At 44.9% G+C, this 144,179-nt stretch overlaps 2 protein-coding genes and 1 pseudogene across 3 annotated transcripts; all 3 read right to left on the bottom strand.

Annotated features, from left to right (window-relative positions):
* Positions 1 to 49,633: 49,633 nt before the first annotated feature.
* On the bottom strand, positions 49,634 to 55,862 carry LOC115129970 (augurin-A-like; annotated as a pseudogene).
* Positions 55,863 to 69,163: 13,301 nt separating this feature from the next.
* LOC115129713 (cytoplasmic protein NCK2-like) lies at positions 69,164 to 127,544 on the bottom strand. 2 transcript variants are annotated; one of them, XM_065018810.1, is made up of 5 exons: positions 125,960 to 127,544; positions 124,193 to 124,288; positions 84,924 to 85,165; positions 70,704 to 71,458; positions 69,164 to 70,420 (listed from the first exon to the last, which is right to left on the bottom strand). In XM_065018810.1, the coding sequence occupies exons 3-5, from the start codon at positions 85,147 to 85,149 to the stop codon at positions 70,226 to 70,228; spliced, it is 1,176 nt and encodes a 391-aa protein (XP_064874882.1). In that variant the 5' UTR covers positions 85,150 to 85,165; positions 124,193 to 124,288; positions 125,960 to 127,544; the 3' UTR covers positions 69,164 to 70,225. The 2 variants fall into 2 exon arrangements, with proteins under 2 accessions (XP_064874882.1, XP_064874881.1); XM_065018809.1 differs by lacking the exon at positions 124,193 to 124,288.
* Positions 127,545 to 127,641: 97 nt separating this feature from the next.
* On the bottom strand, positions 127,642 to 128,537 carry LOC115129714 (diphthamide biosynthesis protein 3-like). Its single transcript, XM_029660373.2, has 3 exons — positions 128,334 to 128,537; positions 128,173 to 128,247; positions 127,642 to 127,961 (listed from the first exon to the last, which is right to left on the bottom strand). Exons 1-3 carry the CDS (start codon positions 128,439 to 128,441, stop codon positions 127,887 to 127,889), a joined length of 258 nt encoding a protein of 85 aa, XP_029516233.1. The 5' UTR covers positions 128,442 to 128,537; the 3' UTR covers positions 127,642 to 127,886.
* Positions 128,538 to 144,179: the final 15,642 nt, after the last annotated feature.

Here is a 144,179-nt window from a genome sequence, read left to right as displayed (position 1 = left end):
GACCCAGATGCAGACGCCTCAAATGAACAATGGTTTAATAATCCAACAGGGCAGGCAAAAGACAGGTCAAGGCAGGCAGGGGTCAGTAAACCAGAGGAGGCAATGGTACCGGATGGCAGGCAGGCTCAGGCTCAGGGTAGGCAGAGGTCAATAATCCAGAGGTGGGGCAAAGGTAACAGGATGGCAGGCAGGCTCAGTGTCAGGCAGAGTGGTCAGGCAGGCTCAGGGTCAGGCAGAGTGGTCAGGCAGGCGGGTTCAGAGACGGGACAGGCAAGGGTCAAAACCAGGAGGGCAAGAAAAAGAGAGACTGGGAAAAGCAGGCGCTGAGAACAAAAACGCTGGTTGACTTGACAAACAAGACGAACTGGCAACAGACAAACAGAGAACACAGGTATAAATACACAGGGGTTAATGGGCAACACCTGGAGGGGGGTGGAGACAATCACAAAAACAGGTGGAACTGATCAGGGTGTGAATCACACATACACAGAAACCAAAACAAATACTTTCAAAGGAATGCACAGAAACAGTCACAGAAGAAGTGATCAAACAATTGTCTGGCCTACTTTTCAATCCTGTAGTGCAAAACTGCCATTCTTGAAGCAATTGCATACGGATTGCACTGCCTTGCAATCAGTGCAGCTCGAGTTGGCTCGTGTCCACTCTCAATCAACAACTCCTCCACTGTCAATCAACAACGTTTCCTCAAACTTTGCTTCTCTTTGAGCACGTCTTCAACTTATTCGTCTTTAGATCTTTGTATGAGTAGTTTCTCTAAATTCACCTAGAAGTTCACTTTGGGTGACTTCTCAAACTGTAGAATGTTTCTACCATAAACGTGAGATTCTAGAGCCATATAGGCCTTTTTCTTTAGCCTTGTGTTGTCCTTGAATAGGGTTTATTCTCCCATTTTCGTTTCCATTATTGTAACATGTTGCTGGTCGAGACACTATTCAGTGGGGCACATTAGTCAAAATGACACAATAACAGCGCACTGAGGAGTCGAATTTAAAGCAAAGTCTTCTCTGAAGGTGAGCTGCTGCTTTGCAAGTCAAGTTAAGAACGCTTCCAGTCAGATACAGTAAAGAATCTATAAATAGAGAACAGACAAGATGGGAGGAATTAATTTGAATTGAAATCATCCCTCATCATTTTGACTGAAGCTTTATATAAGGACTGCCTGTTTTGATCGAGGTAGGGTGTTATAGTGATACAAAATGTCCTGGGAAAGGTGATAAAACAAACCAAAAGGCTTATGGTACTCACAGACTGTTACCCTCAAAGGATAATCACATTTAGGTTCAGAAGGGCCGGTGAACAGCGTCCAGACTGTCCACTTGGTGTCTAGACAGGTGCTGCCCCAAACCATAGACATTAAGCACAGTGGTGTGAACCCCATATGATCTAATCCTCATTGTTCTGGAGAGGTGAAGGATTACATTGCCTTTTAATGAGGTGATCTTCTGATTTGGTGCCAGAAAACATTGGAAAGTATTTTAAAGAGAGGTAATTCCTGGATTAAACGGTAACTCATGAGAGCTCTTGGGCCTGCTCCAAAACGTATCCTAGGTTAACAAGGTAACGGCTTGGTTTGTTCAAGATCTGGTTGACAGAACATAACACACTAATGTGACAGGGGAGGATAATCTCTGAGGGTACGTGTTTGAGGCTGCATCAGTGTTCCCTATTATGGTAACCATAATTCCTTCTATTCCTAACACTCATCTGAACACAAAATACATCAGTAAATAAAGGTTGAGACTCAATGGTTGTAACAACATCATCCCTACAACATTATTCATAGACATGCTTCTACCTTTGTTATAAGGGCACAAGGCGATGCAGACACTGGAGGCAGATGGTTCGAGTTGGATATTTATTATAATCCAAGGGGTAGGCAAGAGAATGGTCCTGGACAGGCAAAAGATCAAAAACAGGTCAGAGTCCAGGAGGTGCAGAGTGGCAGGCAGGCTCAAGGTCAGGGCAGGCAGAAAGGTCAGGCAGGTGGGTTCAGAGTCCAGACAGGCAAGGGTCACAACCGGGAGGACTAGCGAAAACAAAGCGAAGGAAAAAGCAAGAGAACAGAATAACACGCTGGTTGACTTGACAAACTGGCAACAAACAAGAAGAACAACAACTCCAGAACGGCACCTCAGTACCTCCAGGGTCTGATCAGGCCCTACACCCAAACAAGGGCACTGCGTTCATCCACCTCTGGCCTGCTCGCCTCCCTACCACTGAGGAAGTACAGTTCCCGCTCAGCCCAGTCAAAACTGTTCGCTGCTCTGGCCCCCCAATGGTGGAACAAACTCCCTCACGACGCCAGGACAGCGGAGTCAATCACCACCTTCCGGAGACACCTGAAACCCCACCTCTTTAAGGAATACCTAGGATAGGATAAAGTAATCCTTCTCACCCCCCCCCCCTTAAAAGATTTAGATGCACTATTGTAAAGTGGCTGTTCCACTGGATGTCATAAGGTGAAAGCACCAATTTGTAAGTCGCTCTGGATAAGAGCGTCTGCTAAATGACTTAAATGTAAATGTATAAGTACCCAGTGAGGAAAACAGGTGACACCTGGAGGTGAGCGGAGACAATCACAAAGACAGGTGAAACAGATCAGGGCGTGACATTTGTAATGTATTCCAGGGCCGTGAACTGACGTTTTGGGGGGTATGTGCTCCAAAAATAAAAGATCCCCCCCAAAAAAGAAAATGAGGTCACAGACTCGTTGAGTAATTATTACTTTGATTATTTAGTAGAAGTATTGTAGTGCAGTGAGGTTGAAGGTCACTTCAGGGATACAGCTGCTCCTCTACGCTATCTCTAAATAATACAGTAATGAGGGCAAATGAATAGAATACTGTGAGAAATACTGTAGCATACAATCACTATACCCTATATTAATATAATGTTGTTAGCAAACTCACTAGGCTATCATAAACTACAGCTAACAAAATGGCTAGATTACCGGATTAGTCCATTTTTTTTAATACATTGTGATTTATCAGCAATGTTTTTAAATAATAACTTCATAATCTAATATCCATAATCTTTTAACTTCACTAGTATAATACTAGTATAATTTTATAATAATATAATTAATAATTACTCTAGCTATAGTTATGTAGCACATTGGTTGATTTGCTTAACATAATTAGAATATTTATTATTTGTCATATAAACATGATGATGATGATGATGATGATGATCATACACTATTTCATATTCATGATATATATCGCTGGCTGGCAAGTGGCTTGTGTGGTTATTTTTAGGGATGCATGATACATCGGTGAACATCTCGGAATCGGACGATATTAGCTAACAATGCAAACATCGGTATCGGCCGATGTCTAGTTTAATGCCGATGTGCAAAACCGATGTCGAGGCTGACGTGCGTACCTATATAACGTAGGTACATGACGTAATGACGCCACGTAAAATTGTGCACTATACGTGCAACACAGCATTCCTAAACTAGCCCACAATGTCTGCTGTGTGGATCGAGCAAGTCAAGCAGTCATTTGAAAGAGTAACAAAATTTCAGCGAGACAACTCAAAGGCAAAAATCATTAAAGCCAAGATAATGGAATTCATTACCCTTGACAATCAACCGTTCTCTGTCGTGGGTGATGTTGGCTTTTGCCGACTGGTCGAGCACCGGTTAACACTACCAAGTGCGCTGTTTTTCGATGCTGCCCTACCGGAGTTACACAGTAATAGCATCACTGCTATTATCTTCACGACATACATACTATGGAATGACGTTTGGGTCTTTGCGTGTCAAAAAGATACAATAGCACTGTCAAAGCTGTACAAAAAAGTCAGCAAACAAACAAACACCAGCCACGAACAATGTGTTTACAATACCGCGTTGGTAATAAAGCATCATTTGTTCGACCGCAACTTCGGGGGTAGCTAGCTTTAGCTTGGTACCTAGGTAGCACCAACACAACCAGCCTGAAAACAATGACCATGTAGAAACTGCAGTCATTTTCATTATTCTTAGCAATGATTTAGGAATCCTTGTGAGTAAGTATTAGCTGGGTTGCCACTTGTTGTTCGCCTATTGAAATTGAACTTTGGTTAATGAAAATAAATAGCTAGCCAGCTACTTAACCCTGTTGCCCAAAGCTAACGTTATAAGCAGCCAGCTAGCTTCATCTGACTAGTGAGGCTCGACCGGACCGTGTAATGTGTTGTGAAACTAGCCACAATAAGGATTAGGCACAATAGTAGAATTTGCTGTTTGCCTTCAAAATAAAAGTATGTCATTGAAAGTGATGCAAATGAATACAAATAGTAGAATTATGCCATACTTTTATTTTGAAGGCTAACCGCCACTATTGTGGCTAATCCTTATTGTGACTAGCTTCACATAGATGGGTCCAACAACCATTAATCAAATAAGAACTGTCTTATAAATTAGGGTTATTTTCGATGATGACGCCTAGCTATATAGTTAGCTAGCTAACCATCGCTAATGAAACAGATTATGTCGTTTTGCTATGTTTTTGGGAAAGAACATTGTTTGCATCCATGAGCTAGCTAGCTATTTGTTATGACCAGCACTGTAGGTGCGTGAGACAACTTTACCAGCATCATAGCATACATATCTTATTATGTGATGTGCAGTCATATTCAGGTCCTGATTGGTCAAGAAACTTATTTGACACATCAAATAGTGTTATTTGACGGGTCAAATAGTGTTGAATAGTATATTTTTTGACACGCAAGACCCAAACGGCGTTCCATAGAAATCCTCGTTGAGAATGAAACGACTAAACAAATAAACAACGAAACAGCACTGCAAGAAAGTGAAAGAAATCGATTTTGATTATGTTTTACTGGTAATGGGGACATACGTAAATGCCAACAAAATAACTTTTTGGTCAGTGTGGTGTGTGCATGTTTGTGTGTGTAACCTTTATTTAACTAGGCAAGTCAGTTATGAACAAATTCTTATAAAAAACCATCGGCCTTTATCGAATCTTCCATTCCTCTCAAAAATGTTAGAAAAGGCTGTTGCGCAGCAACTCACTGACATCCTGAAGACAAACAATGTATACGAAATGCTTCAGTCTGGTTTTAGACCCCATCATAGCACTGAGACTGCACTTGTGAAGGTGGTAAATTACCTTTTAATGGCATCAAACCGAGGCTCTGCATCTGTCCTCGTGCTCCTAGACCTTGGTGCTGCTTTTGATACCATCGATCACCACTTTTGGAGAGATTGGAGACCCAAATTGGTCTACACGGACAAGTTCTGGCCTGGTTTAGATCTTATCTGTCGGAAAGATATCAGTTTGTCTCTGTGAATGGTTTGTCCTCTGACAAATCAACTGTACATTTTGGTGTTCCTCAAGGTTCCGTTTTAGGACCACTATTGTTTTCACTATATATTTTACCTCTTGGGGATGTCATTTGAAAACACAATGTTAACTTTCACTGCTATGCGGATGACACACAGCTGTACATTTCAATGAAACATGGTGAAGCCCCAAAATTGCCCTCGCTAGAAGCCTGTGTTTTAGACATAAGGAAGTGGATGGCTTTCTACTTTTAAACTCGGAAAAAACAGAGATGCTTGTTCTAGGTCCCAAGAAACAAAGAGATCTTCCGTTGAATCTGACAATTACTCTTAATGGTTGTACAGTCGTCTCAAATAAAACTGTGAAGGACCCCGGCGTTACTCTGGACCTTGATCTCTCTTTTGACAAACATATCAAGACTGTTTCATGGACAGCTTTTTTCCATCTACGTAACATTGCAAAAATCAGAAACTTTCTGTCCAAAAATGATGCAGAAAAATTCATCCATGCTTTTGTTACTTCTAGGTTAGACTACTGCAATGCTCTACTTTCCGGCTACCCGGATAAAGCACTAAATAAACTTCAGTTAGTGCTAAATAAGGCTGCTAGAATCCTGACTAGAACCAGACAATTTGATCATATTACTCCAGTGCTAGCCTCCCTACACTGTCAAGACAAGGGCTGATTTCAAGGTTTTACTGCTAACCTACAAAGCATTATATGGGCTTGCTCCTACCTATCTCTCTGATTTGGTCCTGCCGTACATACCTACACGTACGCTACAGTCACAAGACGCAGGCCTCCTAATTGTTCCTAGAATTTCTAAGCTGGAGGCAGGGCTTTCTCCTACTCAATTTTTATGGAATGATCTGCCTACCCATGTGAGAGACGCAAACTCGGTCTCAACCTTTAAGTCTTTACTGAAGACTCATCCCTTCAGTGGGTCATGTGATTGAGTGTAGTCTGGCCCAGGAGTGTGAAGGTGAACGGAAAGGCTCTGGAGCAACGAACCGCCCTTGCTGTCTCTGCCTGGCCGGTTCCTCTCTTTCCACTGGGATTCTCTGCCTCTAACCCTATTACAGGGGCTGAGTCACTGGCTTACTAGTGCTCTTTCATGCCGTCACTAGGAGGGGTGCGTCACTTGAGTGGGTCACTGATGTGATCTTCCTGTCTGGGTTGGCGCCCCCCCCTTGGGTTGTGCCGTGGCGGAGATCTTTGTGGGCTATACTCGGCCTTGTCTCAGGATGGTAAGTTGGTGGTTGAAGATATCCCTCTAGTGGTGTGGAGGCTGTGCTTTGGCAAAGTGGGTGGGGTTATATCCTTCCTGTTTGGCCCTGACCGGGGGTATCATTGGATGGGGCCACAGTGTCTCCTGACCCCTCCTGTCTCAGCCTCCAGTATTTATGCTGCAGTATTTTATGTGTTGGGGGGGCAAGGGTCAGTTTGTTATATCTGGAGTACTTCTCCTGTCTTATCCGGTGTCCTGTGTGAATTTAAGTATGCTCTCTCTAATTCTGAATCCTCCGGGTCATCATTATTAGTTAAATACAGAGGGTGTGAGCTGAGGGTGTATGTGCTTGCACTGAATGCACAAGATAAGATACAGTATGGGGCATGCACTAGTGTATAAACTAATCATTAGTCTTAGCTTATACTCGTAACATTCTCCAATGTAATGTATTAGTGCAAGAGGGGAAACAACACTTTTTTCATCAGTCTTCCCCAGTAATATCAGCCGACAGAGGAGCCAGGGTTTGATTTGCATTTACATTTACATTTAAGTCATTTAGCAGACGCTCTTATCCAGAGCGACTTACAAATTGGTGCGTTCACCTTAAGACATCCAGTGGAACAGCCACTTTACAATAGTGCATCTAAATCTTTCAAGGGGGGGGGGGGGGTGAGAAGGATTACTTTATCCTATCCTAGGTATTCCTGAAAGAGGTGGGGTTTCAGGTGTCTCCGGAAGGTGGTGATTGACTCCGCTGTCCTGGCGTCGTGAGGGAGTTTGTTCCACCATTGGGGGGCCAGAGCAGCGAACAGTTTTGACTGGGCTGCGCGGGAACTGTACTTCCTCAGTGGTAGGGAGGCGAGCAGGCCAGAGGTGGATGAACGCAGTGCCCTTGTTTGGGTGTAGGGCCTGATCAGAGCCTGGAGGTACTGAGGTGCCGTTCCCCTCACAGCTCCGTAGGCAAGCACCATGGTCAATTTGCTTTGCGTTTAATGCAGAGTGATATAATTCATAATTCTGTTAATTGGTGGATAAAGAGTATGGATGGAGGGACACATCAGGGTTAAAGGTGATTCATCTTTATTTTTAAAGTGGATCCAACAGCGTTTTAGCAACATGAAATCTTATTAAAAATCTGTTCATATACAACCCCAGGAAGAATATGACACCTACATTTTCTGACAAGCGAGCGCTTAACATATGGTCGTTTTCATAAATTCATAGAATGACGTATAGTAAGGCATTTGTGAAAATTCTACAGCGTGGGAAAGCGCCTGTGCATTTGGACAATTAATAGACACGCAGTAAATAAAAACCTAATAAAAAAGCACGTGTCTTGTCCAGGACAGGAGTCTAACCAATCAGAGGTACAGTAGGCCTATATGCAAATAAGCCATTTGCCACATGGGCCTACCATCATACAGTTTGACCTGGACTGTGTGTTTACAGGCAGTAGCAACAGCACGACTTTAGATCACTAAAATGTGTTTGCAAAAAGCCACAAAATACACCTGAATGGATTTCTGCAAACATGGAAATACCTCTGGAGTCCTCTTACATTTGGGAACTTTACAGTTCCTACTGATCAAACGACCATGGAAAAGGTAGGCTCTCTCACTCAGTAGCCTATGCACATCAACAAGATCCACAACTAATGCCCGACAGAGCAAGATGAGCTAAAATCTAACAAGGGAACATTAAATGCACAGTCTTAAACCTTTTCAGCTAGTTGGCCTTCTGAAGCTTGCTTCCCACATATTTACAACTGCCTGCCCGCCCATTTGATCAATGCCAAATACATTTAATTGTCAACTAAGAGATATGCTAAGTGTGGATAGCAGTCATTCAATTCCAGCTAGCTAACCAAATGACACCTTTTATTTTTTTTATTTAACCTTATTTTAACCAGGTAGGCAAGTTGAGAACAAGTTCTCATTTACAATTGCGACCTGGCCAAGATAAAGCACAGCAGTTCGACATATACAACAACACAGAGTTACACATGGAGTAAAACAAACATACAGTCAATAATACAGTAGAAAAATAAGTCTATATACAATGTGAGCAAATGAGGTGAGATAAGGGAGGTAAAGGCAAAATAAATGCCATGGTGGTGTCGTGTCTTTGGCTATGCCGGATTAAGTGATATGACATGCTATTCTATAAAATAATTTATATGACCTAATTGAGGTAATCATGTAAATGTAATTAACTAGAGAGTCGGGCACCACAAAATGATATTTATAGAGCTGTTATCTTCCGAATAAACTCTTAAAGACCTAGTAATATTTTACATCAATAGCAGTCAATATTAATCGTCATCTTAATTCAGTCTCATCTGAAAGTTGTAAATTCTTGGTTATCTGCATGAACCTGGCTAACAATTTGAATCAACAATACAAAATTGGGTTTATTTATTTATTTACTAAATACCTAACTAATCACCCAGAATTACACATACACATAATTAAATCATAACTTGATTACAAATTACGTCATAAAGGAAAACGTCCCTAGCGGGCGGAACAGATATGACAGCTTGTTACACAAAAGAAAAGGGGCTGGGTTTGAGTGAAAGAGCGGGAAGACTGAGGAACAAAGGTCGAAGCTGTGCTATCGTAAATACAGTATCTTATGCATTCTAAATTACCGCCAATTTGGAACAGGTAAATGCAATAAATATTTACTCTGAGCTGCGCTTCGGTAGGTTGGTTGGTGGTAGATGGAAGGCCGTGTTGTCCAACCGAGTCCTTTGTCCTTTGAAGAATGTCTCTGGTTGTCAATTGGATACGTTGTAGTAACGTCATTGTCTGATAGACGGGATACTCTGTCTGTTCCTTCCTAACCCTCGTTTGCAGCGGCTGTTGCTACCTCAACGGCTAGGAAGTATCACTTCTGTAGTGAATAAGAGTTCAAAGTTCATACCATTCGCAACCAAAGCTCACGCTGATGTTGGCTTCGTTCTGTAGTTATTATCTGAACCATTCTGACAATGGACCATCGTCCTCACGTCCTCGGAGCAGGAGGTTACATTGTCGTCAAGGGCTTATATAGGATGGGAGAGGAGGGCGTGTTGGAAAAGTTTTATAGCCCATGTCCCTTCACAGGGGCGGGCCACTGATTGAGCAGAGCCCTATCTTATGAAAACCCAAATCTCACACGTTAGAAGCTAAAATCACATTTCATCCCATCACAAATAATTTAATATTCAAACATTTAAATTAAAGAACAATATCATGTGAATCTGATAACTCTGATCTGTTGACTTTCCACTGTAGAGTTTGTCATCTTATCATTGATGAGAATGTCTTAGATGACAACCGAACTGTTGTCAAGTACCTTCGCATATGTTCAATTGGTTGGATTACCAGAATATTGTTCATTTCCCCCCACCTTCTGATGTTCCCAGAATCTCTATGTTAACCAAGGATTTTTCAAATGTAACATCAGTAGGGTAGAGAGAGAGGAAAAAGGGGGAAGAGGTATTTATGACTGTCAAAAACCTATCCCCAGGCCAACGTCATGACAGTGGCGAAGTAAATACAATATAGCAAGTAAAACACTGGAATGGTAGATTTGCAGTGGAAGAATGTGCAAAGTAGAGATAGAAATAATGGGGTGCAAAGGAGCATAAATAAATAAATAAATACAGTAGGGGAAGAGGTAGTTGTTTGGGCTAAATTATAGATGGGCTATGTACAGGTGCAGTAATATGTGAGCTGCTCTGACAGCTGGTGCTTAAAGCTAGTGAGGGAGATAAGTGTTTCCAGTTTCAGAGATTTGTGTAGTTCGTTTCAGTCATTGGCAGCAGAGAACTGGAAGGAGAGGCGGCCAAAGGAAGAATTGGTTTTGGGGGTGACCAGAGAGATATACCTGCTGGAGTGCGTGCTACAGGTGGATGCTGCTATGGTGACCAGCGAGCTGAGATAAGGGGGGACTTTACCTAGCAGGGTCTTGTAGATGACCTGGAGCCAGTGGGTTTGGCGACGAGTATGAAGCGAGGGCCAGCCAACGAGAGCGTACAGGTTGCAGTGGGGGGTAGTATATGGGGCTTTGGCACTGTGATAGACTGCATCCAATTGATTGAGTAGGGTATTGGAGGCTATTTTGTAAATGACATCTGCACCTGCACCTCCAGCTGTAGCCACTGAAAAATTATGAGGGTAAAAAGCCGGTCACTCACACACTCCTCCAGTGACATGACAGGCTCCATGTTTTTAGCTTGCTAAACAAATAGCAAGCTACATAAATATATATGCTAGCTCAGGGGTGTCAAATCAGTGCATGGGCCGTATTGAAAAATGACATTATTCGTGGGCCAGACATAGCCTATTTGTTTTTACAAAAAAAAATTGCATCTGTGACCCAAACTGGCCATTGTTTTATTAGAAAAAATATGTCCTTTTATATTGTCTACATATGTACATAGGTTGCTGTATATAGCATTTTAACATTTACATTTACATTTACATTTAAGTCATTTAGCAGACGCTCTTATCCAGAGCGACTTACAAATTGGTGCTTTCACCTTATGACATCCAGTGGAACAGCCACTTTACAATAGTGCATCTAGGTCTTTTAAGGGGGGTGAGAAGGATTACTTTATCCTATCCTAGGTATTCCTTAAAGAGGTGGGGTTTCAGGTGTCTCCGGAAGGTGGTGATTGACTCCGCTGTCCTGGCGTCGTGAGGGAGTTTGTTCCACCATTGGGGGGCCAGAGCAGCGAACAGTTTTGACTGGGCTGAGCGGGAACTGTACTTCCTCAGTGGTAGGGAGGCGAGCAGGCCAGAGGTGGATGAACGCAGTGCCCTTGTTTGGGTGTAGGGCCTGATCAGAGCCTGGAGGTACTGAGGTGCCGTTCCCCTCACAGCTCCGTAGGCAAGCACCATGGTCTTGTAGCGGATGCGAGCTTCAACTGGAAGCCAGTGGAGAGAGCGGAGGAGCGGGGTGACGTGAGAGAACTTGGGAAGGTTGAACACCAGACGGGCTGCGGCGTTCTGGATGAGTTGTAGGGGTTTAATGGCACAGGCAGGGAGCCCAGCCAACAGCGAGTTGCAGTAATCCAGACGGGAGATGACAAGTGCCTGGATTAGGACCTGCGCCGCTTCCTGTGTGAGGCAGGGTCGTACTCTACGGATGTTGTAGAGCATGAACCTACAGGAACGGGCCACCGCCTTGATGTTATTTGAGAACGACAGGGTGTTGTCCAGGATCACGCCAAGGTTCTTAGCGCTCTGGGACGAGGACACAATGGAGTTGTCAACCGTGATGGCGAGATCATGGAACGGGCAGTCCTTCCCCGGGAGGAAGAGCAGCTCCGTCTTGCCGAGGTTCAGCTTGAGGTGATGATCCGTCATCCACACTGATATGTCTGCCAGACATGCAGAGATGCGATTCGCCACCTGGTCGTCAGAAGGGGGAAAGGAGAAGATTAATTGTGTGTCGTCTGCATAGCAATGATAGGAGAGACCATGTGAGGTTATGACAGAGCCAAGTGACTTGGTGTATAGCGAGAATAGGAGAGGGCCTAGAACAGAGCCCTGGGGGACACCAGTGGTGAGAGCACGTGGTGAGGAGACGGATTCTCGCCACGCCACCTGGTAGGAGCGACCTGTCAGGTAGGACGCAATCCAAGCGTGGGCCGCGCCGGAGATGCCCAACTCGGAGAGGGTGGAGAGGAGGATCTGATGGTTCACAGTATCGAAGGCAGCCGATAGGTCTAGAAGGATGAGAGCAGAGGAGAGAGAGTTAGCTTTAGCAGTGCGGAGCGCCTCCGTGATACAGAGAAGAGCAGTCTCAGTTGAATGACTAGTCTTGAAACCTGACTGATTTGGATCAAGAAGGTCATTCTGAGAGAGATAGCGGGAGAGCTGGCCAAGGACGGCACGTTCAAGAGTTTTGGAGAGAAAAGAAAGAAGGGATACTGGTCTGTAGTTGTTGACATCGGAGGGATCGAGTGTAGGTTTTTTCAGAAGGGGTGCAACTCTCGCTCTCTTGAAGACGGGAGGGACGTAGCCAGCGGTCAGGGATGAGTTGATGAGCGAGGTGAGGTAAGGGAGAAGGTCACCGGAGATGGTCTGGAGAAGAGAGGAGGGGATAGGGTCAAGCGGGCAGGTTGTTGGGCGGCCGGCCGTCACAAGACGCGAGATGTCATCTGGAGAGAGAGGGGAGAAAGAGGTCAGAGCACAGGGTAGGGCAGTGTGAGCAAAACCAGCGGTGTCGTTTGACTTAGCAAACGAGGATCGGATGTCGTCGACCTTCTTTTCAAAATGGTTGACGAAGTCATCTGCAGAGAGGGAGGAGGGGGGTGAGGGGGAGGAGGATTCAAGAGGGAGGAGAAGGTGGCAAAGAGCTTCCTAGGGTTAGAGGCAGATGCTTGGAATTTAGAGTGGTAGAAAGTGGCTTTAGCAGCAGAGACAGAGGAGGAAAATGTAGAGAGGAGGGAGTGAAAGGATGCCAGGTCCGCAGGGAGGCGAGTTTTCCTCCATTTCCGCTCGGCTGCCCGGAGCCCTGTTCTGTGAGCTCGCAATGAGTCGTCGAGCCACGGAGCGGGAGGGGAGGACCGAGCCGGCCTGGAGGATAGGGGACATAGAGAGTCAAAGGATGCAGAAAGGGAGGAGAGGAGGGTTGAGGAGGCAGAATCAGGAGATAGGTTGGAGAAGGTTTGAGCAGAGGGAAGAGATGATAGGATGGAAGAGGAGAGAGTAGCGGGGGAGAGAGAGCGAAGGTTCGGACGGCGCGATACCATCCGAGTAGGGGCAGTGTGGGAAGTGTTGGATGAGAGCGAGAGGGAAAAGGATACAAGGTAGTGGTCGGAGACTTGGAGGGGAGTTGCAATGAGGTTAGTGGAGGAACAGCATCTAGTAAAGATGAGGTCGAGCGTATTGCCTGCCTTGTGAGTAGGGGGAAGGTGAGAGGGTGAGGTCAAAAGAGGAGAGGAGTGGAAAGAAGGAGGCAGAGAGGAATGAGTCAAAGGTAGACGTGGGGAGGTTAAAGTCGCCCAGAACTGTGAGAGGTGAGTCGTCCTCAGGAAAGGAGCTTATCAAGGCATCAAGCTCATTGATGAACTCTCCGAGGGAACCTGGAGGGCGATAAATGATAAGGATGTTAAGCTTGAAAGGGCTGGTAACTGTGACAGCATGGAATTCAAAGGAGGCGATAGACAGATGGGTAAGGGGAGAAAGAGAGAATGACCACTTGGGAGAGATGAGGATCCCGGTGCCACCACCCCGCTGACCAGAAGCTCTCGGGGTGTGCGAGAGCACGTGGGCGGACGAAGAGAGAGCAGTAGGAGTAGCGGTGTTGTCTGTGGTGATTCATGTTTCCGTCAGAGCCAAGAAGTCGAGGGACTGGAGGGAGACATAGGTTGAGATGAACTCTGCCTTGTTGGCCGCAGATCGGCAGTTCCAGAGGCTACCGGAGACCTGGAACTCCACGTGGGTCGTGCGCGCTGGGACCACCAGATTAGGGTGGCCGCGGCCATGCGGTGTGGAGCGTTTGTATGGTCTGTGCAGAGAGGAGAGAACAGGGATAGACAGACACATAGTTGACAGGCTAGAGAAGAGGCTACGCTAATGCAGAGGAGATTGGAATGACAAGTGGACTACACGTCTCGAATGTTCAGAAAGTTAAGCTTACGTTGCAAGAATCTAATTGACTAAAATGATTAAAATGATACAGTACTGCTGAGGTAGGCTAGCTGCGTTGTTGACACTACCCTAATCAAGTCGTTCCGTTGAGTGTGAAGTTTCTACAATGCTGCTTTTCGGGGGCTAGCTGGCTAGCTAGCAGTGTTGGTTACGTTACGTTGCGTTAGGAGAACGACAATAGCTGGCTAGCTAACCTAGAAAATCGCTCTAGACTACACAATTATCTTTGAAACAAAGACGGCTATGTAGCTAGCTATGTAGCTAGCTACGATCAAACAAATCACACCGTTGGGACTGTAATGAAATGAAATGAAAATATGATACTACCTGTGGAGCGAAGCGGAATGCGACCGGAATGCGAAAGTTCTATTCAGTAGACGTTGGCTGGCTATTGGCTAGCTAGCAGTGTCTCCTACGTTAAGGACGACAAAAATAGCTGGCTAGCTAACCTCGGTAAATTAAGATAATCACTCTAAGACTACACACTCTAACTACACAATTATCTTGGATACGAAGACAGAAAGACAACTATGTAGCTAGCTAATACTACACTAATCAAGTCGTTCAGTTGAGTGTGATAGTTACTACAGTGCTACGGTAGACGGTGAACGTGTTGGGCAGATAGGAGACGACGAAATACGATAATTACGCAATTATCTTTGATACAACGACGACTATGTAGCTAGCTAAGAAGAAATTGCTAAGATTAGACAAATCAGACCGTTGTACTATAATGAAATGTAATGAAATGTAATGAAAAAGTTATACAACCTGCAGACCGAAGCGCGGATGCGACCGGCTCGCTCCAACCCGGAAGCGTCAAACATATTGAAACAAAAGAAGAGATAGATAATGTGTCCAGCCTTTGCTGCTATGCTTGCAGATGTACATCACATGCTGCGACCTAAAGCTCAAAATAACAAAAAAGTAGTTATAGGTTGTTGTAATGTTTATACATGTTTTACATTTTCTGTTATTTAGCATTTTGTTATTTAGCATTGCTGTATGGTGCACGCAAAATGTATTGTATTGTATTGTAGTAGCCAGCCGAGGCTACTGCTCAAATGTTGCTGTATGGTGCACTCAACATGTATTGTATTGTATTGTAGTAGCCAGCCGAGGCTACTGCTCAAATGTTGCTGTATGGTGCACTCAACATGTATTGTATTGTATTGTAGGAGCCAGCCGAGGCTACTGCTCAAATGTTGCTGTATGGTGCACTTAACATGTATTGTTTTGTATTGTAGTAGCCAGCAGAGGCTACTGCTCAAATGTTGCTGTATGGTGCACTTAACATGTATTGTTTTGTATTGTAGTAGCCAGCCGAGGCTACTGCTCAAATGTTGCTGTATGGTGCACTCAACATGTATTGTATTGTATTGTATTGTAGGAGCCAGCCGAGGCTACTGCTCAAATGTTGCTGCATGGCGCACTCAACATGTATTGTATTGTATTGTAATAGCCAGCTGAGGCCACTGCTCAAATGTTGCTGTATGGTGCACTTAACATGTATTGTTTTGTATTGTAGTAGCCAGCCGAGGCTACTGCTCAAATGTTGCTATATGGTGCACTCAACATGTATTGTATTGTATTGTAGTAGCCAGCCGAGGCTACTGCTCAAATGTTGCTGTATGGTGCACTCAACATGTATTGTATTGTATTGTATTGTAGTAGCCAGCCGAGGCTACTGCTCAAATGTTGCTGTATGGTGCACTCAACATGTATTGTATTGTATTGTAGTAGCCAGCTGAGGCTACTGCTCAAATGTTGCTGTATGGTGCACTTAACATGTATTGTTTTGTATTGTAGTAGCCAGCCGAGGATACTGGATGTCATAAGGTGAAAGCACCAATTTGTAAGTCGCTCTGGATAAGAGCGTCTGCTAAATGACTTAAATGTAAATGTAAATGTACTGCTCAAATGTTGCTGTATGGTGCACTTAACATGTATTGTTTTGTATTGTAGTAGCCAGCCGAGGCTACTGCTCAAATGATGCTGTAATGTGCACTCAACATGTATTGTATTGTATTGTAGTAGCCAGCCGAGGCTACTGCTCAAATGTTGCTGTATGGTGCACTTAACATGTATTGTTTTGTATTGTAGTAGCCAGCCGAGGCTACTGCTCAAATGTTGCTGTATGGTGCACTTAACATGTATTGTTTTGTATTGTAGTTGTCAGCCGAGGCTACTGCTCAAATGTTGCTGTATGGTGCTCTCAACATGTATTGTATTGTATTGTAGTAGCCAGCCGAGGCTACTGCTCAAATGTTGCTGTATGGTGCACTCAACATGTATTGTTTTGTATTGTAGTAGCCAGCCGAGGCTACTGCTCAAATGTTGCTGTATGGTGCACTCAACATGTATTGTATTGTATTGTAGTAGCCAGCCGAGGCTACTGCTCAAATGTTGTTGTATGGTGCACTCAACATGTATTGTATTGTATTGTAGTAGTCAGCCGAGGCTACTGCTCAAATGTTGCTATATGGTGCACTCAACATGTATTGTATTGTATTGTAGTAGCCAGCCGAGGCTACTGCTCAAATGTTGCTGTATGGTGCACTCAACATGTATTGTATTGTATTGTATTGTAGTAGCCAGCCGAGGCTACTGCTCAAATGTTGCTGTATGGTGCACTTAACATGTATTGTTTTGTATTGTAGTAGCCAGCCGAGGCTACTGCTCAAATGTTGCTGTATGATGCACTCAACATGTATTGTATTGTATTGCAGTAGCCAGCCGAGGCTACTGCTCAAATGTTGCTGTATGGTGCACTTAACATGTATTGTTTTGTATTGTAGTAGCCAGCCGAGGCTACTGCTCAAATGATGCTGTATGGTGCACTCAACATGTATTGTATTGTATTGTAGTAGCCAGCCGAGGCTACTGCTCAAATGATGCTGTATGGTGCACTCAACATGTATTGTATTGTATTGTAGTAGCCAGCCGAGGCTACTGCTCAAATGTTGCTGTATGGTGCACTTAACATGTATTGTTTTGTATTGTAGTAGCCAGCCGAGGCTACTGCTCAAATGTTGCTGTATGGTGCACTCAACATGTATTGTTTTTTATTGTAGTAGCCAGCCGAGGCTACTGCTCAAATGTTGCTGTATGGTGCACTTAACATGTATTGTTTTGTATTGTAGTAGTCAGCCGAGGCTACTGCTCAAATGTTGCTATATGGTGCACTCAACATGTATTGTATTGTAGTAGCCAGCCGAGGCTACTGCTCAAATGTTGCTGTATGGTGCACTCAACATGTATTGTATTGTATTGTATTGTAGTAGCCAGCCGAGGCTACTGCTCAAATGTTGCTGTATGGTGCACTCAACATGTATTGTATTGTATTGCAGTAGCCAGCCGAGGCTACTGCTCAAATGTTGCTGTATGGTGCACTTAACATGTATTGTTTTGTATTGTAGTAGCCAGCCGAGGCTACTGCTCAAATGATGCTGTATGGTGCACTTAACATGTATTGTTTTGTATTGTAGTTGTCAGCCGAGGCTACTGCTCAAATGTTGCTGTATGGTGCTCTCAACATGTATTGTATTGTATTGTAGTAGCCAGCCGAGGCTACTGCTCAAATGATGCTGTATGGTGCACTTAACATGTATTGTTTTGTATTGTAGTTGTCAGCCGAGGCTACTGCTCAAATGTTGCTGTATGGTGCTCTCAACATGTATTGTATTGTATTGTAGTAGCCAGCCGAGGCTACTGCTCAAATGTTGCTGTATGGTGCACTCAACATGTATTGTATTGTATTGCAGTAGCCAGCCGAGGCTACTGCTCAAATGTTGCTGTATGGTGCACTTAACATGTATTGTTTTGTATTGTAGTAGCCAGCCGAGGCTACTGCTCAAATGATGCTGTATGGTGCACTCAACATGTATTGTATTGTATTGTAGTAGCCAGCAGAGGCTACTGCTCAAATGTTGCTGTATGGTGCACTCAACATGTATTGTATTGTATTGTAGTAGCCAGCCGAGGCTACTGCTCAAATGTTGCTGTATGGTGCACTCAACATGTATTGTATTGTATTGTATTGTATTGTATTGTATTGTATTGTAGCCAGCCGAGGCTACTGCTCAAATGTTGCTGTATGGTGCACTCAACATGTATTGTATTGTATTGTAGTAGCCAGCCGAGGCTACTGCTCAAATGTTGCTGTATGGTGCACTTAACATGTATTGTTTTGTATTGTAGTTGTCAGCCGAGGCTACTGCTCAAATGTTGCTGTATGGTGCTCTCAACATGTATTGTATTGTATTGTAGTAGCCAGCCGAGGCTACTGCTCAAATGTTGCTGTATGGTGCACTCAACATGTATTGTTTTGTATTGTAGTAGCCAGCCGAGGCTACTGCTCAAATGTTGCTGTATGGTGCACTCAACATGTATTGTATTGTATTGTAGTAGCCAGCCGAGGCTACTGCTCAAATGTTGTTGTATGGTGCACTCAACATGTATTGTATTGTATTGTAGTAGTCAGCCGAGGCTACTGCTCAAATGTTGCTGTATGGTGCACTCAACATGTATTGTATTGTATTGTAGTAGCCAGCCGAGGCTACTGCTCAAATGTTGCTGTATGGTGCACTCAACATGTATTGTATTGTATTGTATTGTAGTAGCCAGCCGAGGCTACTGCTCAAATGTTGCTGTATGGTGCACTTAACATGTATTGTTTTGTATTGTAGTAGCCAGCCGAGGCTACTGCTCAAATGTTGCTGTATGATGCACTCAACATGTATTGTATTGTATTGCAGTAGCCAGCCGAGGCTACTGCTCAAATGTTGCTGTATGGTGCACTTAACATGTATTGTTTTGTATTGTAGTAGCCAGCCGAGGCTACTGCTCAAATGATGCTGTATGGTGCACTCAACATGTATTGTATTGTATTGTAGTAGCCAGCCGAGGCTACTGCTCAAATGATGCTGTATGGTGCACTCAACATGTATTGTATTGTATTGTAGTAGCCAGCCGAGGCTACTGCTCAAATGTTGCTGTATGGTGCACTTAACATGTATTGTTTTGTATTGTAGTAGCCAGCCGAGGCTACTGCTCAAATGTTGCTGTATGGTGCACTCAACATGTATTGTTTTGTATTGTAGTAGCCAGCCGAGGCTACTGCTCAAATGTTGCTGTATGGTGCACTTAACATGTATTGTTTTTTATTGTAGTAGCCAGCCGAGGCTACTGCTCAAATGTTGCTGTATGGTGCACTTAACATGTATTGTTTTGTATTGTAGTAGTCAGCCGAGGCTACTGCTCAAATGTTGCTATATGGTGCACTCAACATGTATTGTATTGTAGTAGCCAGCCGAGGCTACTGCTCAAATGTTGCTGTATGGTGCACTCAACATGTATTGTATTGTATTGCAGTAGCCAGCCGAGGCTACTGCTCAAATGTTGCTGTATGGTGCACTTAACATGTATTGTTTTGTATTGTAGTAGCCAGCCGAGGCTACTGCTCAAATGATGCTGTATGGTGCACTTAACATGTATTGTTTTGTATTGTAGTTGTCAGCCGAGGCTACTGCTCAAATGTTGCTGTATGGTGCTCTCAACATGTATTGTATTGTATTGTAGTAGCCAGCCGAGGCTACTGCTCAAATGTTGCTGTATGGTGCACTTAACATGTATTGTATTGTATTGTAGTAGCCAGCCGAGGCTACTGCTCAAATGTTGTTGTATGGTGCACTCAACATGTATTGTATTGTATTGTAGTAGTCAGCCGAGGCTACTGCTCAAATGTTGCTATATGGTGCACTCAACATGTATTGTATTGTATTGTAGTAGCCAGCCGAGGCTACTGCTCAAATGTTGCTGTATGGTGCACTCAACATGTATTGTATTGTATTGTATTGTAGTAGCCAGCCGAGGCTACTGCTCAAATGTTGCTGTATGGTGCACTTAACATGTATTGTTTTGTATTGTAGTAGCCAGCCGAGGCTACTGCTCAAATGTTGCTGTATGATGCACTCAACATGTATTGTATTGTATTGCAGTAGCCAGCCGAGGCTACTGCTCAAATGTTGCTGTATGGTGCACTTAACATGTATTGTTTTGTATTGTAGTAGCCAGCCGAGGCTACTGCTCAAATGATGCTGTATGGTGCACTCAACATGTATTGTATTGTATTGTAGTAGCCAGCCGAGGCTACTGCTCAAATGTTGCTGTATGGTGCACTTAACATGTATTGTTTTGTATTGTAGTAGCCAGCCGAGGCTACTGCTCAAATGTTGCTGTATGGTGCACTCAACATGTATTGTTTTGTATTGTAGTAGCCAGCCGAGGCTACTGCTCAAATGTTGCTGTATGGTGCACTTAACATGTATTGTTTTTTATTGTAGTAGCCAGCTGAGGCTACTGCTCAAATGTTGCTGTATGGTGCACTTAACATGTATTGTTTTGTATTGTAGTAGTCAGCCGAGGCTACTGCTCAAATGTTGCTATATGGTGCACTCAACATGTATTGTATTGTAGTAGCCAGCCGAGGCTACTGCTCAAATGTTGCTGTATGGTGCACTCAACATGTATTGTATTGTATTGTATTGTAGTAGCCAGCCGAGGCTACTGCTCAAATGTTGCTGTATGGTGCACTCAACATGTATTGTATTGTATTGCAGTAGCCAGCCGAGGCTACTGCTCAAATGTTGCTGTATGGTGCACTTAACATGTATTGTTTTGTATTGTAGTAGCCAGCCGAGGCTACTGCTCAAATGATGCTGTATGGTGCACTCAACATGTATTGTATTGTATTGTAGTAGCCAGCCGAGGCTACTGCTCAAATGTTGCTGTATGGTGCACTTAACATGTATTGTTTTGTATTGTAGTAGCCAGCCGAGGCTACTGCTCAAATGTTGCTGTATGGTGCACTCAACATGTATTGTTTTGTATTGTAGTAGCCAGCCGAGGCTACTGCTCAAATGTTGCTGTATGGTGCACTTAACATGTATTGTTTTGTATTGTAGTAGCCAGCCGAGGCTACTGCTCAAATGTTGCTGTATGGTGCACTTAACATGTATTGTTTTGTATTGTAGTAGCCAGCCGAGGCTACTGCTCAAATGTTGCTGTATGGTGCACTCAACATGTATTGTTTTGTATTGTAGTAGCCAGCCGAGGCTACTGCTCAAATGTTGCTGTATGGTGCACTTAACATGTATTGTTTTTATTGTAGTAGCCAGCTGAGGCTACTGCTCAAATGTTGCTGTATGGTGCACTTAACATGTATTGTTTTGTATTGTAGTAGTCAGCCGAGGCTACTGCTCAAATGTTGCTATATGGTGCACTCAACATGTATTGTATTGTAGTAGCCAGCCGAGGCTACTGCTCAAATGTTGCTGTATGGTGCACTCAACATGTATTGTATTGTATTGTATTGTAGTAGCCAGCCGAGGCTACTGCTCAAATGTTGCTGTATGGTGCACTCAACATGTATTGTATTGTATTGCAGTAGCCAGCCGAGGCTACTGCTCAAATGTTGCTGTATGGTGCACTTAACATGTATTGTTTTGTATTGTAGTAGCCAGCCGAGGCTACTGCTCAAATGATGCTGTATGGTGCACTCAACATGTATTGTATTGTATTGTAGTAGCCAGCCGAGGCTACTGCTCAAATGTTGCTGTATGGTGCACTTAACATGTATTGTTTTGTATTGTAGTAGCCAGCCGAGGCTACTGCTCAAATGTTGCTGTATGGTGCACTCAACATGTATTGTTTTGTATTGTAGTAGCCAGCCGAGGCTACTGCTCAAATGTTGCTGTATGGTGCACTTAACATGTATTGTTTTGTATTGTAGTAGCCAGCCGAGGCTACTGCTCAAATGTTGCTGTATGGTGCACTCAACATGTATTATATTGTATTGTAGGAGCCAGCCGAGGCTACTGCTCAAATGTTGCTGTATGGTGCACTCAACATGTATTGTATTGTATTGTAGTAGCCAGCCGAGGCTACTGCTCAAATGTTGCTGTATGGTGCACTCAACATGTATTGTATTGTATTGTAGTAGCCAGCCGAGGCTACTGCTCAAATGTTGCTGTATGGTGCACTCAACATGTATTGTATTGTATTGCAGTAGCCAGCCGAGGCTACTGCTCAAATGTTGCTGTATGGTGCACTTAACATGTATTGTTTTGTATTGTAGTAGCCAGCCGAGGCTACTGCTCAAATGATGCTGTAATGTGCACTCAACATGTATTGTATTGTATTGTAGTAGCCAGCCGAGGCTACTGCTCAAATGTTGCTGTATGGTGCACTTAACATGTATTGTTTTGTATTGTAGTAGCCAGCCGAGGCTACTGCTCAAATGTTGCTGTATGATGCACTCAACATGTATTGTATTGTATTGCAGTAGCCAGCCGAGGCTACTGCTCAAATGTTGCTGTATGGTGCACTTAACATGTATTGTTTTGTATTGTAGTAGCCAGCCGAGGCTACTGCTCAATTGATGCTGTATGGTGCACTCAACATGTATTGTATTGTATTGTAGTAGCCAGCCGAGGCTACTGCTCAAATGATGCTGTATGGTGCACTCAACATGTATTGTATTGTATTGTAGTAGCCAGCCGAGGCTACTGCTCAAATGTTGCTGTATGGTGCACTTAACATGTATTGTTTTGTATTGTAGTAGCCAGCCGAGGCTACTGCTCAAATGTTGCTGTATGGTGCACTCAACATGTATTGTATTGTATTGTAGTAGCCAGCCGAGGCTACTGCTCAAATGTTGCTGTATGGTGCACTTAACATGTATAGTTTTTTATTGTAGTAGCCAGCCGAGGCTACTGCTCAAATGTTGCTGTATGGTGCACTTAACATGTATTGTTTTGTATTGTAGTAGCCAGCCGAGGCTACTGCTCAAATGTTGCTGTATGGTGCACTCAACATGTATTGTTTTGTATTGTAGTAGCCAGCCGAGGCTACTGCTCAAATGTTGCTGTATGGTGCACTTAACATGTATTGTTTTGTATTGTAGTAGCCAGCAGAGGCTACTGCTCAAATGTTGCTGTATGGTGCACTCAACATGTATTATATTGTATTGTAGGAGCCAGCCGAGGCTACTGCTCAAATGTTGCTGTATGGTGCACTCAACATGTATTGTATTGTATTGTATTGTAGTAGCCAGCCGAGGCTACTGCTCAAATGTTGCTGTATGGTGCACTCAACATGTATTGTATTGTATTGTAGTAGCCAGCCGAGGCTACTGCTCAAATGTTGCTGTATGGTGCACTCAACATGTATTGTATTGTATTGCAGTAGCCAGCCGAGGCTACTGCTCAAATGTTGCTGTATGGTGCACTTAACATGTATTGTTTTGTATTGTAGTAGCCAGCCGAGGCTACTGCTCAAATGATGCTGTAATGTGCACTCAACATGTATTGTATTGTATTGTAGTAGCCAGCCGAGGCTACTGCTCAAATGTTGCTGTATGGTGCACTTAACATGTATTGTTTTGTATTGTAGTAGCCAGCCGAGGCTACTGCTCAAATTTTGCTATATGGTGCACTCAACATGTATTGTATTGTAGTAGCCAGCCGAGGCTACTGCTCAAATGTTGCTGTATGGTGCACTCAACATGTATTGTATTGTATTGTAGTAGCCAGCCGAGGCTACTGCTCAAATGTTGCTTTATGGTGCACTCAACATGTATTGTATTGTATTGTAGTAGCCAGCTGAGGCTACTGCTCAAATGTTGCTGTATGGTGCACTCAACATGTATTGTATTGTATTGTAGTAGCCAGCAGAGGCTACTGCTCAAATGTTGCTGTATGGTGCACTCAACATGTATTGTTTTGTATTGTAGTAGCCAGCCGAGGCTACTGCTCAAATGTTGCTGTATGGTGCACTCAACATGTATTATATTGTATTGTAGGAGCCAGCCGAGGCTACTGCTCAAATGTTGCTGTATGGTGCACTCAACATGTATTGTATTGTATTGTAGTAGCCAGCCGAGGCTACTGCTCAAATGTTGCTGTATGGTGCACTCAACATGTATTGTATTGTATTGCAGTAGCCAGCCGAGGCTACTGCTCAAATGTTGCTGTATGGTGCACTTAACATGTATTGTTTTGTATTGTAGTAGCCAGCCGAGGCTACTGCTCAAATGATGCTGTAATGTGCACTCAACATGTATTGTATTGTATTGTAGTAGCCAGCCGAGGCTACTGCTCAAATGTTGCTGTATGGTGCACTTAACATGTATTGTTTTGTATTGTAGTAGCCAGCCGAGGCTACTGCTCAAATGTTGCTGTATGATGCACTCAACATGTATTGTATTGTATTGCAGTAGCCAGCCGAGGCTACTGCTCAAATGTTGCTGTATGGTGCACTTAACATGTATTGTTTTGTATTGTAGTAGCCAGCCGAGGCTACTGCTCAATTGATGCTGTATGGTGCACTCAACATGTATTGTATTGTATTGTAGTAGCCAGCCGAGGCTACTGCTCAAATGATGCTGTATGGTGCACTCAACATGTATTGTATTGTATTGTAGTAGCCAGCCGAGGCTACTGCTCAAATGTTGCTGTATGGTGCACTTAACATGTATTGTTTTGTATTGTAGTAGCCAGCCGAGGCTACTGCTCAAATGTTGCTGTATGGTGCACTCAACATGTATTGTTTTGTATTGTAGTAGCCAGCCGAGGCTACTGCTCAAATGATGCTGTATGGTGCACTCAACATGTATTGTATTGTATTGTAGTAGCCAGCCGAGGCTACTGCTCAAATGTTGCTGTATGGTGCACTTAACATGTATTGTTTTGTATTGTAGTAGCCAGCCGAGGCTACTGCTCAAATGTTGCTGTATGGTGCACTCAACATGTATTGTTTTGTATTGTAGTAGCCAGCCGAGGCTACTGCTCAAATGTTGCTGTATGGTGCACTTAACATGTATTGTTTTGTATTGTAGTAGCCAGCAGAGGCTACTGCTCAAATGTTGCTGTATGGTGCACTCAACATGTATTATATTGTATTGTAGGAGCCAGCCGAGGCTACTGCTCAAATGTTGCTTTATGGTGCACTCAACATGTATTGTATTGTATTGTAGTAGCCAGCCGAGGCTACTGCTCAAATGTTGCTGTATGGTGCACTCAACATGTATTGTATTGTATTGTAGTAGCCAGCAGAGGCTACTGCTCAAATGTTGCTGTATGGTGCACTCAACATGTATTGTTTTGTATTGTAGTAGCCAGCCGAGGCTACTGCTCAAATGTTGCTGTATGGTGCCCTTAACATGTATTGTATTGTATTGTAGTAGCCAGCCGAGGCTACTGCTCAAATGTTGCTGTATGGTGCACTCAACATGTATTGTATTGTATTGTATTGTATTGTATTGTAGTAGCCAGCCGAGGCTACTGCTCAAATGTTGCTGTATGGTGCACTTAACATGTATTGTTTTGTATTGTAGTAGTCAGCCGAGGCTACTGCTCAAATGTTGCTGTATGGTGCACTCAACATGTATTGTATTGTATTGTAGTAGCCAGCCGAGGCTACTGCTGAAATGTTGCTGTATGGTGCACTCAACATGTATTGTATTGTAGTAGCTACTGCTCAAATGTTGCTGTATGGTGCACTCAACATGTATTGTATTGTAATGTAGTAGCCAGCCGAGGCTACTGCTCAAATGTTGCTGTATGGTGCACTCAACATGTATTGTATTGTATTGTAGTAGCCAGCCGAGGCTACTGCTCAAATGTTGCTGTATGGTGCACTCAACATGTATTGTAGTAGCCAGCCGAGGCTACTGCTCAAATGTTGCTGTATGGTGCACTCAACATGTATTGTTTTGTATTGTAGTAGCCAGCCGAGGCTACTGCTCAAATGTTGCTGTATGGTGCACTCAACATGTATTGTATTGTATTGTATTGTAGTAGCCAGCCGAGGCTACTGCTCAAATGTTGCTGTATGGTGCACTCAACATGTATTGTATTGTATTGTATTGGCCAGCCGAGGCTACTGCTCAAATGTTGCTGTATGGTGCACTCAACATGTATTGTTTTGTATTGTAGTAGCCAGCCGAGGCTACTGCTCAAATGTTGCTGTATGGTGCACTTAACATGTATTGTTTTGTATTGTAGTAGCCAGCCGAGGCTACTGCTCAAATGTTGCTGTATGGTGCACTCAACATGTATTATATTGTATTGTAGGAGCCAGCCGAGGCTACTGCTCAAATGTTGCTGTATGGTGCACTCAACATGTATTGTATTGTATTGTAGTAGCCAGCCGAGGCTACTGCTCAAATGTTGCTGTATGGTGCACTTAACATGTATTGTTTTGTATTGTAGTAGCCAGCCGAGGCTACTGCTCAAATGTTGCTGTATGGTGCACTCAACATGTATTATATTGTATTGTAGGAGCCAGCCGAGGCTACTGCTCAAATGTTGCTGTATGGTGCACTCAACATGTATTGTATTGTATTGTAGTAGCCAGCCGAGGCTACTGCTCAAATGTTGCTGTATGGTGCACTCAACATGTATTGTATTGTATTGTAGTAGCCAGCCGAGGCTACTGCTCAAATGTTGCTGTATGGTGCACTCAACATGTATTGTATTGTATTGCAGTAGCCAGCCGAGGCTACTGCTCAAATGTTGCTGTATGGTGCACTTAACATGTATTGTTTTGTATTGTAGTAGCCAGCCGAGGCTACTGCTCAAATGATGCTGTAATGTGCACTCAACATGTATTGTATTGTATTGTAGTAGCCAGCCGAGGCTACTGCTCAAATGTTGCTGTATGGTGCACTTAACATGTATTGTTTTGTATTGTAGTAGCCAGCCGAGGCTACTGCTCAAATGTTGCTGTATGATGCACTCAACATGTATTGTATTGTATTGCAGTAGCCAGCCGAGGCTACTGCTCAAATGTTGCTGTATGGTGCACTTAACATGTATTGTTTTGTATTGTAGTAGCCAGCCGAGGCTACTGCTCAATTGATGCTGTATGGTGCACTCAACATGTATTGTATTGTATTGTAGTAGCCAGCCGAGGCTACTGCTCAAATGATGCTGTATGGTGCACTCAACATGTATTGTATTGTATTGTAGTAGCCAGCCGAGGCTACTGCTCAAATGTTGCTGTATGGTGCACTTAACATGTATTGTTTTGTATTGTAGTAGCCAGCCGAGGCTACTGCTCAAATGTTGCTGTATGGTGCACTCAACATGTATTGTTTTGTATTGTAGTAGCCAGCCGAGGCTACTGCTCAAATGTTGCTGTATGGTGCACTTAACATGTATTGTTTTTTATTGTAGTAGCCAGCCGAGGCTACTGCTCAAATGTTGCTGTATGGTGCACTTAACATGTATTGTTTTGTATTGTAGTAGTCAGCCGAGGCTACTGCTCAAATGTTGCTATATGGTGCACTCAACATGTATTGTATTGTATTGTAGTAGCCAGCCGAGGCTACTGCTCAAATGTTGCTGTATGGTGCACTCAACATGTATTGTATTGTATTGTATTGTAGTAGCCAGCCGAGGCTACTGCTCAAATGTTGCTGTATGGTGCACTCAACATGTATTGTATTGTATTGCAGTAGCCAGCCGAGGCTACTGCTCAAATGTTGCTGTATGGTGCACTTAACATGTATTGTTTTGTATTGTAGTAGCCAGCCGAGGCTACTGCTCAAATGATGCTGTATGGTGCACTCAACATGTATTGTATTGTATTGTAGTAGCCAGCCGAGGCTACTGCTCAAATGTTGCTGTATGGTGCACTTAACATGTATTGTTTTGTATTGTAGTAGCCAGCCGAGGCTACTGCTCAAATGTTGCTGTATGGTGCACTCAACATGTATTGTTTTGTATTGTAGTAGCCAGCCGAGGTTACTGCTCAAATGTTGCTGTATGGTGCACTTAACATGTATTGTTTTGTATTGTAGTAGCCAGCAGAGGCTACTGCTCAAATGTTGCTGTATGGTGCACTCAACATGTATTATATTGTATTGTAGGAGCCAGCCGAGGCTACTGCTCAAATGTTGCTGTATGGTGCACTCAACATGTATTGTATTGTATTGTAGTAGCCAGCCGAGGCTACTGCTCAAATGTTGCTGTATGGTGCACTCAACATGTATTGTATTGTATTGTAGTAGCCAGCCGAGGCTACTGCTCAAATGTTGCTGTATGGTGCACTCAACATGTATTGTATTGTATTGCAGTAGCCAGCCGAGGCTACTGCTCAAATGTTGCTGTATGGTGCACTTAACATGTATTGTTTTGTATTGTAGTAGCCAGCCGAGGCTACTGCTCAAATGATGCTGTAATGTGAACTCAACATGTATTGTATTGTATTGTAGTAGCCAGCCGAGGCTACTGCTCAAATGTTGCTGTATGGTGCACTTAACATGTATTGTTTTGTATTGTAGTAGCCAGCCGAGGCTACTGCTCAAATTTTGCTATATGGTGCACTCAACATGTATTGTATTGTAGTAGCCAGCCGAGGCTACTGCTCAAATGTTGCTGTATGGTGCACTCAACATGTATTGTATTGTATTGTATTGTAGTAGCCAGCCGAGGCTACTGCTCAAATGTTGCTGTATGGTGCACTCAACATGTATTGTTTTGTATTGTAGTAGCCAGCCGAGGCTACTGCTCAAATGTTGCTGTATGGTGCCCTTAACATGTATTGTTTTGTATTGTAGTAGTCAGCCGAGGCTACTGCTCAAATGTTGCTGTATGGTGCACTCAACATGTATTGTATTGTATTGTAGTAGCCAGCCGAGGCTACTGCTCAAATGTTGCTGTATGGTGCACTCAACATGTATTGTATTGTAGTAGCCAGCCGAGGCTACTGCTCAAATGTTGCTGTATGGTGCACTCAACATGTATTGTATTGTAATGTAGTAGCCAGCCGAGGCTACTGCTCAAATGTTGCTGTATGGTGCACTCAACATGTATTGTATTGTATTGTAGTAGCCAGCCGAGGCTACTGCTCAAATGTTGCTGTATGGTGCACTCAACATGTATTGTAGTAGCCAGCCGAGGCTACTGCTCAAATGTTGCTGTATGGTGCACTCAACATGTATTGTTTTGTATTGTAGTAGCCAGCCGAGGCTACTGCTCAAATGTTGCTGTATGGTGCACTCAACATGTATTGTATTGTATTGTATTGTAGTAGCCAGCCGAGGCTACTGCTCAAATGTTGCTGTATGGTGCACTCAACATGTATTGTATTGTATTGTATTGGCCAGCCGAGGCTACTGCTCAAATGTTGCTGTATGGTGCACTTAACATGTATTGTTTTGTATTGTAGTAGTCAGCCGAGGCTACTGCTCAAATGTTGCTATATGGTGCACTCAACATGTATTGTATTGTATTGTAGTAGCCAGCCGAGGCTACTGCTCAAATGTTGCTGTATGGTGCACTCAACATGTATTGTATTGTATTGTATTGTAGTAGCCAGCCGAGGCTACTGCTCAAATGTTGCTGTATGGTGCACTCAACATGTATTGTATTGTATTGCAGTAGCCAGCCGAGGCTACTGCTCAAATGTTGCTGTATGGTGCACTTAACATGTATTGTTTTGTATTGTAGTAGCCAGCCGAGGCTACTGCTCAAATGATGCTGTATGGTGCACTCAACATGTATTGTATTGTATTGTAGTAGCCAGCCGAGGCTACTGCTCAAATGTTGCTGTATGGTGCACTCAACATGTATTGTATTGTATTGTAGTAGCCAGCCGAGGCTACTGCTCAAATGTTGCTGTATGGTGCACTCAACATGTATTGTAGTAGCCAGCCGAGGCTACTGCTCAAATGTTGCTGTATGGTGCACTCAACATGTATTGTTTTGTATTGTAGTAGCCAGCCGAGGCTACTGCTCAAATGTTGCTGTATGGTGCACTCAACATGTATTGTATTGTATTGTATTGTAGTAGCCAGCCGAGGCTACTGCTCAAATGTTGCTGTATGGTGCACTCAACATGTATTGTATTGTATTGTATTGGCCAGCCGAGGCTACTGCTCAAATGTTGCTGTATGGTGCACTTAACATGTATTGTTTTGTATTGTAGTAGTCAGCCGAGGCTACTGCTCAAATGTTGCTATATGGTGCACTCAACATGTATTGTATTGTATTGTAGTAGCCAGCCGAGGCTACTGCTCAAATGTTGCTGTATGGTGCACTCAACATGTATTGTATTGTATTGTATTGTAGTAGCCAGCCGAGGCTACTGCTCAAATGTTGCTGTATGGTGCACTCAACATGTATTGTATTGTATTGCAGTAGCCAGCCGAGGCTACTGCTCAAATGTTGCTGTATGGTGCACTTAACATGTATTGTTTTGTATTGTAGTAGCCAGCCGAGGCTACTGCTCAAATGATGCTGTATGGTGCACTCAACATGTATTGTATTGTATTGTAGTAGCCAGCCGAGGCTACTGCTCAAATGTTGCTGTATGGTGCACTCAACATGTATTGTTTTGTATTGTAGTAGCCAGCCGAGGCTACTGCTCAAATGTTGCTGTATGGTGCACTTAACATGTATTGTTTTGTATTGTAGTAGCCAGCAGAGGCTACTGCTCAAATGTTGCTGTATGGTGCACTCAACATGTATTATATTGTATTGTAGGAGCCAGCCGAGGCTACTGCTCAAATGTTGCTGTATGGTGCACTCAACATGTATTATATTGTATTGTAGGAGCCAGCCGAGGCTACTGCTCAAATGTTGCTGTATGGTGCACTCAACATGTATTGTATTGTATTGTAGTAGCCAGCCGAGGCTACTGCTCAAATGTTGCTGTATGGTGCACTCAACATGTATTGTATTGTATTGTAGTAGCCAGCCGAGGCTACTGCTCAAATGTTGCTGTATGGTGCACTCAACATGTATTGTATTGTATTGCAGTAGCCAGCCGAGGCTACTGCTCAAATGTTGCTGTATGGTGCACTTAACATGTATTGTTTTGTATTGTAGTAGCCAGCCGAGGCTACTGCTCAAATGATGCTGTAATGTGCACTCAACATGTATTGTATTGTATTGTAGTAGCCAGCCGAGGCTACTGCTCAAATGTTGCTGTATGGTGCACTCAACATGTATTGTTTTGTATTGTAGTAGTCAGCCGAGGCTACTGCTCAAATGTTGCTATATGGTGCACTCAACATGTATTGTATTGTAGTAGCCAGCCGAGGCTACTGCTCAAATGTTGCTGTATGGTGCACTCAACATGTATTGTATTGTATTGTAGTAGCCAGCCGAGGCTACTGCTCAAATGTTGCTTTATGGTGCACTCAACATGTATTGTATTGTATTGTAGTAGCCAGCCGAGGCTACTGCTCAAATGTTGCTGTATGGTGCACTTAACATGTATTGTTTTGTATTGTAGTAGCCAGCCGAGGCTACTGCTCAAATGTTGCTGTATGGTGCACTCAACATGTATTGTTTTGTATTGTAGTAGCCAGCCGAGGCTACTGCTCAAATGTTGCTGTATGGTGCACTCAACATGTATTGTTTTGTATTGTAGTAGCCAGCCGAGGCTACTGCTCAAATGTTGCTGTATGGTGCACTCAACATGTATTGTTTTGTATTGTAGTAGCCAGCCGAGGCTACTGCTCAAATGTTGCTGTATGGTGCCCTTAACATGTATTGTTTTGTATTGTAGTAGCCAGCCGAGGCTACTGCTCAAATTTTGCTGTATGGTGCACTTAACATGTATTGTTTTGTATTGTATTGTAGGAGCCAGCCGAGGCTACTGCTCAAATGTTGCTGTATGGTGCACTCAACATGTATTGTATTGTATTGTATTGTATTGTATTGTAGTAGCCAGCCGAGGCTACTGCTCAAATGTTGCTGTATGGTGCACTCAACATGTATTGTTTTGTATTGTAGTAGCCAGCCGAGGCTACTGCTCAAATGTTGCTGTATGGTGCACTCAACATGTATTGTATTGTATTGTAGTAGCCAGCCGAGGCTACTGCTCAAATGTTGCTGTATGGTGCACTCAACATGTATTGTATTGTAGTAGCCAGCCGAGGCTACTGCTCAAATGTTGCTGTATGGTGCACTCAACATGTATTGTATTGTAATGTAGTAGCCAGCCGAGGCTACTGCTCAAATGTTGCTGTATGGTGCACTCAACATGTATTGTATTGTATTGTAGTAGCCAGCCGAGGCTACTGCTCAAATGTTGCTGTATGGTGCACTCAACATGTATTGTAGTAGCCAGCCGAGGCTACTGCTCAAATGTTGCTGTATGGTGCACTCAACATGTATTGTATTGTATTGTAGTAGCCAGCCGAGGCTACTGCTCAAATGTTGCTGTATGGTGCACTCAACATGTATTGTATTGTATTGTATTGTAGTAGCCAGCCGGGGCTACTGCTCAAATGTTGCTGTATGGTGCACTCAACATGTATTGTTTTGTATTGTAGTAGCCAGCCGAGGCTACTGCTCAAATGTTGCTGTATGTTGCACTCAACATGTATTGTTTTGTATTGTAGTAGCCAGCCGAGGCTACTGCTCAAATGTTGCTGTATGGTGCACTCAACATGTATTGTTTTGTATTGTAGTAGCCAGCCGAGGCTACTGCTCAAATGTTGCTGTATGGTGCCCTTAACATGTATTGTTTTGTATTGTAGTAGCCAGCCGAGGCTACTGCTCAAATTTTGCTGTATGGTGCACTTAACATGTATTGTTTTGTATTGTATTGTAGGAGCCAGCCGAGGCTACTGCTCAAATGTTGCTGTATGGTGCACTCAACATGTATTGTATTGTATTGTATTGTATTGTATTGTAGTAGCCAGCCGAGGCTACTGCTCAAATGTTGCTGTATGGTGCACTCAACATGTATTGTTTTGTATTGTATTAGCCAGCCGAGGCTACTGCTCAAATGTTGCTGTATGGTGCACTCAACATGTATTGTATTGTATTGTAGTAGCCAGCCGAGGCTACTGCTCAAATGTTGCTGTATGGTGCACTCAACATGTATTGTATTGTAGTAGCCAGCCGAGGCTACTGCTCAAATGTTGCTGTATGGTGCACTCAACATGTATTGTATTGTAGTAGCCAGCCGAGGCTACTGCTCAAATGTTGCTGTATGGTGCACTCAACATGTATTGTATTGTAATGTAGTAGCCAGCCGAGGCTACTGCTCAAATGTTGCTGTATGGTGCACTCAACATGTATTGTATTGTATTGTAGTAGCCAGCCGAGGCTACTGCTCAAATGTTGCTGTATGGTGCACTCAACATGTATTGTAGTAGCCAGCCGAGGCTACTGCTCAAATGTTGCTGTATGGTGCACTCAACATGTATTGTATTGTATTGTAGTAGCCAGCCGAGGCTACTGCTCAAATGTTGCTGTATGGTGCACTCAACATGTATTGTATTGTATTGTATTGTAGTAGCCAGCCGAGGCTACTGCTCAAATGTTGCTGTATGGTGCACTCAACATGTATTGTTTTGTATTGTAGTAGCCAACCGAGACTACTGCTCAAATGTTGCTGTATGGTGCACTCAACATGTATTGTATTGTATTGCTATTGTAGTAGCCAGCCGAGGCTACTGCTCAAATGTTGCTGTATGGTGCACTCAACATGTATTGTATTGTATTGTAGTAGTAAGCCGAGGCTACTGCTCAAATGTTGCTGTTTGGTGCACTTAACATGTATTGTTTTGTATTGTAGTAGCCAGCCGAGGCTACTGCTCAAATGTTGCTGTATGGTGCACTTAACATGTATTGTTTTGTATTGTAGTAGCCAGCCGAGGCTACTGCTCAAATGTTGCTGTATGGTGCACTTAACATGTATTGTTTTGTATTGTAGTAGCCAGCCGAGGCTAGTGCTCAGATTTTGCTGTATGGTGCACCTAACATGTATTGTTTTGTATTGTATTGTAGCCAGCCGAGGCTACTGCTCAAATGTTGCTGTATGGTGCACTCAACATGTATTGTATTGTATTGTAGGAGCCAGCCGAGGCTACTGCTCAAATTTTGCTGTATGGTGCACTCAACATGTATTGTATTGTATTGTAGTAGCCAGCCGAGGCTACTGCTCAAATGTTGCTGTATGGTGCACTCAACATGTATTGTATTGTATTGTATTGTAGTAGCCAGCCGAGGCTACTGCTCAAATGTTGCTGTATGGTGCACTCAACATGTATTGTATTGTATTGTAGTAGCCAGCCGAGGCTACTGCTCAAATGTTGCTGTATGGTGCACTTAACATGTATTGTTTTGTATTGTAGTAGCCAGCCGAGGCTACTGCTCAAATGTTGCTGTCACTGGCCTACATGTTTGTCCATTGCATGGTGTTTTGTTGCAGTTTTTTTGTGGGGGGGTAATTAATGTCAAGCTTTAAAAGCCGAAGCCAGACTGCAACATTTTAGTAGCCTAGCTAGGACTGTGGCATGTGTCTGTACACATTCCCCCCACTACATTCTGTAAACCGGACACACAAAGGCAGCACAATTGAAGTTGAATTCATTGACGCGAGTGTGTCAGGCTGTATTTTCATGAAGTAGATGACTCAACTGTTGACTCATTTATACTCACTTATGTGTCCTATTCGGCCCGCTGGCCTTGTTTGACACATGTGCGCTAATAGCCACGTTACTGTATGACAGACTTGTGATCATTGCCCTTGCTAGTTTGAGTGTATAGGCATTCCTAGCCTTAGATGTACAGTTGAAGTCGGAAGTTTACATACACTTAGGTTGGAGTCATTGAAACTTGTTTTTCAACCACTCCACAAATTTCTTGTTAACAAACTATAGTTTTGGCAAGTCGGTTAGGACATCTACTTTGTGCATGACACAAGTCATTTTTCCCACAATTGTTTACAGACAGATTATTTCACTGTATCACAATTCCAATGGGTCAGAAGTTTACATACACTAAGTTGACTGTGCCTAATCTAATCGTGAAGCACGGTTAGATGGCATCATGAGGTAGGAAACAGCTTTGAACATTTCCTTAAAATGATGTCATGGCTTTAGAAGCTTATAATGGGCTAATTGACATCATTTGAGTCAATTGGAGGTGTACCTGTGGATGTATTTCAAGGCCTGCCTTCAAACTCAGTGCCTCTTTGCTTGACATTATGGGAAAATCAAAAGAAATCAGCCAAGACCTCAGGAAAAGAATTGTAGATCTCCACAGGTCTGGTTCATCCTTGGGAGCGATTTCCAAATGCCTGAAGGTACCACGTTCATCTGTACAAACAATAGTACGCAAATGTAAACACCATGGGACCACGCAGCCATCATACCGCTCAGGAAGGAGACACGTTCCGTCTCCTAGAGATGAACGTACTTGGGTGCGAAAAGTGCAATCAATCCCAGAATAACAGCAAAGGACCTTGTGAAGATGCTGGAGGAAACAGACACAAAGGTATCTATATCCACAGTAAAATGAGTCCTATATCGACATAACCTGAAAGGCCACTCAGCAAGGAAGAAGCCATTGCTCCAAAACTGCCAAAAAAAAGCCAGACAACGGTTTGCAACTGCACATGGGGACAAAGATCGTAGTTTTTGGAGAAATGTCCTCTGGTCTGATGAAACAAATATAGAACTGTTTGGCCATAATGACCATCGTTATGTTTGGAGGAAAAAGGGGGAGACTTGCAAGCCGAAGTACACCATCCCAATCGTGAAGCACGGTTAGATGGCATCATGAGGTAGGAAAATTTTGTGGATATATTGAAGCAACATCTCAAGACATCAGTCAGGTTAAAGCTTGGTCGCAAATGGGTCTTCCAAATGGACAATGACACCAAGCATACTTCCAAAGTTGTGGAAAATGGCTTAACGACAACGAAGTCAAGGTATTGGAGTGGCCAACACAAAGCCCTGACCTCAATCCTATAGAAAATGTGTGGGCAGAACTGAAAAAGCGTGTGCGAGCAAGGAGGCCAACAAACCTGACTCAGTTACACCAGCTCTATCAGGAGGAATGGGCCAAAATTCACCCAACTTATTGTGGGAAGGTTGTGGAAGGCTACCCAAAATGTTTGACCCAAGTTAAACAATTGAAAGGCAATGCTACCAAATACTAATTGAGTGTATGTAAAATTCTGACGCACTGGGAATGTGGTGAAAGAAATAAAGCTGAATAAATCATTCTCTCTGCTATTATTCTGACATTTGACATTCTTAAAATATAGTGGTGATCCTAACTGACCTAAAACAGGGATTTTTTACTAGGATTAAATGTCAGTAATTGTGAAAAACTGAGTTTAAATGCATTTGGCTAAGGAGTATGTAAACTTTCGACTTCAACTGTATGTGCCAGTGTACCAGGCCAGCTGTGATTTACAACCTGATATACATTTTTTGGGGACTATCAGCAAATGTATTGATGAATTATATTAATCATGCATTGAACTATCTATTCTGCCAACAATACCTTGAATTTGTGTCATTGAATCATAAACTGGGAATTTGATATTTTTGACTGATATTATGATTGACTGTTTGTTTCATAGCTGCAAAGTAGTCAAAACGCTGTCATTTCCAGTTTAATGACTTGTGTAGTGTTAACATTACATTATTCATCTCAGCACTCAAAATTAAATCTCAGTCACAAAAGACTGGGGATGGGTCCCAAATGGCACCCTATATCCTTATATTGCACTACTTTCCCATAGGGCTCTGGTCAAAAGTAGTGGACTACATATATAGACAAAATAGGGTGCCATTTAGGACGTAGCCTATGACATTATGCATTGTGGAAAAACATGATCAAACCCTTCTGCTAAATGGAGTCTTTTAGTTTCACCTCAAAATGTCTTAATTCACATCCACATGGTAAATGCTAACTAAAATTGTTGAGTGTAGTTTCTCACCACGTTACTGTGCAAACCAATTTCAAGGTGAGGAAAGATAGAACTAAAGCTGTGTTTCTATCCATTCAGACAAAAGGATGGAAGTAGAACGGACAGCAGGAAAAAGAGGGAAGAGGGTTCATCTTTAGAAGAAAACTGAGAACATCAGATCTCCGATACGTAAAGAAGGTAGGTAAGGAGATATTATGCTTTTGGGAATCAATCTGTTTTTATATTTTTGATATGGTTTTCATGTAATCATTTTCAATTTAAACACTTATTTTGCTATAGGTATTCTACAAATAGATGCAGTATTTGTATTTGTTCTTCACCCCTGAATGACTGGAGTTATATTTAAAATGAATATTTCTCACATTCAGCTAGAAATAATGTATTATAATCTATTTATTACAATATAATGAGGTCAGGGCTCACTAGATATCCAAAACAGAGATACAGTATCAATCTCACAGTGACAGTGGCTAAATAAGTGATAAAAACAATTAATGAACAGAGGGGGGGGGGGGGGGACACATCAGATATTGCACTCGTGGTTGAGAGCATTGGGCCAGTACCTGAACGGCCACTGGTTCGAATCACTGAGCTTACGAGGTGAAAAATATTCTGACGTGCCCTTGAGCAAGGCTCTTAACCCTAATTGCTCCTGTACGTCCCTCTGGATAAGACCGTCTGCTAAATGACTCAAATGTAAATGTTAATTAATCACTAGACGCTGTTAAAGATGCAGGACAGGAGGGGGAAATTATTGTTTCGTCTTTCAGCAAACAAGTCAGAGATAATAGACATAACACTGCTTTTGGTGCACAGGGGAAGCAGGACGCAAGCAAGATGCCAGAACAGCCAAGGTTGGGTCTAGCAAAATATTTCAGAATTCGTCCTTTCTGACCATTCTGTGTCAACTTCATTGATTTTGATTGCTGACAACTGTCTGGTACCATTACATTCTTCCCAATAAACTGAATGTTTTCTCAGAAGTGGGATCCTGTTGAATATCATATCAAGATCAAATAACGTGTATTCAACTCAAGGGTAACACTGATTTCCATGGGAATGACCACTCAGAGCCTTATAACATGACACCTGATTGCTAGGGTTCACATTTAAAGGTCATTTCCGATTGAGCCGACATATGCAGCGTTTACCCTGAATGCAGTCTCTGCGAACCCGGGAACATTGCCTTTAATTGTCAGTCGCGCTATAAAGTGGATTAAATTGAGCCTGAAGTCATCAATCGGACCTTCGCAGTCATGAGACGTATTATAATTCTGCATCAATAATAACTGAAAATGAGATCAATTCAAAGTACTGCAGGCCCTCTCAACTTAACTAGCTCTACAAACCTTTGAGTCCCCTCTGAATGGCTCTCTCTTCTGAGTTTCACACATTTAGTCACACTGTTGATGTAGGACAAGGCAGATGAGGTTTCTCCCCTCTCTCCCCTCTCTCTTCTCCCCTCTCTCCCTCTCTCTACTTCTTCCAAATCCCCCTTTTATCGCCATGCGACTATTGGGGCATATTCTCAGAGCAGGAGAGGGGATAGTTTAGAGATTCAGATTGCAAGTAAATTGGCTGTTAGTTAACAGTTAACTTAACAAGCCACTGTTCTTCCAGCAATAACAACACATTGTCCTGTTACTAACTGTGTTTACTTGGCTATGCCCTTAGACTTTTTTCAAAGTTTTTCTCCCCATGGGTTTGTGCTGCATGAGAGTTTACTACGTTGTTCTGTTCCCTTAGCCTCTCTTTGTTTTTGCTTCTTCTTATAATTGTGAGTCTCTCCCATCATCTCTGTCTGCTATTTCCTGTATTCCTTTGGTAATCCCCTAACACTTTGTAACACTGCCGACATTATGGAATTCCTATTAAAAAAAATGTATATATCGGGGCATTGTTGAGAATGTAAGGGCTATTAGTCAAGGGCCATGACCTTATCATGCTGTACCAGTGGAGATAAACCCCTGGTGGGTACATGTGGTGCATGGGGGAATCGTGTAACATAATACAACATACAGGTTACCTGTACACCTCATTTGCCATGGAAAGAAAATGCTATGCCATGCCATAAGTTCAACATTCTAAATATGTCTGAACAGCATAAGTTTGGGCTGGTACACCTGGTGTTTGACTGAGAGTGTTCCTCTCTTTATCTCCTATAGGTGTCACGCCTGCTCCCGCTCTTCCCCCCTGTCGCTCGAGGTCGCCAGGCTCCATAGCATTGCGCACTCCTGCCGTCATCATTACGCACACCTGCCTCCCCCCGTCACGCGCATCGGCGATTATTGGACTCACCTGGACTCAATCACCCCTGTCATTACCTTCCCTATATCTGTCTGGTTCCCCGCTATGTTCCCTGCTTCTGCATTGATTGTCATATGTCCTTGTTCACCCGTGTGCTGACGCTGTTACCTGTCTGTTCCTCATTAAATGTTCAACTCCACATACCTGCTTCTCATTGCCAGCGTCGGTCCTTACAATAGGGACAGCTCTTCTCCTATAGAAACAACCCCCCCCGCCCACACCCCCGCCCACACTGCGGAACCCTATCTCCATGGAACATTAGGAACATCATGAGACTGCTGGGCGTAACCTTGATTGATACGTAGGCAGAGCTTCAGGGCACGGATTGAGCTGACATATGCAGCGTTTACCGTGAATGCAGCTACCACGTGGAGACGTGGTGAAGAGTACGAAGACACCGATTGCCAAAATATGAATGCATACACATCCTTCTGGTTTTTGAAACGGTTTCAGGGTCCAAGCGGCATTAGCAGCATGTGGTTGAACACACGAAGCCTGACAGTCTCACATTAAGACTAGTTGCTCCACAAGCAGTGAGAGAGGAACACAGGCTGGGGAGTTGTGTGGGTCTTATTATCATCAGGGGGAAGGCTAGTCCATGTCTTGTCTGCCAATTATCTGTAATAATGCTGAAGGAGCCCTTGTTCAATGTGTGGTGGTGCCACTGAGGAGAGAGAAGAAGAATAGGGTCAGTCTCATGATACAGTGCATTTGGAAAGTATTCAGACCCAGTCACTTTTTCTACATCTTGTTACGTTATATAGCCGTATTCTAAAAGGGACAGATTTATGGTTTTCCTCATCAATCTAAACACAATACACCGTAATGGCAAAGTGAAAACAGGTTAGTAGAAATGTTTGCAAATGTATAAAAAACAGAAATGCCTTATTTACATACATATTCAGACCCTTTGCTATGAGACTCGAAATTGAGCTCAGGCGCATCCTGCTTCCATTGGTCATCCATGAGATGTTTCTAAAATCAAATCAGCTTTTATTGGTCACATACACATATTTAGCGGATGTTATTGCGGGTGTAGCGAAATGCTTGTGTTCCTAGCTCCAACAGTGCAGTAGTATCTAACAATACACACACATCTACAAGTAAAATAATGGAATTAAGAAATATATTAATATTAGGACAAGCAATGTCGGAGTGGCATTGACTAAAATACAGTAGAATAGAATACAGTATATACACGTGAGATAAGTAAAGCAGTATGTAAACATTATTAAAGTGGCTAGTGTTCCATTATTAAAGTGGCAAGTGATTCCATGTCTATGTACAGTTGAAGTCAGAAGTTTACACACACCTTAGCCAAATACATTTAAACTCAGTTTTTCCACAATTCTTGACATTTAAACATAGTTAGAATTCCCTGTCTTAGTTCAGTTAGGATCACCACTTTAGTTTAAGAATGTCAAATGTCAGAAAAATAGTAGAGAGAATGATTTATTTCAGCTTTTATTTCTTTCATCACATTCCCAGTGGGTCAGAAGTTTACATACACTGAATTAGTATTTGGTGGCATTGCCTTTCAATTGTTTAACTTGGGTCAAATGTTTTGGGTAGCCTTCCACAAGCTTCCCACAATAAGTTCAATGAATTTTGGCCCATTCCTCCTGACAGAGCTGGTGTAACTGAGTCAGGTTTGTAGGCCTCCTTTCTCACACACGCTTTTTCAGTTCTGCCCACAAACGTTCTATAGGATTGAGGTCAGGGCTTTGTGATGGTCACTCCAATACCTTGATTTTGTTGTCGTTAAGCCATTTTGCCACAACTTTGGAAGTATGCTTGGGGTCATTGTCCATTTCGAAGACCCATTTGCTGTCACGGCCGTTGAAAGAACTGGACCAAGGTGCAGCGTGGTGAGCATACATGTTCTCTTTATTAGAAAAAGACGCCGAACAAAACAATAAACACTACAAAAACAAACTGTGACGCCTAAGGCTATGTGCCATAAACAAAGTCAACTTCCCACAAAGACAGGTGGGAAAAAAGGCTACCCAAGTATGTTTCTCAATCAGGGACAGCTGTCTATCGTTAGATAGAACATAGAATACCCACCCCAACTCACACCCTGACCAAACCAAAATAGAGACATAAACAGGATCTCTAAGGTCAGGGCGTGACATTTGCGACCAAGCTTGAACTTCCTGACTGATGTGGGAAGAAAGATGCATATGCAGAAAATAAACCCATACAGTATGTTACCATACCGTATTTTAGGGTATCCAATAGTGTTACTGTGATTTTTATTTTTGCCATAAAACAGTACAGTGTATTATTGTAATCGTATTATGGTAGTGGTAAAGAATGGATGAATTAAACTCAATAAGGGCAGATGGGGTTTGTGTTTTACAGTATTTTACCGTAATTGCATGGGATTGGTGAAAGCAGGTTGACTGCTAGGTAATGTGTTTACATATTACAGAATATCAATGAATGCCAGTTTGGAAGCCTTTGCTAAGGCCTCTAAAACGGCTATAAAATACCACATTTTGGTATTCCAAACTGGAGGTGACTACAGGGCAAAGGACATGGCAAATACTCAACCATTAAAGGTTTGAGACTTGCTACCACTTCCATCTGTCCCCAATATGCATTTAATTGTTGGGGCAGTTCTACTGCATATCAGTTCAATTGGTTCAGCACTCTCACTAATGGTAGCACAAATGTAGCCTCTTTCTGGCTCATTAAAATAGGTTAATGAGCCAGAAACAACCACAAAATAATTTATTATAGCCACAAAATCAACATATTTAAACCAATTTCTTTGGAATTAGCGGTAACAGTAACTTACAGGCTGCCAATAAGTTACCGTAAAAACAAGTTACAGTTTTTACAGTGTGGTCAAGCGGTTTTTGGCACTCCAAAAATATGGTACAGTACTGTATTCTGTGGGGTAGAATTAAAGTACCTTTTTGAAATACAGCAATTATTTCCCTGCCAACAACATTTTCCCACAATGCATCATCATTCACAGTATGCTGCAGAGTATACTGCAGTGCTTCACGGTATTTTACTGTTGATAAATGTAAAATGTACCATGCAGATCACAGTTTTTCATCACAGCATAATATCCAGATGTCTCTCAATCCTATTACTCAGAATTGTTTGAAAAATTTGCCAGTTGCCAGTCCAACAATGCCCTGCAGTTACAGTAATGTACTGTTAAACCAAAGTTTCTTTGGAATGTACGTTATCATTTACTGTTTGCGCCTAAAATCACCCAGAGTGCATTGTCATTTACCACAATTTACTGAACATTATTAACATGATACTTTATTGTTTGTTTTATTGTATAATCCTGTCAAGACAACAAGACAGTTTTAAAGTGTGGTGGAGAGAGAGGTGGTGCGGGAGGGTGTTAGAAGGGTTGGGGGAAGAGTTGCACTTTGCATGTAAATGGTTGTTAGAGTGCTGCAGGGACCTGTATAGAGCCTGAAAGAGAATAATGACGACGATAGGAACGATAGTTGAGGACACAGGGGTAATCAAGGGCAACTATTTGGATGTACTGTGACCTGGAATGACTTATGATCCGATCTATGACGTCTCAGACAAAGCGGAAAGGGTTCATTTCTGCTGGGAGGGGATGAGAGCACTTTGTACACTCCACCAAGACCTGAAGTGTGAGGATTATTTAACCCCATCAGTCCCGAGACCCCAGAAAAAAACACACATCTCCATGTCCAGCCCATATATTTAGACTCACAATGAAATGTTTGACCATTTTATTTTCAGAATAACCAGGGCTACAATTAGAACATTAAACTAATTGACATAAACAGTTGCAATCGTGAATTTTATTGACAAATGTCAATTTAAAAAGAAAACGATAAGAAGGAATTGATTAATGCTGTAAGTACAGAAATTGTTTTCTCAGTGGGAAATGAATATCCAACTAGTCAGTGACAACTGTTGAGTTGAGCTGGTGACCGCAACAATGTAAGCTTATTATAGTATGATAGATACTATGTCCTGGGATTTACTATTATCTTCGAGGTAGAAGTGTCAGAGCAACCATGTGCGTGTTCGTGAGAGATGGCATCAGGAGGCCGGGGAGTCGGAATAAGTTCATTAAACGCTGAGGTGGTAGCTAGGCATGGCACTGGGTTGCCCTTCAGCTAGAAGACAAAGTCGCTCACGCTACAACTGTCCCCAACGCTCCGGTGAGAAAACAAACCTCAAGACGGACAAGTAGAGGACCTGTGTGACCATTATTTTTTTATGATTTTGTTTTAGATTACAATAGAAAACTTTATTATCCTCTATCATTTCCCTCTATAGATTGAAAGGTCGCATTTTGTCATTGTATAATAATTCTGGAGGGTCATTAAAAATTCCATGTGAGTCAATGTATACGTACGAGACTGTCCTCCTCCATCCCTGTCAGTAATTTAGTGGCCGGTCTTCAGTACATACTGCATAAAAGCCAGACATGACAAGTAATCTCTCTGAGGGGTTGGAACATGTCTTGTCAATCACACAGAGAGGCTTTGGTGTGAGCCCAGGGGAATACTGGATGAATACTGGATGTGAAAAGAGAGAGGACATTTAAATTTCTTCTGTTTCCTCTTTGGCTTCTAACCAGCCCCGGCCTGGCTTCTGTCTTAAGGTCCTAGAGGGCAGAGGGTGATTTAGTTTGAGTAGACCTTTCATGCAGACATACAGTATGTAGGCTAGATCTTTTGAGTCATGTCTGAAGACACAAGTTTGTGATGAAAGTGATTGTTTTCAGTAGACGTTTGTGCCATTTAGGATGAAAGCCTGTGACAGAGGCTGAGGGATCGTTGTAGAACTAGGTCTGTCTGACGAGGCATGACAGAAACATCATATCCACTTCCCCTTTTCCTCATCTCACATGTCAATAAGCAACACTGATTTTTGCTGATTATTCTCCAGTGTCATGTGACCATGTCACCTGCAGCTTCAGGGAAGTGCTTTCATCAAGTTCTGCCTGTCCTGTGTGGATTAGGATAATGCATAGGAACCATCTATCTGGACCATCATAAATTACACACTTCAATTTGAGCTATTCTCATTTTTCTAAGTGGAATCATCTAGAGGAGATGGGATCATTTGAAAATATCTATTTTTTTTTTAAATCTGCAGGCATCCTCTACCATGGGGGGTTATCTGTCAATGGAGGTCCTACTGTAGTTGTTCTAATTTGTCTGTTTGAGGTGCCAGATTCTCACCCCAAAGGGATTTTACTTCATAGCATGTGGTGCAGAGAGGATGTGCTTAGGTTGTTCGCAAGCTGTGCTGGAATCGAACAAGCCTTGAATGACATAGATTTTGAAACACATCTACATTGACTGAACCTGGGGCCTACTTCCATTATCCTTGATAGAAAAACATGTATACCAGTATTCTATTTTTTAAATAAATTACAGGAAGCATGTCAGCGACACTCGCAACTATATTGTCTTTAATTAGTGCATCATAAAAATGTGTGTGTGTGTGTCTCAGCGTGTGTGGCATCAGTTTCATCAACACTAATCGACTTAGTTAAAGTAAAGATTCACCTGTTTTGAATGTTACATCGTATTTGTGCATCTTTGAGCTATTCGCCATGCAAGCCGGCAGAAATACAGCCAGTTTGATGCGTCATACATATGAAAACATGAAATGCACCGGGAATCGATAGAACACAAATACGATACAACATTCCATTGACCACCACATTTCTACCGCTTCTTCAATTTCTTCACATAAATCTATAATATGATGGATTGTTTGAAAATAAAGATAGGGTCTAACAAGTAATTCTATATTCCGATGGCTTGTTTAAAAACAAATGTAAAATTACGTTAGACCCTATATTCCACAGAGTAATTAAACACTCCAGTCTCCAAGTGTCTTGCTAGTATTTATCTACAACACCTGCCTCTTAGACCTCTTCTCATGAGACGGAGGGTTATTGAGCCCTCTGGCTCAGTCCTTGTTTGGCTCTGTAGCCTATGGCCATAGAATACACATCCTCCACTAAGCAAAGTGCTGATAAACAAACACAGATCAATTAAATGAATCCATGACCCCCCGAGAGCTATGGCTCTGAAAGAGCATTTGTCTAATGAACTGTCATGTAGAAGCTATGTTGTGCTGATGGGCTGAGCTGTTTGCTGTGTTGTATAGTGTCCCAGAGGCATGCATTCAAGGTTGTTGATTAAATAATAGTCAACATGCCATTTTTTAAACCTATAATCCTTAGTTGCTACATAAATGATTTGAGTTATAAAGTAATGATATATACCCATTGATTGTCAAAGAATATAACAAATGACTAATGAGCTTAGTTCAACTCTCAGACCCCATCAGAACCGAAAATACAAGCTTGTTTTACTCCAATGTCTGCAAACAACACTGTATAGCATAAAAACATGGTTATAACTCAAATGTAAATATCATGATTCGTCAGTCCTTGCATCCCAAGCTTTCTCTATGAATTTGAGAGTGGTTATGTTTCCAGGCCCATCCCTCTGCTTTTGACTAAAATAGAGAGAGGGAGATACTTTGTTATTTTTTTCAATTAAGGATTCTAGCTTCAAGGCAATATATTCTCCTTGGAGTCTCTCATTCTTTTTTATAGCAGGTTTCCAGTTGCATGCATTCCAATTCTGGTGTCACCTCTATGCCCACTTCACCTTTCCGGCGCTCAAAGTCACGGGTGTATGAACAACCGGTCCTGGAAATCTAAATTGAGCACACCTGCTTCCCCATCGTTACGCACACCTGATCCCCATCGTTACGCACACCTGCTCCCCATCGTTACGCACACCTGCTCCCCATCATTACGCACACCTGCTTCCCCATCGTTACGCACACCTGCTCCCCATCGTTACGCACACCTGCTCCCCATCGTTACGCACACCTGCTTCCCATCGTTACGCACACCTACTCCCCATCGTTACGCACACCTGCTCCCCATCGTTACGCACACCTGCTTCCCCATCGTTACGCACACCTGCTCCCCATCGTTACGCACACCTGCTCCCCATCGTTACACACACGTGCTCCCCATCGTTACACACACCTGGACTTCATCACCACCCTGATTACTCTCCCTTCATATATCCCTCAGTAAGTCTCAGTCATCAGGCAGTACTGGTTTTTGGTTACGTTTAGTACGTGGCTTCGGTTTAGTATTAACGGCATGATTATTATTAAATTCACTTTCTGTTCCCTGACTCCCTGCATATATGTTACATCTGATCCTGGTAGTGGGTACCCACAGGGATGACGGTTTGTATCTTCACCCAGCACTAACATACCTGATTCAACTAATCAACAAGCACCTTGATGAGCTGAATCAGGTGCGCTGGATGGACAGGATTGTGTGTATGCTACAGTGTGCTACAGTTTGCCATGTACTGTGTATTTAAATACTGTATTCTTGACAAAGTTCATTGTAATTTTTACTACTGTACATTGCATTATAGTTACACTTTATACTGCATGTATAGATTGCATATGGATTACTGTTAAAGTGTTATTTAGTTTAAGTGGATTTGTTGTGACGTTCTAGATAAATATTTCGTAAAACTTTTTTTTGGGGGGGGGATTTGTAATTTTATTGTTAGGAGCGAGTAACGTAACGTAAGCATTTCGTTGCACCCGCTCTAACATCTGTTAAACTGTGTATGTGACCCATAAACATTGATTTGTCATGCCAATGCCTCTTCATGTGCATATAAATCCTTCAACTTGGAAATGTTCATGTGAAATATTGCAAACCTCAGTGTCGGTTTATAAATAGAATTTGATTGATTTATCCCGGCAGCATGGAAATAGGTTGTTGGATCTGCGCTGTGAGGAGGATAAGGTGTGTGTGTGTGTGTGTGTGTGTGTGTGTGTGTGTGTGTGTGTGTGTGTGTGTGTGTGTGTGTGTGTGTGTGTGTGTGTGTGTGTGTGTGTGTGTGTGTGTGTGTGTGAGCCATTAGTGTAGGTTCATATATATATACACATGGACAGATGTGGACAAGTGTGTAAGGGCAGGGGAAGAAAAGACACAATTCCCAGAACCCCCCAGATAATAGCCTGAATGTTCTCCTCTGACAGCCATAATAGTCTAAAACTATTTAATTAACATTTCTCAGAACTGTCCATTGTATCTAGAAAGAAAAGCAATCAAGGTATGGTTGAGGTGTCATGGTCAGAAGGTATAGAAAAATAATAGTATTTTATATACTACAACATCAGAGATGTGTTTTTTTTTTTTGAAGGCAGAAAATGGACAAAGGAAAATGACATTGACCCGCGGCATAGTGTCCACTTGCGGTTCCTGGGCTCCAAACAGCCCTGAGGGATGAGATGTCTCTCGCTGCCCAAGCACTTTGACACCTAGTAACCAGAGCCATTACGCAACGAAAAACACATCAGCTTCCAGCCCACAAGACCCCCTTAAGCATTCCACAGAGAGGGACCATGGCTCTCTTGTTGCCCTCTTAAAAAGCACAAGTGTGCATCCCAAATGACACCCTATTCTCTTTATATTGTACTACTCTTGACCAGAGCTCTATGGGGGGAATAGGGTGCCATTTGAGACATACTCTTGGAGGTGACATCATCCTATGGCATTCACTAACCTAATTGAACTTTTATTTTCTATTATGCATATTTAATCATCTTCTCTCATATTGGGTGACTTAGCCTCCTGGAGAGAATCCATAGTGATCTGTTGATGGCCTGTGTAGAGTAGAATAACAATGATAGAGAGATCCTGTGTCCTCCTAATATTTCTTCATTATTTTACTTGTAGGTATGTGTGTACTGTTGTGAATTGTTAGATATTACTGCACTGCTGGAGCTAAGACACAAGCATTTAGCTAAACCCTCAATAACATCTGCTAAATATGTGTATGAGACCAATCAAATTGGATTTGATTCAGAGGGCCAGGGGGGAAACAACCTAAAAGGTCTATGGGAAGGGAGTAGACCTGCTGAATGCAGTTACTCATGGGTTTTTATGATGGCCACAAATAACTGTAATTATGGTGTCCTTGATTTGTTGGTCACATGATGTCTTTCCTTATGGTTTGTATAGCCGTTATCTGTTGGGGCATCTGTATGTTTATCCAAATAATTCAGACTTTACCATCTAAACTAATACTTCACAGCCAAACCATACGAGAAAGTAAATATTTGCGCTCAATTACTTTCCTTAACTGATCAAATGCATGGTAAACAACGTACATTTCCACACTAGACTAAACGTTTCTCTGTGAACATAATTCCCAGTTGGACGTGGCCTCATCTCTCATATGTGTGATTTCTAGCGCCCCTCTCTGGACAACATCTGAATAACACAGCACGGAGCAGAATGGAGCAGGATCAGAGACGCATGTTGCTCATTCCAACAAGGACCTGTGCGATAAGTGGACGTGACACTATGGTGTTTTATGGAATCAAAACATTGAAATTAGTATGGATGTTATCACCCACATGTACATTATTATTCAAATCTTTGACAGATCAACTTGTTTGTGTTATCAATTAGGGGCAGGTAATCTAACTGGATGCGCGCCATAAGGCTGATCTGTGTGAATTAGAAAGATGGGAAACAGTGATGTGTGAGTGTAGCTATTCTCAGAAGAAATATTCTGGCTTCTGTCCATGTGGTGAGCAGGGAGTGGTGTAGTGTTGACAGAGATGTAGTTTTGACAAGATGGTATACAGCTTATTTCAGAAATTACTTTTCGTAGCAGGTTAGGATAACTTATGAGATGTAAGCTAGGGATCTGAAAGCAATAACATAAGGCTCAGAACTTTACTCCCGGTCCATACTGCTGCTTGTCTACAAAGTCGTGCCCCCCCCCCCCCCCCCTGTTTGACAGTTGTATAAGGCAGCCCTATCACAGGGAGCAACTCAAACAACTCAAACACAACACACTTTAATTACACAATAGTAGCAGAAACCGTCCCAATCGGCCAGTGCTATCTGGGAACCTTGGGAGGTCCCAACTCAACAATGAAGTTGACATGTTAAATGGTTACGGTAAGGGTTAAGGTTAGGGGTAAGGGTTAAGGTTAGGGTTGTGTTAGGGTTTAGGGTAGGGACATCCCAAGGATCCCGGATAGCACTAACTCAGTGGGACAAACCACAGGTTAGAAGGGATAGCACTCACTCCCAAGTTTCTCTTCTCTTTTTCTTCCATTAAACTGTTGACTGTGGTTGGTGCTGCCGTCTCCTCAGCTTGCTGTGTAGCCCCCCCGTTTGCCATTATGTCACCACAATGTTTTGTGATAGATTGGCATCCAATCAACAGGCTGGTTGAGGTACTGCCTGTATCTGTACGGTCTGCTGGTTCACCACACACTGGACACAACATGTACACGAGTCATGAATTATCAAAGGTTTTGACTGTCTTTATTTAGTTATTCAGACAGATCAACCCAATGCATTGTGGGTCCCATCACAGCATGTACATCAGCAGGTCTCAATCTCCCAGACAGCAAAGGATACCATGTAGAGACAGTGAAACCCAATCCATAGTCTGGGACAAGCATGTCTTAGCTCCATTTCTTGCATTACAGAGAAGGCTACATTACTGTAGGTGTGCAGAATAGCATCAGAGGGATAAGTTGCAGAAGGCAGAAGAGGGAAGCACTTATGTGATTGGGACAGTTCAGCGATTTTACACAACATATTTGTTTCCTTCCTTTGACGTAGTCTTCAGGAAGGGAACACATATCTTAATATGTAAAATATCAGAACTATCCCTTTATACTCATGTGATTTTTATGTTGAGCCAGAGAAGCTGAGTAAATCACAGTGGGCCAATTAATAGTAGTCATAATTGACATTGGCGCCGTGTCTGTAGGAATCGGGGTCCTGGGGCCCGATAGGGGCGTTCTCGTCATAATGGTGCTGGCGACCTTGGTCTGACGACCGGGCCAGGTCCATCCAGTAGGACAGGTCAGTCTCAAGCCTCTGTGGGATGGATGGACAGCAAGAGATTAAACGTTAATGAAATCAAGCTAGAAGACTCGTGAACTTGTTTGAATGAGAGTGAATAGACAAGGTATTAGAAGAGGTAGTGTGTGTATTTGTGTGACAGCTGTAGTTGGAGAGATCCATCTCAAGGACAACTGGAGATACAATGAAATAATATCATAGCAGATGCTTTGATCCAAAGTGACTTGCAGTACATTGAGTGCAGTTTCATATATATATACACACACACACACACATATATATATATATATATATATATATATATATATATATATATATATATATATATGTATATATATATGTATATATATATATATATATATATATATATATATATGTATATATATATGTATATATATATGTATATATATATATATATATATATATGTATATATATATATATATATATATGTATATATATATATATACACACTACCGTTCAAAAGTTTGGGGTCACTTAGATATATCCTTGTTTTTGAAATAACAGCATGTGTTTTATCCATTAAAATGACATCAAATTGATCCGAAATACAGTGTAGACATTGTTAATGTTGTAAGTGGCTATTGTAGCTGGAAACGGCAGATTTTTAATGGAATATCTAGATAGGCGTACAGAGGCCCATTATCAGCAACCATCACTCCTGTGTTCCAATGGCATGTTGTGCTAGACATAAGTCCTCAACTGTCAGCTTCATTAAATAGTACTCAACATCAACAGTGAAGAGGAGACTCCGGGATGCTGGCCTTCTAGGCAGAGTTCCTCTGTCCAGTGTCTGTGTACTCTTGGCCATCTTAATCTTATATTTTTTATTGGCCAGTCTGAGATATGGCTTTTCTCAGTCGCCTCTTGACGTTGAGACTGGTGTTTTGTGGGTACTATTTAATGAAGCTGCCAGTTGAGGATTTGTGAGGCGTCTGTTTCTCAAACTAGACACTCTAATGTACTTGTCCTCTTGCTCAGTTGTGCACCGGGGCCTCCCACTCTTCTTTCTATTCTGGTTAGAGCCAGTTTGTGCTGTTCTGTGAAGGGAATAGTACACAGCGTTGTACGAGATCTTCAGTTTCTTGGCAATTTCTCACATGGAATAGCCTTCATTTCTCAGAACAAGAATAGATTGACAAGTTTCAGAAGAAATTACTTTGTTTCTAGACATTTTGAGCCTGTAATCGAACCCACAAATGCTGATGCTCCAGATACTCAACTAGTCTAAAGAAGGCCCGTTTTATTGCTTCTTTAATCAGAACAACAGTTTTCAGCTGTGCTAACATAATTACAAAAGGGTTTTCTAATGATCAATTAGCCTTTAAAAATGCTAAACTTGGATTAGCTAACACAACGTGCCATTGGAACACAGGAGTGATGGTTGCTGATAATGGGCCTCTGTACGCCTACTGTATGTAGTAGATATTCCATGAAAAAAATCTGCCGTTTCCAGCTACAATAGTCATTTACAACATTAATAATGTCTACACTGTATTTCTGATCAATTTGATGTTATTTTAATGGACAAAAAAAACATGTTTTTCATTCAAAAACAAGGACATTTCTAAGTGACCCCAAACTTTTGAAGGGTAGAGTATATCATGTATGACACCAGTGGGAAATCAACCTAAAGTAGTGTAAACATGTTTAAATAGATGAGGTTTTGGAAGGGACGGTGTGTCTGAGCTGGAGTATGACTGGCGTTAGAGGGCAACCTCACGTTCGTCTTGAATAATTAACTGACACGTTTTCTATTAGGCATTTCTGAAGTCAGGGGGCTTTATGTGGCGAGACGGTTTGGACAGGTCTGTCACTGTTGGACGATGGCCGCAGATGTGAGAATAATATTACGGCCCCTCATCGACTGATGTTGGAGCTGGGATGAACTGACACGCACACACACACACAAGGGGGCAGCTGCTGAGCCCGCTTGGAGACAGGTGTCACAGATACCGACATTAACCCAATCACACAGCCTCGCTAACGGTTATAAAAAATATCAACACACACCTTATAATAGAGCTGTCTGGACAGTGGAGAGAGGTTACACACACACACACACACACACACACACTTTCTAATAGAACTGTCTGGATGGCGGAGTGGTTGCTTTGTGTTGCTAACACATTGCTGTAGACGGGAAGTCATGTCTCTGTACAGCCTCTATGAGACTGAAGCAAACACAAAGACTGACCTTTTCATATGTTCACCTATCATTCCTGTAAATGCCACCATGGGACTTATACAAGGATGGGAAAATAATCAGAGGTTCTATAACCATATTAAAGGGAAATAATTCAGATTAGATTAAAGGTACAAGGAATTTAACTAGGAACATAATATGAATGAATATGCTGGTACTGTGCTGTACATTCTTCCTGTAAGTGAGTTATTTGTAATATCACATGGAATTGTATATTTAAGTAATAAGGCATGGGGGGGTGTGGTATATAGCCTATACACCACGGATAATGGCTGTTCTTCTGTCGTGCCTGGATACAGCCCTTAGCCATGGTATATTGGTCAGATACCACAAACAACCGAGGTGCCTTATTGGTATTATAAACTGGTTACCAACGTAATTAGAGCAGTAAAAATAAATGTTCCGTCATACCCGTGGTATTCGGTCTGATATAACACAGCTGTCAGCCAATCAGCATTCAGGGCTCAAACCACCCAGTTTATAATACATGATAGTATAAGATGCAGTTGTAGTTTACTAGATCGGATTACTGTAAGGACTGTAGGAATGTTTTACTGACCAATGGGTAAAGCATCTGTGTGTGCAGAGTGCAGTGTATTGTGAAGGGCGCAGTGTGCAGTGCATTGTGAAGGGCGCAGTGTGCAGTGTATTGTGAAAGGCGCAGTGTGCAGGGCATTGTGAAGGGCGCAGTGTGCAGTGCATTGTGAAGGGCGCAGTGTGCAGTGCACCTACCGCCTCGTCATAACCCATGTGCATAAACTGCATGATCCATTGCTGCACATCTGGCCTGCTGCGGTCCCAGATGTTCCTCTTGGGCCTCCGTAGGGAGGTCAGGAACTCTTTGGCCTTGGAGGGGGTCACAGCCACCCCTGCAGGCTTCGTACCTCCGCCCACTGTGGAAATACAGGCAGGAGAGGTTAAGGGACAAGTTGCGGATGTAAAGAAGTCAATAAGCACACCTGTTTGCCCACAGCAGGGTCGGAGGCAGGGGGAAGTATGCAGGGAGCAGGGGAGCTGTCAGTGACTGAGAGACAGAGTGGTTCTGACCGACTAGCAGCAGCCAGGACAGACAGGAGAGGAGCCTAAGGCTGCATCAGCGACACTCTATAAATATCAACGGGTGTCTGTAGATTATTTATAAGACTCATAAAGGCATCATCATCTGAAACTGTCACTTATCAATCCAGACACGGATCCCACAGAGGACTGCGTGTGTGGAGGTCTGTCTGAACTTGACAGGGCTATTCCAAGCTAGACAAGTGTGAAAAGTTTACCGCCTGAGGTGGATTTTGTCGATAAAGTTCTTTTAAAAAAAAAAACATTTTTATTGAACCTTTATTTAACTAAGCGAGTGAAAAAGGTGAATTGTTTTCCTGGCGTGTATGACGCAGACATATCTGGATGTAGTGTGGCTCGGTGTAGTCAGTGTGTGTGTGGCCTCAGCTGTGAGATGTTTCTAATGAGAAACAGCCATAACCCATAATATTACCATCTCTTTTCTTCAGTAGTCTGTGGAGCTTGTTCTCCCCTGCGCCATCTGTTGGAGACGCACAGACAAAAGAGGTTAAAGAATGCCAAAGCAGATATATTGTACTTGATCTAAACATGGCATCAGTTTGTATTAACTGTTATATCACTATTACGAAAGACGTACACTGAGCGTACAAAATATTTGCATTGAGTTGCACCCCCTTTCGGCCTCAGAACAGCCTCCATTCGTCGGAGCGTGGACTCCACAAGGTGCTGGCCCATGTTAACTCCTATGCTTCCCACAGTTGTGTCAAATTGGCTGGATGTTTTTGGGCGGTGAGCCGGTTTGTTTATTTTGAAAAACATTTGCCATTGTAACCTCACCCACCGAGTGCACTCTTGACTCCTTTCAATGCGCACCACAATTCTGTTTCTCTGAATTGCCTTGTGAAAGCCTAACACTGTAATGATTCTATTTTATAATTTAGCTAGACATGTTGGCAATAGAACACACTTTCAAATCATGCCCACCTGACCCAGATTGAGATTTAGAATGGATCGTTTGAGGATTGCGTAAACAACAACGGTAATTGTGTGATTGCAGGGTTGTGTTCCAAACGAAACAACTACAACTATGCTCGCTGTAGTTCCTCAAATGGCACAGCTAAAAAAAAAACAACAACATATAATTGAAGACTCTTCTTTGAGTTAGAAAAGTGCGTTGAAATTGCTTAGGAACCAGTTAGACCTCGCACTCAAACCATTTAAATGGTTTTGTCTTATGTTGCACCTACCCCACATTCTCCAGGAACATTATCATCATGTTACAGAATATATCCAGAGTATTTTCGGGATTTCGTTTTCAACAAATGTGGGGAAAAGTACAATAAAATGGACATAAAATCAACAGTGTAATGTTTGGATTCAGTCTTATGTCAGTTGTGCCCAACTTTGGTCTAATCATGTTCCCATTATCTCCAAACGGTTCCCTTTCAATTGTTACCATGGTTATGCATAGGCTTTGCATATTTATTCTGTCAGAAACATTTCAATGTAGCCCTATCCATACAGGCCCATTCCCACAAGTGTAAAGGGTCCTGGAGGTGTTGTATAAATGTAGTTCTTTAAATGCAGTGGGGTGTGGTTTGATGGCCGGTTAGAAAGGTAGTGAGCAGAGACCTTCTTCCTCTAGCTAGCAGACAGTAGACGGTAGGAGGGTGATATTCACGGACAAACAATGTGACACGAGGGTGTGAAATCCTCCCTCCAGGAGCTGTGGTTAGGTTTGACCTCCTTTTGTCCTCCACACACAAATACTTCAATCCATCTCTCTCCCCTTTTTTTTACTCTCCCTCCCTCTTGCTAATTCTCTTGGTTTTTACCTCTCCTTTTTATCCTCCCTCTCTCTTCTAATCATTATTCTTTCTCCCGGTGAGCTTCAAAAATCAAAGCTTCCTACAGAGCATCCAAGGTGGTGGCTACAAGGCGGATAGAATAGCCACTGAACTCTTTCAAAATCAGACGTCACACTTGTCCTCAAGGAGAAGAAAAAAATCCAGTCTTGGCCGATCTCAGCAATTTCGAAAAAGAGTGAGATGGGAAAAATATTGAGACAGGCGTGCAGGCCCCCTTTTCGAAAATCTCTATTCTACGTAACAATTTTGTCACGTGGCAACATACTATGACATTTGAATGCATCAACCTGCAAATTTACAGTATACATGTGATGGGTCTATGAGTACACTCAATCACAAATGTACAATATGAATGTGAGTGACGGAAGGGTTTTTACCTGAGTGAGCGCAGTAGGAGAGGAAGACCGTTAGCAGTAGAACCTGCAGACAGAGGTTGTGGAAAGCCATGGTCTCCGTCTCTGTCCCAGATGTCTCTCTGAGCTTCGGGAAGCAGTGGGTAGAAGAAAGAAGAAGCGGGAAGAGAATCAGGAGCAGTGGAAGCAGGAGTCTCCCCACAGGCCCAGAGAACAAACATTCCTCCCTGGAGGAAAACCTGCTTGTGCCAGTTCAGGAATGTCGTAAAAGGAAGACCCAGCCAAACAGAAGCACTCGGTCATTCTCTCTCATTCAATGTGTGGGTGATATGTTTGTTGGATGGGTAACGCTTTATTTGGATAGTCCATCTGTAGACGCTCTACAGACGGTCTACAAGCTATTAGTAACACTTCAACTAACTATCTACTAACCACAACCTTATCCTAGCCCTAAACTTAACACTTACCCTAACCCTTATTCTAAACCTAGCCCTAACCATCTGAGGCAGTTGCTAATCAACAGATACTTTCAACAAACTAGGTTTAGGGGTCCCGAGTGGTGCAGCGGTCTAAGGCACTGCATGTCAGTGCTAGAGGCGTCACTACAGACCCTGGTTCGATTCCAGGCTGTATCACAACAGGCCGTGATTGGAAGACCCATAGGGCGGAGCACAATTGGCCCAGTGTTGTCCAGGTTAGGGTTTGGCCGTGAAAGGCCGTCATTGTAAATACGAATTTCTTCTTAACTGACTTACCTGGTTAAATAAAAAAATCTAAAAATGAGCATCTGTAGAGAATGGACTTTTTGGGACTATCCAAATAAAGTGTGACTGAGCATTACGACATCTAGAGTAGTGTCCGTTTAAGATATTGTACTTTCTCTTACTGAGATAATCTGATGTTTTTTCTGTCAATTGTCTTTACACAGAAAGTGGGAATTGTAACTGTCAAACAACTTGTCAAAACCTGATCAATGATGTCATAGAAACACAGAAGAATGTCCTCAAAGACAACGCAGAAAACCTCCATATCATATTTCCTCCACATAGTCGGCAGTAAATGATAGTTTTCCTGTGTGCTTTTTTTCAGACCAAGTAGTAACTTAACAAATTGCATCATGATGCTGCAATCAACAAATCGGGGACCATATTTATGGAACACAACTCAAGGAAGTTTTCCCCTGGGGCATGTTTCCATGCAGAAAGAGCAAAATATCTCAAGGGAAGGACAGATGTTTCTGAACATGAAAAAACACATCCCCACAGAGAGGAAAAAAAAACTTTTGAATTTCATTTCCTTACTTTACTTTGAAGTTTGTCGAAGCCCCAAGATCATGGAGACTAGTCCTCTCTACACAGGTAGGGGGCAGTACATTTGATTTGAAATTGTTCCAATTTTGCACCCTTTTCCCAGTACCTACTCATTCAAGGGTTTTTCTTTATTTGTACTATTTTCTACTTTGTAGAATAATAGTGAAGACATTAAAACTATGAAATAACACATATGGAAACACGTAGTAAAGTGTTAAACAAATCAAAATATATTTTAGATTTGAGATTATTCAAAGTAGCCACCATTTGCCATGATGACAGCTTTGCACAATCGTGGCATTCTCTCAACCATCTTCATGAGGTAGACACCTGCAATGCATTTCAATTAACAGGTGTACCTTGTTAAAAGTTCATTTGTGAAATTTCTTTCCTTCTTAATGTGTTTGAGCGAATCAGTTGTGTTGTGACAAAGCAGGGATGGTATACAGAAGATAGCCCTATTTGGTAAAAGACCAAGTCCATATTATGGCAAGAACAGCTCTCAACTGTCTCTTATGAGGACCGCCACAGGAAAGGAAGACCCAGAGTTACCTCTGCTGCAGAGGATAAGTTCATTAGTTACCAGCTTCAGATTGCAGCCCAAATAAATGCTTCACAGAGTTCAAGTAACAGACCAGTGGCGACCTGTCATTCAGCACAGGGCCCCACCTGTTTGCAAACAATATAGCAATGTAAAAAAATAATAATAATTAAAGCTGCATAAATAAAGCCACATCTGGGGTGGCATGTAGTCTAGTGGTTAGAGCGTTGGGCCAGTAACCGGTAAGGTTGCTGGATCGAATCCCTGAGCTGACAAGGTAAAAATATGTCATTCTGCCCCTGAACAAGACAGTTAACCCACTGTTCCCTGGTAGGCTGTCATTGTAAATAAGAATTTGTTCTTAACTGACTTGCCTGGTTACATCTTTTTTTTAAATGTAAAAATAAAAACATGGTTTCTTTTTTGCTTTCTTGAGTAAGGCATCTCCAAAATGCAGGTGTTTCAGCCTAGGTCAGTGCTTTCTGTGGTGGTGGGGCAAGCCAGCAGAAAATACAAAGTATTGCGCCTGATTGGCTCAGTTTTCTGTCACTCATGGGACAGTACGTCACCCCTAAGTCTAAGGTTAAAGCTCTAAAAATGTTTCCCCTTGGGTTCTGCCATAGAGTTCTATTAAAAGCGTCCATCCAAGAAGGCTCAAGGTCATTGGCCACAGATAGAATGACATCAAATCACATTATATCCACAGTAGCTTTGATTGGACTGATCATGTCAACGTCTTACTTTCAAAATCTTAGCTAGCAGTTATCATCATAAATCAAGTCGACAATCTACTAGCAACATCCTTTTTAATCCTTGTCATATGAAGAGAAATAATGAAGAGAAATGATAGATAAAACGTATCGGTGTTCATCGGCCATTGAACATAAAGATTGAGTTGTTTGGAAGGAATCCGTGGCTAACTGCAAGCAGTGCAACGCAATTAGTAACAGTAGCCTGCTATTGAATGGAGTGGCTTTGTGTTATTCCCCCAGAGTTCCCACCAGAGAATGCCAGACTTTGATGACAAAGTTTGATGACAAAACCGCCGCGCCACCTTCATGTTGAAGTGAGCACATCACAACGAGGTGAGTCGATGCCGCTGCATAAATGATGTAATATGCCAGGAAGATATGTATAAGTAATACTAAGTGTATGTTGTGTTGTAAGTTGTTAGTAGCCCATGTGCTTCACCCTAATAATTTGGTCTATTTTCACCTCTTAATTTCGCTCGTTACTGTTCTGACTCGGTGGTGCTGCACACGTAGCCTATAACCTGTTTTTGAGAAATGTCATCATCTAATATTGTAAGAGGTTTCAATGTCTGCTTATGTGCCCCCTTTATCTGACTTAGTGAGCAGAGAAAATACTGTAAGAGCGGCCCATGTTTTGCATTCTGTCACTGTACATTTCAAAAGCGCTGAACATATAGTTATATTGACTTTGTCCTTCGTCGCTCGCTCATTAATGTCTTAATTGAAATGACGGAATGTCTCTTATCCGCTCATTGTTCCCTTAAGCCATAGTTTGTACATCTCTCTTGTCAGTAGAAACCACATTTGTTTAAGCAAGTCAGCCATATCAGCTATGTTTTTTAAACAGGCAGTCAAACGAGACTGAATGAACTGTTTCGTTGCCAGACAAGGCTCCACTGCCAGCCAGGTGTAGCGGTGGTAAGGATTCACTCCATGGAGCCTGAAAAGAAAGCTCTGCTGTTGGGACAGCTTTAACAGTCTGTGGGCACCGCTTGTCGCTGTTATAGTGCAATTCATGTATTGTTTAGTGTTGTATTGTTTAGTGTAGTGTCAACGCTGGCATGAATAAAAAAAATGTACATGCTAAAATCGCCACTGTAACAGACAAATCTCAACATCAACTGTTTAGATGGTAGACTGCGTCAATCAGAGGCCTTCATGGTGGAATTTCTGCAAAGAAACCACTACTAAAGGACACCAATAATAAGAAGAGACTTGCTTGGGCCAAGAAACACAAGCAATGGACATTAGACCGGTGGAAATCAGTCCTTTGGTCTGATGAGTCCAAATTTGAGATTTTTGGTTCCAACTGCTGTGTCTTTGTGAGATGCAAAGTAGGTAAACGAATGATCTCCTCATGTGTGGTTCCCACCGTGAAGCATGGAGGATGAGGTGTGATGGTGTGGGGGTGCTTTTCTGGTGACACTGTCAGTGATTTATTTAGAATTCAAGGCACACTTAACCAGCATGGACTACCACAGCATTCTGCTGCAATACGCCATCCCATCTGGTTTGCTCTTAGTGGTAGTAGTATCATTTGTTTTTCAACAGGGCAATGACCCAAAACACACATCCAGGCTGTGTAAGGGCTATTTGATCAAGGAGATTGATGGTGCTGCATCAGATGACCTGGCCTCCACAATCACCTGACTACGATTCAATTGAGATGGTTTGGGATGAGTTGGACCGCAGAGTGAAGGAAAAGCAGCCAACAAGTGCTCGGCATATGTGGGAACTCCTTCAAGACTGTTGGAAAAGCATTCCTCATGAGACTGGTTGAGAGAATGTCAAGAGTTTGCAAAGCTGTCATCAAGGAAAAGGGTTGCTACATTGAAAAATACAAATATTTGTTTAACACTTTTTTGTTACTACATGATTCCATATGTGTTATTTCATTGTTTTGATGTCTTCACTATTATTCTACAATGTAGAAAATTGTCAAAATAAAGAAAAACCCTTGAATGAGTAGTTGTGTCCAAACTTTTGACTAGTACTGTAAAAAAATGTCCCTACTTTTGACCAGGTCCCATAGGACAATAAACGGAACACGGTGCCGTTTGAGACGCAAACTCAGGAATCTCCCAAAACATGACAGTCAACCAAGATGACACCACCATGTTTAAGACATACAGCAACCTCGTCCTTGTCTGCTCTCTGCTGAAGGTAGGAGAGCTGTTAAAGGCATTATAAGTGAAATCAATAATTGTATATATTACCATCAGTTCTCTTTCTCTTCAGTGCTGATGGGGACAGGAGGCAAGGCAACAATGTGCTCCCTTATTGTGTTGAATACCTCATTGACCCTCTCTGCAGATTGCAAATCAAGGAATGATGTGTTTGTTAGTGTGGCATTGTGAAAATGTATCAGTGTCTATTCCAGATTATGGACAAACCATCTTTATCCTTGTCCCTAGGAGACATGGAACAGCTCCTGGTCTATTTCTTATTGCGGTGTACAGACAGTATACCAAAAGTAAATTAAAAACACAGGACACAACAAGACTCACCTCTAGGCCTGTTGTCCGCCTCAATCCCAAATATTTATTAATATACTCAATCAAATTGTTCACAAGAAAGAAATCCCCTCCAGCAAAGCGAAGGACCACAAAATGTACCATATGTTTTTAATACACACTAATTGGCTACCAGTCTGTTGGTAAATATATACAGTGGGGAGATCAAGTATTTGATACACTGCCGATTTTGCAGGTTTTCCTACTTACAAAGCATGTAGAGGTATGTCATTTTTATCATAGGTACACTTCAACTGTGAGAGACGGAATCTAAAACAAAAATCCAGAAAATCACATTGTATGATTTTTAATTCATTAGCATTTTATTGCATGACATAAGTATTTGATCACCTACCAACCAGTAAGAATTCCAGCTCTCACAGACCTGTTAGTTTTTCTTTAAGAAGCCCTCCTGTTCTCCACTCATTACCTGTATTAACTGCACCTGTTTGAACTCGTTACCTGTATAAAAGACACCTGTCCACACACTCAATCAAACAGACTGCAACCTCTCCATAATGGCCAAGAACAGGGAGCTGTGTAAGGAATAAAATTGTAGACCTGCACAAGGCTGGGATGGGCTACAGGACAATAGGCAAGCAGCTTGGTGAGAAGGCAACAACTGTTAGCGCAATTATTCGAAAATGGAAGAAGTTCAAGATGACGGTCAATCACCCTCGGTCTGGGGCTCCATGCAAGATCTCACCTCGTGGGGCATCAATGATCATAAGGAAGGTGAGGGATCAGGCCAGAACTACACTGCAGGACCTGGTCAATGACCTGAAGAGAGCTGGAACCACAGTCTCAAAGAAAACCATTAGTAACACAATACGCCGTCATGGATTAAAATCCTGCAGCGCATGTAAGGTCCCCCTGCTCAAGCCAGCGCATGTCCAGGCCCGTCTGAAGTTTGCCAATGACCATCTGGATGATCCAGAGGAGGAATGGGAGAAGGTCATGTGGTCTGATGAGACAAAAATAGAGCTTTTTGGTCTAAACTCCACTCGACGGGTTTGGAGGAAGAAGAAGGATGAGTACAACCCCAAGGGCACCATCCCAACCGTGAAGCATGGAGGTGGAAACATCATTCTTTGGGGATGCTTTTCTGCAAAGGGGACAGGATGACTGCACCGTATTGAGGGGAGGATGGATGGGGCCATGTATTGCGAGATCTTGACCAACGACCTCCTTCCCTCAGTAAGAGCATTGAAGATGGGTCGTGGCTGGGTCTTCCAGCATGACAACGACCCGAAACACACAGCCAGGGCAACTAAGGAGTGGCTCCGTAAGAAGCATCTCAAGGTCCTGGAGTGGGCTAGCCAGTCTCCAGACCTGAACTCAATAGAAAATCTTTGGAGGGAGCTGAAAGTCGGTATTGCCCAGCGACAGCCCTGAAACCTGAAGGATCTGGAGAAGGTCTGTATGGAGGAGTGGGCCAAAATCCCTGCTGCAGTGTGTGCAAACCTGGTCAAGAACTACAGGAAACGTATGATCTCTGTAATTGCAAACAAAGGTTTCTGTACCAAATATTAAGTTCTGCTTTTCTGATGTATAAAATACTTATGTCATGCAATAAAATGCTAATTAATTACTTAAAAATCATACAATGTAATTTTCTGGATTTTTGTTTTAGATTCCGTCTCTCACAGTTGAAGTGTACCTATGATAACAATTAGACCTCTGCATGCTTTTGTAAGTAGGACAACCTGCAAAATAGGCAGTGTATCAAATACTTGTTCTCCCCACTGTATATCATTGTCTATGGGATCAAACATTTCTCTTTACCTTGTTAGTAAATTAGATCCAATACATTTACCAATGCAAGCATTTGATCACATTCCATTGTTTACTAGGGCAAGATGAAATGAATGAAAGTATTTCCCTGTTCTTCAAAGCAAGCCATCCTTCTGCGGGCGATGTTCAGTTAATGGTAGATTAGGCTTTCAGGGAGCCACTGCTTCACCCACTGACAGGACGCTATGGCAAACATCTGTCAGCGTGCAGACTGACTCCTCCTTAAGAGTCAAGACACACTGAGAGAACTCAGCTGCTGTGGCTTGCATGGGAGTCACACGGCAGACCCCTCTGTCTGTAAGGCACATACACGCAGGGGACAATCCCCCTTGTGATTAGCATGTGATAATCTGTGAATAGCATTATAAACTGGGATGGAACACACCTTAACCTTGGAGTTTGAATGGTTTGCCTGGCACGTACCCTTAGAGTGAGAGGATCAGTCTGTGATCCTGTGAGAGGAAGGAATACCTGCACTCAGCGCAGGCCTGGTCTTTGCTGTGAAACAGGGTTCAAAGAGAAGTCAGAGAGATGGGCGAAAATCTCTCTCTTGCACACACACACACACACTGGGGGAATAACTAACACTTAAGATGGGTAGATTCTGAGAAATAGGAGAAAGGTCACGCATCATGAGATTAGTACATAACACACAGCATCTTAATGCTCCTTTGGTGTGTGGTTTCTTAGAGCTGTCAGCCGTAGATAAGTGTTTAGGTGTACTGTGTATCTACGAGGATGATACACACTACACCATCTTAACCTGACACCATCTCTACATCCACCTATCCTATCCCCTCCGTCCATATGTTACCATGGCAACTGGGGGAGGGCCTGTTCTTTAAAGTGTGTGTTAATGGTCAAATTTCCCCCCATGTTGCATGATCAACCCGCACGCCACTACACAGCATGCCCTATGCCCTGTCACCACAGGCCACTACACAGCATGCCCTATGCTCTGCCACCACAGGCCACTACACAGCATGCCCTATGCCCTGTCACCACACATCACTACACAGCATGCCCTATGCTCTGTCACCACAGGCCACTACACAGCATGCCCTATGCCCTGTCACCACAGGCCACTACACAGCATGCCCTATGCTCTGCCACCACACAGCATGCCCTATGCCCTGCCACCACAGATCACTACACAGCATGCCCTATGCCCTGCCACCTCAGGCCACTAGACAGTATGCCCTATGCCCTGCACCACTACACAGCATGCCCTATGCCCTGCCACCACAGGCCACTACACAGCATGCCCTATGCCCTGCCACCACAGGCCACTACACAGCATGCCCTATGCTCTGCCACCACACAGCATGCCCTATGCCCTGTCACCACAGGCCACTACACAGCATGCCCTATGCTCTGCCACCACAGGCCACTACACAGCATGCCCTATGCCCTGACACCACAGGCCACTACACAGCATGCCCTATGCTCTGCCACCACACAGCATGCCCTATGCCCTGCCACCACAGATCACTACACAGCATGCCCTATGCCCTGCCACCTCAGGCCACTAGACAGTATGCCCTATGCCCTGCACCACTACACAGCATGCCCTATGCCCTGCCACCACAGGCCACTACACAGCATGCCCTATGCCCTGCCACCACAGGCCACTACACAGCATGCCCTATGCCCTGCCACCACACAGTATTTCATATTCACTGCCTCTCTCTGATCTCTCTCAGCCAGCATGACATGCAGTTGTTGCCTGCCAGGGGAAAGAACACACAGATATGAAGAGGGAAAAAATTAATTGGAGAATTCAAACACATCCACATCACTGCTCTTTGAATCACTCAATAGTAAGTTACAGACATCTCTGGTATGTGAATTTGAATAGGGACGATTACACGTATTAAGCAAGTTATTTTTAGTTCAAGAATAAACCAAATCTGTGTTCAGGAAACTAGACCCGAGTAGTAGGTTTAAACGAGCCAGGATTCTGACAGACAAGCATGTTGATAGCTGCTGCACGATTGTACTTTTCCATGAATCAATTGTTTAACAATTTTAAACTAGTGCACCAAGCACATCTTCTGAGAGGAGAGCTTTGCATGCAACGGCTGTTCAAGACAAGTTTAAAGAAACAGACTTTTCACAAGAAGTAAAGATCCAGGGCCCTGGGAGTTTAATTGGGTCGTAGAAAGGCGGTTTCACACACAGAACACATACAGATTTATTGTTCATGGACACAAAACAAGGCAAAGTCAAGTGTATGAGAGACCTGATCTGGCGTCAACATGTGTTCTCTGTCTATCACACATACAGTACTGAGCATCAGATGACCTCCATGCAGAGGTACGTGTCACTATATGTCTTTTCCAGGGTCCTCTGAGGACGTAGAGTAGGCCTCCATATACAATTTGGTTGGTTCCAGTTCTGGTCCCGTAATCATAAAGCGTCTCAGAGTAGGAGTGCAGATCTAGGATCCGTTTTTAATTTTAGATCACAATTCATTAGATTACATGGACAGGGGGGCCTGATCCTAGATCAGCATTCCTACTCTGAGTCTCTTGATACGGCCCTAGATCTAAGCTCAGGTCCCCCCCCCCCCCTCCCTATCCATATACTCTTATTATTTTGGATCTAAAAAAGGCTAAACTGATCCTACACCGGTTTTTATATACATCGTTGTTGTTGTGGTTCCTCACTCCTCGTCAGGGTCGGACAGCTCATAGCCCAGGCAGCTGGCGGAGGGGAAGTGAGCCCAGAAGGTTCTGGACAGGTCTTCAATCTTCTCATAACCAGCATGTTCGCGCAGAGCCTCCACCCAGCCGAAGAAGTCAGAGGTGGTCAGAGCCCAGTTGGGCATGCTGCGCTTCTCACGCCCCACATCTGCTGCTGGAAAACCAATGAGAGCTCGGGAATGGATGAGGATGTCAAAAGGGAACCAATCAGAGGTTGAGTGAATGATACTGCACTTCACTAAGACTGGACACATGACACAACTTGACATGTTGATAGCTGTTTACTACCTACCTACATTATTTTCAGTGTAATACACAATCTGTATTCATTGATTATACATGTGTGTTTGTGACATTGATAGAACCACCGTACGGAACCTTTGCTAAAGGGCAGTCTGCCTCACCAATGGGAAAATCTACACTGCAATTTTCCCACTTCCCAGCCTCCCTGCTACACCAACCATAACAGCCTCGTTCATTTCTCAATGTTCACCTCTCTGTCACCCCTTCACTACAACCTGAGCTTAAGCCGCATTCCTTTAACCAAAGTCAATAAAATACCTTGTAAAAAACGGCTTGTCTTCGAATTGAAACCAAAGCCCCTGTTGAGCATCTCAGGCTTATGGTTGATTAAAGACCAGTCTGGAGCGAGTGGCTCCGGACATTCCCTAGGCCCAGAGATAGGCTTCCCACTGTGGGGTGAGGGCCAGGTCCACGCTGGGAAAGCAGGCTGGGACAACAACACTCCACAGCTCCCAACTCAAACATAACAACGGTGTGAGTGAGAGACTATAGAAATATGATGATAACTGAACACCACCATGTAGTGTGGAGGTACCAAGGAAGTCTTCTCTCACATCTGTCCCTCTGACCTCTCTCCTGGCCTCTTGCTGTGTGTGTACATACACTGAATGTATAAAACATTAAGAACACCTTCCTAATATTGAGTTGCACCCCCCACCGCCCCCATCCTTTTGCCCTCAGAACAGCATCAGTTCGTCAGGGCATGGACTCTACTAGGTGTTCCACAGGGATGCTGGCCCATGTTGACTCCAATGATTCCCACAGTTGTGTCAAGTTGGCTGGATGTCCTTTGAGCGGTGAACCATTCTTAATACATACGGGAAACTGTTGAGCGTGGAAAAACCCAGCAGCATGGCAGTTCTTGACCAACTTAAACCGGTGCACCTCACACCTACTACCATATCCATTTGTCTTTCCCATTCACCATTTGCATGGCACACATACACAATCCATTTATGTCTCAAGACTTCTTTAGCCGGTCTCCTCCCCTTCGTCTACACTGATTTAACAAGTGACATCAATAATGGATCACAGCTTTCACCTGGTCAGTCTGTCATGAAAAGAGCAGGTGTTCTTAATGTTTTGTTCACTCAGTGTATGTCTTCAAGCTACAGTTGCACAACTCAACATATTGAAATCAACATTGCTAGGGTTGGTTTGATTGAATCCAACCCCATCTTGGTAACCCCTGGTTACCCAGTCTCCCGGTAACACACACTCACCTTTGCCATCTCCTCTTGCTGTTTCCTCAGCCCCTGCGTTAGAGGGAGAAAAGACAATAACTATTCATACTGAATGCACCCTATGGGTCTTCATGGTGACTCACACAGCCCTGCTGATGGGTGACTTGTGACAAAACAGAGATAAAGTGAATTAGTCTAGCTAGTGTTCTCAGTATTAAAGTGGATTTCATTGTACCAATCTCTCTTTCTCACTAGGATTGAGGAGTGCTTTTAAAAAAATCTCTGTCTATCAACCCCCCCCCCCCCCCATCTTTGTCTCTATCTCTGACATTGCCCAACACGCTGGGCAGGCAGCAGCAGATTAACAGATGGGGGTGTTGCCAACAGAGAGAGGGAGATGGGGGCAGCGAGGTGGAAAACAGGGGATGAAGAGGATATGGAGCGGCTGACTGCTAAGTGCTGCGCCTGGCCCTGGACTGCTCTGACATTCAGACATTCACAGCCTTTATGAAATCTCCTCAGAGGATAGGAGGGTCGCGGCAGATCAATGAAGAAGTAAGTAAAGGCCAGTGGAGAAACACAAACCTGGGTTCAGCTACTGTTTGTATACATTTCAACATACTTTATTCTGGGCTTGATTGAGCTTGCCTGGCACAATAGAACCATTAGAATAGTCGGAAAAATACAAAACCCTGCCCATCTGGCACTCCAGGCAGACCCGAAGCATACGCTAAACGTATTAGAAAAGTCTTGAATAGTATTTGGACCCAGGTCTGGGAGGATACATAGTGGGGAAAGATAAACACTCAGCTTGGTCAACAGAGACTAGAGAGAGCTAAGCAAGGTAGGCACACAGTGTAATACTTCTACCATCTCAATGAAAACGAAAGAGGGAGAGAGAAAGCAAAAGAAGGGAATGAACTGCGACTGGTCTATTCTGACCCACATAACCCACAACCAGCTGCTTTTCATCAGAACAATGCCATTTCCACTCAATCAAATATCTCGGAGTGATGTTGTGACAAAAGCTCTGTCTCTCTGAATAGCCAATACTGCACATGCATTATGTAGTCAAGGCAAGCAGGAAGAAGCTCTATTCAATTAAATATACAGTACTGTGGTGTGTTGTTGAAGAAACGGTACCAACGGTCCTTATACCAATACAAAGAACACTGTATATCATGGGAGGGCATCCGTTTCAGTTGAAAGAAAAACCTTCAAAACTTTCTCCTCGTATTCCACAATAAAATCCAAGTTGACAGAAAAATGTGTGACTGTAAACAATGTAAAGAGATATGTTGAGGACTAAACTTCATATTTGGTGCATCGAGACAGAACCCAGTAAAAACACTATAATCAATACCTGTCTTATGTGTTGCTGTTGACTGTACCGGCTGTTGAAATGTCAGAAGGTTACATTCCTAGTGAACTAATGGACAACATTCCCTCAGGGTAAACAAACTGTATCTCCAAGGTAATTAGTTCCAGTTGACGGTTTCTGAGAGTTGCTCCAGACTACAGTAAGAGACAACAGCAGGCCAATAACAGTCGCATTCAGATGTAACATTCAACATCTCAATAGTGGAGGATTCCTCTCTCCATCTCCTCTTATCCATTTATAGCACAAAGAGTGGAGAACCCAGTAGAGTGGTAGTGCACTTCTCTTTTCTCAGTTCTTTCACATCAGCCCACAGGGATATTGGAGAGATGAATTGAAGAGAGGCCGCCACCACTTCAGACTTGAGTTTCATCCAAGTACACCTCACAACTATACAAACACCACAGTCTTACACATACCGTAACTGTGAGCCAAGGACTGCGTTCTCTCTCGGCTCCTCTTTATGTACTTCTACACGGTCTCAACCAGACGACCACAATGGAGGCCTCAAATACAATCCACATTCACCTCCGTTTTGTCCCTGAGGAGTTGTACAGGAGCATTACGTCTCGGCAACACCTGACTTGGATCTGGCTAGCTATAGCTACACTCATTTATCTCTAGGAAAGAGACAACATAGCTACCATGGGTTAGGTTGTAAGGCAGTGGCTGCTTCCTAAATGAGATCCTATTACCTAAATAGTCCATTACTTTTGACCAGGGGCCCATAAGGTGCAATTTGGGACAAACCATATTGGGAGACAAACCAGATCTCCTCATGTCGTATCGGGATTAAGGAGAGGCATCCCAAACGTTCTGATAAGACGTAAAGGAAGCAAGCACTTTTGTGGTTACCTAAGCTCTTGCATCAGGACGGGCCTTCAGGTCCTGAAATGACGAAATCCTACCTGCAGTAACATTGCCATCTGTTGGTAGAACATGCTAAAAATACAGAAATGCAATTTGAATGTATTCTAATTGAACAAGATTGAACAATATTTTAAAAACGTGAAAGGGAATAAAATGACACTGCAGACAAATGTGCAACCAGAAAGCTTGTTTCGGCAAAACTTTTAATTGAACAAAAGTATTTCAACCCTCAAGTCACCACACCATCTTGGAATACAGTACCTTCCGCTGTATCTAAATTCATATATTCACCTTAATCTTCTTTTTAAATATACATACACAGCTGAAAACAAGATTTAAATAACAGTGCTCAGTAACATTAAGACACAGTTTTTCATTTTTAAAAGCAGGAAACTAATTTTGAACAGACTGATTGGCAAACAGACAAACCAACGAAACGTTTTTCCTATCGCTCTTGAAACCTCATCCTCGGTCAGCGACGTTTCCACTCGGACGTTGAGGAAAGCGGTGGATTCGAAGAGAACGTTAGGGGCACATTTGAGCAGTATGAGGGTGTGGCACATGGTCGGCGGTATACATCCACGGACATTCAACTCGCAGCTTCCTGACCGTGTCCATTCCACAATACACCTACAGAGGGCGCCCTTTCCTTATCTGGTAAATACAGTACAAGTACAATTTGTGGTGCCTTTCTTTCTGGTACAAGGGTCTATGGAAACGTAATACTACTTTCTGCAAGGGACGGGTCACATTAAATATTCACTTTCATAGTGTATGTAGCTGTCGTGAAGGAACCATTGTCTGTAAATCCCCATCCGTGCTCACTCCAAAAACCTAGGAGGCACCGGCAGGGCTTTTACTAGGAGGTGGAGTTGTCAGCCAAGGCAAAGAGCGGGTGCTTACAGATGGGCCCTTACTGAAGCTGTTCTCTGGACACTTCTGGACAGGACTCAGTGTCATTATTCTGAAAGGAATCTGAGCTACGGTGGCCAACATGTACCATTTGAGTCTCTCTCTGTGCTAAATGATTCTCTGTTGAGGTGATGGTGACTTTTAGCACCTGTATTGAAGGGTCATGGGCAGACCAGTGGATATTGCTGTGCTCAATCAGTCAGTCGCAAGTCCGGTTAATAAGGCTTGTTATTAGGCCAGGCCGAGCACCGGGGTCCGGAGTGTGTGTGTGTGTGTGTGTGTGTGTGTGTGCAAATGTATGAATGCGAGCATTTGTGTGTGTTCACAGCAGAGGTTTGACCAGGTAGAGTTTGTCTCCATGTTCGCTGGTGAAGATCGGGGCTTTTTTGTAATGCTCCACCAGTTCGTCCATGCTGATGAAGCGTCTCTGGCCGATACAGTAGACCCCCTCCGCCAGCGCAACCTTGAAGTGCTTGTTCTTTCCCATCGCCTTGAGGGACACGGAAAAATCACTGGGCTGGGAGAGAGAGAGCGAGAGATCAGAAATGGATGACTTTTGCCATGGAGTTTCATTCTTAAACCACTAGAGGGGGCCTTAGTTCTACTGTAAAGTCCACCCATCCCACTGAATAATGTACGATTTCCCTCAAGACAGCTTTCCCAATAAACACAGCTCAAAATACAGTATGATAAAGCTATTGTAAACCATAGAGTACATTATCATATAAATAATAAGAGACACGAAAATCAACTGTTCTCCCCCCATTTCCACCAATCACAATACTCTCTCGACCACTCACCGATGATTCGCTGTCTCTGACCAGGAAGTCTCCCTGACCTCCTCTCTCGTTGAGCGCACACTCTGCCTGATGCCTGGTCACTCCCCCATAGTACCAGTCCTTCCCGGCAAACTTTCCCACGCGGGCCGGCCCTGTGTAGTTGATCTGGGGCGAGTGGGGGCCCGAGCCCATCCCACCCCCGGGGGCTAGATCGTCGCTAAGGATAACCACATAGTTCTTTGGCACCAGGCCCACCTGTCCACGGGCGTTCCGACACCGCCACCACTCAGGGTCGTTCTCCGGTTTCTCCAGCACCGCCATCACCTCGCCCTTTTCAAAGTTCAGCTCCTCATCGGTCACAGAGCTGAAGGGGTACAGCGTCTGAACAGTGTGGATCGCCCTGGTGGTCCCGTTGGTCACCCCTCCCGACCCTGCCCCCTGTCCTGGGTAACCTCCGCTTAGGTCCCCCCAGACGGCCTCCTCCTCTCCCTCCTCCAGGACATAGTTAGAGGGGAACCATCCTACCAGACCTTCAGAACTCCCTCGCCACCAGCCGTCGCTACACTTCTCCATGACAATGATCCTTGACCCCTTCACCAGTGTCAGCTCGTCTTCCCGCTCCGCCGTGTAGGCGAACTTGACCAGGGCTGAGATGCTGAGGTCATAGATACGCTCGGCGCTGCTACCTCCGCCACCATTGGACGGGTACTCTGCGTCCGTGCTGGGTGTTGGCGAGGCATCGCGGGCACTCGTCTTCCTCTTCGTCTTCCCCAGGCCTTAGAGAGGGAGAGACAGAGAAATAACTTGGTAAATAGACAAATATTTATACCACATATTGAAGATCTCCGCAGTAGTTCCACAACAGAGCAGAATAACATAGTAAAAAGTCCCTCAACATATTTGAAAAAGTCCTGAGGTGAAAATGGCTCCAAACCGAAAGCCCTATGTGGTCATTGAGATTGAGTAGGCAGCTACGCTACTCCAAAAACAGCCTTCAAGTGAAGTGCAGCAGCAAGCTGGGCTAATTAGCTCCTAGTACTGCTGGTAGAGGACAGTCCAGGGTTAGGAGGTCACCACTTCTCTTTAAGGCTGCAGCCAGGGAGAGAGGTAAACACTTCAGATAGAGTTAGGGGGGAGTGAGGGGTTCTGGGTAATTAGTGCTGGAAGGAAACTGGAGGTAAGGCCAGAGGAGAGACCGGGGGGGGGGGGGGGTTGGTTCTGGGTATTGATAGTAGAGGTCAACCAATTAATCGGAATGGCTGATTAATTAGGGCCGATTTCAAGTTATCATAACATTCGGAAATGGGTATTTTTGGGCGCCAATAAAATAAAATAAATGTATACCTTTATGTAACTAGGCAAGTCAGTTAAGAACACATTCTTATTTTCAATGACGGCCTAGGAACAGTGGGTTAACTGTTCAGGGGCAGAACTACAGATTTTCACCTTGTCAGCTCGGGGATCCAATCTTGCAACCTTACAGTTAACTAGTCCAACGCAATAACGACCTGCCTCTCTCTCGTTGCACTCCACAAGGAGACTGCCTGTTACGCGAATGCAGTAAGCCAAGATAAGTTGCTAGCTAGCAATAAAGTTATCTTGTAAAAAACAATCAATCATAATCACTAGTTAACTACACATGGTTGATGATATTACTAGATATTATCTAGCGTGTCCTGCGTTGCATATAATCTGACTGAGCATACAAGTATCTAAGTATCTGACTGAGCGGTGGTAGGCAGAAGCAGGCACGTAAACATTCATTTAAACAGCACTTTCGTGCGTTTTGCCAGCAGCTCTTCGTTGTGCGTAAAGCATTGCGCTGTTTATGACTTCAAGCCTATCAACTCCCGAGATGAGGCTGGTGTAACCGAAGTGAAATGGCTAGCTAGTTAGAACGCGCTAATTGTGTTTCAAACGTCACTCGCTTTGAGCCTTCTAGTAGTTGTTCCCCTTGCTCTGCATGGGTAACGCTGCTTCGATGGTGGCTGTTGTCGTTGTGTTGCTGGTTCGAGCCCAGGGAGGAGCGAGGAGAGGGACGGAAGCTATACTGTTACACTGGCAATCCTAAAGTGCCTATAAGAACATCTAATAGTCAAAGGTTAATGAAATACAAATGGTATAGAGGGAAATAGTCCTATAATTCCTATAATAACTACAACCTAAAATTTCTTACCTGGGAATATTGAAGACTCATGTTAAAAGGAAACACCAGCTTTCATATGTTCTCACGTGCTTTCATATGTTCTCACGTTAGCTTTCTTACATGGCACATATTGCACTTTTACTTTCTTCTCCAACACTTTGTTTTTGCATTATTTAAACCAAATTGAACATGTTTCATTATTTACTTGAGGCTAAATTGATTGTATTCATGTGTTATATTAAGTAAAAATAAGTGTTCATTCAGTATTGTTGTAAGTGTCATTATTACAAATAAAATTTAAAAAACTGGCCGATTAATCGGTATCGGCTTTTTTGGTCCTCCACTAATCGGTATCGGTGTTGAAAAATCATAGTCGTCGAACTCTAATTGATAGGCGATGTTAATCCCTCTCAGGCAGCTACTGACCAGACCACTGTAAAGGAAGGCTGTTTAGGAGACAGGAAATGTAGATCAGGTTACACCGAGGTGGACAGGTCTGCATCCCAAATTGCAACCTATTCCCTACATAGTGCGCTACTTTTGACCAGAACCCTATGTAGGGAATAGGGTGACATTTGGGACACTTACTATGGAGTGTTCGGTTGGCTCTCTCGCTGGAAAATATTGACCTTTAATCTCTTTCAACAACAACCCCCCAAACCGGTCCCCCACTGTAAACTACTCCTGTAAAATTAGGCTCCTCCTTTCACTTTAGACTCAATCCCTCGAACTCGCCCTCTGAACATTGACACATCTATTTAAGACAATATAGAGAATCGCTCATGCATGCAGAAGGAAGAGGATCATTGTTGTTTAAAGCCTAGTGTTAGACAGAATTAACCTCAACCCTCTCAGCCACTCCCTCACAGCCAGGTAGGAGAGCACTCTGAAAGGTCACCCCCCCACTTCCTCCTCCACTCCACCCCCCTCTTCCTCCTCCACCCCGCCCCCCTCTTCCTCCTCCACCCCCCCCCCCCACTTCCCCCTCCACTCCACCCCCCTCTTCCTCCTCCACCCCGCCCCCCTCTTCCTCCTCCACCCCCCCCCCCCCACTCTTTCCTCCTCCACCCCCCCCCCCTTCCTCCCTCCCCCCCCCCACTTCCCACTCCACCCCCCCTCTTCCTCCTCCACCCCGCCCCCCTCTTCCTCCTCCACCCCGCCCCGCCCCCTCTTCCTCCTCCACCCCGCCCAATCTCATGCATGAAACAAGGCGGCTTTCTGACCTTCGGTGTCCTTGACGCTTAACCGGCCTTCTGCTCCGACGGAGCACGCAGCCAACCAGGGACGGTGTTGGTTTTGAGTGTACAACAGCACACCGTTCTTAGCAGACTTACAAGAGCGCGCAAACCTGGAGATGAGATGGGCTGAACACGGGTTTGTAATAAGCAGACATCTCACAATGAAAAACACACCTGCTCACGGGAAGCATCACGTAGCTTACACGTGCCCAGTTACACGCAGCACAGATAACACGACGCCGGTGGGACCAAAAAAAACATGATTAAATCATAGACCTCTCGGTCTCCCATCATAGTACTACCCCTCGTGAAAAGAGCATATCGTAGACCGAACCAGTCACGTCAAAATACATGTCACTCACGCTGTGTGCACTTCCAATAAAGGACTAAATAAACATTCACAAGCAACCGAAAACAGTTCAAGGTATTGTTTTGAACCGGAAGAGGCTGCTTTGCCCAGATACTGGTTCAATCATAGAGTAGATCCTACATACGGAGAAACACACACACACACACACATATATATATGGAGACCGACAGCATGATGGACCGAACAGGTTAAATATGACCCACAACAAACAGAATAATACACCCTCAGAGTTAAAATGACGAGAAGACAGCCCTCGTCTCCATGAATCAGCCTCCACCATGACACACAAAGGCCAGTGGCAGCGTCACGGGGAAAACGGGGATAAGAAGCTGCTTCTGTTTCGGCCTGGGGGGTGGGAAGAAAGTGAGCGATTTGGAAAACAGTGCCCTTGAGAGGTGGGGGGTGAAATACCATCACTTAGCCCCTGTCACAACTATCCCCCATCAACAAGCCATTCCACCCCTCACACAACAAGCTGTGAGGAGGCGGCGCCGTCACTATTTATAGCTTTCACAGAAATAAAGGAAATAGCTAAGATTAGTTTTACATACGGGATCGTACTGGGCTGGTGTTTTACACGGTAGGGCCGATGCCATTTCAAGGGGTTGTAGAGCAAGTAGCAGGCAGGCAGGGAGATTAGCATTTACACACACAACTTTTCTAAGAGATGACGCACATATACCTTCCTTCCTCAGCAAGCTCTGACAGCTGGCCCATGACTTTCATGCTCATTCCTCTGCAGCATGCAACAACAAACGAGGCACTCTGTGCTGCGCTCACACACCACAACGGTAACGACACACTAACTCACAGTCGCCCCCACTAAGCAACGCTGCGATGACAGTGACAACACTAATTAGACAATAAGCGCTTAATGGGAACCTGAAAGATAATCAAAAAATAAGTAGGCATAAATCGTGAGGAAGTGTCTTGAGAGCATAAAGCACAATTGGCCCAGCGTCGTCCGGGTTGGGGGGGCTTTACTTGGCTCATTGCGCTCTAGCGACTCCTTCTGGCGGAACGGACGCCTGCACGCCGACCTCGGTCGTGAACGATGTTTCGTTCGATACATTGGTGCTGGCTTCCAGGTTAAGCGGGCGGGTGTTAAGAGGCGGGGTTTGGCGGTTAATGTTTCGGAGGACGAATGACTCGACCTTCACCTCCCGAGCCCGTTGGAGTTGCAGCGATGAGACAAGATCGAAATTGGGGGTCAATTTTTTTATTATTTAAAAATGTAAAAGAAGAGTGGCTACCCCGATCAACTGGGCCCTCACCAAGCCATCCATTCATTCAACTGGGCCCTCACCATGCCATCCATTCCTTCATTCAACTGGACCCTCACCAAGCCATCCATTCATTCAACTGGGCCCTCACCAAGCCATCCATTCATTCATTCAACTGGGTCCTCACCAAGCCATCCATTCATTCATTCAACTGGGCCCTCACCAAGCCATCTATTCATTCATCCAACTGGGCCCTCACCAAGCCATCCATTCATTCAACTGGGCCCTCACCAAGCCATCTATTCATTCATCCAACTGGGCCCTCACCAAGCCATCCATTCATTCAACTGGGCCCTCACCAAGCCATCCATTCATTCAACTGGACCATCCCCAAGCCCTCCATTCATTCAACTGGGCCCTCACCAAGCCATCCATTCATTCAACTTGGCCCTCACCAAGCCATCCATTCATTAAACTGGGCCCTCACCAGGCCATCCATTCATTCAACTGGGCCCTCACCAAGCCATCCATTCATTCAACTGGGCCCTCCCCAAGCCATCCATTCATTCAACTGGGCCCTCACCAAGCCATCAATTCAACTGGGCCCGAGGCGAGTCACAGTGTGGACCCATACAGCTGACTCGTTGATGCTTAACGATACACTCTTAATTTATGCTGATTAAGAAGAACAGGCCAGGGACAGGTGCAGGGAAGCAATGTAGAGGACCCGGGGACAACTGTTCAATGTAACAAAATGGTGATTGCAGAGTAACACTAATCATGTATGGCTACTGCAGTGGTACTAGAGGAGTGAGAAAATAAAGTAATTCTGCCAAGCTATTCCGTATCAATCCCAGATATAGGCCCATTTCATGGGCTGAAGAATAGAACAGGCTGTGCTTAGTCAGAATGTTCTCCTTGCAATATAATGCTCAGATGGTCTCCGATAATAGATAATTGGTCCACTGCCCACCATGCTATTAAGTAGCAGTGTGATCCACAAGAAGAATGTGAGTCCAGGTGGTCCTTAGTGCCCTCCTCTCTCCCCTCCCACCCCGTGTCTCTCTCCCCTCCCACCCTGTCTGTCTCTCTCTCCTCCCACCCTGTCTGTCTCTCTCTCCTCCCACCCTGTCTGTCTCTCTCTCCTCCCACCCTGTCTGTCTCTCTCTCCTCCCACCCTGTCTGTCTCTCTCCTCCCCCTCCTCTCTCCTCCCCCACCCTGTCTGTCTCTCTCCCCCTCCCTCCTCTCCCCCTCTCTCTCCCCCACCTGTATCCCACCCTGTCTCTCTCCCTCCTCCCACCCTGTCTGTCTCTCTTCCTCCTCCCATCCTGTCGGTCTCTCTCTCCCTCCTCCCACCCTGTCTGTCTCTCCTCCCACCCAGTCTGTCTCTCCCCCTCCCTTCTCTCCTCCCACCTTCCTCTCTCTCTCCTCCCACCCTGTCTGTCTCTCCCTCTCCTCCCACCCGGTCTGTCTCTTTCGCTCGCACCCTCTCCCTCCCCTACCTCGCTCTCTCCTCCCACCCTGTCTGTCTCTCCCCTCCCACCCTGTCTCCCTCCCCTCCCACCTCGCTCTCTCCTCCCCCACCCTGTCTGTCTCTCCTCCCACCCAGTCTCTCTCCCACCCCTGTCTGTCTCTCTCTCTTCCCCTCCCTCCCTCTCTCTCTCCCACCCTGTCTCCTCCCACCCTGTCTCTCTCCCCCTCCCTCCTCTCTCTCCTGATGAGACACTTCACTTAAGGTGTGGTATGAGACTAATGAATCACTCGCCAGCAACTTTCGCTTTATTCAATTTTCATAAAGCTGATTTTCTTCTCCATGTCTCAGTCTGAAATTAAATTCCAGCACAGGGAGGATATACTGTAAACCGATACCTAGGCTACATCTACCTATATCTACCCTACAATCACTGATGCATATCAGAGTAAGATGATTATCTGAGGTTTGCCGGGAACTCATTCTCTCTTAATTACATTTTTTATTTTCTGCACGATGGCTAGGAAAGCTGTGTGAGTGTACTTAAGAGGACGATGGAGAGAGGAGGATAGCGCGGTAGGATGGAGCGAGTAGAGAGTAGAGGCGGAGAGTGCTCGTCTCCCAGACAATACTCTAGTCGTTTAACTCTACACCCCTCTACAGCTCTCCGTCGCTCGCTGTCACTTGTCAAATCAAACCTTAGCCATTCTTGTCTGAGCAGCAATTTCTCTGTCTGTTCTACTGTCCTCCGATCGCCCATCACCGACTCAATTCCCTTGAAACTTCAGCAGTAGCAGCTTCTGGCTCGGAGTAAGCCGAGCACCACTTTTTCTCCAAACGCATCTCACAAGTTCCGGACAAGCACAACGTAGTTCGATCTATATATTAGGACTGCAACACGATCAGCTTGACAATACAGGTTTTAAAAACGCTAACATTTAGTACTGACCAGCAACGCTCTGGTTAGCTAGAAGGCACATCGTCTCCCCTGGCTGAGCAGCATACTACATTTGGGCCCCTGAAGTTGTCAGCAAAGACAACGTGACCATATACATTGCATGGCAACAAAATCGAGCCGTGACAACAATGTCCAACTGCCAGCCCTGAATGGTTGAACACCGTATTGACAGAGCCAGTGGCCTGAACACAACCCTCAGTACACTGACATTTATGACAGAGAAAACGTCAAATCAATGAGGGTAGCACCCCCAGAATGAGGTCTGCAGAGTGGCCAAGACTCAAAGAATGTAGCTAATCAAGAGGAAAGCCCTTTAACCACCTTGTTTACAGAATCAGTGATGAGCATTAACAAAACATATCTTCATCAGACAACTGTACTTGGAGGGTTCATTTAAAAACACAATTCATCTACTTGACTGCCTTAGGACACCCAATTTTAAATTAGCCACATCTTCGACAAAACATTATTTATTTGTCATTATGAACTGGGTGGTTCAAGCCCGGATGCTGATTGGCTGACAGCCGTCGTATATCAGACTCATATCACGGGTATGACAAGACATCTCTTTTTACTGTTCTAATTACGTTGGTAACCAGTTTATTATAGCAATATGACACCTCGGGGGGGTTGTGGTATATGGCCAATATACTACAGCTAAGGGCTGCATCCAGGCACTCTGCGTTGGGTCGTGCTTAAGAACAGCCCTTAGCCATGGTACGTTGGCCATATACAGTTGAAGTCAGATGTTTACATACACCGTAGCCAAATATATTTAAACTTTGTTTTTCAAAATTCCTGACATTTAATCGAAGTACAAATTCCCTGTCTTAGGTCAGTTAGGAACACCACTTTATTTAAGAATGTCAAATGTCAGAATAATAGTAGAGAGAATTATTTCTTTCAGCTTTTATTTCTTTCATCCCAGTGGGTCAGAGGTTTACATACACTCAATTAGTATTTGGTAGCATTGCCTTTAAATTGTTTAACTTGGGTCAAATGTTTTGGGTAGCCTTCCACAAGCTTCCCACAATAAGTTCAGTGAATTTTGGTCCATTCCTCCTAACAGAGCTGGTGTAACTGAGTCAGGTTTGTAGGCCTCCTTGCTCGCACACGCTTTTTCAGTTCTGCCCACAAATGTTCTATAGGATTGACGTCAGGACTTTGTGATACCCACTCCAATACCTTGACTTCGTTGTCCTTAAGCCATTTTGCCACAAATGTGGAAGTATACTTGGGGTCATTGTCCATTTGGAAGAACCATTTGCGACCAAGCTTTAACTTCCTGACTGATGTCTTGAGATGTTGCTTCAATATATCCACATCATTTTTCTGCCTCATGATGCCATCTATTTTGTGAAGTGCACCAGTCCCTCCTGCTGCAAAGCACCCCCACAACATGATGCTGCCACCCCCGTGCATGGTTGGGATGGTGTTCTTCGGCTTCCTCCAAACATAACGATGGTCATTATGGCCAAACAGTTCTATTTTTGTTTCATCAGACCAGAGGACATTTCTCCAAAAAGTACGATCTTTGTCCCCATGTGCAGTTGCAAACCGTAGTCTGGCTTTTTTATGGCGATTTTGGAGGAGTGGCTTCTTCCTTGCTGAGCGGCCTTTCAGGTTATGTCGATATAGAACTTTTAATCTGAGGTCTTGGCTGATTTCTTTTGATTTTCCCATGATGTCAAGCAAAGAGGCACTGAGTTTGAAAGTAGGTCTTGAAATACATCCACAGGTACACCTCCAATTGACTCAAATTATGTCAATTAACCTATCAGAAGCTTCTAAAGCCATGACATCATTTTCTGGAAATGTCCAAGCTGTTTAAAAAGGCACAGTTTATTTAATGTCATGATTATTCAATAGTCCATAAAGAAACGTTAAGGTAGATTACAGTTTTAGTTCTTTTGAAAAAGGTTCCAGTTGGCAAGACTGTATGCGTCCCAAATGGCACCCTATTCACTATATAGTGCACTACTTTTGACCTGAGCTCTGGTATAAAAAAATATTTTAAAACATAGCGCACTATATAGGGATCAGGGTGACATTTGAGGCACCCAATGTGAACTGTTCCACTAAGATGAACGGAGGACATGGAGTTGAGTTTCATCCTAGCTGGGTTGGCACCAGGTCATTATTTGTGGGAAGGTGAACGGAGGACAGGGAGTTCAGTTTCATCATAGCTGGGTTGGCACCAGGTCATTATTTGTGGGAAGGTGAACGGAGGACATGGAGTTGAGTTTCATTCTAGCTGGGTTGGCACCAGGTCATTATTTGTGGGAAGGTGAACGGAGCCAACGTTTCCACAGGCAGAGCATTATACTGACTGGCACCCAATGGAGCTAAGAACACATCAGAAGCCTATCAGTAGACCCAGCTCCAAAACAGAAAGGTCATTTGAATCGCTACAAAGGGCTGCAGTTGTGTTGGTAATTTTAACACCTCAGTGGTTAGAGATGATTATGTACTGCACAAACCTGATTACTTAGAACACACACACACACACACACACACACACACACACACACACACACACACACACATTATGACTAAATAAACATAGAAGATAAGTAGACCTACACTAGATAGGATTCAAATCAACTGGTGACTGACTAAAGCAAATATTGCATCGCTTTGGTGTTTCCAGTGAAAACATGAGGGCGTAACACCTGCCGTGGAGAAGGCAAACGTGTCACTGGTTGAAGTAACCCTGGTAATAACCAATCAGAAAACAGATGGAGGTCCAGCCATACACACACACAGGGGTTGTCCTTGGAGGAAGCCACGGTTGTAGCAAGTTGTCTGGAGATGATTGGTTAAATGTTCTGACATTTCTACTGATCCCCATTGGGGATGCAAACAATTCAATACAACAACAAGAACATAGCAGTTAGCAAGTTCACGTGTGGGTGGTGTTCAAGGCGTGTGTGTGTTTAAGCGCATGCCCGCATTAGGAATCACAGTGTAAGCCTGATGGTATTTGAGTGTGCATTCCTTACACAAAGCAGTAACACCCACCTTCCACCACTTCATCTGCCTTGGGGGGGAGAGGGGGTAGAGAGTGAGTGAGTGAGTGAGTGAGTGAGTGAGTGAGAGAGAGAAAGAGATGCCAAAAAGCTCTGTGTTTCACTACAGGCCTGACAAGAGAACAAAGAGAGCTGTAATGGATATAGAGTTCCCCCTTTAAACAGTGTCTCCAGGTTTATATTAATTGATAAATAGCTGGATTGGTAGGGAAGAGTATGTGTCACTGTTAGCAGCAGAAAACACCCTCAGGTTACTCACTATTTATACAACGGGTGGCGCTGATTGGTTAAAACCGCATTTCAGCCGGTGTTTATTCCACAAGTTACCACCGGCTAAAGCTATGACGTGGAAATGCCTATTTACTCTGTTCCATCTCACTGTGCAATCCACATAAACGACTGAGTCGTGTCCATAGATACAGAACAAAAGGACTTAACGACTGAGTCTCGTCTCTGTCAACCGAACCGATATAACGAAAGACCTGCCGGCTTGGGTAGCAACCCCTAGATTTGTGTCAGGACTATATCATCGTGGAAGGATGAAATAGTATGAACAAATGAATCCAAATAAAGTTAATGGAAATACGTCAATCATTATTTGAACATGTTGGTAACCTGTTAAAAAGTGATAACGCCCTCGAAGCCGGTGTTTGGAGGATATATTGGCACGGTTTCCTGGCCCGAGACGATGTTTCTCAACACCTGTGCCAATATATCCTCCAAACACCAGCATCGAGGGCATTAACACTTAAACAGATATAGTAGAAGCCTAATAGTCTAATGCAGACCAGAGTCACATTCAGGAAGCAAATGTGTTGAACGTTGCACATAGAAATATCATGAATAGAGCCAACAAGAACCCTTATTCTGCCAGAGGTCTGTTCTACATAACATATTTCCACCTGAACGCTCCACGGCGACGCTGTTGGGAGTTGGATAGAGAACACAGTAAGTAGGTTATCACCGTGATGAGACATAAAGGAGACAGATCTGTGTAACCTCTGTGAAGCTTGTTATAGCCAATCCACGGAGCAGAACAACATGGCGCGTTGCCAGAGAGCTGCTGTAAACGATGGACACAACCTGTGTTCGTTCTATCCTGCCAGAGGGATCCACACGGCAGGTCACTGCAAGTTGGTTACAAATGCATTCCACTGACACAGAGCAAACGGTGGATTGTTGAAGCGCGACGCAACCTTGGGGGCGACATGCAACCTTGGGGCGGCGACATGCAACTTTGGGGCGGCGACATGCAACCTTGGGGCGGCGACATGCAACCTTGGGGCGGCGACATGCAACCTTGGGGCGGCGACATGCAACCTTGGGGCGGCGACATGCAACCTTGGGGCGGCGACATGCAACCTTGGGGCGGCGACATGCAACCTTGGGGGCGACATGCAAACTTGGGGGCGACATGCAACCTTGGGGGCGACATGCAACCTTGGGGGCGACATGCAACCTTGGGGGCGACATGCAACCTTGGGGGCGACATGCAACCTTGGGGGCGACATGCAACCTTGGGGGCGACATGCAACCTTGGGAGCGACATGCAAGCGACATGCAACCTTGGGGGCGACATGCAACCTTGGGGGCGACATGCAACCTTGGGGGCGACATGCAAACTTGGGGGCGACATGCAACCTTGGGAGCGACATGCAAGCGACATGCAACCTTGGGGGCGACATGCAACCTTGGGGGCGACATGCAACCTTGGGGGCGACATGCAAACTTGGGGGCGACATGCAAACTTGGGGGCGACATGCAAACTTGGGGGCGACATGCAACCTTGGGAGCGACATGCAAGCGACATGCAACCTTGGGGGCGACATGCAACCTTGGGGGCGACATGCAACCTTGGGGGCGACATGCAACCTTGGGGGCGACATGCAAACTTGGGGGCGACATGCAACCTTGGGAGCGACATGCAAGCGACATGCAACCTTGGGGGCGACATGCAACCTTGGGGGCGACATGCAACCTTGGGGGCGACATGCAACCTTGGGGGCGACATGCAACCTTGGGGGCGACATGCAACCTTGGGGGCGACATGCAACCTTGGGAGCGACATGCAACGAAGACAGACATCCTTTGACTGAAAAGGCATGGACATAAGCCAACGAAGACTGGAAGACCATAAGTGTTTTAACATCCAAAACCCATCAGGGAGGAACAGAGTGAACTATGTTTCCTGAGAGAGAGGGGAATGAAATCCAGCCATATTAAAAGACATCCCATAAACTAAAAATGGTTGGCTCTGGTTGCATCCGGTGTTACCAACAGCTGTCATAGCTTGGTTTTACAGTTCTTAACATTTAATACCATTCCCTTCCACTCAAAACCAGATTCATTTAACCCCCATTTTAACACACGTGCCCTTGAGGTTGCCATAGCAAACAGTAGGAGACCCTGTCAGACTGTCATGACGGAGGTTAGATATCGACCTGTCAGCTGTGGGCCCGAACAGCCTTCAAATGATCGATTATTCCCTAAACAGCACAACACGTGCCACGTGTCCATGGTGAGCTATCCACTCTCTGGTCTGCCCAGGGCTACAATTTATCTTCTCAATTTATCCTCACTAAACATTATGTAGATTATTCATCTGCGATGGATGATGGGGGAGATTAGAGATGTGAAAAATGTTTCCTGAAGTTCCAAGGCTCATTAATACACAGAGAGAGAGAACAAAAGTGAGAGAGAGTACAGATGAGTACAGCTAGCTACATCAGATAAAGCAGTATTCAGGGACAGTAAATGCCATGGGCCATGGCCTGTTTCTCCTGACAGAGAGATTTACTACCAACATACTCCTCCCCTCTCTCTTCCCCCCCCCCCCCTCTCTGTCTTACACATTCTAATTCTCCCCATCTCTCGGCTTTCAGCATAGGATGCGTGGCTGATCAGAGACCCAGCGCCGGGATCAGACAAGCAGCAGGTTGTTAATTGCATTGTCTGTCAAGACCTCTGACAACTAGGCAAAGCACTAGGAGAAATCCTCTTGGCTAGTAATCATATTCTTTCAGTTCGAAGTCTCATCTATCTTGTGCATTTCTGATGCATGCGCCTATTCATCCCTGATAACATTGAATGGCAAGGTTCCATCTCATCCCAACTTCAGTTCCTATTGCCCAGTATCACTCTTGAGTGTCGACCACTTAAATGAAAAAAATTGCATCGCCTTGCCCTTTCGCTCCATTTGGAAAGGATATCCAATTCTCTGTGAGTACGAACATCTTTGTGTCTACCAACAGAGATTCATTCATTAGCCTAATAAGGGTGAGAGTTCTACCCGATCAGTCCACAGTGAGAATTACAGGAGCTCAGCTAATCCCAGCCGTTGTCCAGCCAAGAAAATCTTTGATCCTTGCACTTCATATTAAATTAGTTCTTACCTCCTCTGACCTGGGAAAAAGCAGCTTCAATACCGGCATTTCTCCTGATCGACACACCAGCTTTCCCTAGCCTGATAATGAATAGCTTAAAGGGACGGCCTCACAAAACAAAACTCTTCTGTATTAAACATACTGTTTACAAATCACCAGCCTTGAGAAATCATTTCTAACTGGAGAGTGTAAGTGTGTGAAGGAGTCAAGCATTTAACAGTGCTTCATCCGCATTAAACACACGGAGGTGAGACGCCTCTGTGGAGGCACCCCTAGAAAACAGCAGAGAGAAGAAAACACACACACACACTACTTGGAGATAGTGTGCACCGCCTCTGTGCACCCCTAGAAAACAGCAGAGATGCCCCCCCCCGTCTTACACACACCCTCGTCCACCCACCTACACACTTAACCCAACTCACCGAGTGTGTCTTTGATGTTTTTCACCAGCGAGGTCTTCTTTAAGCTGTTTTTCCTCTCCACATAGTTAGAGGGGACGTAGCCGGTCCGGTTGGAGGCGTTCCTCACCCTCCACCACGTCTTGCTGTCATCCAGGAGCCACAGCCGCTCGTTTTTCCGGATGTCAAGTTCCTGTTCCTGCTGAGCCGAGTAGTCCCACTTGGCTATAACTATCACCTCCTCTGTCATTTTTCATGGAGCCCCTCTGGAACAGAGAGACACAGAGAGACATACTGTTAGGTCAGGGTGGGGTTAACAGTAGGGCTGTCACGGTGCCCTTTATCGCGATATTCTTTACATGGTAAAAAAAAAAAAAAAAACTATTTGGTCCTTTAAAATCCTACTGTATTTAAAATATTGTGCGCTATAGCTTGGAAAATAAACAAATGCGACTCAGGATAACATAACGTTTGTTTACAACATTAGCTCCGTTTTCCTAAAGAAGTTAAATCCGCTTCGTGTTGTTTCCTTGCCACGATCCTAAGGAATTGTCCCTGCCCTAGTTAACAAGTTATTTAACACTCGAAAATGCACACACAGACGAACACCAGCAATACACACAAATGAATAAAACGATGAGGTGAACCGTTTCCGTGCAACCCCCGAAAAACACGAGAGAGAGAACATGTTTCTCACACACACACACACAAACAAACACTCTGAAGCCAGTCTCAGAGGGATGGTGCCATCCACCACTATGGTCTGTGTGTGTCTCAGACTGACAGGGTGCAGGCCTGGACTTGGCACTTGGTGTCTGTCACACAGCTGTTGTTGTAAGACATCTGGCAGAGCGAAGCCTCTCTGCCCTGTAGGCTGAGAACTACCGTGTGTGTGTGTGTGTGTGTGTGTGTGTGTGTGTGTGTGTGTCTCCTTCCCTACTTGTCGACTAAGCTGGAAGTTCACGCTTTACTTCCAAACCACACAAGAGCCTCTCTTTTATCAGCTTCTCTTATTATTCTTAAATGTACCAAATTAGTCAGCGACACACTGAGCAGAGCACTGTTATATGTTAAATGTGTCTATACACACGCACGGCTTAGAGAGAGAGCGAGAGAGGAGACAGAGTTAGGGCAGCCAGCACCTGCCGTCCTAATAAGGAATATATCAAACCCATCCAGGAGATATCTAGTGCTGCTGCACACTGAGGGTAAACACAAAGACTGGTGTCTATTCATGGAGAGAGAGATGGAGGGAGGGAGGGATTGGAGAGAGAGAGCGAGATGGAGAGAGAGAGAGATGGAGGGAGCGATTGGAGAGAGAGAGATGGAGGGAGGGATTGGAGAGAGAGAGAGATGGAGGGAGGGATTGGAGAGAGAGAGAGAGATGGATGGAGGGAGGGATTGGAGAGAGAGATGGATGGAGGGAGGGATTGGAGAGAGAGAGAGAGAGATGGATGGAGGGAGGGATTGGAGAGAGAGAGAGATGGATGGAGGAGGGAGGGAGAGAGAGAGAGATGGATGGAGGGAGGGATTGGAGAGAGAGAGAGAGAGATGGATGGAGGGAGGGATTGGAGAGAGAGAGAGATGGAGGGAGGGATTGGAGAGAGAGAGAGATGGAGGGAGGGATTGGAGAGAGAGAGATGGAGGGAGGGATTGGAGAGAGAGAGAGATGGAGGGAGGGATTGGAGAGAGAGAGAGATGGAGGGAGGGATTGGAGAGAGAGAGAGATGGAGGGAGGGATTGGAGAGAGAGAGATGGAGGGAGGGATTGGAGAGAGAGAGATGGAGGGAGGGATTGGAGAGAGAGAGATGGAGGGAGGGATTGGAGAGAGAGATGGAGGGAGGGATTGGAGAGAGAGATGGAGGGAGGGATTGGAGAGAGAGAGATGGAGGGAGGGATTGGAGAGAGAGATGGAGGGAGGGATTGGAGAGAGACATGGAGGGAGGGATTGGAGAGAGAGAGGTGGAGGGAGGGATTGGAGAGAGAGAGATGGAGGAGGGATTGGAGAGAGAGAGGTGGAGGGAGGGATTGGAGAGAGAGAGGTGGAGGGAGGGATTGGAGAGAGAGGGTGGAGGGAGGGATTGGAGAGAGAGAGGTGGAGGGAGGGATTGGAGAGAGGTGGAGGGAGGGATTGGAGAGAGATGGAGGGAGGGATTGGAGAGAGAGATGGATGGAGGAAGGGATTGGAGAGAGAGAGAGATGGATGGAGGAAGGGATTGGAGAGAGAGAGAGAGATGGATGGAGGGAGGGATTGGAGAGAGATGGAGGGAGGGATGGAGGGAGGGATTGGAGAGAGAGAGATGGAGGGAGGGATTGGAGAGAGAGATGGAGGGAGGGATTGGCGAGAGAGATGGAGGGAGGGATTGAAGAGAGAGAGATGGAGGGAGGAAGGGATTGGAGAGAGAGAGATGGAGGGAGGAAGGGATTGGAGAGAGAGAGAGATGGAGGGAGGAAGGGATTGGAGAGAGAGAGAGATGGAGGGAGGAAGGGATTGGAGAGAGAGAGAGATGGAGGGAGGGAGGGAGGGATTGGAGAGAGAGAGAGATGGAGGGAGGGAGGGATTAGAGAGAGAGAGATGGAGGGAGGGAGGGATTGGAGAGAGAGAGATGGAGGGAGGGAGGGATTGGAGAGAGAGATGGAGGGAGGGATTGGAGAGAGAGAGATGGAGGGAGGGATTAGAGAGAGAGAGAGAGAGAGATGGAGGGAGGGAGGGAGGGATTGGAGAGAGATGGAGGGAGGGATTGGAGAAAATAAAAAACGAGAGGGAGATGCCAAGATGGAGACATTAGGGACATGGGGGGAGGGGTAAAAGAGAAGAAGAGAAGAAAGAGGAGATAGAATGAGAAAGCCAGAGAGAGCGAGAGAGAGAGAGACAGCGAGAGAGAGACAACATGGAGTGCTCTCTTACTGGATGGTGTCCCCAGCCAAACCGTGTGTGTCAGAGAGATATTGCAGTGACAGGCCGTTTTTCCTTCCAGGGCCAGTCAGAGGTGCCCTCCCCCATCGTCCTGACACCCTCCATAGGGATGAGGCTGTAAGCCAGCCAGCACCGGAGTCCCCAGCCCTCTCACCAATCACCCTTCAGCGGGACGGCCTTGACAAGTCATAGAAGGAGGGCTGGGGGGTTCCAGGCGCCAAGCAAAAACGATAATGCACACACTTCAGAGCTGTCACACTAACCACTGGCCACTTCTCCGCCTGACTGAGACCGCATTATTCACAGTTCATACAGTCTTTCTTTTCAACTCGGAGGGCCAGTTTTCCAGACCCGGATCAAACTCTTTGAATAAAAAGCATGCTCACCTCGATTGAAAGTGTTCTTTAGTCTAAGGTTCCAGGAAACAAGTACGTAGGGCTGCGAGGGTTGTGTCTTTACTGATTCGCGGTTATTTCTACAGCCCATTGAGTTTGATATGACTCAATAAGGCTACAGTAAAGAACCTCAGTGACCCAGCAAGAGAAAGCCACTATTGTCTGAGAGTGATGATGTCACCCGACTGGAATTCTTTCCTCTCTCATCCACGACCGTAGGGCAGGAAGAGCCTGATAAAGGCTGTCAAGCCTACTGTCATCAACTGGCAGGGTTAAAAGACACAAACATGTTGAAGACATTATTTTCAAGCAGAAGTTGATTTTGGGCCTAATGCTGAAAACAGATATGCAAATTGCAAAGCCATAAAACCTATTTACCTCAACGCACCATAAATCCAGTCAAAGTTACTCAACTAGACTTCTACCCTAAGCTCCTTTTCTTTAAAAGACCTTCTCGGTTTTATCCCAAGCTTTGGGCATATCGGGGTAATTCCGTGGTAAGATCAACCTACCGTAAGCGTGGACAAATAAAGATAGGCATTTCCAAATGAAACCACGGTCATCATTATCCTTAAGGTCTATATGTTGCAGTTCATTTTTTGGGGGACCAGTTTAACTAGGAAATCGCATGGATTTTCACCATTACAGAGTAGGCATTCACATTTCATGGCCATTAGAAAGGGCTCACAGTGCTTGGTCTTTCCACACAGCTGCCCCCCCCCCCCCCAGTGTTAGTTATGAATAGGAGGTGTTTCATGAAGCAATACAGAACAAATGTAAGTGTCTTGAGTTGTGTTTGCGTGTTCTACGGTCTTGTAAATATATGATATTGTCACGATACTTAGGTGCCTATGTGATATGTTTTGCGAATCTCACAATTCTACATGTATTGCGAGTCGATACTGTGATTTTATTGCGATTCCACGGTCCTAACATATTGCTTATGTTTGCTGCAGACAGACAAGAGACAGCCGTGAGAAAACTAGTTCTGAAAACCAAATTGGCTCTCTATTTCAAAAAGAAGATAGCTTGTTCTCTATGAAGGAAATACATTGACATTTTGGTTCAGGTACAGTCAACTAGCGCAAGAATAATATTGCGATAGTCAAAACGATACAGTATATCGTCAGACATATCCTCGATATGTAACTGCATCAATTCCCCCCCCCATCACTATTGATATGATATCTTGGCTTCAGAAGATTTTGCATTCACTAGATTTAGTGTGCTGGTTCTGAGAAGTATTCTTTAGACTTTTCCTGAAGCAATTGTTGATTATCTTGAAATTATTCATATCTTGAACATTTTTGATATCTTGAAAATGTATGTGTTCTAGCTAAGATTCTCTTGCCAAATGATGAAATGCATTTCTCATACATGGCAGTACAGTTTTTAGACAAAAAGATCAATAATCTGTGAAAAGGCCTGGAGTGTCTTTTCAACTGAAAGCCCCCAAAATATACTTCATTCAGTGTCCAGAAAAGTGGATTGGCAGTGTAGGCACATATACAGGGAACTGCCAAAATAAAGGAAACACTTGAGTAAATGTTGGATATAAATTATATTGAGAAAAAAAAAAAAGATAATCAGGTTGTGGTGCCTGGCCTTGTACACTATATTCAGACTGCCTGTAATTATACAATATTGAGGTACTATGCCTTCTGCTGACATTTTAAACTTCAAAATGTCACATGCTTTATGATAGATTTTGATCCCAAAAATATTTTAAAGATTTTAATGTCTATTTAAGACATCCCTAACGGAGGGCGTAGCATCCCTAACGGAGGGCGTAGCATCCCTAACGGACTAACGGAGGGCGTAGCATCCCTAACGGAGGGCGTAGCATCCCTAACGGAGGGCGTAGCATCCCTAACAGAGGGCGTAACATCCCTAACGGAGGGCGTAGCATCCCTAACGGAGGGCGTAGCATCCCTAACCGAGGGCGTAACATCCCTAACGGAGGGCGTAACACCCTAACGGAGGGCGTAACATCCCTAACGGAGGGCGTAGCATCCCTAACGGAGGGCGTAGCATCCCTAACGGAGGGCGTAGCATCCCATAACGGAGGGCGTAGCATCCCATAACGGAGGGCGTAGCATCCCTAACAGAGGGCGTAGCATCCCTAACGGAGGGCGTAGCATCCCTAACAGAGGGCGTAGCATCCCTAACAGAGTAATTATACTGTAATTATACAATATTGAGTACTAGCATCCCTAACAGAGGGCGTCTAGCATCCCTAACAGAGGGCGTAGCATCCCTAACAGAGGGCGTAGCATCCCTAACAGAGGGCGTAGCATCCCTAACAGAGGGCGTAGCATCCCTAACGGAGGGCGTAACATCCCTAACGGAGGGCGTAGCATCCCTAACAAAGGGCGTAACATCCCTAACAAAGGGGCGTAACATCCCTAACAAAGGGCGTAACATCCCTAACAAAGGGCGTAACATCCCTAACAAAGGGCGTAACATCCCTAACAAAGGGCGTAACATCCCTAACAAAGGGCGTAGCATCCCTAACAGAGGGCGTAGCATCCCTAACAAAGGGCGTAACATCCCATAACGGAGGGCGTCCCTAACAAAGGGCGTAACATCCCTAACAAAGGGCGTAACATCCCTAACAAGGGCGTAACATCCCTAACAGAGGGCGTAACATCCCTAACAAAGGGCGTAACATCCCTAACAAAGGGCGTAACATCCCTAACAAAGGGCGTAACATCCCTAACAAAGGGCGTAGCATCCCTAACAAAGGGCGTAACATCCCTAACAAAGGGCGTAACATCCCTAACAAAGGGCGTAACATCCCTAACAAAGGGCGTAACATCCCTAACAAGGGAGGGCGTAACATCCCTAACAAGGGCGTAGCATCCCTAACGGAGGGAGGGCGTAGCATCCCTAACGGAGGAGGGCGTAACATCCCTAACGGAGGGCGTAACATCCCTAACAAAGGGCGTAACATCCCTAACAAAGGGCGTAACATCCCTAACAAAGGGCGTAGCATCCCTAACAGAGGGCGTAGCATCCCTAACAGAGGGCGTAGCATCCCTAACAGAGGGCGTAGCATCCCTAACGGAGGGCGTAGCATCCCATAACGGAGGGCGTAGCATCCCTAACGGAGGGCGTAGCATCCCTAACGGAGGGCGTAGCATCCCTAACGGAGGGAGGGCGTAGCATCCCTAACGGAGGGAGGGCGTAGCATCCCTAACGGAGGGCGTAGCATCCCAAACGGAGGGCGTAGCATCCCTAACGGAGGGCGTAGCATCCCTAACGGAGGGCGTAGCATCCCTAACGGAGGGCGTAGCATCCCTAACGGAGGGCGTAGCATCCCTAACGGAGGGCGTAGCATCCCTAACGGAGGGCGTAGCATCCCTAACAGAGGGCGTAGCATCCCTAACGGAGGGCGTAGCATCCCTAACGGAGGGCGTAGCATCCCTAACGGAGGGCGTAGCATCCCTAACGGAGGGCGTAACATCCCTAACAAAGGGCGTAACATCCCTAACAAAGGGCGTAACATCCCTAACAAAGGGCGCATCCCTAACAAAGGGCGTAGGGCGTAACATCCCTAACAAAGGGCGTAACATCCCTAACAAAGGGCGTAACATCCCTAACAAAGGGCGTAGCATCCCATAACAAGGGCGTAACATCCCATAACAAAGGGCGTAGCATCCCTAACGGAGGGCGTAGCATCCCTAACAAAGGGCGTAACATCCCTAACAAAGGGCGTAACATCCCTAACAAAGGGCGTAACATCCCTAACAAAGGGCGTAACATCCCTAACAAAGGGCGTAACATCCCTAACAAAGGGCGTAACATCCCTAACAAAGGGCGTAACATCCCTAACAAAGGGCGTAACATCCCTAACAAAGGGCGTAGCATCCCTAACAGAGGGCGTAGCATCCCTAACAGAGGGCGTAGCATCCCTAACAGAGGGCGTAGCATCCCTAACGGAGGGCGTAGCATCCCATAACGGAGGGCGTAGCATCCCTAACCCAAACGGCGTAACATCCCTAACGGAACAAACGGAGGCGTAACATCCCCCTAACAAAGGGCGTAACATCCCTAACAAAGGGCGTAACATCCCAAAGGGCGTAACATCCCTAACAAAGGGCGTAACATCCCTAACAAAGGGCGTAACATCCCTAACAAAGGGCGTAACATCCCTAACAAAGGGCGTAACATCCCTAACAAAGGGCGTAACATCCCTAACAAAGGGCGTAACATCCCTAACGGAGGGCGTAACATCCCTAACGGAGGGCGTAGCATCCCTAACAAAGGGCGTAACATCCCTAACAAAGGGCGTAGCATCCCTAACGGAGGGCGTAGCATCCCATAACAGAGGGCGTAGCATCCCTAACAGAGGGCGTAGCATCCCTAACAGAGGGCGTAGCATCCCTAACGGAGGGCGTAGCATCCCTAACGGAGGGCGTAGCATCCCTAACGGAGGGCGTAGCATCCCTAACGGAGGGCGTAGCATCCCTAACGGAGGGCGTAACATCCCTAACAAAGGGCGTAACATCCCTAACAAAGGGCGTAACATCCCTAACAAAGGGCGTAACATCCCTAACAAAGGGTGTAACGTCCCTAACGGACGTTTTTCCTCTCTAAAGCAAACATGGAAATGACAATCTTTTCAAATGTATAATTTGTGTGTTCAGCCTTTCCTTCGCAATGGCTATCTATGTTTTGATCTGAGATGTACAAACTCAGCTAGGTTGTCGTCTTGTTCCATCACTTCTCTGCTCTGTCTGCTCACACCCTGTTCAGCTCGGTGTGCAGTGGAATGCCAGCATAGTGCCGTGGTAAGTTCATCAAGAGATGTAATATTTCATAAAAAGGCAACAGATCATTGTAACCGTAAATAGAACATTGCCCACACCTTAATCATTGTCAAAACAGTTATGGTAGAGTATAGGAATCTGACAACATGGAGAAATAACTATATTGCATTTTCTTCTCAGAAGATGGAGACAAACTGACCGAGGCTTACTCAGGAGGGTTTGGAAGATCGTGACCTGCTCTGGCATCTCAGAAGAAGAGAACTGTGACAGAAGGTCAAGATCTCACACACACGTCTACAAAAATCACACTTTCTTATTATGCGTCTTGTGTATATTGTGCATTTCAACAAATATAATACTGAACTGAGAGGAAGGTTAAGCAAGTATTACTTAATAATAACTTTTGAAGTCTTTAATAGATCATTAGGGCACAAAGCATGTATTAACCAATAGCAGAGAGTGCTTATGGAGGTCAGGAGAGCAGAGATTGCCCTAGAGGGGATAGGACCAGTTTTCAGTGTAATTGCATAAATGTGCAGCAGGGTCAAAGCTGCCTGTAACGGGTTGGAGAGAGATTCCTAACGGGTTTAACCAGGCTCAACTCAGCCAATTCCTTCATCTCCATCTCACCCAGCTCTGTAATCCAATTTGAGGATCCTTTTTATTCGACTGAGAACCAGGAGAAGGGGAGGAGAGGGGGAGACTAAGAGAAAGATGGGGGGGAGGTGAGAGAAGGATGGGGCGAGTAATACAAAGGGAGAGAGAGGGGGCAGAAAGACAGAGGGAGAAAGAAAGAGTGGTCTTTCATTAGAGAAAAGAGGACCAATGATGACCAATGTGAAGACCAGGAGAGAGACTGGAAGAGAGGTTTGTCATCATGCTACTGTATGACTCAGTATGAGGGCAGCAGAGTGCTATAAAGACAATGACCTCAAACGGGAAATCTGTGGACCCAGACAGGGCTGCAGTTCAGAGCTTCCAGTACGGACTGGGTTAGAGGCTATAGGAGCAGGCAGTGCAGAGCTTCCAGTACTGACTGGGTTAGAGGCTATATGAGCAGGCAGTGCAGAGCTTCCAGTACGGACTGGGTTAGAGGCTATAGGAGCAGGCAGTGCAGAGCTTCCAGTACGGACTGGGTTAGAGGCTATAGGAGCAGGCAGTGCAGAGCTTCCAGTACTGACTGGGTTAGAGGCTATAGGAGCAGGCAGTGCAGAGCTTTCAGTACCGACTGGGTTAGAGGCTATAGGAGCTGGCAGTGCAGAGCTTTCAGTACTGACTGGGTTAGAGGCTATAGGAGCTGGCAGTGCAGAGCTTTCAGTACTGACTGGGTTCGAGGCTATAGGAGCTGGCAGTGCAGAGCTTCCAGTACTGACTGGGTTAGAGGCTATAGGAGCAGGCAGAGCAGAGCTTCCAGTACCGACTACAGCAAAGTGTGTTTAAATCATTTCTAACTTGTTTACAATTTCTGCTAGTTAGTTTTTGCTACCATGTGGGTTTTAGCTTGCTTGAGCCTGCTAACTGAGGAGTGTTAATTCACAACATGTTTCCATACACGTCTCATTTTAAAACATTTATCTTACAAAGGAGTTGTTTAATCTAACTGTTTAACTATCTATCTGTACATGGAATTGTATTTGGGGTTTTATACTAATTTTTTTCTAATCTTTACAGGAAAATGCCACATGCACAATCAGATGTGTGGAGACATTTCACTGCAGCTAATGTAGAAGGAAAAGCTGTGTACATTTACAAATACTGTGCCAAATCATATGTGAAGAATGCAACAAAGATGCAGAATCATCTGGCCAAGTACATAAGGTTCCCTCTGCGCTCACAACAAGCAAAAGTCTCTGACAAAAGTCCATCTACTTCTATTCAAGGGGAAAATGATGAAGAATCATACACCTTATCGATAGCAACAGCTCATGGTCCTCCTGGAATCAGTTTTGACTCAATGGAGGAACATTGTCAGAGAAATGCTGATGAATGTCCTGTTCGAGCTGTGTATGCAACTGGTTCACCTCTGATGCTCACAGGCAATGTGTATTGGAATAGATTTCTGAATGTTCTTTGCCCAGCATACACCCCTCCAACCAGACATGCTTTATCTACTAATTTCCTGGAAGCAGAGTTCAACATAGTTCAAGTGAAGGTCAAGTAAATCATAGAGAAAGCAGACTATTGCAATCATCTCTGATCTGATGGGTGGTCGAATGTTCATGGGCAAGGAATAACTAACTACGTCAGCTCCACCCCTCAACCAGTATTCTACAAGAGCACAGACACAAGGGACAACAGACCGGTCTCTAAATTGCAGATGAGCTGAAGGCAGTCAATGACCTTGGACCACAGAAGGTATTTGCACTGGAGACAGACAATGCTGCGAACATGAATGCTGCTTGGTCTAAAGTGGAAGAGTCCTACCCTCACATCACACCCACTGGCTGTGCTGCTCATGCATTGAATCTGCTTCTCAAGGACATCATGGCACTGAAAACAATGGATACACTCTACAAGAGAGATAAGGAAATGGTTAGGTATGTGAAGGGTCATGAAGTTATAGCAGCAATCTACCTCACCAAGCAAAGTGAGAAGAATGAGAGCACCACATTGAAGCTGCCCAGCAACACCCAATGGGGTGGTGGTGTCATCATGTTTGACAGTCTCCTGCAGGGGAAGGAGTCTCTCCAAGAAATGGCCATATTACAGTCTGCTGATATGGACAGCCCCATCAAGAGGGTCCTCGTGGGTGATGTATTTTGGGAGAGAGTGGTAAGCAGCCTGTACATATAACAGCAGCCATTGCACGGATTGAGGGAGACAATGCCATCCTGTCTGATGTTCAGAGACTCTGCTTACAGATGTAAGAGAAGAAATCCGTACTGCCCCGCCCACTTCACTGTTGCTCCAAGCAGAGGAAACTGCAATTCTGAAATACATCAAAAAGCGTGAAGACTTCTGCCTGAAGCGTACATGTTTGACCCCAAGTATGCTGGCAAGAGCATCCTGTCTGGTGCAGAGATCAACAAGGCCTATGGTGTCATCACCACCTTGGCCTGGATGAGGTCAAGGTTCTTGGCAGTCTGGCGAAGTACACTTCCACGCAAGGGCTTTGGGATGGAGATGCAATATGGCATCATTGCCACCTGGTGGAAGGGACTTTGTGGATCTGAGGCTCTTTCCCCTGTTGCCTCAATCTTCCTCCAAATCCCACTAACATCAGCCGCCTCAGAGCGCAACTGGTCCTTGTTTGGGAACACACATACCAAAGCACGAAACAGGCTGACCAATACAAATGTTGAAAGATTGGTAGCCATCCGGGAAAATGTGAGGCTTTTTGAGCCTGACAATGAGCCATCCTCAACAAGGTTGGAAAGTAAAAGTGAAGATGAGGCCTTAGAGTCTCAAGAGGTGGACATTAAGGAGGTCCTGGGAGAAGACATGGAAGCCTGAGAGGAAGACAACCAAAGCTTTAGTTTCTAGACTATCATTTTATGTTGAAAACGTTTTAGGGAGATGCGATGGATCATTGGGGATCATTCAATATTCCATTTATTTTGTTGTTCAGTGAAATCATCCCATGTGAAGAGTCAACTCATTTAATTAAAGTTCCATTTGTAACTACATGTATTTATTTATATTGGAAGGATTTAATCATTTCCAATTATGTCTACTTATGATAAGGTAAAAGGTTTATGTTTGTCTCCATATGATAAATATATCCAACGCAAAAACAAAAAAAAAATAATTTGCATATATTTCCCACGGAAAGTTTCCACCTCTGAATATTCCCCAAAATGTGCATCCTGTTGCGGATCCCCCCGGTACTGATGCTCATTCTGTTCACCGGCTTTCTAGGCTTCACTGAACGGGATTCATTATCATCAACCCCGTACTGTCTTGTCTAATTACACACACCTGGTTCCCATTTCCCCTGATTAGTATGTTATATATGTTCCCTCTGTCGGTTATTGTTCCCATGGCCGTTGGTGGTGTGAGTACCAATACGTTGGTGCAGCTGTTAAACTGCGTGATATATATATAGTGTGTGTATTACGGGTATCGTCCCGTTGTCGGTCAACAAGGTTTACCCTCACTCTTTTGTTTGGGTACAGCAGTGTTTTTGTATACGTGTTTGTTTGGCGTGTATTAAAAACCCATATTGTGTTTTCCTGCGCCGGTCTCCAAAATCCTTTATACAAGCGTGACACAACCCTAATTCTACTCAAATGTAAATACATTTGACTGGTCATGATTCTCGGTCGACAGCTTAATTTGCATAATTTAGTGGTATTAAATTGGTGCGCGTGTACAGTATATTCGTTATGTAAATCCGCCAGACATCGCGAAAGCTGCTGCTACAGCATGTCAAACGGTAAATGCATAGGCAACGGAAGGCAGACTTCATCAGCGCGTCACACACCACTTTGCAACGAGCTGGTAGGCAGTATGCATATTTAAAACCTGAACGTTTTCCTACATATGAGCCTGGCTTCAAATTAGCCTAGCCAAAAATCAGACCATATCCGTGGAGGCAATTATTTGATATCAATTTTTTCATTTTCCAGTAGCCAAATGCACAATCCTAGTCATATTACCAACCCATGCTAGTTGCTGCATATTAGATCTCCCCTCTTTATACATTTTTTTCCCCTTCTACTGGTTGTATGAATTTGGAATATATCATCCCACAACTGTCCCAGAGTCTGTTTGGAATTGGTCATTTCTTTCACAACTAGCTCACCAATAGAACAGGTCAACTTTTCTACTATGGGGGATAGTAGATTGACATAGGCAAGTGATTTTGCTATTCGTTACTCGTCTTGCTGGCTGAAGAAAAGTACATGTGGACAGTTATTCTAACATCTTCAAAGTGCCCATTGGACTTTGGCTAGAATGACCGCACATTGTTGAATCATATAGACTTGCATGTTCTGTTAATATGAATTACAATGATCTAAAATATGATTTGTGTCATTCTGTGCACAGTGGCTGGAAGCCCTAATCAGATGGTAAATTAAAATGCCACCGGTCAAATGTGAAACCCTGGTGTGTGTGTGACTGGAGACAGACAGTCCCTAGGGTCCACTCTTTCTCACCTGCTACATTAACTACCCTGTCGTCCTCTGATCTCTACTAGGTATCCTACAGTAACCATGTCTGATGGGACACCAGAGTTGAAGTTCAGTCTAAAAAATATATATATCCTGGAGGCTTCAAGCACACCACTACTCCCCATACTCATTTTTAACCTATTGGAAACAGCCGCTATTGAGTCACCCATTAACCCATGCAGATAGCCTAGAAGCCAGCTAAGCTTCTCTGGGCCTCTCTCAAGACAGATGAACAAATCCTGTCCGAGGGCCACGGAGTCTTCAACCTTTCCGTATTGCTTTTGAATGAGTGCTACATTTACACTTTGCCTGGGAGTAAAAAAAATAATGTAAAACTGGAATGTGGTCCTGGAGGACCGGAGTCTGTTGCTGTGCCTCTATCTGAACACATGTTCAAACACTGAGCCTACAGCTAGAGCCTACAGCTAGAGCTTACAGCTAGAGCTTACAGCTAGAGTCTACAGCTAGAGCTTACAGCTAGAGTCTACAGCTAGAGCTTACAGCTAGAGTCTACAGCTAGAGCTTACAGCTAGAGTCTACAGCTAGAGCTTACAGCTAGAGTCTACAGCTAGAGCTTACAGCTAGAGTCTACAGCTAGAGCTTACAGCTAGAGCTTACAGCTAGAGTCTACAGCTAGAGCTTACAGCTAGAGTCTACAGCTAGAGCTTACAGCTAGAGTCTACAGCTAGAGCTTACAGCTAGAGTCTACAGCTAGAGCCTACAGCTAGAGTCTACAGCTAGAGTCTACAGCTAGAGTCTACAGCTAGAGTCTACAGCTAGAGCTTACAGCTAGAGTCTACAGCTAGAGCTTACAGCTAGTGTCTACAGCGAGAGACTACAGCTAGAGTCTACAGCTAGAGCTTACAGCTAGAGTCTACAGCTAGAGTCTACAGCTAGAGTCTACAGCTAGAGCTTACAGCTAGAGTCTACACAGACCAGAAGGACGAGACGTGCAGAGCCAGAGCTGAACGCGGCAGTAGCCCGAAAGGCAGCTTCCATTTTTATTACGGCAACATAATGCTCAGAGCGTGGTGAACAGCAGACAAAAACACTGCACTGGGGGGCAAAGAGAGGGATCATATTACAAGTGAAAAAGAGAGCAGGGGGAAATGATAGAAAGAGGGAGAGAAAAAAAAATATCCCCCATCCATAAAATGTCCATTGAGAATGAGGGTAATGACATGTAGTAAGGCTGAGTGTGCTGATGCCCAGACAGACAGAGTAATCCCCATCATCATAATAAATGTCCTTGGATGTGTCAGGCTGGGATGTGACAAATTCATTTCTGCTCTGCTGTCCAGACGAGTCCACAAACCCGTTGAGGGGCTGACATGTAGTTGTGGATCTTTAATACGAAGACGCAGATGGTTTGGTTAGCAGAATGAGTGTAGGTTACAAAAATCAACACATCTGACATAAAAATCACTCCAATTTGAAAAATAAAGAAGGCGGCTTGCAAATGATCAAAACGTTTTGTTCAAGGCAAAGGGGGGTGGGACGACAGCTCTACGCGAGTGCAATCAGCCACTAGCCTACAAGCAAACTGTACGATTCACACAAAACAGGACTTGTACCATATCCAAAACTGGCTTGATAAAGCTGTCGATTTGACTTTAAGTCTGCGTATTCTTGCTGTGCAGGCCACAGTAGAATGGTGTGCACGAGCTTGTGGCTCCCCAGTCTAGGAGAGATACAGAGAGCCGGGCTCAGCCATGCTCTGGTTCACAGAGGAGCAGACAGACAGGTGCACTCCAGTGTGCTGCTGCTGCAAGCCGCAGGCTTAAGTGTGGATATGAAGGGTAGGTGTGTGCAGACTGACGTTCAGCACATTCATAAAAAAGGTTGTTGACATGAGTGTCAACAGACAAAATAACTACTCTTGGAAGGTCCAGAGTCAGCACTCACGTAGGCTAGTCCACTAAAAACTTGCCCTCACGTCCCAAAACGCTGTACTCTAGGGACATGCCTGCTAATGTAGGGAAGGCTAGTTTTGGACACACACATACATACATCCAGGCACCGATGGAGGTGTTGAGTGGTTCATTACTTTGTGCAGATGGGTCTGCTGCTCTCCGAGCCAGAGACTACTCCAGCACTGAGCGACTCAGTGAAGCATTAGACCAGGTGTAATTGGACGGTAAAATGCATTCTCTTATCGTTCTCACATGGTTGAAAGTCTATAGGCTCTTATAGATTGATATCATACTACAGATTTAAAAATGGTTGTTTTATTCGACATTCATGCAAATACAAATTTAAGTGTAGGCTATTTCAGTGCCCGGCTTACAGTGACTGAACTGGGAGCTGTCCCTATACTCACCACTGCACCATGAACACTGCTCCCAAACTGCACTTCCCTAAGAAAGACAGATGAGCGGTTGGGTTCAGTTTTGACCTGGTAAAATCACTACATTTCCCCATGCAGTTGAGACCCGGAGACCAGCCTGTTTTAAAGAATGAGGAATAAGTAATGCGATGATCTAACAGCATTCCGTTCCACTCAGCCCACTGTACCATGTTGAATGGCTTTTTTAAAAAGGTCAACGTTTATACTACAGCTCTACAGCTTCTCTCCTTCCATCTTTTTTTCCTCTCTCCCTCCCTCCCTGCGGAGCAATTTCTTAATTGAAGTGAGGTTCGGTTTGGCTTTTATAACCCATAAATGTCTCTGAGCACACCCATTTGCCTTTTTCAGTTGTAGTCTATTAAAGATATGGATCTCACTACCAGCTGCAATAGGAAGGTCTTATCTGTTGTTCTCGGTTCTCGGCGATTCGCCTTGAATTTTTAAAGCCTGTCCTTGAATAAGAGGAAGGCCAAAGACTGCAAATTAACAGATGCAATGTCTGATTCTAATTGTTATTTTTTTATTCATAATTTTCCTTTAGGGGCTACATTGTGGTGTTTTGTAATATTAGATAGTCGAGGCTGTTTGATCAGACACAGCCAACATATCTCAACACTAGCCTGGTTCAAGACTATTTTTATTTAACTAGGCAAGTCAGTTAAGAACACATTTTTATTGACAATGAAGGCTAAACCCTAATCCAGACGACGCTGGGCCAATTGTGCGCCGCCCTATGGGACTCCCAATCATGGCCGGTTGTGATACAGCTTGGAATCAAACCAGGGCCTGTAGTGATGCCTTTAGCACTGAGATGCAGTGCCTTAGACCACTGCGCCACTCGCAGACTGAGGACTGTTTTTGTTGCGTTTTAGTGTCCCTGTCTATCTGTCAGCACCTGCCTGGTTAGCACTAGTCTGTAGAGGCTGTTTGTGTTGTGACAGCTCCCATGGTGCTCTCTGGACCTGGGGTCACAGAGGTCATGTCTCTGACTTCTTGGGTGCAGAGGTCCCCTTGTGTTGCTGCCAGTCACTTCCTGTCTCCCCAGGGTCATCTCCTCCCCTCCTCCGATGAATCCCTTCCCTTCAGGGTCAAGTCTTTCCCAGCAGCTAGTTCACAGCAGTCACATGGTTGACCCTGGGCCAAGAGAGCACAGTGCGGGCCTCCAGGGTGGCGCAGTGGTTAAGGGCGCTGTACTGCAGCGCCAGCTGTACCACCAGAGATTCGGGTTCACGCCCAGGCTCTGTCGTAACCGGCCGTGACCGGGAGGTCCGTGGGGCGACGCACAATTGGCATAACGTCGCCCGGGTTAGGGAGGGTTTGGCCGGTAGGGATATCCTTGTCTCATCGCACACCAGCGACTCCTGTGGTGGGCCAGGCGCAGTGCACGCTAACCAAGGTTGCCAGGTGCACGGTGTTTGGAGCCCATATGGGAGTTGTAGCAATGAGACAAGATAGTAGCTATTAACAATTGGATACCACGAAAAAGGGGGTAAAATAAAAAAAATATATAATTAAAAGAGGACAGTGCAAACTGACACCACGGCACTGTATACACAGGCAGCCCAATTTGGATATTTTTTCCACTAATTGGTATTTTGACCAATCACATATCTTTACACATCAGATCTGATTGGTGAAATGGCCAATCAGTAAAAAAATATATAATAATTGGGCTTGGGCTGCCTAAATGCAGCCCGCTAGTATCAGAAGACAGACCAGAAGAGGCTGGCTGACACACATTGGCTGCTATAGGGCCAAGCCTATCTCATGTTGGCACAGCTGTGGTCTAAAACACAAGCATACACACTTTCATTAGACCTCTATCGTAATATCGAAGAGGCACAGAACTGAAAAGAGCCCGTGATGATTAGACATTTCTACATCTATTATCTCAAAAGAAACAGAAGGATACTAAGTGCTTTAATAGCTTTGCTTGACACAGAAAGAAACACATTTTGATCTCACTAAGTGTTCACTTGCCTGCTTCCTTAATGACAAAGATCCTTTGGTGGGAGTGAAAGCATTGCTGCCAAGAGGCAAATCAATTCTAAAGTTGAGGATATTTGTTTGCATGCCAGCCAGCCGCCAGCTCCTCTGTGATCAATCTCACTGTGCCTTGTGTTGATTTTTACAACTCAGCCGATGCCATTTCCCTCAACCACAATAGAACGGACAGTGTTCCAGCTGAGGAACAGAATGTCTGCATCATTGTACAGGGCTGTTAAAACCGCTGCCAAACCCAAATAAGTTGACCTTGGACTCTGTCTTATATCGTGCTCTAGGGTAGCAGAGGGGAAGGAGGATTCTCTCCATCTCTGTCTCCCACTCAGAGTCACAGCAAAACCAAGATCAACAGTTCTTCATGACCATGTGGCCTGACCAGTTGGCTAAAGATGGCTAATCCGGCTATACTGTGAGGGTGAAAGCAGCAGTAAACCAGTGACGTAAAGGGAGTTTAACTGTTATCCCACTGTGAGGCTTAACAAGCATAGCCATTCAAATTGCCACTGTGACTGTGGAGAAATGATTTTTACACAACGAACAGAACAAAAATATAAACAACGTGTCAAGTGTTGTGTCCTATGTTTCGTGAGCTGAAATAAAAGATCACAGAAATGTTCCATACACACAAAAAAACATATTTCTCATCCCTGTTTGAGAGCATTTCGCCATTGCCAAGATAATCCATCCACCTGCCCGGTATGGCATATCAAGAAGCTGATTAAACAACATTATCATTTCACAAGTGCATTTTGTGCTGGGGGCAATAAAAGGCCACTAAAATGTGCAGTTTTGTCACACAACACAATGCCACAGATGTCTCCAGATGAGGGAGCATGTAATTGGCATGCTGACTGCAGGAATATCCACCAGAGCTGATACCAGAAAATGTAATGTTAATTTCTCTACCATAAGCCGCCTACAGCGTGGTTTTAGAGAATTTGGCAGTACGTCCAACGGGCCTCACACATGTAACCATGCCACACCAGGACCTCCACATCAGACTTCTTCACCTGCCGGATCGTCTTGAGACCAGCTACTCGATGGCTGATTAAACTGTTTGCACAACCAAATAATTTCTGCACAAACGGTCAGAAACCATCTCAGGAAAGCTCATCCGCGTGTTCGTTGTCCTCACCAGGGACTTGACCTGACTGCAGTTTGGCTTCGTAACCGACTTCAGTGGGCAAAAACTCACCTTCAATAGCCACTGGCAAGCTGGAGAAGTGTGCTCTTCACTGAATAATCCTGGTTTCAACTGTACCGGGCAGGTGGCAAACAGTGTGTATGGCGTGTGGGCAAGCAGTTTGCTTATGTCAACGTTGTGAACTGAGTGCCCCATGGTGGCAGTTGAGTTATAGTCTGGGCAATGAATAAGCTATGGACAACGAACACAATTGGATTTTATCAATGGCAATTTGAATGCACAGAGATACCGTGAGATCCTGAGGCCCATTGTCATGCCATACCTAACCAAGTTTTCTTCCAGCTTGACCCACTTAACTATAGCCTGGTTCCAGATCTGTTTGTGTGTTTGGCTTTACAATGACAATACGTGAGTTGGCAAGACAGCACAAACAGATCTGGGAACCATCAGGCTGACATTAACCATGGTAATAGGGCTGCACTATATGGGCAAATAATCAAATTGCGATTTAGATCAAAACACTTGGATGAACTGTTGTAATCATATAAATAAAATTCGTTTTGTGATTCTATGGTTGGTGTTTGGCATGACAACTAAATGACAAAGCCAGGTACAGTAGAAGTTTATGTGACAGGGTAGGAACCAAAGTGTTGGTCAGTGTGTTACATGGTAGGAACCAAAGTGTTTGGTCAGAGTTTCCCAGGGGACCCTTATTACATTTGAATGTTACATTCATGGCACTTAAAACAATTGCAGCCTCATGCAATATGGATATTGCACATGTCAATATTGCAATTTCAATTAATCGCACAGCCCTAAATGGTAAGCATCAATTAATTTCAATATTAGCCTACAAAATGTTCATTTATGTAAGAGATGGAGTGCATAGGAGCCTATCAGACCCATCAGAATCTATTTCAGATTTCACCCAAGCCATTTGAGGACATGTGAAAACCTTGGTGGCTCTGAGAAAACAGACATTTAATCCCAAACACATCTCTGCAGGCAGCTGTGGGAAGATTAGCATTGACAAACTACAGTGTGTGTAGCCTGTTGGGATGAGAGAAACAGTTAGGAGGATTGTAGGGTAAAAATAGAATGGGGGCCTAGGGGTTAGAGGTCAGGAGTCATAGTGTTGAGGAGAGACAGGAGAGTCCCAGTGGCTGTCAGACCATGTAGGCTAGTCAATAAAGAAAAACACCCTTTTGGAAGCTTTAAAAAAATATTTTAAAAATGAAGAAGAGAACAAACATGTCCACGCTGACCCTGTGTGAAAAAGCATCCAAATGTTACTGCCAGGGCTCCAAGTACAAAGAAGAAAGGATGTAAAAACAGCTACAGTCAGTGGGTGCTTGGCCAAAAATCTCTTTCCTCTCCTCCTCACCATCCTCCCTTTTCGCCTTCCCTGAATGCCCTTGAGTGTTAGTCTTTGATCTGGAGGAGCTGCCCGCAACTTGTAACGCACAGAGAATTATTGGCTCTGGAGTACATCATGCTTCCTGTAACTGTCCTTCCCTCAGTCTAACTCTCCTCTCCGACAGGGACGCAGGCAGAACTCATAAGCACAGCACTCATAAGCACAGCACTCATAAGCACAGCACTCATAAGCACAGTGTCCGGAGGTTGAGGATGGAGGAACCGAAAGCAAGATGGCACAGCAGAGGTGTGGAGTGATGAGGATCGTAGGGAGGAATAACGCTACTCTTTAATTATTATTGAAATGTGGTGTGCTTTCTAGACCAGCTGACTGCCGTAGCTTCACCCAAGCGGGTGCTTCATTTTGGTAATAGTGAAGGAGTAGCTAGCCTAGACCTACTCCGGAGTGCATGAACTGCAGTGGCTGAGCTCAAACTTCAACCGAATCACACAGAGGGGAGGGACAGCGAGACACCTTGATGACACAGACCGGCTTTGCTTGCTCCTCCCCCTTAAGACCACTTTCCTCCGATGACCGCTCAGGCCAGGAACTTTCCTGACCCTCTCATGACCTTCCATCTCATGAATGATGTTTTTTCTAAATTGCTTGTCTTTTTTTGTTGCTTTAAAATGCTTTGAGATTTTAATGAATAGCACTTTTATTATTATTATTATAATAAACAGAGCCTTTCACAGTCAATGTTATTTACCCTCAATGGCAGAGCTCTCTGTCTCTCTCTCTCCCTCCACACTGTGTGCAACTCTGACCCCAGTACCACAGCAACGTCATTAAAATAACTCCGTCAAAGCTGCTGCTGTGTTTTTTATGACTAAAACAGGTCTGTTTTGGAAGAGGTTGTTTTTTTTGTTGTTGCCATAACTCAACACGACATAAATGATTGATCATATATTGATGTGGTTCTCGAGACGTTCGACTCCTCTCCAGGCATTGTAATGCAGAACTATGTTTCTGGAACACTCCAGACTTCACCTGGCTCGTGGGCTGAGCTAGAAGACCATATAGAAGGTCTAAATACATGTGGCGATGAAAAGTGAACGAACCAGTCAGAATTATTAATACATTGCTCTTGAGATAAAAACTAATTTAAAACTAAATCCTTCAAACCTTTTCTTTAAAGCCAACTTTTTTTTTTTACCTCGGTGCTTATGGACTTCGTCCAAGGCTCCTTAAGTCGTCTTCTGCTCAGTTTAACAGGGATTCATGGATATGGTACCGCTGCCCTTCGTGATGATAAAGTCCAACCATTACTACTCTGGGTTATGCAGATGACTTTCGCTATTCCACCACATTCAAATCAGGCTCCTGCAACATAGGTGACAGCAATAGATGTGCTCCTTCCACACATATACCATGAACATGCACGCACACGTCGATTGAAAGAGCAAAGGAAATGGCTCCTTAATGGATCAAAACACTGAACACAAAGTGTGTGTCTCGTTCGACCTCTCTCGGCAGCATGTGCTTCCAGTGCTCCCTCTCTTCCCCTGAACCTCTAGGCCGACTTCTGGTTTCAGTTAGCGCTCACAAAAATGACCCGCTGCAGTAGCAGCTAGCTGAGCAACTGTCAAAACAACTGGGCCCTCCTCCTCCAGATGACCTTGACTACAGGCTCTCATTCATTCATTCATTCATTCATCCATCCATCCATCCATCCATTCTCTACTGTACAGTTGAACAATTCACTCATCTGAGACACGGACCTAGTTCCAATTCTAAGCCACAGACCTTGAATGGACCACTCCTCAGGAATAAAAAAGGAGAACTTGTACGCACCCTTTGGCCCCTGCTTTAAAAGGGATATGTCTCCTGTCCTTGCATGTACACAGATAAGCTCGTGGTCAGTACTCCTTTTTTAAATGTCAGCGTATTTCCCTACGACTCAAAGCATCTGCATGTTTAATCCACACTGACACCATTTAAAAGTAGATCAGACCACGGCCAGATCATTACTGTACCTACAGACAGACAGTTGAGGTGGCCTACGAGATGGCAGATCGTGACTATCGGGGAGATACATGGCCAATGGCAGCCAGGGACATAATGAAACACTCCATAGAACATTCACTTGTTGTGAACATACAGCCATTTACAAGCAAGGACCAGGGGGAGCCGGGGCCCATCGGCAGGCAATAATTAGCCTGAGAGAGACTGGCACGGATACAGCAGTATTCTTTTCAGGCCCATCACAATAAATCCCTAGCCTAGCCCCGAGCGAATAGATGGGCTGTTGTGCAAGAAAACAAGCATCTCCCGTGAGATTATATAGCAGGCATGTGTGTGTGCTGTCAGAAGATCCAGAGCTTCACCCAACATCTTTCAAAATGCAGCTGCTCTCCCGAAAACATGACCGAACACCCAAGTGGCAGAAGCTAGGCCAATCGTAACTGTTCCCAGAAGCTAGGCCAATCGTAACTGTTCCCAGAAGCTAGGCCAATTCTAACTGCTCCCAGAAGCTAGGCCAATTCTAACTGCTCCCTCCTTATCTTGTGATTCCGCAACAGATTTGAATCACATTAGAATGCTATTATGCTATTAGTTCCATTTGAGCAATTGCTGATGGTTAATTGGAGTAATAATTGGTTTAATCTGGCAAAATCCAACTACTAAGCAGAAACAGACGGACAGAAGACACACAGTCTCTCTACACCCATGGAATGGGGCTCCCGAGTGGCGCAGCTGAATCACAGGCTGAATCACATCCGGCTGTGATTGGGAGTCCCATAGGGCGGCGCACAATTGGCCCACGTCGTCCGGTTTTGGCCGGGGTAGGACGTCATTGTAAAGAAGAATTTGTTCTTAACTGACTTGTCTAGTTAAATAAGGGTTAAATAAATAAACAATTGCAAAGAACATTCCAGCATTACTCTTCTCATTACTTAATATAAGAGAAAGAGAGAGAGGTTTTTCTTAACTACCAGGTTCATTCCCCAATCTCATTAAAGGATAGAACTCAAAATGTAGGCCTCTGCTCTGCCCCCTCTCATATTCATCATTACCTCCTCCTTCCTTTTCAATTACTGCAGATTCTGCCCCAGAGAGTGAGCATTGTTTATCCTGGCTGTGGACGTCATTTTGGATTTCTTTTAATGACAAGTTTTTGGTCATTTTTCCACTCCGTCTTTCTCTCTCTGCCTCTTTCTAACGCTCTCCCACTCACAATGTCTGTTCTGGAAAAGGTTGTGTCGTCCAAGTGAATACGATTTGTTGCCTGCAACTTGGAATAGCCTTATTCTTGGCAAAAAGGTAGGCTGTGTGAGATATCACTTTAAGCAAATAGGCTACACCAGGCTAAACACTACAAACATGTTACTCGGTTACTTGGTGTTCCTAATGTGACTAGTGTCACACTGTCGCCCCAGAGCCACATAGGGAAGTTATGGGGAGGTGAAGAGGTAGTCATACTCTGTGTCATCAGCAAGACAGTCACAGCTGTAACATTCAGTTCCTCAACAATTTACAATGATGTTTGTCCCCTCAAGCTAATATCTCACATCACCACACATCACAACCCCGCACCATATCACACATCACCACACATTACAACCCCGCACAAAAACACACACAACACAACCCACACAATATCACAACCCTGCACAACATCACAACCCTGCACAATCACAACCCACACAATATCACAACCCTGCACAACCCCACATATCACCACACAATATCACAGCCCTACACAACATCACCACACATCACAATCCAGCACAATACCACAACCCTGCACAACCCCACACAATATCACACAACCCCACAATACCACAACCCCACACAATATCACACAACCCCACAATACCACAACCCCACACAACCTCACAACCCTGCACAACCCCGCACAATATCACACATCACAACCCCACACATCACCCCAGCCCACACAATCACACAACCCTGCACAACCTCACAACCCTGCACAACCCCGCACAATATCACACATCACAACCCCACACATCACCCCAGCCCACACAATCACACAACCCTGCACAACCCCACACAATCACACACACAACATCACACATCACAACCCACACAATATCACAACCCTGCACAACCCCACACAACATCACAACCCTACAAAAATCACCACACAATATCACAGCCCTACACAACATCACCACACATCACAATCCAGCACAATACCACAACCCTGCACAACCCCACACAATATCACACAACCCCACATCACCACAACCCCACACAATATCACACAACCTCACAATATCACAACCCTGCACAACCCCACACAAACCTCACAACCCCACACAACATCACAACCCTACACAAATCACCACACAATATCACAGCCCTACACAACATCACCACACATCACAATCCAGCACAATACCACAACCCTGCACAACCCCACACAATATCACACAACCCCACATCACCACAACCCCACACAATATCACACAACCTCACAATATCACACAACCCCACAACCCCACACAATATCACACAACCTCACAATATCACAACCCTGCACAACCCCACACAATCACAACCCCACACAACATCACAACCCTGCACAACCCCACACAATATCACAACCCTACACAACATCACAACCTCACATCACCACACAATACCACAACCCCACACAATACCACAACCCCACACAATATCACACAACCCCACATCACCACAACCCCACACAATCACACAACCTCACAATATCACAACCCTGCACAACAACAATCACAACCCCACACAACATCACAACCCTGCACACAATATCCAACCACACAACATCACAACCCCATCACAACATCACAACCCTGCACAACCCCACACAATATCACAACCCTACACAACATCACAACCTCACATCACCACACAATCACCACAACCCCACACACAATACCACAACCCTACACAATATCACACAACCCCTACATCACCCCTACACAATATCACACAACCTCACAATATCACAACCCTGCACAACCCCACACAATCACAACCCTGCACAACCCCACACAACATCACAACCCTGCACAACCCCCTACACAATATCACAACCCTGCACAGCCCTACACAATATCACAGCCCTACACAACATCACAACCTCACATCACCACACAATACCACAACCCCACACAATATCACACAACCCCACACAATATCACACAACCCCAGATCACCACACAATATCACACAACCCCAGATCACCACACAATATCACACAACCCTGCACAACCCCACACAATATCACACAACCCCAGATCACCACACAATATCACACAACCCTGCACAACCCCACACAATATCACACAACCCTGCACAACCCCACACAATATCACACAACCCCAGATCACCACACAATATCACACAACCCCAGATCACCACACAATATCACACAACCCTGCACAACCCCACACAATATCACACAACCCTGCACAACCCCACACAATATCACACAACCCCAGATCACCACACAATATCACACAACCCCAGATCACCACACAATATCACACAACCCTGCACAACCCCACACAATATCACACAACCCTGCACAACGCCACACAATATCACACAACCCCAGATCACCACACAATATCACACAACCCCAGATCACCACACAACATCACCACACAATATAAATGTATTTCCCAATGTTTCTCCTCACTAGTTGAACAATAGGTCCAGGTTGATGTGGAATGTTCCAGAAACAGGGAGAATAGAGAGAGAGTACAGATAATTGGAGGCAGAAGAGGCAGCCTGACAAAGGGAACAGAATTAAGTGATATGCAATCCGTTGATCTGGCCTTGGCCCGCAGTGCCAGAGTGCGTGAGGGACGAGTGTGTGTGTCTGTGTGACTGCCAACTTACCATCCAGGTCTAATCATCCGACTACGCTCTCTGACAACCTAGCGCCGTCACAGGTGGGAGACGGACTATTCTCCCGAATTCTGAAATAGACGGCGGACTGACTCGCACATGCACCCTCCTACGCACACGTGGTGTGAGCAAGGAATTGATGTCCTCTTTGGCCATAGTTTTTGCCTGCCCGCTTGGATGGTATGGAGCAGCCAAATATCCCCGCTATGCCCAACTTGCTCTCGACAAAGGCCCTAGATCAGATGAAGCATATCGTGGCTTTTAACTGCTGGCTGATCGTCAAGCCCTGGTAGAGCAATAAGACAACCACAGGCATCCACTGGGCCTTTCAGTGCTGTCAGTTACACAGTCAAAGGGCGACAGGTTCCCTAACTGAAAGACATGGAAACAATGAATCCTTGGTTATTCAGATGGACGTGCAACAGCATGGACAAATGATGGATGGATGGGTGAGAGATGGAAGGAGAGGAGAGAGGGAGGGAAAGAATGCTTTTAAAAGCCTTATCAGAATGGGGACGCACACAGTAATTGCGTTCCACTTGATTTGCTCAGAGGGGCCTAATGACACCCACACACGTACACCTCAGAGTGAACCCATCCCGTGGACTAGCTCGCTGCCTGCTGCGTTAAACACTGGTTTTATTCCCTCTTTATGCTAATCGCTGTTATCGGTCTCTGCCAAGCAGGCTGGAGAGCGGAGTGTTTCAAATGAGACCACATTCAATCAGCACAGTCCATATTTAGACTGGGTCTCTCTCTCTCGTGTGATCTCCATCTTCCTCCACAGGTCTAGCAGAGAGCGATGATGAGATTGCGAAGCCACCAGAAATGGAAAGTTGTGGGATCCATCATGTTCGCAGAACGGCTCTTTCCAACAGACAAGAACTGACGACATCAGCTACCGTTCAGACACAGAGGTGAAATATGCATGATAGCATGAGTGAACAGGCCTATCACATCAGATTAGCTGTCTGGAGGGAATGGGAGGGAAGAGATCTACGACCTAAACAGGAAGGAAGAGGGGTCAGAGGTTACCACAACAGCTAGAGACTGTGCCTTTAGGAGCCTCAGGGGCCAATAAATGTCCCTCTCTCTCCCATAGTATAGTCACGATACAGGAACTACAGGCTCCCTAGGCCTCTCTGGAGACTATCACTGGCTATTGGAGCAGCAAAGACACCTGGACGTGCATATTAATATCATATTAACATAGGCCTACATGATAACTAAAACCATAGGGTTAACGGAAGAGGCCTGGGAACCTGTACTTCCTGTGTCGTGACTGGGTCCATATATGTTAAAAGAAGAGGTAGAACAAGGATCGGAACCCCCTTCCAGAATTCACCTGTGAAATCGTGATTTTGTCCAAAGCACCGGAAGTAATGCTGCTCGTTACCTCACGCATCCCGTTGAATCATGACAGATCTACGGTACCGTTTACGTAGTCTGTCCATGAGAGATTATGACAGCAACTAAGGGAGGTGCATGTAAAAATGTCTGACTACCCCCCTCGGTCTCAGCTACACCCTCCACTTCGCCTCGTCATCCTAAATGCCCTAAACTGCCCCTTCAGACTCCGCTTTCCTCAAATTGGATTTCCAGTGTAGTCTCTGGCTCCACATCGTGGGCTGCATACCGAAAGCTTTAGAAGGTCCTTTAGGCAGTGTGACAACGTTCACGTCTGCTGCTAGAGCACATACTTTTAGTCTTATTGGATGTATAACACGTTTTATTTCCCAAGTGGAGGAGAGAGAGAGAGAGAGAAACAGAGACCCAGAGAGAGAGAGAGAGCACTGCAACAGTCTGGTTCACCCCAAGGCTCTCATTCAGTACTGAGGAGAGTGTCTGGGCCTGATATTCAGAAACAATGTTTCTGTGCACTCACTGTCTGGTGCGGGAACAGGTTTGCAGGGAGCAGACACAAAGAGCACAGAAAGTAGCCTCATTCAAAGAAAACCCATCTTTATTCTATGAAAAGAAGAACATGGAGACGGAACAGCAAAGCGGACAAAACAACTCAAGGCCTGACCAGAAAGAGCAAGGGAGCAAGATCCTGCCCTTCTGAATTGAAGATCCTGCCTTTCTTAGAAACCAGTGGGAAAAGACATATCGACCTGTCAACAACAGCAAAGCTCTCTTACATAAACCAATCCTTTCCAATAAATAATACTTTTTTTTTTTTTATTACATGACCAACCTTTCAGAACCACTTCTCAGTTCAAATGTGGTCCCCGACTCCTCTTCAGCCTGTCCACAGATTGTGCCGTATCCCTCCCTGCTAGCTGGTTAAAAAAAATAGCACTGTAACATGCTTCTGTTGGGAAAGCTGCTCAGGAATGGAGGTTTGAGTGGATAGAGAGAGTGAGTCGAGGGAGAGAGACAGAGAAAGAGGATAAGAGGAGAGAGAGGGAAAGGGAGAGAGAGCTATAGAACGTTCTAGAGGGAATAGTCAACTCCATAGTTAGACTCAGAGGCAGGCTCTGCCTCACCCTAACCTGCTGCCTCTGTTGACAGTGAGGCATGGTAGCATGCAAACAGAAACATAACTAAGTATTTAGTTATAGCCTCAAAACAGTAGGTCAAAATGTAATCTTGTTGTCTGTCTGATTTAGCTTTTTCCATGGCCAAAATGACACAGATGTAGTGTATTGTTCTATCACACTGTTCGTGTCATGAGCACAGCAGGCTATTAGAGCCATCAGCTAACATACCTACAGAACAATGTCCCCAGTTTTAATTTTCACAGCAAGCATCCCACCTGCTCAACACTGGATGACCAGCTCCATGAGGCATTCCGACATTCCGGTAAAGGTCACAGGCTCAGGACTCATCGTGGTTGAATGGATAGTTCGAGGTCAGGCGCAGGCCACGACGTAGGCCTATTTTAATCTATGACAAGCCTGCTGCAAAGTATTTGTCTTCGTCCAGAGTCACAAAACAATAACCATCTAAAAGTAATGTGTGCTGTCAATTTCTGCATCTGAAAAGTGAATTTGCCATCCCCGTGGTTGAAACTTCAGAAGAGCATTGAGCCAGTAATCAAAATTTTGCTGGTTCGAATCCCAGAGCAAACTAGGTGAAAAATCGTTCAATGTGCCCTTGAGCAAGGCACTTAACCCCAATTGCTTCTGTAAGTCGCTCTGGTTAAGAGAGTCTGCTAAATTACTAAAATGTCTAATGTAAGGGTGGTCCTACTATTCCAGCAATGGCTGCTAAATCTCTGAAGAATTTTGAGCAAGGGGGCTTTTAAGTGGCGAGAAAAGTAATTATGATGAGTGCTGTTAGCGTATTAGCCTAAACTTGAATTGTTATGAGGGGTAGCTAGGAAGATTATGCTTTTCAGATGCTTTAAGCTCATTCAAAATGACACAGCAGTGGAATCTAACATTCCATCTCCACAACAGTTAGCCTAAAACAAGCTCCAACTGGAAAAGCCATTACGAAAGTCCACATGAATCTGTGCAATTGGCCATCATAGCAGGAAGCTGTGGATGCCTCAGCTGGACAGAGGTTGTTTTCGTGATGACCAGAACCTGCCTGCCGTTTCCTGGAGGAAGAGGAATCCCTCATTTGTCCGTACACAGCGGTCAGTTTGGAGTCAAAGCCGCTGTACTCCCTAGGATTCATCAAATGAACCTGAGCCTGAGAACCTAAACTGAAAAATCTGGAGCTCTAAGCATTTCTGTTGCCAGTATACTGGGTAAGCAGAGGCTTTGACCGTCTGACTCTGATAGGCATCTTCAGTTTCTCATTGATCTCTCCCATGATTGAAATCTGCATGTTTCAAACCCTGATTTATGCGAGACAACAAAATAGATGTTGGGGAATTCATCTTGGCCCAATTTCTGAAAAACTCTAGTCACTCTTCCAGGTATGAACTAAGATGTTGAGATTTGAAGTGAAGTGATTGTGGTGGAAATCTGGCATCCACTGCACATCCTGAGACTGTTGTGATAGCAACCGCCTGGTGTTGAAATCTGTCGTTCTGAGCTGAGGTGCTGAGAAAACAGAGACCGTAAGAAACTGTGAAATCTATATTCCAGAGGAAAAGTTGGACAAAGCAGGTAATATTCAAATCTCTCACGTTGGTGGAGTCGGATGACCCATTACTATTCGCCTAGAAACAGAACAAAAAACGTTTGTGTCGGAGAATCGCAGATGGGATAATCATCCATTTCAAACATACCGGTGGAAGATAGACCTGTGGAGACGAGGCAGGCGAAACAGATGGAGAATTTTCAAATTACGTCTTATCAAAATACAACTGACATTTCCACCACCACATGAAAGTAGAGGAAACAGTGCAAGCTAGCAACAAGGTTCCCCAGAGACATTGTAACTTACCCATGAGCCATCTTCTAGCAAAAATATTTTATTAGCACAGACCAATTAAGGAATAATGCTTCTGATGTCGGCACATCTTAATGAGATCCATTGCCAAGCGTGCCAACTGCCAACCCTTCAATTTCATGAGACAACCCAGTGTCTTTTTGAGTAACTGTCAGATTTTATTAGACAGGACATTTCTACAGGGGCTGTTTCTCCTCTCCCGTCGCCTTTCTCACTCTAAATCTCTCTCTCCCTCTCGGTTTCACTTTGTCCCATTTAGCACCGACAGCCAGAGTCACAAGTGACACAAGTGTTCCGTGACAATGATTATGATCTGGTGACACCAGGCTCTGCTTCACTGATAGAATATCTCTTTGATCTCGGAGTGTAAAATCCCTACTCTGACAAAAACCACTCTGACATGCACACTCAACGCAACAGAAACATTTCTCTGCATTATACGGTGCTCCTGTTGCAGTTCACATTACCACGGTAATCTCACTGTCATCCAGCCTGTTTTGAGGCCTGCTCTAGTCTAGGTCAACACAAAGAAGTGTACAAACTGGAAACTACATGGGGTGTGTATATATTATCTGCATATGGCTTACTTAGTTGATGGATGATGTCAGTCATACACACTAGTCTACGTTGTTAGGCTTCATAACATCCTCTTTCACGTCGACTCTGATTCACTGGAGAGTTAATGTTGTAGATTCCCCTTTTTTCTTGGAATCTGCTCCTCTTGAAAAAGGAACAACCATTTCTTCTTTGTTGAGAGGTTCCCTCTCCTATTCTGTTTTTCATCTCTAGATGAGTCTCTGTCTTGGCAAACCTGAACACGCAACACTGTGGCCATGTGGGATGGGGGGAATGACATCATTATGTAGCCGAGTTTGGTGTCAGGAAAACCAACCTCTCACTCAACGTCAACAAAAACAAAGGAGATGATCGTGGACTTCAGGAAACAGCAGAGGGAGCACCCCCCTATCCACATCAAAGGGGCAGCAGTGGAGAAGGTGGAAGGTTCCTGGGCGTACACATCACAGACAAACTTAAATGGTCCACTCACACAGACAGTGTGGTGAAGGCGGCGCAACAGCGCCTCTTCAACCTCAGGCTTGTCACCCAAAACTCTGACAAACTTTTACAGATGCACAATCGAGAGCATCCTGTCGGGCTGCATCACATCCTGGTACAGCAACTGCACCGCCCTCAACCGCAAGGCTCTCCAGAGGGTAGTGCGGTCTGCACAACGCATCACCGGGGGCAAACTACCTGCGCTCCAGGACACCAATAACACCCGATGTCACAGGAAGGCCAAAAAGATCATCAAGGAAAACAACCTGGGGTGGCAGGTAGCCTAGTGGTTAAAGCGTTGGACTAGTAACCGAAAGGTCAAATCCCCGAGCTGACAAGGTAAAAATCTGTCGTTCTACCCTTGAACAAGGCAGTTAACCCACTGTTCCTAGGCTGAATTTGTTCTTAACTGACTTGCCTAGTTAAATAAAGGTAAAATTAAAAAATGCCACTTTAATAAATGTTAAAATATCTTAGTATAAAATACAGTGATGTGATATGACTAATCTATCTACTGCACCTTGCCTATGCCGCTCGGCCATCTCTCATCCATAAACTTATATGTGCATATTCTCCATCACCCCTTTAGATTTGTGTGTATTGGGTAGTTGTTGGGGAATTGTTAGATTACTTGTTAGATATTACTGCACTGTCGGAACTAGAAGCACAAGCATTTAGCTACACTCACAATAACATCTGCTAACCATGTGTACGTGACCAATAACATTTTATTTGATTTTGATTGGAAGCATATGTACCATGATGTGTCACAGAGGTAGGTAATGACAACCAATCTCAGCGCTCTGGGGGTGGAGGAACATTGTCTTCATTCAGGCTTAACAGGGCAGACCAAAGACACAGATGGGGCGGCAGGGTAGCCTAGTGGTTAGAGCGTTGGTTGCAAGTTCAAATCCCCGAGCTGACAAGGTACAAATCTGTCGTTCTGCCCCTGAACAGGCAGTTAACCCACTGGCCGTCATTGAAAATAACAATTTGTTCTTAACTGACTTGCCTAGTTAAATAAAGGTTAAAACAAAAACAAAAAAACAAACAAAAAATAAAAACGTGTACACACACACTGCAGTTAGGCTATTTAAGCTACACTGATGCCTTCACAATCCAAAACGTGGCCTCCCCTTGACAGCCCTTTGGTCTGCCTACGGACTACAGCCCAAAGATTTCCTGACTGGCTTCGACCAGAAGCCAAGTAAATCCAACCCCTGCCTTTTTGTTATCCGTCTACAAGCAGAAACCCCGATAGGACCCTTTCACACGATAAGAAACAGCAACAGTGGTGAGGATTTCTTTCCCAACACAATGTTCTCTTCCAGCAAGTAGCTTTCAAGATCACAAGCATCCCAAGGCTTTAGGCTTATTTTTCAAAGCTCGCAATATGACAAACCAAGTTGTATTCATGTACACCAACACATGCACTGTGTCTATGCTTGCCCACGTGCACTAGGTCTATGCTTGCCCACGTGCACTGGGTCTATGCTTGCCCACGTGCACTGGGTCTATGCTTGCCCACGTGCACTGGGTCTATGCTTGCCCACGTGCACTGGGTCTATGCTTGCCCACGTGCACTGGGTCTATGCTTGCCCACGTGCACTGGGTCTATGCTTGCCCACGTGCACTGGGTCTATGCTTGCCCACGTGCACTGGGTCTATGCTTGCCCACGTGCACTGGGTCTATGCTTGCCCACGTGCACTGGGTCTATGCTTGCCCACGTGCACTGGGTCTATGCTTGCCCACGTGCACTGGGTCTATGCTTGCCCACGGGCACTGGGTCTATGCTTGCCCACGTGCACTGGGTCTATGCTTGCCCACGTGCACTGGGTCTATGCTTGCCCACGTGCACTGGGTCTATGCTTGCCCACGTGCACTGTGTCTATGCTTGCCCACGTGCACTGTGTCTATGCTTGCCCACGTGCACTGTGTCTATGCTTGCCCACGTGCACTGTGTCTATGCTTGCCCACGTGCACTGTGTCTATGCTTGCCCACGTGCACTGTGTCTATGCTTGCCCACGTGCACTGTGTCTATGCTTGCCCACATGCACTGTGTCTATGCTTGCCCACATGCACTGTGTCTATGCTTGCCCACATGCACTGTGTCTATGCTTGCCCACATGCACTGTGTCTATGCTTGCCCACATGCACTGTGTCTATGCTTGCCCGCTTCAACTCCGAAATGGAGAATGCTCAAATAGCACCTTCACTCGAGGGGCGAGACGCCAACTCTAGCCCTGATACTGGAAATATCCCTAGCTACTGGAACTGGGTTAAAAACTCACCCAGTAAACAATCCTCATAACGAATTAGCAACACGGCTCCTCGCAAACCAGTATCACGTTTTACAGCTACCCTAAAATTTTGCGCACTACCAAGTTCCCACAGACTGAATCAAAGACTGGTTCAAATGATGTTCTGAAAGATACTAGAGGAAGGAGTTCAACTTCCTGTAAGAAGCACTAGAGAATATTGTTGTTGGGCAGCCCCCCCCCTAACCCTAACCCCCCCCCCCGCAGTGACTCTTCTTATTAACACACTATGCAAAAGCTATTATCGTCTTCTCAGGAATTCAGCCTTCTTTGTGTTGATCTCACCAACCGCCATCGTCACACCTCTGAGAAGCAGAGGTTCTGTTGAGATTACATCATGTAGGTGTTATATCTGATTGGAAGTTAACGTTACAGTAATTCTATTGGTAAACAACTCAGATTTGGAATCCAAACAACTCAGATGTTATACACGGTCTTAGATTCATTGTCTCGTTCTCTTTTTTGTTCCTGACCTGCTGTGGTGAGATTCTCTCTCTCCCTCTCCGATCATGCTTAGAAGTGCCTCGTAATGCTTTGAAACTTAAGCTTCATATAATGTAAGTCATTAAATGCACTTAGAATTCCATTCTCATGACCATTCCTTGATTTTAGACAGCTAAAAGCATAATACTTGCACGTGGTCTACATAGCACCTTGCATATCGCTAAATCATCTTTACGGAGTCAGATATACATATAATAGACTCTTTGCATGCGAGGTATACAATATAGCGCATGCTTACATATCAAATATTACCACATTACATTCTCCAAATGGAGAGAGAGTAAGGAAATACAATATCAACACCAGGTGAAGTGACACAAGGTCCGGTAACTAGTGTTACACTGCAAGCCACGTAAATGCTCCCTCTTTTCTCCGTTGCAAAGGGGTTCAAGTGGGGCCACACAGAAGTATCCTACTACTTACTGCCAGGTGCACTAGCAGTTCCGCACCCAAATCGGGTAGACATATGCTACCAACGTGAGAGAGTCCGGGAAGTGCGTCAGCCCTCACTACCAAACAGAGCGGATCATTGTACCTCCCCTGCCCATGCCTCCTTCTCATGTTCAGAGGTTACAGCATGCTATTGGGATAATCTCTCATGTGATGAAAAAAAAACATGTTTGAGTGCACTAGGGTAATCAAATGCCCTGAGCATAATCTAGACTACCATAGAGTTAGTTCTGGGTCACACTGACCAGGATGTGGCTCAGCCCGAGGTTTTCTTGGATTCACTGGTTGCATCCCAAATGGTACCCTATTCCCGATTTATTTTTTTTTCCACCTTTATTTAACCAGGTAGGCCAGTTGAGAACAAGTTCTCATTTACAACAGCGACCTGGCCAAGATAAAGCAAAGCAGTGCGACAAAAACAACAGAGTTACACAAACAAGTAGAAAAGAAAAATAGAAAAATCTATGTACAGTGTGTGCAAATGTAGAAGAGTAGGGAGGGAGGTAGGCAATAAATAGGCCATAGAGGCAAAATAATTACAATTTAGCATTAATAGTGGAGTGATAGATGTGCAGATGATGATGTGCAAGTATAGATACTGGGGTGCAAAAGAGCAAGAGGGTAAGTAATAATATGGGGATGAGGTAGTAGGGTGTGCCATTTACAGATTGGCTGTGTACAGGTACAGTGATCGGTAAGCTACTCTGACAGCTGATGCTTAAAGTTTTAGAGGGAGATATAAGACTCCAGCTTCAGAGATTTTAGCAATTCGTTCCAGTCGTTGGCAGCAGAGAACTGGAAGGAAAGGCGGCCAAAGGAAGTGTTGGCTTTGGGGATGGACAGTGCCATATACCTTCTGGAGTGTGTGCTACGGGTGGATGTTGCTACAGTGACCAGTGAGCTGAGATAAGGCGGGGCTTTACCTAGCAAATACTTATAGATGACCTGGGGCCAGTGGGTTTGGCAACGGATATGTAGTCAGGGCCAGCCAACGAGAGAATACAGGTCGCAGTGGTGGGTAGCATTTGGGGCTTTGGTGACAAAAAGGATGGCACTGTGATAGACTACATCCAGTTTGCTGAGTAGAGTGTTGGGGGCTATTTTGTAAATAACATCGCTGAAGTGAAGGATCAGTAGGATAGTCAGTTTTACGAGGTACGTTTGGCGGCATGAGTGAAGGAGGCTTTGTTGAGAAATAGGAAGATGATTCTAGATTTAATTTTGGATTGGAGATGCTTAATGTGAGTCTGGAAGGAGAGTTTACAGTCTAACCAGACACCTAGGTATTTGTAGTAGTCCACATATTCTAGGTCAGAATCGTCCAGAGTAGTGATGCTAGTCGGGCGGGAGGGTGTGGGCAGAAATCGGATGAAGAGCATGCACTTAGTTTTACTAAGTTTTAAAAGCAGTTGGAGGCCACGGAAGGAGTGTTGTATGGCGTTGATGCACATTTGGAGGTTTGTTAGCACAGTGTCCAAAGAAGGACCAGATGTATACAGAATAGTGTCGTCTGCGTAGAGGTGGATCAGAGAATCACCAGCAGCAAGAGCGACATCATTGATATACATAGAGAAGAGCGTCGCCCGAGAATTGAACCCCGTGGCACCCCCATAGAGACTCCCAGAGGTCTGGACAACAGGCCCTCCAACTTGACACACTGAAACCGATCTGAGAAGTAGTTGGTGAACCATGCGAGCAGTCATTTTAAAAACCAAGGCTATTTAGTCTGCCGATAAGAATGCGGTGATTGACAGAGTCGAAAGCCTTGGCCAGGTCGATGAAGACGGCTGCACAGTATTGTCTTTTATCAATGGCGGTTATGATATCGTTTAGGACCTTGAGCGTGACTGAGGTGCACCCATGACCAGCTCGGAAACCAGATTGCAGAGTGGAGAAGATACGGTGGGATTTGAAATGGTCGGTGATCTGTTTATGGACTTGGCTTTTGAAGATTTTAGGAAGGCAGGGCAGGATGGATATAGGTCTATAACAGTTTGGGTCTAGAGCATCTCCCCCTTTGAAGAGGGGGATGACCACGGCAGCTATAAATACAGCCATAGTGGGGGAAATTATTTTTTAGTTATTTTTGCTCGCTTTGAGGACAATACAGTGCCACTGACCCGGCCCGCAACTAAAACATGCGGACTCTCCTTCACTGCAGCCGACGTGAGGAAAACATTTAAACGTGTCAACCCTCGCAAGGCTGCAGGCCCAGACGGCATCCCCAGCCGCGCCCTCAGAGCATGCGCAGACCAGCTGGCTGGTGTGTTTACGGACATATTCAATCAATCCCTATCCCAGTCTGTTGTTCCCACATGCTTCAAGAGGGCCACCATTGTTCCTGTTCCCAAGAAAGCTAAGGTAACTGAGCTAAACGACTACCGCCCCGTAGCACTCACTTCCGTCATCATGAAGTGCTTTGAGAGACTAGTCAAGGACCATATCACCTCCACCCTACCTGACACCCTAAACCCACTCCAATTTGCTTACCGCCCAAATAGGTCCACAGACGATGCAATCTCAACCACACTGCACACTGCCCTAACCCATCTGGACAAGAGGAATACCTATGTGAGAATGCTGTCCATCGACTACAGCTCGGCATTTAACACCATAGTTCCCTCCAAGCTCGTCATCAAGCTCGAGACCCTGGGTCTCGACCCCGCCCTGTGCAACTGGGTACTGGACTTCCTGACGGGCCGCCCCCAGGTGGTGAGGGTAGGCAACAACATTTCCACCCCGCTGATCCTCAACACTGGGGCCCCACAAGGGTGCGTTCTGAGCCCTCTCCTGTACTCCCTGTTCACCCACGACTGCGTGGCCACGCACGCCTCCAACTCAATCATCAAGTTTGCTGACGACACAACAGTGGTAGGCTTGATTACCAACAACGACGAGACGGCCTACAGGGAGGAGGTGAGGGCTCTCGGAGTGTGGTGTCAGGAAAATAACCTCACACTCAACGTCAACAAAACTAAGGAGATGATTGTGGACTTCAGGAAACAGCAGAGGGAACACCCCGCTATCCACATTGATGGAACTGTAGTGGAGAGGGTAGTAAGTTTTAAGTTCCTCGGCATACACATCACAGACAAACTGAATTGGTCCACCCACACAGACAGCATCGTGAAAAAGGCGCAGCAGCGCCTCTTCAACCTCAGGAGGCTGAAGAAATTTGGCTTGTCACCAAAAGCACTCACAAACTTCTACAGATGCACAATCGAGAGCATCCTGTCGGGCTGTATCACCGCCTGGTACGGCAACTGCTCCGCCCACAACCGTAAGGCTCTCCAGAGGGTATTGAGGTCTGCACAACGCATCACCGGGGGCAAACTACCTGCCCTCCAGGACACCTACATCACCCGATGTCACAGGAAGGCCATAAAGATCATCAAGAACAACAACCACCCGAGCCACTGCCTGTTCACCCCGCTATCATCCAGAAGGCGAGGTCAGTACAGGTGCATCAAAGCTGGGACCGAGAGACTGAAAAACAGCTTCTATCTCAAGGCCATCAGACTGTTAAACAGCCACCACTAACATTGAGTGGCTGCTGCCAACACACTGACTCAACTCCAGCCACTTTAATAATGGGAATTGATGGGAAATTATGTAAAATATATCACTAGCCACTTTAAACAATGCTACCTAATATAATGTTTACATACCCTACATTATTCATCTCATATGTATTTGTATATACTGTACTCTATATCATCTACTGCATCTTTATGTAATACATGTATCACTAGCCACTTTAACTATGCCACTTTGTTTACATACTCATCTCATATGTATATACTGCACTCAATACCATCTACTGTATCTTGCCTATGCTGCTCTGTACCATCACTCACTCATATATCTTTATGTACATATTCTTTATCCCCTTACACTTGTGTCTATAAGGTAGTAGTTTTGGAATTGTTAGCTAGATTACTTGTTGGTTATTACTGCATTGTCGGAACTAGAAGCACAAGCATTTCGCTACACTCGCATTAACATCTGCTAACCATGTGTATGTGACAAATAAAATTTGATTTGATTTGATATTAAGTATCCGATACAGAGCTGGTTAAGATCGACACTGACTGAACAGACAACGAAGTTAGTATAGGTTATTGCTTCCTAAATGCTGGTCCAGAGGACAAACTGTGTATTTGTCTCTACTTTGTATTGACATGGTTGTGGCTTCAAAAAACTTTTTTTTTTTAAACATTGTATGTCTAAATTAGGTCAGCGGTGGTCGGTGCCATTTAAGATGAGGGAGATATTCCATTCACCCAGTTCAATGTATCATTGATAGGTTTAGCCTACTTACTACATGATACTCTTAATTTTCCCTATACCCATCATGAGGTTGCTATAAACTAGCCTAGGAATTAAAGTTTACAACGTAGGTGCACACAGTTTGAGAGAAAGATTTGAGGTGACAGACAGTGACACATTCAATACCGCCTTGCACACTCTTGCCTGCATCTTATCAAGGGTGTAAACCACCAGTCCAACAGTTGCAAACGAGAGTTTCTATTGGACAAATTCAGGTATGTTAATCCCTGTTTCATTCCATTTAAGAAACGTTTTTCAACAGAATTGTCAGAATAAATACACCCCTGATCACATGTAAACACAGTTCACCTTCAAAGCAGCCACGTTGTATTCTTTCTCGCATCTATGGGGTCTCCTCCTCTCACCTTTCCCTTCGCTTGTGGACTTCAATGCACAACACATCAGCTGTATGAGACCAGGCGAAAAAACCTTTACAAGCCAAACCATATCATAACCTCTACACACAGCCTACATCGTTGTCACCATATTAGCTAAAGTAACGTCACAGTCAACATAGCTAATAGAACTAACACGTTAGCAAAACAGCTACAATCATGAAGTAACGTTACAGAGTACAGTCAGTAAGCAGTTCAGTAAATAGTTTAGCAATAAATTAGTCAAACCAAAGGTTTACCTTTTTGACTATCTGTTGGATAGTCATAGCCAGCTAGCTAACATAGTATCCCTGTTTGCGCTGGATGATTAAGTAGGTTAAATTAGCTAGCTGAATTCTTTAGCTAAGTAAGTGAAAGTGAGAAAAAAAATACAAAATACCTTTCTCTAGCTTTCCTTCATTTTTTAACAAATTAATTTGTTCAAAACTGTTCAACTATTGTCTTTCTCGCTCTTTGAATCAACTACTCACCACATGTATTGCACTGCAGTGCTAGATAACTGTAGCTTATGCTTTCATTCTCTGATCCTTTGATTGGGTGGACAACATGATAGGTTGGAGGACGTCCTCCGTAAGTTGTCATAATTGCTGTGTAAGTGTATGGAAGCGGGTGAGAACCATGAGCCGCCTATGTTTTGTACTGAAGTCAATGTACTCAGAGGAGGACAGAAGCTAGCTGTCCTCCGGCTACACCATGGTGCTATCCTACAGAGTGCTGTTAATCAATTATTTGGTGACGTGAATATATTTAGTATAGTTTTATCTAAGAAGGTTAACTTTAATGTTTTACTATTTTTATGAAATTCACTGAAGGAGGATAGTCCTCCACTTCCTCCTCTGAGGAGCCTCCAGTGGTTTAGGTGTGGCCAAAGAAATTGTAGACCTAAGAACTGAAGGTGTTCATTACACGAAACGGTTTAAGTCCCATCTTGCCTAGACCTCTTGGGCTTGCAAGCCAACACCCTCTGACAGAGAGAATAATGGTTGTATCTTCTTCATCGCCACAGTTTCAGGTTGTTACAGTTGAGCAAAAACAGGTACACCACACCTTATCATGGCCATCAAAAAACTATCACCTCACAATAAAACAACAGAAACGCATAGGCAGAATGCATTATATTTTATATAGATTGTGTGTGTAGTTCAACAATTACACTGGGCATGTATGAGCACGTTTTACAGAGAAGAAAAATAACATTAATGCTCATTGCAAATAGGCCTACATGTTGCTCACCAAGACCGTCTAACTACAGTATGTAAACAAATGTACCACGAATGAAAATCGAAGCAGAGTGATTATTCAAGAGATATAATGTTAAAGTTTGAAACATAACTAATACAATGTTGCAAAAAATATTAGCAAAAGCGCAAACACTCATCTCCGTCGTAGCCTACCAAGCGGCAATGGGCTATTGTATTGTACTGTCGTGGACAAAGCCACGGAGAAGATAGAAAACCGCATGGACAAACACAACAATACTATTCTACTTTCTCGGCGCCGAATCCACGAGCCTTATTCTAACTGTTGTATTTTCTCGTCTTCAAAATAAAAATCTGAATCTGCTCGTAATGTTGTCATTAACCAAAACCAACAAATGCCAGTCATCACCAACTGCACCTCCCGTCAAGCAAAGCAACCATAACTTTGCGCTCAGTTCGTCAGCGTTTCGTTGTGTTCTTACCTTGGTGGTTTCTCCAGTTGAATCGGATTATCAGGTCAGGAATTTGCAAAAGTAGTCTTCGATATTCACTTTCGGGGTCTAAAAGTTGACTTTTAAAAACCAATGTGCTTGGTTATCTTTTAACGACGTCTCTTTTTTTCGCAGGCCCTTCAACTCGCTGGGTTGCTCGTCTCCTCCTCTACCTCCAGCTCAACCAACTGCCTTGAAATGTGACGTCACGCCTGCCAAAAGGAAAGGGTAGGGAGCACAGAGCACAACACAATTATTGTACACACATTACATCACATTTGCATTGTCTTGTATGCCTATCCCTCTCAGCAGAGCAATTCATGACTGTTTGTGACTGATAATCACACTTCACACAAAGGATTATCGTCACATGAATAATGACTATTTTCCTCCAGATGTGAGGGAGTAACGATACATAATGCCATCCACACAAACATCATGGACGCTACTGCTCAGTGCTCTAACTCCCGCTCTCCCTCAGCAGTGACCTGCTCTGTGAGGCTCCTCTGACTGAGTGCTGGTGTGTTTGTCAATGCCAGCCTGCCATTGCTGTGGCCCCCCTGATGAGAGATGCAGTTAGACGTGTTGACTTGTGCTCAGCTTCCTCCCTCGCCACAGCATCAGCCACAGAGCTGACTGGATATTGGATAAATAGATAGGCAGGACCTTCAATATCATGTGAAGGACACCATCATGTTCTCTCCCTCTGTGTCCCAAATGGCACTCTATTCCCTACATAGTGCACTACTTTTGACCAGAGGGCCCACAGGGCTCTGGTCAAAGGTAGTGCACTATATAGGGAATAGGGGGCCATTTGGGATGCACAGCACCTCTCTCTGACAGGTCAGGCCCTGCTGTGAAAGAGCTGGTGGTGTGAAACAGTAGCTACGCTGTCACAGTATCAGTCAATATTGTAATATGGTTACATGGGTCTTTTGAATTGAGTCATTTTATTGTATTGGCTGAGGGACGATTCTGTACTCTTCCCAGATTTAAAGGAATGGACTGGTGTAAGAGAAGATCCAGTTTACACCAATCCAATGTTGTTTTTTTTTTAATCCATGAGGGGGAGAGAAGTGTATGTAACTAGGGAATTGTAATTCAGCCATTTGTTCATCCATAACATACACATCGTAATAACCAGCCAATATGAATAATTCATGTTTCTCGTATGACTCATAGATTCAAATGTAAGTGTCAAGAGGGTCACTGCCTCACACATACCCACCAGAGCCAAATCCTTTTGTTATAAATCATGGCATGTCAAATGGCAGAGCACTAAACTGTTGAAATATGTACAAGTAAAGGGTATGTAAGGCCACGTAGGATTGGCCTAAGCATAGACTAAAGAGTTTCCACCATATTTCTTACACCAGCTCATTCCTTTTAAATTGAAACAATCTCAGAAATCCCAAGGATAGTATCTGTAGGTTAGAATAGAGAGAAGTCTATACACCCATTTTCCCAATGGCACCCTATTTATTCCCTGTACAGTGTACAGTAAGTAGGCCTGTATTTTTCCTTGAACATCTGCCTCCCCTGCTGTTCAAACATAAAAACTACAAGCAGTTAACAAGGGGAAGAAGAAAAAACGGTATTCACTTCATCCTGGTTTAATCTTGAGGCATCCACAAAAATGCATAAACATGTTTATAAAAAAGGGAGTGAAAGACTTAAAAGAATAAAGGATTTATTTAAATACGTTGTGCAAATAGTAGTGGTTAGGGTCCTTTACGTGACTCTGCAAAACCAATGCCAGGAACATGTGAATGAATCGTGAGAATCCTCCATCCCAGACCTCACCAGTGAAGCATATCGTTCATAATGTTTCTTTGTGTTGTGTGGAAGCACATACAAATGCAGCAGGGTCCACTTTTACTGATGGGAATGAGAAAATGAAGGGGATGTGTCATCGCTGTCAGGAGGACGGAGTCAGTTGCAATCTGCTCTCTGTAGTTGGTGCTTCGATTATCTCCCCAGACATAAATTCCTCCTGGTGAATTGAGGTGAATAGGGAAATAGATTAGTCATCATGAACGAAATAGTTATAATATCAGAGAAAGATAACAAATCTATTCAATGGCAAGTAGCTAGTAGGGAGAGGCCACCAATACACTAGTCTCGCGAGGCCTCCTAATTCCCGTTTGATCAGAACGTGAGAGGCCGAGACTATCGAAACACCAACATCAAAACGGAGAACAAACCTTGTCGTAGATTACTTTAACAATGAGCGAGCAGCTCGGACACGTCGCCACCTCTTCACCATTTTCCAAATCCTCCTGCAAGTAGAGAGATTAAATACAACAACCATCACACGCGAGTTGGCACAACGTGACAACGCAGGGGACCTTCTCACTGTACTCACTTTGGTTATGGCAAATCTGTCGCCACATGGGCAGGGAAAATAGTATGTCTCTTCATCCTCGTCATATTCAAAGTCCTCGATCTCAACTTCGTCGTGAAAGACCGACATTATGAGCGTAAATTATTTTATTCGTACCCAGCTAACTAGTTGGAGACATTCCTGTTTCGCGAAAGTGTGACGTGCCATATGTGCGCAGTCGCAGATCATCGCATCATTTAAAGTAAGACTAAACATGACCACCAGGGGTACCATAGAGTTCTCTATGGTTATCTTTGGTTATGCTCTTACAGTGCATTCGGGACGTATTCAGACCCCTTGACTTTTTCCCCCCACATTTTGTTACGTTACGTCTTATTTTAAAATTAAATGTTTTCTTCATCAATCTACACATAATACCCCATAATGACAAAGTGAAAACAGGTTTTGCAAATGTATTACAAATAAAAATCAGAAATACCTTATTTACATAAGTATTCAGACCCTTTCCTATGAGACTCGAAATTGAGCTCAGCTCTTCCTGTTTCCATTTATCATCCTTGAGATGTTTCTACAACTTGATTGGAGTCCACCTGTGGTCAATTAAATTGATTGGACATGATTTGAAAAGGCAAACACCTGTCAGAGCAAATACCAAGCCGTGATATCAAAGGAATTGTCCATATAGAGCCCCCGAGACAGGATTGTGTCAAGGCACAGATCTGGAGAAGGGTACCAAAAAATACAGCATTTCAAGTCCTGAAGAACACAGTGGCCTCCATCATTCTTAAATGGAAGAAGTTTGGAATAACCAAGACTCTTCCTAGAGCTGGCCGCCCGGCCAAACTGAGTAATCGAGGGAGAAGGGCCTTGGTCAGGGAGGTGACTAAGAACCCGATGGTCACTCTGACAGAGGTCCAGAATTACTCTGTGGAGATGGGAGAAACTTCCAGAAGGACAACCATCTCTGCAGCACTCCACCAATCAGGCCTTTATGGTGGAGTGGCCAGACGGAAGCCACTCCTCAGTAAAAGGCACACGACAGGCCACTTGGAGTTTGTCAAAAGGCACCTAAAGGACTCAGACCATGAGAAACAAGATTCTCTGGTCTTATGAAACCAAAATTGAACTATTTGGCATGAATGCCAAGTGTCATGTCTTGAGAATACCTGGCACCATCCCTACAGTGATGCATGGTGATGGCAGCATCATGCTGTGGGGGTGTTTTTCAGTGGCAGGGACTGGGAGACTAGTCATGATCGAAGGAAAGATGGAACAGAGCAAAGTACAGAGAGATCCTTGATGAAAACCTGCTCCAGAGCGCTCAGGACCTCAGACTGGGGGTGAAGGTTCACCTTCCAACAGGAAAATGACCCTGAGCACACAGCCAAGACAACGCAGAAGTAGCTTCGGGACAAGTCTCTGAATGTCCTTGTGTGGCCCAGCCAGAGCCCGGGTTGAACCAGATCGAGCATCTCTAGAGAGACCTGAAAATAGCTGTGCAGTGACAGTCCCCATCCAAACTGACAGTTTGAGAGGATCTGCATTATACTCAAGAAGACGCAAGGCTCTAATCGCTGCCAAAGGTGATTCAACAAAGTACTGAGTATATGTGATAATGTGATATTTCCATTTTTTTATTGTGTGGAGATTGATGGGGGGGGGGGACAATGTAATCCATTTTAGAAGAAGGCTGTAACGTAACAAAATGTGGAAAAAGTCTAGGGGTCTGAATACTTTCCGAATGCACTGTAAGCCAATTCTCCCAATTGGAACTTCGAATGAGAATAGAATGGTCTGCATCTGTCTTGATTAAGTGAGTGTGATCCACTAATGTATCCTGATCAAATTCACAGATGTCACACCTGACAAAAATAAATCGATGGGAATTGATGAAGGTTTCTGTCTCTGCAACACCTCCTGTGTGCAATCATTTATTGGATAAACGCTTTAACTTATCAATGTGATCGTTACCTAGTTGCCTAACAAAGCTATGGGTTAAGTCATAACAGATTAGTAAGCACCTGCCTGCATGGGGAGAGAGAAGAAACACATTGTTGAAACGCATATGAAGTTGAACATTTTCTTCTTGTTTCAAATTCTAGGTTGAGTCGTGGGGTGAATCCAAGCATTCAAGGAGAACATTTTTTTTTTTCAAGGACAGAAAGTTCATATATAGGAGGTCAATTAGAATCAAAACAGACCCTCAGGTTTGCCGACATGCTTTCACCTTTACTCTACAACTTGTCTTTGCCCTCCAGCTGGTTAAAGGGTTATGGTTCAGCGACCTTTAATCCCCAAAGGACATATGATCTCCAACACATCACCCACAATGATTTAAGTCAACCCAATTAGACACTTAATGTCAGCCCTGTAGTCCCACAAGTTTCATCAGAATGTCTTCCAGTCAGAGAATGCCACGGAGACCGATTCTCTTGTGAGTGAGGAGTGACCTCTGTGTAAAGATACGACCAGGTGGATCAGGTGATGTGGAAGAGTTAAGGAAGGAATGGATACAATTTGTATTTATGTCTCCCCATGTTTGTTTGTCCCGTCATTCGGCTCCAGCATTATTCGATTATTGGGACATTTCTAAGGAAGCAAGACTTTTGTGAGAGGAACAACAACAAAAATGGAATGAGATAGCTTCTGTAGTACTAGCATGAGAGAGTGACACATTTTTAGGCCTTGACCTAATCGTATCAGCATTGCTTTTCAGGGTTATTTTGACTTGGGATTCTCCACCCTCCCCAGATCTGACATGTTCTTCCTGTAGTAATCACAAACACAAATGCACACACAATCAGCAGTGATCAGCATTGAGATTTGACAGGTTCCAGGCGCTACAGGCTTTACATCACTTCTCTTTACAGGTCAAAGTAACATAGACCTGGGGAACATAAACCACTCTTCCACTTCTTCTACTTCTCACCTTATCAAACTTATGATTCTGTGAAATGCTCATTTGGGATCTGGATTGGGCACAATTACATTTTGTAGGCCTAATTCTGAAAATATCTTGAGAATTCCCTTACTTGGAATTGGTTATAGGTAATGAATGTGATTTTAGGCTGTTGAGCATGCTTGTACATCACATTAAGGTGCTGAACTACTTATCTGCCAGAGTGAAACTATGCACACATTGTATATAGACTGCCCATTTTTTTCTACTGTGTTATTGACTTGTTAACTGTTTACTCCATGTGTAACTCTGTGTTGTCTGTTCACACTGCTATGCTTTATCTTGGCCAGGTCGCAGTTGCAAATGAGAACTTGTTCTCAACTAGCCTACCTGGTTAAATAAAGGTGAAATAAAAAAAATAAAAAAATAAAATAAAAATCCAACTGAGCTGTGTGTGTGTGTGTGTGTGTGTGTGTGTGTGTGTGTGTGTGTGTGTGTGTGTGTGTGTGTGTGTGTGTGTGAATTAACAGTACCTTTCTAGGGTATGTTACATCACATGATTAAAGACCCAGTTACTCATGTTTGATCCCCTGGAATCATCTGTGTGTCACGTAGCGTATTCCAAGTACAACCTCTTATGCTATTTGATTCTGAGAACTCTTGATGGAAGATCATCAGTGCACAAAGCCCGAAGAGATTTGCTGCCAGAGTGAAACTATGAAATAAGACCATTTATGTTATGAGGCTAGATGGAACTCGTGAGGAAGGATGAACACATGAATAAGGGAAACAACAAGAGAACCAGACTCATGTGATCATCAGTCGTAAACAACAAACCCTGAGAGGATAATTGCATAAGCAGAGTCAGCCAGGGTGAATTAAGTGGATTTGCCAATTAAGACTTCAGAAGGCTCGACGATGCTCAACGGGAAAAACGTCATCCCAAATTCTGAAAGGGATGAGTATACACATGATAGGCTGAGATTCAATTGGGACACTTTGAACTTGTTTTTTCCAGCAAGTGAAAGTTGACTTAGTCTGTATCAGTAGTGTGAATTATTGAGTGTTCAGGCAGGTCAGTGGTTGCCATTTGTCACCGTATCACTGGTTCCATCAGTTTCTAGTGTCCTAAGTGTTACGTAAACTCAACACGGGCTTTTTAATGAAATTCAACATACTCTAGTTTATCTGTATGTTCTATCAAACTCTCTTCTTTTTTTTAACCAGGAAAGTAGACTGAGAATGCATTATCTTCTAGACCTACAGCAATGAGCAAAGTAGGAGTTGCAAGAGGAAGAGAAAGGTTGAATAAGTGAATTGGAAGCATTACCATTCGCTCTAACCTGTGGCCGGCAGGGAATCTAATCCAATTCAATTCTGTTTAGCTAGAATTTGTGCTCCCATTTGTTACATCAGCTCTACAGAGACACTTAAAGCTAATAAAAAAGGGGGATGCCATTGGATTACCGCTGAAAAAGGATAGTTCAGATTTGGGAACAAAGGCTTCACATGAAATAGCACCCTATTCCTTATACACTATATTACTTTTACCAGCAAAACCTTGTCTATGAGGCTAATTGCTGTGGAGCCGGCTGGTGGACAAGACTAGACACAGCCTCGCATAACCCCCGTGGCCCTAGAAAGGGATATCTGGTGTCATTTAGGATTCACCCAAGATACACCGGCGTTCCCGGATCTAACAGGATCACCAGGTGAACTGTATTGCATGGCTCCCTGTATCACAAGGCTCTCGACTAGGAGGCAATGTCCTACTCATGTTTACTATACATTTTGTGGTCCTCTGTAGCTCAGTTGGTAGAGCATGGTGTTTGCAACACCAGGACAGTGGGTTGATTCCCAGGACCACCCATATATCAAATGTATCCACTGCAAGACGATTTGGATAAAACTGCTAAATTGCATATATTGTTATTATATTATTATTAGAATATAATAGATAATAATATAATGTTGATATTGTCACGGTTCATGAATCCACTGCCTCCTTTTCCTTTTCTCTCTCTCTCTCTCTCTCTCTCCCGTGTTTGTGTGGGCGTGGTTCCCAATCTCGGCCTGATTGTCTGCGCCAGCTGGAATCACTTATCTTCCCTTTATATGTTCTGTAACCAGTGTTTCTTGTTGTCAGATCGTTGTTACTTCCCTGAGGTTGTGTCGTGTGTCCGTACTCATCTCTCGCCGCCCTTGTGTGGATTATCTGCTGTGCTCCTTCCTACCCATCCGGACACTCTCCCCTGGGTTTCTCAGCACGCTCACATAGGAGGATGCGCCCTAGTCCCTGGGTCGGATTCCGTCTGAGTACAGTCTGTCTGTCCTGTTGCTGCTGTAACCTGTATTCATTAAACCATCGTTGCTTGCATCTTGCATCCGCCTCTGTATTGTTACAGAACGATCTGACCAGACCATGGATGCAGCGAGTTCAACGAGTCTGACCGAATTCATTTCCCGTAGTATCACGAGAATGGATCAACAAGAGGAGAACATCTCCAGCACAGGTCGGGAAGTACAAGCCATTGCGACGCAGGTATCCCAGCTGACCCAACAATTACAACATCTGAGGGGTCTCGCTGCGCCACCTACACCGGCAGTTCAACCCGCCCCGCCAGAGCCGGATTCCCAGCTAGAGCCACGGCTACCGACACCAGAGGGTTATTCAGGTGATCCTGACTATTGCAGAGCTTTTCTTACGAGATGTTCCATGCATTTCTCGTTGCAGCCACGGACCTTCAACCGTGAACAGTCTAAGGTAGCATTCGTACTCACACTGCTATCAGGCAAAGCGGCTCTTTGGGGAACGGCGGTGTGGGCGAACCAGGACCCATGCTGCACCTCTTTCCAGACACTCTCCGAGGAGATGAGAAGGGTCTTCGATCGGGCCGTGGCGGGTAGGGAGGCGGCCAGACTACTCGCTGACCTTCGCCAAGGAGACCGTTCAGTATCGGAATACTCCATCCAATTCCGCACTCTGGCCGCAGAGTGTCAGTGGAACGAGGAGGCGCAGTGGGACATGTTCCTGCATGGGCTGGAGGACCGGATCCAGAAGGAGATTTATGTTCTGGACCTTCCCAGGAGTTTAAATGGACTAGTGGAACTAGCCTTGAGGGTCGACGCTCGTCTGAGTCGTGTTGGCCGCCGAGCATGCCCTAACAGACCGTATAACGACACGGAGGGCTGGCATGCCAGCGGCGGGAACACGGCCAGTTCAACCTCCGCTCACGAACCCATGCAGCTGGGAGAGCTCGCCTCTCCCGGGAAGAGAGGGAGAGGCGGAGATCCCAAGGACTCTGTCTCTACTGTGGTAGAGCGGGCCACTTTATCCACTCCTGCCCGGTAAAAGATTAGGCCCGGTAGTAAGAATGAGGCTACTATCGGGTGGTGTCACCACAGAGAAGACCTCATCATCTACTCTCCTCCCGGTAAGACTAAGATGGGCCAACCACACGCACGACACCCAAGCCTTACTGGACTCAGGAGCAGAGGGTAATTTCATGGACTTCAAGCTCGCTCACAAACTCCAGATTCCTATCACCTCACTCACGCACAAGATATCCGTCAACGCTCTCAATGGTCAAGAACTACCCAACATTTCTCACACCACTGAACCTATCACACTCATCACTTCTGGCAATCACACTGAGACACTATCATTTCTACTCATGGACTCACCCCTTGCACCATTAGTTCTCGGCCACCCTTGGCTCACCCAACACAACCCCAGAGTTGACTGGGGTCATAATTCTATATCCATGTGGAGTAACAAATGTCTTGAGTCCTGTTTAGTGTCTGCTTGTTCGTCTGTGTCTGATTCTGTGTTTCTAGAGGAGGCGGTGGATTTGTCTAACGTGCCCGTTGAATACCTCGACCTGAAGGAGGTGTTCAGTAAGTCCCGTGCTGCTTCTCTTCCTCCGCATCGTCCCTATGACTGTGCAATAGAATTATTGCCAGGTGAGTCTCCGCCTAAAGGCAAGTTATATTCACTCTCTGTTCCTGAGAGGGAGGCTATGGAGAGATACATCTCTGGTTCTCTGGCATCTGGATTCATTCGTCCTTCCTCTTCTCCAGCGGGGCGGGGTTCTTCTTTGTGGAGAAGAAGGACGGATCTCTGCGTCCTTGCATTGATTACCGTGGGTTGAATAACATCACAGTGAAAATACCTATCCCTTACCGTTGATGTCCTCAGCCTTTGAAAGGTTACAGGGAGCATCCGTGTTCACTAAGTTGGATTTACGTAATGCATATCATTTGGTTCGCATAAGGGGGGACGAATGGAAGACGCGTTTAACACCCCCAGAGGGCACTTCGAATATTTGGTCATGCCTTTTGGGCTATCCAACTCCCCAGCGGTTTTCCAGGCACTCGTAAATGACGTGCTGAGAGATATGATTGATCAGTTCATATATGTTTACCTGGATGACATACTGATTTTTTCTTCTTCTCTCCAGGAACACGTTCAGCACGTCAGACGAGTGCTTCAGAGGTTGTTGGAGAATGGACTTTTTGTCAAGGCGGAGAAATGCATTTTTCATGCACAATCCGTTCCATTCCTAGGTTACATCGTCTCGACTGAAGGTATTCGCATGGATCCTGACAAGGTTAAGGCTGTGGTGGATTGGCCAAGCCCAGATTCCCGTAAGGCCCTACAGAGGTTTCTGGGATTCGCCAATTTCTACCGGCGTTTCGTTCGCAACTTTAGCCAGATAGTCGCTCCTCTTACCGCCTTAACCTCCCCCAGAGTGACGTTCAGGTGGTCCGATACAGCCGAGGCTGCATTCGTCAAACTCAAGAGCCGGCTTGTTTCGGCTCCCATCCTCATAGCTCCCGATCCCTCGCGTCAGTTCGTGGTGGAGGTGGACGCTTCAGAGGTGGGGGTAGGTGCGGTACTTTCCCAACGTTCCTCTTCTGACGACAAGATGCACCCTTGCGCGTTCCTTTCCCATCGGTTATCACCTGCGGAACGCAACTACGACATTGGCAACAGAGAGTTGTTGGCAGTGAAGTTAGCACTGGAGGAGTGGCGCCATTGGTTAGAGGGTTCGGGGTACCTTTATAGTTTGGACCGATCACAAAAATTTGGAATATATCAGAACCGCCAAGCGACTCAACTCCAGGCAGGCGCGGTGGGCACTCTTTTCGGACGTTTTGACTTCTCTCTCTCGACGCCCGGGTTCCAAGAATGTCAAACCCGATTCCCTTTCTCGCATTTTTGACCATTCCGAACGCCCATCCACTCCCCGAGTGCATCCTACCTGGGACCCTAGTGGTCTCCACACTCACATGGGAGGTTGAATCGAGGGTCAAAACGGCCTTAGAAGGGGGTAACGCCTCCGCCCGGTTGCCCGCCTAATCGGTTGTTTGTGCCGGAGGGGTGTCGGTCCGATGTTATTCGGTGGGGGCATTGCTCCAACGTAGCGTGTCATCCAGGAGTCAGTCGCACTAGCTTTTTGGTTAAGCAACGCTTTTGGTGGCCACTGATGGCTCGTGACATTCACAGTTTTGTCTTGGCTTGCTCGGTTTGTGCCACTGGGAAGACTTCTAATCGACCCCCAGATGGGTTACTCCAACCGCTGTCGGTCCCTTCGAGACCCTGGTCCCACATCGCGCTAGATTTTGTTACCGCCCTCCCGCCCTCCCAGGGCAAGACTGTTGTTTTGACCGTGGTGGACCGGTTCTCGAAGGCGGCTCATTTTATTCCCTTGCCTAAATTACCATCTGCCAAGGAGACAGCGGTAACTGTCGTGGATCACGTCTTTCGCTTACATGGTCTGCCGATGGACGTAGTTTCTGACAGGGGCCCCAATTTGTGTCCAAGTTTTGGCAAGAGTTTTGTAGGTTACTGGGAGCGAGTGTCAGCCTGTCTTCAGGGTTTCATCCCCAGAGCAACGGTCAAGCGGAGAGGGCCAACCAAGATTTGGAGAGAGTGTTGCGATGTTTGGTTTCTAAGAATCCCTCTTCCTGGAGTCAACAACTCTCTATGGTTGAGTACGCTCACAATTCGTTGCCAGTGGCAGCCACGGGTCTCTCTCCGTTTGAGTGTAGTTTAGGTTACCAGCCACCTATCTTTCCCAGTACGGAGTCCGAGGTGTCTGTTCCCTCCGCTCACGCTTTCATCCAGAGGTGCCGTCGCGCATGGAGCAGAGCCCGTGAGACTCTTCTCCGGGTGGGGCGCGCACCAAGACTAAGGCCGATCGCCACCGGTCGAAGCCTCCGGTATACGTCGTTGGCCAAAGAGTGTGGCTTTCTACTAAGAACATTCCACTCCGATCCGTTTCGAACAAGCTTGCCCCCAAATTTATCGGCCCGTTCAAAGTCACCAGGATCATTAGTCCGGTGGCGGTCCGGCTCCAGCTTCCTCCGGCGTATAGGAGAATTCATCCTACCTTTCATGTGTCTAAAATAAAACCTGTGTTTCAGGCACGCATTAACCCACCGGTCCCGGTTCCCCCGCCGCCACGACTTGTTGATGGGGCACCCACCTTTTCTGTCAATCATATTTTGGACTCTAGAAGGAGGGGACGGATTCCAGTACCTGGTGGACTGGGAGGGTTACGGCCCGGAGGAGAGAAGTTGGGTACCTGCTAGGGACATTCTGGATCACTCCCTTATCGATGATTTCAATCGACAGGTAAATTCGCCTGGGAACGCCAAGAGGCGTTCCTAGGGGGGTATTGTCACGGTTCATGAATCCACTGCCTCCTTTTCCTTTTCTCTCTCTCTCTCTCTCTCTCCCGTGTTTGTGTGGGCGTGGTTCCCAATCTCGGCCTGATTGTCTGCGCCAGCTGGAATCACTTATCTTCCCTTTATATGTTCTGTAACCAGTGTTTCTTGTTGTCAGATCGTTGTTACTTCCCTGAGGTTGTGTCGTGTGTCCGTACTCATCTCTCGCCGCCCTTGTGTGGATTATCTGCTGTGCTCCTTCCTATCCATCCGGACACTCTCCCCTGGGTTTCTCAGCACGCTCACATAGGAGGATGCGCCCTAGTCCCTGGGTCGGATTCCGTCTGAGTACAGTCTGTCTGTCCTGTTGCTGCTGTAACCTGTATTCATTAAACCATCGTTGCTTGCATCTTGCATCCGCCTCTGTATTGTTACAGATATATGCGATTTTTATTATATATTATGATATTATCTTCATTATCAAGACATAACCTGTCACGCCCTGACCTGAGAGAGCTTTTTATGTCTCTATTTTGGTTTGGTCAGGGTGTGATTTGGGGTGGGCATTCTACATTTACATTTACATTTAAGTCATTTAGCAGACGCTCTTATCCAGAGCGACTTACAAATTGGTGCTTTCACCTTATGACATCCAGTGGAACAGCCACTTTACAATAGTGCATCTAGGTCTTTTAAGGGGGGAAGGATTACTTTATCCTATCCTAGGTATTCCTTAAAGAGGTGGGGTTTCAGGTGTCTCCGGAAGGTGGTGATTGACTCCGCTGTCCTGGCGTCGTGAGGGAGTTTGTTCCACCATTGGGGGGCCAGAGCAGCGAACAGTTTTGACTGGGCTGAGCGGGAACTGTACTTCCTCAGTGGTAGGGAGGCGAGCAGGCCAGAGGTGGATGAACGCAGTGCCCTTGTTTGGGTGTAGGGCCTGATCAGAGCCTGGAGGTAGTGAGGTGCCGTTCCCCTCACAGCTCCGTAGGCAAGCACCATGGTCTTGTAGCGGATGCGAGCTTCAACTGAAAGCCAGTGGAGAGAGAGGAGGAGCGGGGTGACGTGAGAGAACTTGGGAAGGTTGAACACCAGACGGGCTGCGGCGTTCTGGATGAGTTGTAGGGTTTAATGGCACAGGCAGGGAGCCCAGCCAACAGCGAGTTGCAGTAATCCAGACGGGAGATGACAAGTGCCTGGATTAGGACCTGCGCCGCTTCCTGTGTGAGGCAGGGTCGTACTCTGCGGATGTTGTAGAGCATGAACCTACAGGAACGGGCCACCGCCTTGATGTTATTTGAGAACGACAGGGTGTTGTCCAGGATCACGCCAAGGTTCTTAGCGCTCTGGGACGAGGACACAATGGAGTTGTCAACCGTGATGGCGAGATCATGGAACGGGCAGTCCTTCCCGGGAGGAAGAGCAGCTCCGTCTTGCCGAGGTTCAGCTTGAGGTGATGATCCGTCATCCACACTGATATGTCTGCCAGACATGCAGAGATGCGATTCGCCACCTGGTCGTCAGAAGGGGGAAAGGAGAAGATTAATTGTGTGTCGTCTGCATAGCAATGATAGGAGAGACCATGTGAGGTTATGACAGAGCCAAGTGACTTGGTGTATAGCGAGAATAGGAGAGGGCCTAGAACAGAGCCCTGGGGGACACCAGTGGTGAGAGCACGTGGTGAGGAGACGGATTCTCGCCACGCCACCTGGTAGGAGCGACCTGTCAGGTAGGACGCAATCCAAGCGTGGGCCGCGCCGGAGAGATGCCCAACTCGGAGAGGGTGGAGAGAGAGGATCTGATGGTTCACAGTATCGAAGGCAGCCGATAGGTCTAGAAGGATGAGAGCAGAGGAGAGAGAGTTAGCTTTAGCAGTGCGGAGCACCTCCGTGATACAGAGAAGAGCAGTCTCAGTTGAATGACTAGTCTTGAAACCTGACTGATTTGGATCAAGAAGGTCATTCTGAGAGAGATAGCGGAGAGCTGGCCAAGGACGGCACGTTCAAGAGTTTTGGAGAGAAAAGAAAGAAGGGATACTGGTCTGTAGTTGTTGACATCGGAGGGATCGAGTGTAGGTTTTTCAGAAGGGGTGCAACTCTCGCTCTCTTGAAGACGGGAGGGACGTAGCCAGCGGTCAGGGATGAGTTGATGAGCGAGGTGAGGTAAGGGAGAAGGTCACCGGAGATGGTCTGGAGAAGAGGAGGGGATAGGGTCAAGCGGGCAGGTTGTTGGGCGGCCGGCCGTCACAAGACGCGAGATGTCATCTGGAGAGAGAGGGGAGAAAGAGGTCAGAGCACAGGGTAGGGCAGTGTGAGCAGAACCAGCGGTGTCGTTTGACTTAGCAAACGAGGATCGGATGTCGTCGACCTTCTTTTCAAAATGGTTGACGAAGTCATCTGCAGAGAGGGAGGAGGGGGGAGGGGAGGAGGATTCAAGAGGGAGGAGAAGGTGGCAAAGAGCTTCCTAGGGTTAGAGGCAGATGCTTGGAATTTAGAGTGGTAGAAAGTGGCTTTAGCAGCAGAGACAGAGGAGGAAAATGTAGAGAGGAGGGAGTGAAAGGATGCCAGGTCCGCAGGGGAGGCGAGTTTTCCTCCATTTCCGCTCGGCTGCCCGGAGCCCTGTTCTGTGAGCTCGCAATGAGTCGTCGAGCCACGGAGCGGGAGGGGAGGACCGAGCCGGCCTGGAGGATAGGGGACATAGAGAGTCAAAGGATGCAGAAAGGGAGGAGAGGAGGGTTGAGGAGGCAGAATCAGGAGATAGGTTGGAGAAGGTTTGAGCAGAGGGAAGAGATGATAGGATGGAAGAGGAGAGAGTAGCGGGGGAGAGAGAGCGAAGGTTGGGACGGCGCGATACCATCCGAGTAGGGGCAGTGTGGGAAGTGTTGGATGAGAGCGAGAGGGAAAAGGATACAAGGTAGTGGTCGGAGACTTGGAGGGGAGTTGCAATGAGGTTAGTGGAGGAACAGCATCTAGTAAAGATGAGGTCGAGCGTATTGCCTGCCTTGTGAGTAGGGGGAAGGTGAGAGGGTGAGGTCAAAAGAGGAGAGGAGTGGAAAGAAGGAGGCAGAGAGGAATGAGTCAAAGGTAGACGTGGGGAGGTTAAAGTCGCCCAGAACTGTGAGAGGTGAGCCGTCCTCAGGAAAGGAGCTTATCAAGGCATCAAGCTCATTGATGAACTCTCGAGGGAACCTGGAGGGCGATAAATGATAAGGATGTTAAGCTTGAAAGGGCTGGTAACTGTGACAGCATGGAATTCAAAGGAGGCGATAGACAGATGGGTAAGGGGAGAAAGAGAGAATGACCACTTGGGAGAGATGAGGATCCCGGTGCCACCACCCCGCTGACCAGAAGCTCTCGGGTGTGCGAGCACGTGGGCGGACGAAGAGAGAGCAGTAGGAGTAGCGGTGTTGTCTGTGGTGATCCATGTTTCCGTCAGAGCCAAGAAGTCGAGGGACTGGAGGGAGGCATAGGCTGAGATGAACTCTGCCTTGTTGGCCGCAGATCGGCAGTTCCAGAGGCTACCGGAGACCTGGAACTCCACGTGGGTCGTGCGCGCTGGGACCACCAGATTAGGTGGCTGCGGCCATGCGGTGTGGAGCGTTTGTATGGTCTGTGCAGAGAGGAGAGAACAGGGATAGACAGACACATAGTTGACAGGCTAGAGAAGAGGCTACGCTAATGCAGAGGAGATTGGAATGACAAGTGGACTACACGTCTCGAATGTTCAGAAAGTTAAGCTTACGTAGCAAGAATCTAATTGACTAAAATGATTAAAATGATAGAGTACTGCTGGGGTAGGCTAGCTGCGTTGTTGACACTACCTAATCAAGTCGTACCGTTGAGTGTGAAGTTTCTACAATGCTGCTTATCGGGAGCTAGCTGGCTAGCTAGCAGTGTTGGTTACGTTACGTTGCGTTAGGAGAACGACAATAGCTGGCTAGCTAACCTAGAAAATCGCTCTAGACTACACAATTATCTTTGAAACAAAGACGGCTATGTAGCTAGCTATGTAGCTAGCTACGATCAAACAAATCACACCGTTGGGACTGTAATGAAATGAAATGAAAAGTGATACTACCTGTGGAGCGACGCGAATGCGACCGAATGCGAAAGTTCTATTCAGTAGACGTTGGCTGGCTATTGGCTAGCTAGGAGTGTCTCCTACGTTAAGGACGACAAAATAGCTGGCTAGCTAACCTCGGTGAATTAAGATAATCACTCTAAGACTACACACTCTAAACTACACAATTATCTTGGATACGAAGACAGCAAAGACAACTATGTAGCTATCTAATACTACACTAATCAAGTCGTTCGGTTGAGTGTGATAGTTACTACAGTGCTACGGTAGCCGGTGAACGTATGCTAGCTGGCTAGCTGCTAGGCAGATAGGAGGGCGACGAAATACGATAATAACGCAATTATCACTCTAAGACTCCACACTCTAAGCTACACAATTATCTTGGATACGAAGACAGCAAAGACAACTATGTAGCTAGCTAACACTACACTAATCAAGTCGTTCAGTTGAGTGTGATAGTTACTACAGTGCTACGGTAGCCGGTGAACGTATGCTAGCTGGCTAGCTGCTAGGCAGATAGGGAGGGCGACGAAATACGATAATAACGCAATTATCACTCTAAGACTCCACACTCTAAGCTACACAATTATCTTGGATACGAAGACAGCAAAGACAACTATGTAGCTAGCTATGTAGCTAGCTAACACTACACTAATCAAGACGTTCAGTTGAGTGTGATAGTTACTACAGTGCTACGGTAGACGGTGAACGTGTTGGACAGATAGGAGACGACAGATAGGAGACGACGAAATACGATAATTACGCAATTATCTTTGATACAACGACGACTATGTAGCTAGCTAAGAGGAAATTGCTAAGATTAGACAAATCAGACCGTTGTACTATAATGAAATGTAATGAAATGTAATGAAAAAGTTATACAACCTGCAGACCGAAGCGCGGATGCGACCAGATCGCTCCAACCCGGAAGCTCCCCATTCTATGTTCTTTTTTCTGTTTTGGCCGGGTATGGTTCTCAATCAGGGACAGCTGACTATCGTTGTCTCTGATTGGGAACCATACTTAGGTAGCTTTCTCCCACCTATGTTTTGTGGGTAGTTGTTTTCTGTTTAGTGTTCTGCACCTGACAGAACTGTGTCGGTTTGGTTTTGCACTTTGTTATTTTTTGTTTCAGTGTTCAGTTTAATAAAAGTCATGAACACTTACCACGCTGCGCCTTGGTCCGATTTTTCCTCATCAGACGACGATGACCGTTACATAACCAGGCCGAGTGAAATACATGGGTTAACAGGTTTCACTGAACGGAGTCCACTCAGTCCACATGAACTCATATAAAAGCAGCATTTTGTAGAATTGAAGAATATTCTAGAATTTGCTCATGTGATTTTAGTTGATTTATGGCTGTTGATGACTCCATTCTGTCTCTTGTCTCTTTAAAGAGTGCTTATTGACAGATCCTTGCATTCCTGGCCCCTGTCCCTGATCAGGAGACCATCCTCTGGCGTCCAGGCAAAGACATGTCTTTATAGGGATGATGACTGTACAACATCTGCGCACAGTCCATATGTTGTACAGTCAAGGTAAAAACAACAACGCTGACCCTGTTTGGATGGCAGAGAATGTGTCTCACCACAAGTCAAGTTACTCTGAGCCTTTGCACGCCAAGTCCGACATTTTTATATAGAGTACTAATGGAAAAATGTGGTCAATGACAAGCACCAATTGACCTTATTCTTCTATTTCTCTCTAATGAAAAGCCATTGGACAACGGGGTGACATTAATGGCATTTATTAACTCTTCCTTAACATTAACCACTACAAATTAGCCTCAGTTTACTTACAATGTTGACAGTTTTGTTTTTGATTGACTTAAGTCAATTATAAGTGGCAATACTTTGCCTTATCTGAACTGAGGTCCTGTACAAAAACAGTCCCTAGTCCCTTAGGAAAGTTGTAGGGCTGGACCAGGGTCCGTTTTTTGGACCGGGTCTAACGGTTCTTAGAATTCTTGACATACAGTGAGTATATGAAACATTAAGAACACCTATTTCCATGACACAGACTGACCAGGTGAATCCAGGTGAAAGCTAGGATCCCTTATTGATGTCACTTATTAAATCCACTTCAGACAGTGTAGAGGAAGGGGAGGAGACTAGGTTAGAGAGGGCTATTTAATCCTTGAGATACTTGAGACGTGGATTGTGTATGTGTGCATTCAGAAGGGGAATGGGCAAGACAGAACATGTAAGTGCCATTGA

The sequence above is a fragment of the Oncorhynchus nerka genome, linkage group LG5 (genome assembly GCF_034236695.1).
Source record: "Oncorhynchus nerka isolate Pitt River linkage group LG5, Oner_Uvic_2.0, whole genome shotgun sequence".
Classification (NCBI taxonomy): Eukaryota; Metazoa; Chordata; class Actinopteri; order Salmoniformes; family Salmonidae; genus Oncorhynchus; species Oncorhynchus nerka.
Note: the sequence above shows the minus strand (reverse complement) of the source record. Positions and strands in the feature narration are given on the sequence as shown.

Bases quoted from the DNA above. Each gene is read 5' to 3' on its own strand.
- LOC115129713 (XM_065018810.1), bottom strand. From the start codon at position 85,149: ATGACAGAGGAGGTGATAGTTATAGCCAAGTGGGACTACTCGGCTCAG. The intron at 71,459-84,923 runs GTGAGTTGGGTT...TCCCTCTCTAAG, and splicing joins AAACATCAAAGACACACTCG to GCCTGGGGAAGACGAAGAGG. The intron at 70,421-70,703 runs GTGAGTGGTCGA...TCTCTCTCCCAG, and splicing joins TCAGAGACAGCGAATCATCG to CCCAGTGATTTTTCCGTGTC.
- LOC115129714 (XM_029660373.2), bottom strand. From the start codon at position 128,441: ATGTCGGTCTTTCACGACGAAGTTGAGATCGAGGACTTTGAATATGAC. The intron at 128,248-128,333 runs GTGAGTACAGTG...CTCTACTTGCAG, and splicing joins ACAGATTTGCCATAACCAAA to GAGGATTTGGAAAATGGTGA. The intron at 127,962-128,172 runs GTTTGTTCTCCG...TCAATTCACCAG, and splicing joins TTAAAGTAATCTACGACAAG to GAGGAATTTATGTCTGGGGA.